At 42.1% G+C, this 143,348-nt stretch overlaps 8 protein-coding genes and 2 long non-coding RNA genes across 17 annotated transcripts in view; 7 read left to right on the plus strand and 3 right to left on the minus strand.

The window, feature by feature from the left end:
- The window catches only part of dusp5 (dual specificity phosphatase 5), a 6,145-nt gene extending 3,869 nt beyond the window's left edge, over window positions 1-2,276 (plus strand). The window contains exon 4 of the mRNA XM_046840988.1: window positions 1,275-2,276. Coding sequence (XP_046696944.1) covers window positions 1,275-1,639 — 365 coding nt within the window. The 3' untranslated portion in view covers window positions 1,640-2,276. The remainder of the gene's footprint in view (window positions 1-1,274) is intronic.
- Window positions 2,277-4,524: 2,248 nt separating this feature from the next.
- On the plus strand, window positions 4,525-20,253 carry smc3 (structural maintenance of chromosomes 3). Its single transcript, XM_046840522.1, has 29 exons — window positions 4,525-4,728; window positions 5,612-5,687; window positions 5,828-5,866; window positions 6,151-6,218; window positions 6,684-6,755; window positions 6,907-6,986; window positions 7,111-7,189; window positions 7,429-7,546; window positions 7,796-7,971; window positions 8,075-8,155; window positions 8,249-8,413; window positions 10,428-10,549; window positions 11,091-11,304; window positions 11,404-11,507; window positions 12,887-12,986; window positions 13,256-13,416; window positions 13,581-13,722; window positions 13,807-13,957; window positions 14,108-14,260; window positions 15,558-15,709; window positions 16,280-16,438; window positions 16,526-16,633; window positions 16,733-16,841; window positions 17,430-17,677; window positions 18,446-18,658; window positions 18,771-18,962; window positions 19,044-19,221; window positions 19,339-19,445; window positions 19,767-20,253. The coding sequence occupies exons 1-29, from the start codon at window positions 4,714-4,716 to the stop codon at window positions 19,836-19,838; spliced, it is 3,654 nt and encodes a 1,217-aa protein (XP_046696478.1). The 5' UTR covers window positions 4,525-4,713; the 3' UTR covers window positions 19,839-20,253.
- A 4,734-nt stretch (window positions 20,254-24,987) lies between these two features.
- On the plus strand, window positions 24,988-64,797 carry rbm20 (RNA binding motif protein 20). Its single transcript, XM_046841036.1, is given in 15 exon segments — window positions 24,988-25,753; window positions 48,271-48,913; window positions 48,916-49,212; window positions 49,682-49,743; window positions 50,099-50,199; window positions 50,683-50,780; window positions 56,934-57,077; window positions 57,497-57,628; window positions 57,724-57,803; window positions 57,911-58,376; window positions 58,482-58,580; window positions 58,728-59,214; window positions 60,321-60,428; window positions 61,831-61,952; window positions 63,721-64,797. Coding segments are annotated over 15 exon segments (3,000 nt in total). The 5' UTR covers window positions 24,988-25,652; the 3' UTR covers window positions 63,781-64,797.
- Window positions 64,798-65,489: 692 nt separating this feature from the next.
- pdcd4b (programmed cell death 4b) lies at window positions 65,490-73,839 on the plus strand. Of its 3 annotated transcripts, none has more exons than XM_046841049.1 (12): window positions 65,490-65,644; window positions 66,193-66,301; window positions 66,671-66,970; window positions 68,805-68,899; window positions 69,430-69,543; window positions 69,706-69,927; window positions 71,283-71,380; window positions 71,547-71,664; window positions 71,917-72,024; window positions 72,231-72,341; window positions 72,740-72,879; window positions 73,037-73,839. In XM_046841049.1, exons 2-12 carry the CDS (start codon window positions 66,259-66,261, stop codon window positions 73,095-73,097), a joined length of 1,410 nt encoding a protein of 469 aa, XP_046697005.1. In that variant the 5' UTR covers window positions 65,490-65,644; window positions 66,193-66,258; the 3' UTR covers window positions 73,098-73,839. The 3 variants fall into 3 exon arrangements, with proteins under 3 accessions (XP_046697005.1, XP_046697006.1, XP_046697007.1); XM_046841050.1 differs by having other exon boundaries at window positions 65,523-65,644; window positions 66,257-66,301; XM_046841051.1 differs by lacking the exon at window positions 65,490-65,644 and adding an exon at window positions 65,727-66,043 and having other exon boundaries at window positions 66,257-66,301.
- Window positions 73,201-88,980, minus strand: LOC124380198. Its single transcript, XR_006924623.1, has 2 exons — window positions 86,654-88,980; window positions 73,201-73,252 (listed from the first exon to the last, which is right to left on the minus strand). It is a non-coding gene; the product is annotated as an uncharacterized LOC124380198 (long non-coding RNA).
- On the plus strand, window positions 75,972-86,990 carry shoc2 (SHOC2 leucine rich repeat scaffold protein). Its single transcript, XM_046841047.1, has 9 exons — window positions 75,972-76,089; window positions 79,997-81,023; window positions 81,741-81,878; window positions 82,165-82,295; window positions 82,491-82,679; window positions 82,869-82,991; window positions 83,085-83,222; window positions 83,300-83,417; window positions 86,121-86,990. Exons 2-9 carry the CDS (start codon window positions 80,327-80,329, stop codon window positions 86,327-86,329), a joined length of 1,743 nt encoding a protein of 580 aa, XP_046697003.1. The 5' UTR covers window positions 75,972-76,089; window positions 79,997-80,326; the 3' UTR covers window positions 86,330-86,990.
- Window positions 82,216-82,937, minus strand: LOC124380199. The gene is made up of 3 exons (XR_006924624.1): window positions 82,805-82,937; window positions 82,475-82,700; window positions 82,216-82,355 (listed from the first exon to the last, which is right to left on the minus strand). It is a non-coding gene; the product is annotated as an uncharacterized LOC124380199 (long non-coding RNA).
- Window positions 88,981-89,044: 64 nt separating the features above from the next.
- On the plus strand, window positions 89,045-92,134 carry adra2a (adrenoceptor alpha 2A). Its single transcript, XM_046841052.1, has 3 exons — window positions 89,045-89,256; window positions 89,355-89,876; window positions 90,030-92,134. Exon 3 carries the CDS (start codon window positions 90,151-90,153, stop codon window positions 91,333-91,335), a length of 1,185 nt encoding a protein of 394 aa, XP_046697008.1. The 5' UTR covers window positions 89,045-89,256; window positions 89,355-89,876; window positions 90,030-90,150; the 3' UTR covers window positions 91,336-92,134.
- Window positions 92,135-120,312: 28,178 nt separating this feature from the next.
- On the plus strand, window positions 120,313-132,450 carry adgrg7.1 (adhesion G protein-coupled receptor G7, tandem duplicate 1). 4 transcript variants are annotated; one of them, XM_046840918.1, is made up of 17 exons: window positions 120,346-120,444; window positions 123,964-124,035; window positions 125,664-125,813; window positions 126,913-127,017; window positions 127,334-127,431; window positions 127,521-127,667; window positions 127,755-127,846; window positions 128,262-128,395; window positions 128,742-128,894; window positions 129,674-129,834; window positions 129,926-130,087; window positions 130,559-130,671; window positions 130,762-131,084; window positions 131,186-131,267; window positions 131,405-131,563; window positions 131,662-131,821; window positions 132,204-132,450. In XM_046840918.1, exons 2-17 carry the CDS (start codon window positions 124,005-124,007, stop codon window positions 132,372-132,374), a joined length of 2,241 nt encoding a protein of 746 aa, XP_046696874.1. In that variant the 5' UTR covers window positions 120,346-120,444; window positions 123,964-124,004; the 3' UTR covers window positions 132,375-132,450. The 4 variants fall into 4 exon arrangements, 3 of the variants coding, with proteins under 3 accessions (XP_046696875.1, XP_046696874.1, XP_046696873.1); XM_046840919.1 differs by lacking the exon at window positions 123,964-124,035 and having other exon boundaries at window positions 120,313-120,444; XR_006924614.1 differs by lacking the exon at window positions 120,346-120,444 and having other exon boundaries at window positions 123,879-124,035; window positions 131,669-131,821; window positions 132,204-132,343.
- Window positions 132,451-132,562: 112 nt separating this feature from the next.
- The window catches only part of sun2 (Sad1 and UNC84 domain containing 2), a 23,067-nt gene continuing 12,281 nt past the window's right edge, over window positions 132,563-143,348 (minus strand). The window contains exons 2-18 of one of the 3 annotated variants that reach the window (XM_046840921.1): window positions 141,444-141,561; window positions 141,266-141,357; window positions 140,955-141,128; window positions 139,688-139,747; window positions 139,503-139,596; window positions 139,358-139,419; window positions 139,167-139,276; window positions 138,956-139,075; window positions 138,767-138,820; window positions 138,586-138,629; window positions 138,328-138,478; window positions 137,955-138,179; window positions 137,310-137,394; window positions 136,535-136,650; window positions 135,463-135,630; window positions 135,278-135,370; window positions 132,563-134,602 (exon numbers count right to left, since the gene is read on the minus strand). In XM_046840921.1, coding sequence (XP_046696877.1) covers window positions 134,486-134,602; window positions 135,278-135,370; window positions 135,463-135,630; window positions 136,535-136,650; window positions 137,310-137,394; window positions 137,955-138,179; window positions 138,328-138,478; window positions 138,586-138,629; window positions 138,767-138,820; window positions 138,956-139,075; window positions 139,167-139,276; window positions 139,358-139,419; window positions 139,503-139,596; window positions 139,688-139,747; window positions 140,955-141,128; window positions 141,266-141,357; window positions 141,444-141,561 — 1,883 coding nt within the window. In that variant the 3' untranslated portion in view covers window positions 132,563-134,485. Of the gene's footprint in view, window positions 134,603-135,277; window positions 135,371-135,462; window positions 135,631-136,534; window positions 136,651-137,309; window positions 137,395-137,954; window positions 138,180-138,327; window positions 138,479-138,585; window positions 138,630-138,766; window positions 138,821-138,955; window positions 139,076-139,166; window positions 139,277-139,357; window positions 139,420-139,502; window positions 139,597-139,687; window positions 139,748-140,954; window positions 141,129-141,244; window positions 141,358-141,443; window positions 141,562-143,348 lie in introns of all 3 variants that reach the window. The other 2 variants (XM_046840920.1, XM_046840922.1) reach the window with 2 other exon arrangements.

Here is a 143,348-nt window from a genome sequence, read left to right on the forward strand (position 1 = left end):
CCAGGTGCTCATGAGAGACGACTTGTGAGTCATGCGAATCATTTCCTGACAACAACAACGCTAATCATGTCTAAATCTAGGTCTTAGGAGTATTTTTAGCTCTTGCGTGGACCTCGTCTGGACCGTTCACAAAATAAACTAAAAAAAAGTTCAAGTGCCAACGTTCCGAGTGTTGCCTCCGCCTCTACACTGGCACTGGAGACTCCTTCCCTAAATGTGACCTAAACATCTCCTCTTAGACCACATTCATACAGTAGAACTAATAATAAAACTGTAAACGAATTTAATGACGTAAGAACGGTGTTGCTAAGCAACGAGACGATGTCTATTATAAATAAGTGCTTTGACCTGAAAGGAGGCCCTGAAATGTTTGTCTACACACAAAGTTAAGGTGTAAAAACAGCGAAAATGAGCTAGAATTATCGTGGACATTTACCTCAGATCTGTCATCAGGTTCCTAAAAAAAGACTTTGTACGGCTGAAATTACACCGTTATTACCTTCACGCAACGTTGACGGCTAACCCGGGTCTCGCGTACAAGACCAAATCTTATTATAGTCTGTTTGAAGAACGTGTGTGTGTTTGTAAATGGGAATGTGTAGATGCAGATGGGCTACGCAGGTCTTCACTCAAGTAGGTTTTGTTTGGATTAGACACTACACACACTTTCCCTTACACCCACTCTTTTTTGTGAGTGTGTGTGTGCACCAGAGCAACAGAGAGAGATGGCGGATGCACAATAGCGGATTAGTGTCTTAAGACCTGATTAGTGAATGACCTGCAAAAGACGTGTGTGTGTGTGTGTGTGTGTGTGTGTGTGTGTGTGTGTGTTTTCCGAGTAGTCATAATCTTATGAGTCAGGCTAAGCATAATCCACTTTACGTGGAAGGAGGGGGGGAAGAAAGAATAAAAATGCCTGACATTTAAACAAAAAGAGAAGTGTGTTTAGAAACAGCAGATGAATCTGTCTCAGACTTTCAGCTGATCTCGAATGTAATCCATGAGTCAGGTCATGAGATTCGAGGATAAGTTAACGCTAGCGCTGAACAGTTTAACGTATTCATCAAAAAAGCTTTAGGCCACACCCCCAATAAAAGTCTGAGGTAAACATGCTGCCCTCACATCCCCCCTCCCCACCCCGAGTATCTTTGAGCATGTAGATTTCGTTACACAACACATTATATTACATCAACAATGTATAACAGTAATACAACAACTTTAGAAGTATTTCGTGCAAAGGTCATAACAAAAACGCTGTTTCTTCATTTTGTCAGACGAGGTAAAGCGAGAAGGCGGAAAGGTGCTGGTGCACTGCGAGGCGGGAATTTCACGCTCGCCCACCATCTGCATGGCGTACCTGATGAAGACACAGAGGCTGCGTCTGGAAGAGGCGTTCGACGCCGTGAGGCAGCGGCGTGCCGTGGTCTCGCCCAACTTCAGCTTCATGGGCCAGCTGCTGCAGTTCGAGAACGAGGTCCTGGCATCAGCGGTGGACAGCAATAACGAGAACGACGACGCCGACAAGCACAAGGGCGGCGAGTTCGCGATCGACCAGAGCTTCGGGTCGTCCGTTTTCTCCTTCCCTACCTCCTTCCTGGCGCCCATCAAACTCAGCCCCATCGCCTCCCTGACTACTTGAAATGTAAAGGAGTTAATAAAACAATGTAGCTGAAGTCATATTTTTGTCCAACTTTGCTAAAAGGCTTTTCGGTTCTCTAGCTAGCTACCAGGATTAGCCGACATTTTGACTAGTTAGAATGCGAGATGAACTGCTACCTACATAGAGTGGCAATTAGCTAGCAAAGGAATTAAGTCGTCATGTGGTTCGCTGTCATGTGGTTCGCTACATATGCAGCATGAACATATGAACAAATTAGCGTGTTTTTTAGAAAGGAAATTATCAATTTCCTCCTCAAGTCTGCACTGATGGTCACTCGGTCTCCCTCGTCCTCCACAAGCTCGGCTGACAAACTTTACCTAATTTAATGAAGCACTGGAAAAGCTGTTGGGACGGGAGCGGGCGTCGGGTGGCGAAGTGACGTCGAGTAGAACTCGACCTCTGATTGTGTTTTGAAAGACTGCATGGACGTGTTGGAGTGGTTTTTTTTGTTCTTTTTTTAATGTGGTGTTTTGCCTTAGAACATACTGCAATACAAGCCTCAGTTTAATGATCATTCATGACATGACACTCGAAGGCTTTTCACTTTAATTTATTGATTTTTTTGTAAAGATTTTTTAACAAATGTGAATGTGATAATAAATGTTTTGTACTAAAACGTTGTGTGATTATTTCTTGTCTAAGCCAGATATTCGAACTAATTTTGTGAATCCGTGACAGTAATCAATCACGAGGTATAGATTTTCACCTCATTATAAATCATTTCCTGACATTAAACACTCTGAGGTAATGAGACACTAAGCTTCCGACTAGCCGTCTGTCTCAAACGCTAGAATTCATGTTCATTACTATAACTATGTCATGAAACTAAAAAGTTTATTAGCCAGTCAGGCCTACGTATTTAGTAATAACTTGGTTATTTCACTTGGGTATTTCCCAGTACTGCTGCCCCAAGAGTGTAGGTAATAAACGTAAAGCTAGCGACATCTTAAAGTCAATTTTATTCTTTTAACACAAAAGAACCTAAATGATTTGTAAAATGGGTAGGTTAATTGCCTGTGTGGCAGCCTGGGCATCTGTGTGGCAGCCTGGGCATCTGTGTGGCAGCCTGGGCAGCTGTGTGGCAGCCTGGGAAAACCCTTTTAACATGGTCCAATTTTGACCGTTTCTTCCACATCCCGTGTGTAACTCTTTTAAATGTTTTAATCAGTATGATTCCAAAAACACAATCAATCATTCCGGAGCAGGTGTCTATAAGTCCAAACCCTCATCTGAACTACTGTTTTGAAAGTTTCACAGTGTTTTTGAATGAATCTCCTGTCAATATCTGCATCTGGACTAATGACCTACTGGTCTACTAAAATACTGGACCACTGGTCTACTGGTCTGTTGGACTACTGATCTACTGGACTAATGGTCCACTGGTCTTTTGGACTGCTAGTGATGAAGGTTTGATTGCGTTTTTGAATAAACCTCTTGTGGATACTGGCAATCTGGACTACGCCCTACCTCTGGATGGAGTTCTCTACCACATCTTCAGCTTAAATATCCATGAAGCCACTGAGCAATTAAAAATGCAAAGATGGATTTAGACTGTAATTAATATCACCAGTCTACTACAATGGCTCAGGACCACAGGTTGCATTAACAATTCTGCACTTAAGCACCTTTTACTACACACCCGAACAATGGAACTGCAATAATGGACATTCCATGTCACCCAGATGAGGATGGTTTTCCTTTTGAGTCTGGTTCCTCTCAGGGTTTCTTCCCCATACCATCTCAGGGAGTTTTTCCTTGCCACTGTCACCACTGGCTCCATCATCATGCATAAAAAATTAGAAGGAACAAACTTATGGGCAATAAACGAATACACATTCTTTTATATAAACTTATAACCGTTTTTCTGTTTAAAGGTGCTTCGAGACAATGTGCGATACAAATAAAGATTAAGTGAATTGAATCTGGACTACTGGACTAGAGTTGTTGTTAACATGGTTGTGGGTCTTATATAAATCAAACTTACCATTCACATGACATAATTGTGTTTAGGAAACTGCTTTGTTTTAAAATTTTGTAAAGAATTAGACACTGGTTATAGTGGAAAAGATATCAAAATTTGACCATGTAAAGTTTCTTTAAAGTGAGATGCAACGCTGACCCCTGTTGTGACTCTGAAAGTTGTAAAGTGCTCTTTTTCTCCATTTTGAGACACATTTCTGGTGTACTACTATGTTCACTTACTCTAGAGCACTTTTCAGCAATTTTCCACTACAAAAGTAAAAGCTTATATGGTATATGCAGTATGGTATTTTGTGTTGGAAAGCCATTAGAGTGGTGCAATGTATAGCAGAGAGGGATTTAAAATTAATTAGTATACATTTACTATATAAACATATTCGTCAGTAAAAACAGAAAAATTAATTAATTAATTAATTAATTGTTTCAAATTTTATTAGAAAAATTTAGTCAAATTCACCACAGCATTGTAAAAGTTAATGGAAATGTGAATTGGCCAATCGCTGAATGGTTGTAAACTAGTAGCCAATCAAAGAGCGGGGCATGAGAGGTCAGTAGCCAATCATGATTTAGGGGGCGGGATCAGCCGGAATACAGTGAGAGGAATTTAGTCTTATATTGGCGCTCAAAGCAGTGTCCGTACGGCTTGTACCAACATCTCAAAATAGGGGAGTAGTGTTAAATATAGGATACGAAAAAATCATTTTAAATGTTTACATTGCTTTAAGGCACATCTTTGAACATAATAAATAATTATTACATAATATTTTGTATAGCATCATAAGTGTGTAAATCGAATAGAAGCATTTATAAAGTCAGTTATCAGCCGCACTCCCCACACACTCATAATAATGCGATGTTCCATCGTTTCCCGCCCCCTCCGCCATTTTCTTTGTTATTTCTGTTTTCTGAGAGGAAAATTTTTCATGCAGTAAATGTGGATGTAATAAAGTGCACACGGCGTTGATTACTTACTTTATAACCCTTCTTCTCTGTGTGGAGGTTGCGGTGGAGGAGAAGGGGGGTGTCGGGGCTCCATTTTTTGGTCTGGAAGGTGAACCGCAAAAGGCGAAACTATGTACATTAAACAGGTGAGCGGGACTGCTAACGGCTAAGCTAATATCGAAGCCGTTGCTGTGTGAATAGGAATATAATCGAAATATAAATGGACCATTTTGCACGCGTGATATGAATTATATATATTTGTATCGGGATTTTTTTTTTACTTGAGCAATGAGTGTTAGCTTGAAAGCTGTGCTAGCTGTAGCGCGTGAGGTAATGCTAATGCTAACAGTGCACGAGCTGAAGAAGCGCGCGTGCTCGCTGAGGTGACAAGTTCACCTGAATAATCCTAAATATTTAATTAAGTATATATATATATTTTCGATTAGTGGTAAATAGAAATCCAACCCATTCATAAAAAAATGCATCATAATTGTTATTATATTTTAATATTATACTGTTAAGTAGAAACCAACACTTCCAACTATATATAATATTATTTCATAAATCAGCATAATCACATAATTGCATGATTTTGGAGGAAAATCATTAAAAACACATTAAAAACATGTCCCTGAGTCTTTTGTTCCTCATATAATTACACAGTTTTTTCGAGTTCCAAACAAACAGATTTGGGTTGGATAAATATTCGTTTTTTATTTTTTATGCGAGTGTTAATAACGATGTGGTGTGGCTTCTGCACACTATGCTGTATGATACCCTTTTGGACCGAATGTAGAAAGTAAAAGGTGTAACTTAAGTGGTTAAGGCTCTGGGTTTCCGCACCACTGTTGCCCCAGGCGTGCTGTACCCTACGCTCTGGTCACAGCTTCCTAACACTGACTAGAGCACTGTGATATTTAAATCACCAGCACTGGACAGATCTGTTTTCTACCAATGATATTAGAACTGTATATAGTTATTTAAGTTCAAAGGCATTAAAAGAGATTCGCATGTGAACTCGTTCACCAGGTGATCATACAGGGCTTCCGCAGTTACAGAGACCAGACTGTGGTGGACCCTTTCAGTTCGAAGCACAATGTGATCGGTGAGTCTGATCTCATCGGCTTTCTCACGGTTTGTTGGACAGCGTTTGTTGGTGAATTGTTCAAAATCATGAAAAAGGTGTTCTATAAAAACAATAGGTCATACGGTTTGTGACGAAGCGTTTTTGTCTTTTTCTAACAGTGGGCAGAAACGGATCCGGAAAGAGCAACTTCTTTTACGGTGAGTACCAGAAGGCGTCAAGTCGTACAGAAGCAGACGTGATTCTTCATTTGATATTTGTGTGTGTGTTAGTGTTAAGTCTGGAATGGTGTTTGGGAACTTTAGCACATTATCCAAAAAAAAAAAAAGGTTTAAACAGCTGGCTGCAAAGTTCATTTCCATCCTGAGGAAAAGTGCTAATGTTGTGTGAGTGTGTGTGTGTGTGTGTGCGTGTGTCTGAGTGTGTGAGTGTGTGTGTGTGTGGTGTGATGGTAAAGCTGACGGTCGTTTTGTTTCTGTTACAGCGATCCAGTTTGTGCTGAGCGATGAGTTCAGTCACCTGCGGCCCGAGCAGCGTCTGGCCCTGCTGCATGTCAGTAACGATTTTCATTCAAAAGATCAGACACTGGTTATTAATAATAATATAATAATAATATAATGATCATGCATATTTAATTACGGCTTAATAGCTATCTAATAACTAGAGCTGATTACTGTGGGTTTTTTTTGTCTTGTGTTAGAAATTTGTCTTTCTGCCTTGTTTTTTTCATCTGAATGTGTCAGTCGTTTTCAGTCTGTGACTTTTAATTTATTATTTGCTCTGTTTGTTTTTGCTAATTTGTCTCTGTCCATCTGCAACAATTAATGGTTTTTAAATGCAGTAATTTGTGTTAATTAAATGTTTCTTTATGTTGTTGTGGTCCTCCAGCACTACCTCACCCATTTTATGTTCTTCCAAAAAAAAAACAATATATTATGAAATAGATATTTGTTTCTTCCTAACATATAGGAATAAAAACATGCTGTGATGTACTGGTGTGTGTTTGTGTGTGTTCAGGAGGGAACTGGTCCCCGAGTCATCTCTGCTTTTGTGGAAATTATATTCGACAACTCTGACAACAGGCTTCCGGTAAAACCCCCCGTTTCTGTGATGTGTGTGTGTTTGTGTGGGCAATGCTGTTCATGCCGTCTCAGTGGGACTGCAGTGTGTGTTTTGTATTGTTATGAGTTCCTGGAAAAGTGTTTTGCGAGGGTCATGTACGAGTGCTTCCTCTCATTAGATTGATAAAGAGGAGGTCTCACTGCGGCGTGTCATCGGAGCTAAGAAGGACCAGTACTTCCTCGATAAGAAGATGGTGACGTAAGTATTGAATGAAATTCTGGTCATGTCGGTTAATTCTGTATGGTGACCGACTGACTGACCTGTGTGTGTGTGTGTGTGTGTGTGTGTGTGTGTGTGTGTGTGTGTGTGTGTGTGTGTTCAGGAAGAACGATGTGATGAACTTGTTGGAGAGCGCGGGTTTCTCCCGCAGTAACCCGTACTACATTGTAAAGCAGGGAAAGGTAAAAGAGTGTCTCAAACATTTTCAATAAATATACAGCGATAAATATTGCAGTATCTCAATTCTTAACACGTTTCATCTATTCATCTTCTGTCCTGATGATTTTGTGGTTTTCGAGTAATCCCAGGAAATGTTCTGTGACGGTGTTCCGCGGATTCAGTAAATCGAGATTAGATTAAACACGTTTTCCTTAGTCATAACGTCATAATGAACAATACGCTGCCAATGGCGTGTGTGCAGATCAACCAGATGGCCACGGCACCCGATTCGCAGCGTCTGAAGCTCCTGAGGGAGGTGGCGGGAACCCGGGTGTACGACGAGCGCAAGGAGGAGAGCATCTCTCTGATGAAGGAGACAGGTTACAAACTTCACACTTCAGAATGAAAAAGTTTTCAGGAAGCCATTAGGATACACGTCGTATAAAATGTCTAGAGAGTCTGTGCTCATCATACGAGTTCCTTTGTGCTTAAACCAGACTACACATTGTATTTTCGTTTTTGTAGCCGAGACGTCCTGAAGACTTTGTAGCGGATTAGAAACCATCTGATGGAACCCTGAAAGTGTTTTGGAACAAATTATTATTAAATTCGATTTTGTTTGTTTGCAGAGGGAAAGAGGGAGAAGATCAACGAGCTGCTGAAGTACATAGAGGAGCGACTGCACACGCTGGAGGACGAAAAAGAGGAACTGGCGCAGTACCAGAAATGGGACAAGATGAGGAGAGCTTTGGAGTACACCATCTACAACCAAGAGCTCAACGAGACTCGGGCCAAACTCGATGAGGTAAACATTCCGAGATATCCACACACTCTCACGCTCTCACTTTGCCCCATAAAGGACCACGTGTGAAAAGGATTGTCATTCATTGCTGGATGGTCTTTTCTAGCTGTCTTCTAAGAGAGAGACGTGTGGAGACAAATCGAGGCAGTTACGTGACGCTCAGCAGGATGCCAGAGACAAAGTGGAGGTAAAGTGTGGAGCAGTTAGAGTGAAGAGCTTCATGATTCATGTAGACTCTGCTCTGAGGTGGAGTTGTGTAACGCTTTCTCGTGGTCTGTAGGAGACGGAGCGAGTCGTGCGCGAGCTAAAGGCTCGTATCTCTGCCATGAAGGAGGAGAAGGAGCAGCTGAGCGCCGAGCGGCAGGAGCAGATCAAGCAGAGAACCAAACTGGAGCTCAAAGCCAAAGACCTGCAGGACGAACTGGCAGGCAACAGCGAACAGAGGGTCTGCGCTCTCTCTCTCTCTCACACACACACACATACATACTCACACACACACACACATATAGATTAAAACACTAATTTATTGACTCCCTTTTTTTTTTTTTTTTTTCCAAGCAATCATAATTGTTTTCCTCTCAATAGCAAAATGATAAGTTTGTGAGACCGAGTGTAAAATAATAGGATTACGTTACTACGAAGGGGGTGTGGTGCGGTACACAATCAGCTGCACTATGTTTTCAAAAATCAGTTAATTAAACTCAACGTTTTCAGTAAAAAAAAAAATTGTTAATAATGAATGAATAAAGGATTTTATTTAACCATAAAAACTATTAATTTTTGCAGGTTTTTTAATTGATTGAACAATTAATGTACCAAATGTTTCCTTATACAGCATCCTGTCAGCTGATAAACACAGAGGTCAACACTGGCCACATCAACACTGATACGTTTATACGTGATATTTTCTCTCTGTTTTCGTCTCCTGGCCACGTTGTCAGTCAACAAAATGTAGCTTTTTGAAAACATTGTCCAAAGTATCTACATTTGAAAACAGTGTTCACGTCAGCGACAGTTCAAAGAGCCGGAACAAAAATAAACTCTGTTAGGAAAAGACGCAGGTCGAAACATCTCATGATTTGAAACGGACGACTGTAGTTTCTGTAGTTTAGTCATTTTCATATATTTAGAAATGTTATTGCTCGCTATGGACTTGGATTTTGTGGAGATTCATTTAGACACAAGGGTGTTAGTAAAGTCAGGTACTGATGTTTGTGAGGTGAGGAGGCCTGGGGTGCTGTCAGCTTTCACATTCACAGTCGAGGGTCAGAGCTCTGTAGCAGAAGATCTTCATCCCATGTAAAGCAGATCTTTATGGAGCTGGTTTTGTGCACAGGGACATCGTCATACTGGAGCAGGTTTGAGTCTCCTAGTTTAAGTGAAGGGAAAGTTTAATGCTGCAGTCATGTGCCTCAAAATTTGTGGAACAGTTTTGGGAAGAAGCACATACAGGTAGTCGTCAACTTACGACCACGATTGGGACCGACAGACCGGTTGTAACACAATTTGGTCGTAAGTAGAGTAGGCTATATGTACAGTACTGTGAAATTATGCCGGAAGATGGTACGCACTGTCGTACGACACGGCTAGCGATTGTGGTCAAGTCGAATGGTCGTAAGTTGCATAGGTAGTAAGTCGATGACTACCTGTATTTGAGGTGTCCCTGAAAATTCTTTAACCTAAATTTAACATTTTTAAGAGCTTCCTAAACTGTTTGTAAGTTATGTTTATTCTGCGTGTACGGATTTACATGCGTTAAAAGCCGCTATAGTGCAGCTGATTGGCTATTTGTTGAAGTTTGGGTGGCGTTGACGTGCGTCTTTGATTCATGTTGGTCTGGATGAAGCTGTTGCATAAAGCTCGATGTCTGTGGGAAGTGTTGGCAGGAAATACGGAACAGAGGGTCGAAAGAGTCCCCGTCTGCGTCACAAACTGCACACACTACACAGGGCAGCGGTCCAGAGACACACACACACACACACACACACACACACACACAAACAAACCCCGAAATACACACGCGACCCAGTATCCCATTCTGGCTCAGTGCTGCATTGATGACGTGGAGATGAAGAGGACGAAGCGCATCCTCTCTCTTCTCTCTCTCTCTCTCTCTCTCTGTCTCTCTCTATCTCTCTCTCTTTATTGTGTGTCATTTGCCGAATGTGATTCCAGTTTGGCTCAGGACGCGATTCTCATTACTCTTCACTCTTGGCACTGATTACACTCAGCCACCTGGGCAGAAAGTAGCTGGAAACTCTGCATCTGTGTATGGGCGTGTGCTTGATGTTTAGCCATTTAAAGATTCCATCTCTTGTGGGAATGTCAGTGTGAAAACTCACCACCAAAAAAAAGATCTGTTGTGTAATGAGGGTTTTTTTTTTTTTTACTCAGTGCAAAAAAATAAATTATTAAGAGAATGAATGAAACATGCAATTACAGATTTTCCCCTCTTTTAGAAACGATTACTGAAAGAGAGGCAGAAGCTGTTGGAGAAGATCGAGGAGAAACAGAAGGAGTTGCAGGAGACAGAGCCCAAATTCAATACAGTAAAGGAGAAAGAGGAGAGGGGCATTGCCAGGTGATTCATTTTGTTTAGAAAACACCATTCGTGTGTGATTGGGGACGGGACAGATTTTTATTTATTTATTTAATTGATTGCAAACGACCTACGTTTCTTAAACATCATTTTCTAACGCTGGTTCTTTTCTATTCAACCGCGAACTCCTCAGTGTTTTTACAATCTAGCATTCGTCCATTCAGAGTTTTCATCTCTTTCTCAGAGTTTTACTGTCAAGCAACCAACAGATATAATAAAAAATGAAAGAAAAAAAAGAGTTTAAATGTAACACCTGAGAAAAATAACAGAAAATGAGATGATGAAGTGGAGGGTAAAAATATATTTAGATGTGTAAAAGGGAAGTACAAATTGTAACGAGTTGTGATAATTACTAACCAGTAACTATGACTGATGTACGGCACAGTGTGCAAATGCGGCATGAACTCGTGTATGATTTATAAAGGAGTACTGAGCATATGAGACTTGTGGGATACGCCTGATAGCATGCTCTGCTAATAACCGTGCTAACCGCTTTCCCTTGTTGTTTCTGTTTGTTCCACAGACTGGCCCAGGCCACGCAGGAGCGCACAGACCTGTACGCCAAGCAGGGGCGTGGCAGCCAGTTCACCTCCAAGGAAGAGAGAGACAAATGGATCAAAAAGGAGCTGAAGTCCCTCGACCAGGCCATTAACGACAAGAAACGTCAAATCGCCACCATAAACAAAGACCTGGAGGACACCGAGGCCAACAAGGAGAAGAACCTGGAGCAGTACAGTGTAAGAATCGTGTTAAAGTTATCATGTATGTCGTGATCTAAATCGATGCAGGATGCGTTTTTATACTTCTCTCTTTTTTTTCTTTTTTCATTTCTCTAGAAACTGGACCAAGATCTGAACGAAGTGAAAACCCGCGTGGAAGAGCTGGACAAGAAATACTACGAGGTGAAGAACAGGAAGGACGAGCTGCAGAGCGAGAGAAAGTAAGAGCGACGGTCCAAACCGTTCCCACCACTTCATGACTAACACGGCCAGTGACTGCCAGAGCCGTGTGACTAAAAACCCCGGTGGCAACCGACCTCAGGGGACCAGCCTTCATATTCTCCACACATCCCTGTTCTGTTCTGACAGCTTCAGTCCATCTGTGACTCATGCACACGGAGATACGTTGTCAAGAATCTTTCATGGTTCTTAGTCTTTCCTCCCTCTCTCGTCTTACTCACTCGTTCTTTAGGGTCCTTATTTTTATGCAAAATCGGAATTTGGATTTCCAGACCAACACCAGGTGTAATATTGCGATAAGAAAACCGAAAAGCTAAAAATAGGTCAAAAGCATATGAAAGAGTACCGTAATTTCTGGACTATAAGCCGCACCCACTGAATTTTACAAAGATGTTTATTTTGAACATAAATACGCCGCACCTGTCTATAAGCTGCAGGTGTCTACACTGAAACTAATGAACTTTACACAGGCTTTAATAAAAGACAGTGTCTGTTACACGGCTTGTATCTAAACAGTAGCCAACCAAGAAAGTCATTGTTCACTGTCTTCCTCCTTCCTTTCACAACTATTTCTCTCGAGTTTATCTTTTGGTATCGTGCATGCGTTTAAAATCACCATCGGTGAATCTTTTCTCCCGATGCTGTGCAGCTCAGAACACAGGTGAAGTGTGTTTTCATCCCCGGTTGTTTTCAGCGTGACGAATGATTCGCATTTCCTGTTGCCAGTCCGAGTGAGCGGCAGGTTAAACGTCAGAAGAACATCATCCATATTTATGATGTGGTGCGGCCCGATTCAGTGGGAGCGCATCTGATTTAATATAAAGAGTTTCATTGTTTCACCTGAACCCGTTCAGCAATTTCATTGTTCTAATGTTATGGGGTTCAGTTTTTTTGCTTAAAGCTTGTGAACCCGGGAAAACCCAGGAAAAATCCATACATTTGCCGCTTCTTTGTTTAAGCCGTGGGGTTCAAAGAGTGGTAAAGAAGTAGTGACTTATAGTCCGGAAAATACAGTAAATAACAGAACGTCAGAAACATTGAGGTATGAAATAATGAGCCATAATAAAAACTCGGATTAGTGTGGTTGTACTTAAATGCAGCATCAAAGGTAACAAAGATCAATTATAAAACTGTTTAATCTGATGTGTTGAGTTTTAGTGAAAACTTGTAATATGGGTCAATTACTGTGCTGTTGGACTCCTCAGTGCTGATGGTGTGATATTTATTAAACCTGAGTCATGGACTTTCTCTGTATATACTGTAGCATGAGACCTCCTGGGGAATCCCAGGCCTCCATGACCAAATGCCAAGTACAGTGTTCCTGAGCTGACTTAATAAGTGTGTGTGTGCACTCTTGTAGCTACCTGTGGAGAGAGGAGAATGCAGAGCAGCAGGCCCTGGCAGCCAAGAGAGAAGACCTTGAGAAAAAACAGCAGTTACTCCGTGCAGCAACAGGAAAGGTCACTCACTCACTCACTCTTTCACTCACTCACTCATACACAGCGAAAAACATTTTCCCATCAAGTTCTATTTTGACCAGGTCTTTTTTTTAATAACTGCAACAGTCCAGAGAGAAATCACCGCACAGCAACTTTAATATCATTCATATACTCCTCACTGAACTGAATTACTTTTTGCTGTTGAATTTACAAGGAAGGGGCTGCTTTTTTTTTTTACCTGACGGACATTGGATGTCTTGTGCTTACACGTGTCTCGTTTGTTTCTCTAGGCCATCCTGAACGGCATCGACAGCATTAACAAGGTTCTGGAACATTTCCGTCGGAAAGGCATCAACCAGCATGTAATAAACGGATACCACGGCATCGTCATGAACAATTTTGAGTGCGAGCCCGCCTTCTACACCTGTGTGGAGGTGACTGCTGGAACCAGGTGACCCACAAAATGTTGAGCATGACATTTACGACTGACAATTTTTTTTTAAACTTTGCTCTTATCTTAAAAAAAAAAAAAAAAAAAAGATCGTTAGATCAAGTATCGGTAAAATCCACTACTCTAACGAACAGGGTGTTTTGTCGTGTGTTTTCATGTGTCAGGTTGTTCTATCATATCGTCGAGACTGACGAGGTCAGCACGAAAATTTTGATGGAGTTCAATAAGATGAACCTGCCTGGAGAGGTCACCTTCCTGCCCCTCAGCAAGCTGGACGTCCGCGACACCGCCTACCCCGAGACCAACGTAAGCAAAACGATCTCGATAGTGCAGTGATTAATAGTGAACAAATGGAATCTCGCATCAATTCTGGATTTTCTTGTTCCCCAGGATGCCATCCCGATGATCAGCAAATTACGCTACAGCCAGAACTTTGATAAAGCCTTTAAGCATGTGTTTGGGAAGACCCTCATCTGTCGCAGTATGGAGGTCTCCACGCAGCTGGCTCGAGCCTTCACTATGGACTGCATTACCTTGGAGGGTATGATGGTTCTACTTTATATCTTCTTATTGTTTCTGTGTTTGGATTTACACTCAAAATAAACAGTCAACTTTCACTGGATTTGTGTGTGTGTGTGTGTGTGTGTGTGTGTGTGTGTGTGTGTGTGTGTGTGTGTGTGTGTGTTTGTAGGAGACCAGGTGAGTCACCGTGGCGCTCTCACCGGTGGGTACTATGACACAAGGAAGTCACGCCTGGAGCTTCAGAAGGACATGCGCAAAGCCGAGGAGGAGCTCACCGAGCTCGAGGCCAAACTCAATGAGAACCTGCGCAGGAACATCGAACATATCCTTCTCATGCTTCATCGTAGTGTTATAGTGGAATAGAATTACAAGTTTCAGAGTGAGTGTAGAACTAGCCGGAAATGAGGACATCTGTGTGTTCGGGTGAAGTGTAAGTTTCATGGTGAGGCGTACAGACACATGCACACACACACACACACACACACACACACACACACTGGTGTGTCACATCTCTCATCCCTGGCTGAGGAACATGACACAGAAGCAGACAGGGCAGCTGGGTGACTCACTCTGTCAACCCATTATCGCTGTGTGTGTGTGTGTGTGTGTGTGTGTGTGTGTGTGTGTGTGTGTGTGTGTGTTTGGACCTGAACTGCGCAATAGTAATTAAAATATAAAAAGAGAGAGCGCACCAGTTTCTCCCCCTCTTTTCCAAGATTAAGGTGAAGTTTTGAGGGAGTATTAATTCCACTTTGTGTAAACACTACTCAATAAATCAGATAAGAAACCCCATCCAGATCTGATTCAGGGAAAGGGAATTCCATTTCAGAGTTTAATATATAGAAGAAATCACTTTCAGCTCTTTTTTTTTTTTTTGCTGCAAATCTCATTAATCTTATTAAAGAATAAGCTTTTTGAGTCCGGAGCGATTATTTATTCTCTGCCGGTATGTGAGATGCATGAGACCTGTATCGTTTTTTACTTATTTGGCTGAATATTTCCTGATTTCTGAGTTTTCTCTCACTGTTTATAACATTATGAGCTGTGAAGTAAATACTGCAGTGGTCAGTATCTAGCAAAAGTGCGTTAAGGAAGAAACAGTGTTGAACCGGCGATGCAGGTGGGGAGCGAAGGCTTGCCCATGTGGTCCGATCCAACAGACGAGCTCCTGTAGCTTAAACTGCTGAAGAAGTTCATGCTGTTGATGCTCGACGGGTCACGACTGTTTTGTCAACAAAAGGGGACCGACACAATATTAGGCAGGTGGTCATAATGTTATGCCTCGGTGTGGTGTATGTGTGTGACAGAGGCAGAGGTAACAACACTGAGGCCCTCCTAGACTGAAGCTGTGAGTCAGACACACAGGATGGAGGTTTTTTATTATTATTATATTCCATTCTCAGGCTCTCACTGTTGATTGCCAGCTTTGTATGTTGCTATTCTTAGAAACCCATTCAGCGTCCTCAAAGTGCAGCGATGACATAACCCCTCTTATGTCTGCTATTACAATGCGAGCGGAAGAACTTTAAAAAATTCGTATCCGGTTATATTTATAGCCGTGACGTGTCGGGTGAAGTGAGCGCACGTATACGAGAGATAAACCCTTAACTCCATCACACGCATCAATAACGAGATCGACCAGCTGATGAACCAGATGCAGCAGATCGAGACGCAGCAGAGGAAGTTCAAGGCCTCACGCGACAGCATCCTCTCCGAGATGAAGATGCTGAAGGAGAAAAGGCAGCAGTCTGAGAAAACCTTCATGCCAAAGGTATGACACGGTCGACATAAATACTGCATGGACCAAAAACACCCCCCACAGATTTTCATCCCTGACCCAAAAACCCTCTTAACTAATTTCACAAAAAACACAGGACTGAAATGAATCAGTGTCAAATGATTTATTTATGAATTATTTTGCTGGCAGTGTATAGCAGCTCCGCCGTCACACCCACGCGTCTCTCGGCTACACTGAAGCGTCATTAATAGCAGAAACAGTTGTGCATCTGGCCTCATTTTCTCTTCTCACCATGATTGTGCAGCCAGTTTTAAAAACAAACCATCTCTGTGATGAAGCCCATCAGCCATGGCTTCTAAAGAACCTTGAAGATTTTGTTTATTATAAATATACACTGGGTTTCTGTGCCTTTTGGAAAAGAATGAAAAAGTATGGAATTTGATTTGTGATTTCCAGGTCTAGATCAGTATTGGGGGGGGGGACTGAGTATTAAAAAATGTGTGTGACATACTATTGCCTATACGGGGTGCTGGGGGGAAGTAACCTCTCCGTACGCCGAGTGAAACTGCTCGTTTTCTTTCCGACTCTGTCCGTCTCCTACAGCAACGCAGTCTGCAGAGTCTGGAGGCAAGTCTGCACGCCATGGAGAGCACCCGGGAGTCCCTAAAGGCCGAGCTCGGCACCGACCTGCTCTCTCAGCTCAGCCTGGAGGATCAGCGGCGCGTCGACGACCTCAACGACGAGATCAGACAGCTGCAGCAGGTACGCGTCCGTTTCCTTAACCCAGCTCTTCTTAATGCCGACCTTCAGTGCACGCATACACACTTTTGTTTTTGTTTTAAATCGCAGGACAACAGACAGCTTCTGAACGAGCGAATTAAACTGGAGGGCATTATGACCAGGGTGGAGACGTACCTGAACGAGAACCTGCGCAAACGCCTCGACCAGGTGGAACAGGTGGGCGTCACGTGTGTACTCTTTATTAAATGCGACAGCACTAACGAGACTTTCCACGTTGAAGACCACTAACAACATGTGGTGGGCGTGTTTTTTTAGGAGCTGAACGAGTTGAGAGAGACAGAAGGGGGGACGGTCCTCACCGCCACGACGTCCGAGTTGGACGGCATCAACAAACGTATCAAAGACACTATGGCCCGGTCCGAGGGTGAGCGTTCTGGATTCTCACACGGTTCCACGCTGAGAGTTTCAGTTTGTAAACGCAGATCATGACACCAGTCATGACTAGGGTTGCACAGTTCCAGGAATTTACAAGACTGGAAACTTTCCATAGGAATTAATGGGAATAAACTGGGAATTTACAAAATTGCAGGTGAGCCTATAACAGGGAACTGAAATGTAGTTGGAAGAAATTGCAGTAATTGCTACTATCCATCCATCACATAAAGTCTTAAATACTTCACACAAAATAACTAAAAAAAAAATGTCCATCTTGGCGAGTGTTCACGTAGATGACATAAATATTACATACATTTATGTTTAAAACTAAATTATACTACATTTAAATCAGAAATGTCAGTTTGAAAATCTGCATGTCAGCTTATGGCATCTAAAATGCATCATATACAAATTCCCCTAAATTTTTAATAAATTCCTGTAAATTCCCATTAAAGTTTCCAACTTGGAATCTTTCAAAAAATTCCCCAAGCTAAAGTTCCCATAGAAATAACTTTTTGGTCCCTTTGCGACGCTACTCATGACGATAAACCTGCTTTATTCGTCGCCTGTCTCTCAGACCTGGACACGCTGATCGATAAGACCGAAGTGGAGATTAAGGACCACATAAAAAGCATGGAGCGCTGGAAGAACATTGAGAAAGAGCAGAACGAGGCCATCAACCACGACACCAAGGAGCTGGAGAAGATGACCAACCGGCAGGGCATGCTGCTGAAGAAGAAGGAGGAGTGCATGAAGAAGATCCGTGAGCTCGGCTCCCTTCCGCAGGAGGCTTTCGAGAAGTACCAGACGCTCACGCTTAAGCAGGTGAACACTTCTTAGACCTTCACCTTTCTCTCCACACCATCTGTAGTGCAGCAAAATTCAGGTTTGATTTTCGTTTTCCTCTAAAGTTTCTTTCTTCTTTTTTTCTCCTCCCTTTCTCTCATCATTTCATCCTTTCAGCTCTTTTTTTTTCTTTTTCCTTTTATCAGAAACACACAGCACACACATTCAGTTCTCCTACACAGAGGTGACTCAGACCTCATTCTGCCCTCTCCTACCCTCCTCTCCTATTATATAAACATCTCTGTGAAGAGTGGCGAAGTGCATGTTGAGAATCCTGTCGGATTTTTTTTTCGTCCTTGCAGCTTTAAATATCTCTCAGAATATGTGTAAAAAAATAAAAAACATTTATGAAAAACTGCTGTGTCTATAAACGTCGCCTCGGCGCCGCCTTTTCGATGAAAACACTTGTTAAATCACGGCGGTGTTTAAACGCCCAGTTTGAACGTGCTCTCGGAGCTTCTTTTCATCTAAGACTCGTTGATGCACTGGTTGCTGTTTCTAATGATAAGGGCTGAAAAGGTGTATTTTGGATGTAAGGATGTCCATAGTGTTTTATAATGATGTTGGGGTAGACGAGTCTTCAGAAACAGGAGCTGCTTGTTTTATTTTCTGTCCTGCTGCTCACTGAGGAATTCTGGCTTAATCTCGCCCACTTGCACAAGCGTGTTATTTTTAATGCTCGCTTTCTATTTCTCAACCGATCCAATGTCCTTCTGGGTTGAACTTAACTGTGTGTACATCTCGCAGCTCTTCCGCAAACTGGAGCAGTGCAACACCGAGCTGAAGAAGTACAGCCACGTGAATAAGAAGGCCCTGGACCAGTTTGTGAACTTCTCCGAGCAGAAGGAGAAGCTGATAAAGAGGCAGGACGAGCTGGACAGAGGCTACAAGTCCATCATGGAGCTCATGAACGTCCTGGAGCTGCGTAAATACGAGGCCATCCAGCTCACTTTTAAACAGGTGCAGACTCAGCCATACGAATGTTCTCCCCGCTTAAATAAATAACGAGTAACTCATTCTTTCCTGTGCTGTTTTTTTTTTTTTTTCTTTTTTTTCCCCCTTGCTTTTGCAGGTGTCTAAAAACTTCAGTGAGGTCTTCCAGAAGTTAGTTCCAGGAGGCAAAGCAACACTCGTGATGAAGAAAGGAGATGCTGAAGGGGGGCAGTCTCAGGATGAAGGGGAGGGTGGAGCTGACAGCGAGAGAGGCTCCGCCTCCCAGAGCAGCGTTCCCAGTGTGGACCAATTCACAGGAGTTGGAATCCGAGTACGAGCGTCCGCTGTGTTTATCTGGTTGTAACGAGGGTTAGGAGTCGACGTCTTTTCATGCTGTTCTCTCCTCTCTCAGGTGTCCTTCACAGGTAAGCAGGGCGAGATGAGGGAGATGCAGCAGCTCTCCGGAGGGCAGAAGTCCCTGGTGGCACTTGCACTCATCTTTGCTATCCAGAAGTGCGACCCCGCCCCCTTCTATCTATTCGATGAGATCGATCAGGCTTTGGATGCGCAGCACAGGAAAGCCGTCTCAGGTGAGAGTCTCTTAGGACGGGTGTAGAGGGTGCATATTATCATCTTCACAAAAACCTCATGCACTCTTGTAACCGGCTTTTCACGCTCGAATCTCTTTTTCTGTGTTTTATATTTAGACATGATTGTGGAGTTGGCGGGACACGCTCAGTTCATCACCACCACCTTCAGACCCGAGCTGCTGGAGTCGGCCGACAAGTTCTACGGAGTCAAGTTCAGAAACAAGGTGAGAAACGCAGTCCCGGAGCACCACCTAGGGTTCACCAGGGGTGTATAAAAATATCCATGAACATAAGTGTTGCAGTATTTTCTTGGGCAATACTGCATCAAATCCTATACATTTTTAATGAGTGCTTTCCTAAAATTGTATCCTTTTCCGTAAACAAGAAATATCCCAATATATCGCCTCGCTTACAGTATTGCAATGTATTGTATCGCAACCCCTGTATCATGATACCATAATGTGTATCGTATCGCCAGATCCTTGGCGATCATGACCCTGGTCACGAGTGTTTTCTAACTCCTCTTTCTCACCGTGTGATTTAAGGTGAGTCACATTGACGTGATCTCTGCCGAGCAGGCCAAGGACTTCGTGGAAGACGACACCACTCACGGTTAAGCGACGAAGACTCCTCCTCTTCTTCTCTCCATTCTTCGCTCCCCCTAAAACCCGGGTGAACGAAGCGGCGCCTGTCGTGTTTTTGTTGAATTTTTTTTTGTCTTTAGAAAGAAAAGCTTGTTTTTCTTCTTGTTGTGTTGAACACTGAAGTAAAAGGCTGTTCGTCTTTTTAATTATTATATTGAAACGTCTTGTTCACCTTGCGGATGGATTGTTACGGTGGTTAGAACAGAAAGCAGCAGACACGTGTTCCCAAAATCAACTGTTGTTGGGTTTCTATAAATATTATGAATTTTTTTGCATTCCTTAGAATATTTTTCAATCATTTCAGTTGAGCTTCGTTTATGTAATCACTTCTTTTTCATTCAATTGTTTTCAGCTGTTACTCAAAAAAATAAAGATGACCCACATTATATATTAAGATCGAATTCATTCTAAGCGTCTCCTCTTGGGGTCGCTGTGTGTGTGTGTGTGTGTGTGTGTGTGTGTGTGTGTGTGTGTGTGTGTGTGTGTGTGTGTGTGTGTGCTACAGTGAGATCGTCCCTCAGTTGTGCTCTATAAAAATAACCCATGTTGAAAAGTAATAGCATGATAACTGTGGTGCTGTGAAGCTTCTCAGCACAGGTTTTATTGCAGAATTGTGGAAAAGAAAGCGCGTGCAATTAATGGACGCGGAACAGAAAATGGGGGAGGAGCCTTCAAGCGTAACAGTTGAACATAATCATGCTCCTATTTATACTGGATCAGAAGTAAAAGTGCTGACTGGTGGCTTTGGAGGATGATGGTGGTGGTGGTGGTGGTGGAGCTCTTGAACCCGCACCAATCCGCCACGCAGTCACAAACCCCCGCTTTTTTACACTCGTCCTCTGTACAAGCAAATTTGTGATCCGACAGGTGCCAAGTGCATCCCGTGACCGGCGGTTCTCCCCTGCAGCGCACATGCCCTTCGCTCTCACCGGGTCAGTGTCGGGGTGTCAATAAAAGTTGGCAGTTTAACGAGTCGCCCGCTGAGTGAACAGATGCGTTCACTGCAGTCTCTCTGTGTTCTGCTCCTCAGGACGTGCCAGAACAGCGTTCCTCAGGAGCCATCTGAGCTGCTGCATCATCACACATCTCCTCATTACCTAGTCCCTATTCTCAGAGCAACACTGCATAGAGATCTGCCCCAAATTAAAAGCCTTTTACTGTTCAACAGATACAAATACCGAGCAGAGATGATGATATTATAACAATAATCACTGTGTGCGTCTTATACATTCATAAAGAGCGAAGTGATTTTTTTTTACAGTGTCACGTTGGGAAGGAACAAAAGGTTTGGAACTGATGATCTAGTAAATCAGTAACCCCTGTTTCTTCACACACACACACACACACACACACACACACACACACACGTGTGTATGTGGCTCCACAGTTCCACACTTAGTCCCATAAAAACAGAATTCTAGAAATGTCTAAAAACATATTTCTTTTGCACTAAAAAGTATATCGTGAAATATCACATGTAAGTATTCTTTTACAAAAACCACTGCATTATGAACTTCCCGTTTTTCTTGATGGCTACTGAGATGTTGCTACACCTTGATTAAAGTTTATCTGCGGGGGAAATTAAATGGATTGGACAAATTGGACAAACCTTTTTATAGAAGTTCTCACGGGTCACAGTGCATCTCAGCATATCCGAGCAAAAACCAAGAGCATGAGGGCGGAGGAGCTCAGAGAAAGATCTGGAGAAGGCTACAAAGAAATGCTGCTTCACTGAGTACAGAATAAAATAGAACATGATGTAGGGGGATAAATTAATATGTGCCATTGCTCAGATTTTGCATTTATTTCCTTTCATTTGTATTTATTCCTCTTATTTTCATTGCACAATAGAGACTGCAGAATTTAGTTTTTATTAAGTAAAATTTACACACATATTTAATATAATATATAATATAGTATATAATATATATATGGAGGCCCGCGCGCGCGACGCTCCACCTCAACAGACAGTCAAACTTCACGCGCGCGCCCCCGCGTGGTGAGCTAGTGGAGCTAGCAGACTTCCACACGGTGAGAATTTAACACTATAAAATCTACACAATTACAAATAAAAAAATAATATGCGATATATAAACCATAATGGATAATTATATGTTTAACAATATCAGATATATTTTCGAGCTAATTAGCGGTGTGGTTTGAGAACGAGTGCATTGACTTGTTCTACTTCACTACTTCGAGTCGCTCGCATTTATTTGTATTTATTGTATTTTATTTTTGGTATTCTGTGTACAAACTGTGAAGGACAATTAATAAAAAATATATTTAACAATCCTCGCGAAAAATAAATAAATAAACAAATCATAGAAAAGAATCGCACCGAGTCCTTTCGGACTGAGGGAGTCGGTTCACTATTTTGGTGAGTCGAATGATTTGACTCGTCGCACTTGCAGGTAAATATTTTAACTTGTGCTACATACCAGGTGTCACATAACAACTAATTCGCGTTTTCTTGTTATTTTTTTGTCAGGTGCAACAACAAGCCATGATACGTTTCCCTGCATGACTCCTGATTCGGATGTAACGGTTCAGAGTCATTTTTCTGCTGTACTTTTTGTACATCTAAGGTACAAAACAAAGTTACATAACTGACCATACAATAACATAAACTTGAGGTTGCCAGTAAAGGAAAGGGTAAGTCCATAAAGGTAAGTGATGAAGAGCATCATGGGGATTCTTCCGTTGAATACTTTACTATGTGTCCTAATGAAAATGAGGTTAAAGACACCCGGGCCATCTAGCAGGCGTCCAATAACGTCTGCATTTTCACGTCTTTTGATTGGTCGGTCAGTGCTAGTCAGAGCTATCAAATCGATTAGGTCGCAGATCCAAGACGGACTTTTCAAGAGTTGTCGTGAGGAAAATGTAGTCGAAAACGAACGTTTTGTAAGTGTTTATACTTTTCTTGTAGAATTCGCACACAAAAACGCACAATTTGCTTCAAATCCCCAGGAAAACCGTAATACGCTGATACAACAGAATGCACCAAAAACCCCCGGGATCATTTTATGATGTGAATATCGGTGCTTCTGCTAGAGATGATGTATGCGGGAGGTGCTGCTGTGGCTACAGTGAGAGGAGACGTGTTGAATTGTGTTTATTGGGTTGCAGTTTACACATTATTACATTACATTTAACGTGTTCTGATCTCCTACAGTACCTCTATGGACCAATAGGGGGAGCCCATATGAAGACAAACACCCCTAGCATGCCATAGTACTCTCACACACACACACACACACACACACACACACACACACACACACAGAGGTCCGGCCAGGCACATTTATTTATTTATTTATTTATTTATTTATTTATTTATTTATTTATTTATGTAAAGTTCAGGTTCTTGACTAGCCTCAGGACTTCTGGTTTCCTGGACGTGAAGGAGGTTAATTGCTAGGTGTCAGGCCAGGACTGGAAGTGGTGTTATAATCGTTTGAGGGTGTGAAGTTAAGGTGGCAGTGGTCTTGGTCAATGCAAGTCCTCGGTGCTGGAGGTGTAAAACTGGTCTGGGGTGGTACATTTTGACGTGATCTCTTTTATCTCCTGGATTTTTTTTCTTCTGCTTTTCGAATAGAAAAAAAACCCAACCAAACCAATGATGTCCAAACATTTTTTTGCCATAATAATCTTTGGGAATTGTATTTCATCTCATGCTTCGTCGATCTTCTAAGGTTTCGGGTTTCAACTCACATTTTGACGTTTCAATCGAAGCTCGCTGGTCGCCCCCTGATTAGCCTAACGGACGTATTTGCTTCTGTCAAATTCTTCCATGTTTAAAACCCCAATAAAAATATGTGACATTGTGTGGTACGTTGCGTCATGGAAATGTTTTAGTCACGTTTGTAACCGCTCCTCGTTCCAACAACCCGTGACCGGGAAAAAAACAGAGGCATTTACAAGCTGGAGCTCTAAGTCGCTTTTATTGGGGTCATGTAAATCAAACATCACCCACCATGGGGCAACAAACTGCAGGAGCGTTCATCCCCGGAGTCTTCTAGTCTGTAATTTTAGTACATAGTGCATGAATCAAACAAACACCAACAAGCATTTCAAGGATAAGCTTTCATGTTCTGTGTGCATTCAATTCCCCACGCGAGGTTTTTATAATTATCACTCGGCTACTGAGCAGCCTGGCAGGTGTGTCTTAGCGGGTTTTTTTCCTCTCTGAATGACATTCCCAGCTGCACTTCGAACCGATTCTGGGAAAAATGATCCTGCGGTGCTTTGATGAGATGATTCCTGATGGTGAGGAATAAATATGTTTTAATGCTTGAGTCGCATTTGGAGCTTGTTCAGATGCCACAATCATGACTAAAATCGCAGCTTTCCTCTTATCATCCTTAGTACCTGCCTGGTCAGGGGGGCGGCAGTATGAACGAAGCTGCTGGTTTGTTTAAAATAAAAGCCTTTTGGTTTCCACGGATACGTGGTGCTGTTAGTTCTATAATGATTTTCAGCAGCAGGATGCTTCTTTAAACGTTACATTGGCGGCTCGATCCTCGGAGCGTCCGTGTTCCCTGTTTTATTGGAAAGCATCTCTTAAAATTTGATCTCTCTTGTGTCATTAAATCCGCCGGCCTCTGTGGTTAACGTCCACGGGAGCGTCCTACGCTTCGCATTGTAATCCAGGAGTCGTTGCGGCGATGGCGGGGGCGGCGGGTCGATGGCGTTTCCCCTTCTCTCCTGTGCCAAAAATCACAGGAGGATTGTTATTCAGAGACCAGTGGCCCATGTGTTAGCTCGCCAGGAGAGGAATTTATCAGATGTTCTTTCACTTTCGCCATCAGTCATTTAAACGGACGACGTGTTGATGTCGTGGGCAGCAGTGAATTTGGCTCAATCATGGGTTCAGGAGTCTGCGAAGCCACTTCACGCATTCACACCTTGACAGATGGATGTGTTGTCTCGAATTTGGACTCGATTTTCAATTGTGTTTGGAGAAAACGTACGGCGGCTAAGCCCCTCCCACTCTCGTTCAGAGAAACAAAAGTCGTCATTCTACTGTGTTGTGGTCTCAATCAAAGGTGTGCATTGTTTGAGAATAAAATACGAGATTAGGATAATCATATAATCCGTCATTATTGTGTTAGAAAAAGCCATCATGCAATGCGGACCCTCAGACGGAGCTTTAGCGATGTGGTTTCTCTGCCAGCACTGGGTTTAGCAGTATTATTTAAGGTAAGCTGCCTTTGTAATGATGGCCCTGTGATCTGGACACCACAGAAAGGCTTTTCCTCGGGAACGGAGAGAAAGATTTTGCACCAAAAAAAAAGAACCTGCTCCTCTTGACAGGAAAGTGGCAAACAAAGTGGCCTGTACCGAACGTGAACGAGCCTGAGAGATTAGTCCAGCCTGTAGGACGTACGGTGTTCTTCACCACCACGCTGTTCCAGAGTGAAAGAGAGAGAGGGAGGAGGGGTCACGAGGAGGGCTGGAAGAGGGGGATCAATCCCCCCCTTTTGTCCTCCCTTGGACTCCCAATTGGCCGAGCGTCTTTCAACTCCTGCTTCCTGTCATATCTTCTTAGTCTGCATTTCGAGGGCAGCCTGTGATTCGGCCGGTTTCTTCAACTCGCCGGACTTTCTCAAAAAGTTCAACAAGAAGAAGACAACGCCACAAGCCTGCCAGAGCGAGCAGGCAAGCTGAAGCAGACTCCAGTGTTACGGAAATCCCGCTCGACTCGCTCACCATATAGGGGAAGCTTCTCCTGCCGGGGTTTCTGTTCTACACAGTTCATGTTCTACAGGTGGACTTCCTAACATGAAGCAGGCTTGGGACAAGAACGTTTTTGAGAATGGCCAAAACAAACAGCAGGGAACAGGCCTCGTGGACTCGGCACCTCCGTTCGAGCACCTCCAGAGGTAAGGCAGTAAAAAAAAAAAAAACCTCACACGTGAATTGTGAAAACGGTGATGCTGATCAGTCGATGGAGACGTTTTTACACGCGGTAACGTGAAAGCATGTGCTACACCTTATACATGCTTTGATTTTTAGTTGAAATCACGATACGGGACGGGGATCAGTTTGAAAAACCCGATACGTGAATACGCTTTGAAGTTTCAATTCATGCTCGGTATGTGTGCAGCTTTTATGGATCGTTTGGCCGATTTCGTTCGTCACGAAGAGAACGTAGAGCTTTACAAAATGTACAGAATGGAAACGAATCGTTCGGAAATAATAACGATTTAGTTTTTTGTCATTAACAATAATAAATAATTAATAATAATAAAAATGTATTCTATAGTTACTCACTCTTATTGAATCATTGTATCTTAGACAAGTTTCTCGTATCATTGAATTTATATTTTTAAACGACAGCAGAAGATGAAAAAAAAAAAGCATCCACTTTGATCGACTTTTCATTGTGTCCGAAAGAACTTTTGATATTCATCCTTTTGATTCTAACTTTAGTTCTTTGTACATAGAAATAATTCCATAATATTATAAAAGGAACTGAGTTTCTTGTTAATACACAGGAGTCTTTATTACATTTTAGACTCAACTTCATATATACAATGAGTTATCTTTAAAGTGGAGGTGTCACAGCTCTCTGAGGCTCCTGCTCCTTCACTCCTGAGCTCGGGTTTCTCTCTCACACGCTTTTGAGTTCCACATGTTCTCCCTTTTCTGCTGGTTCTCCGCTTTCCTCCAGTCTCCATGAAAAAATGTGCTGGGAGGTGGATTGGCACCTAAGCGTGATCCTTTTTGATGCCCTGAAGTCTTGACGCTGGTGTATTCCTTTCTTACACTTGTGTTCCTTGGATGGACTCGGGGTCTGGCCTGAGCCTGAGCAGGTTAATTGCAGGTTTCGTTCGGGATCTTTTTTTCTTTTTCAATTGCAAAACACAACCAAAGAAATCTGAATTCGTTGTTTTAGATCGAGAAGATCGTAAGATCATACGACCGTTATTCCGCTGCTTATTAGATAAAACCTTCAGGAGAGTTTATCTTCATTTATTTGTACTTATTTCTCAGAATAAAGAAATCAGCGCTCCAGGGATTCAGAGTCTTCGTGTTTAAGTTTTTTTTTTCGAAAATAAAAGTGAGCAAAATTTGAGAATTTTATAACAGAAAAAACACCTTGCGTGTTGTGATGTTTTTTTCACAACTATTCATACTAATTACACTTCATGGGTGCAGATACTTCTGACTCGATCTTCTGCATTGTATTTGAGTAAAAAAAAAAAATTATGATTTATTTATAAAAGTTACAATTTTAAATCCCAGTTGAATCAGTTTTTTTGTCGTTCCTCAGAGAAAGTAGTAAAATATCGATATCATTAATATTAAAAATATATATAATTTTATGGCCATTCCTGCTATGTGAAGTGTATGTCTGGCTTTGAGGCTGTGGGTTGTAGATATCCACTGGAAAACAGAACTTCTTGGAGCAGTAGGTGATGAAGTGTCGCCTTCTTTAATAGCCGAAGGCTGAGGCTTTGTCCTCTCTCTCTCTCTCTCTCTCTCTCTCTCTCTCTCTCTCTCTCTCTCTGATGTAGGCGAGGTGAGGAGGCCTGGGGTGCAGTCAGCATTCACATTCATTGATCAGTAGTGTTGGGGTCAGAACTCTATAGCAGTCGTCTTGACTTTGTGCGCAGGGACATTGTCATGCTGGAAAAGCGTCGACATGGTGAAAAGGTGTAAGGCTTTGGCTTCAGCTGCTGTCAACTACCAACAGCCTATTTGCGGTGACTCTTCGCTTTCCCCAAGTGTGTGTGAGCCTTTGTATGTTTGCTGATGTCGTGTCGCTGCCCGGAAAGTGTTCATTACTGCCTTGACGTGCAGAAGCAACTGGGCTTAATCTTAATGTTTAATGGCTTTTTTTCCTTTTTTTTTTTGACGGAGAGGGGGAGGGGGAAGGGTTGTTACAAGATCTTTCTTTTCGTACTACTTCATTTATATGGAATACAGTTCAAAAGCATTCTTTAAACAATTCTTAATGTAATACAGGATTGTTACGTTAATATGTCCAAATTATAAGTCTGATTACAAGACAACATATAAGGATGTGATGTTTCTTTACATAGATTTAGATAAAAAAAATAAAATCAGGGCTATGAGATGTTGTTGCATATAATAATCTTTACTAAAATAGCAGTCCCTGGAAACGTCACAGTTTCTCCAACATACAGAAAAATTGCCTTCTGCTGTGGTGTAATAAAATATCACGTTTTTCCATCCAATCTCCCTCTGTTTCTGTGACTTGGAGCATTTCCATTGATTCCTCCGTAATATTGTCCATTCGTCTTCTGTTCTAATTATCCTCCGTCCTTCTCCCACTTCATTGTGATATAAGTTGAGCGTGTTTTAAAATACTGATGCAAATCTCGAATGTCTCCACATTTAAGGGGTCCAAACACCAGCAAAGTCAGCAAATGTCGTTAGAAAAAATGTAAGAATAGAAAGTGTGGAGTTTTTTTATTCGGACACCAAAAGCCGGTGGATGTGCAGGAATAATGAAAAACCCATGAGTCCGTGCACCACTTTATCGCGCCCCTAATGATTTAATTAATTTAATCATCTGACGTCGGTGTCTCGTTTCGAGCAGCATGACCCGCCGCATGAATGTAAAACAGAACCCGAAACGTGGGCTAAGTCTCGGGTAGTTCTCGCCCAAGCGTTCCCGAGGCATGTGCATGGCGTGAAGCAGATTATATTATGTGTGATAAGCTGTATGGAGCGGCAGGCGCGGATGAGGCTACACTATCGTGGGCGTATAGACGGACGCCCGGGGCAGCTGGTCAAAAATCCACTCTAAAATTAAAGGCGGCGGAATGAATTCGGCGATCGGATTGGTCGGGAGGTTGTACGGTTTCTACGCAACGTGGGTGGATTTGAAAAAGAAAAAAAAGGAAAGTACAGGGTCTGGACACACATCATCTGTAGTGATGAATGAGTGTGTGTGTGAGAAAGATAGAGACACTACATCTTCATTACATCTGTGTGATTCGTCTAAGTGTAACAAACTAATTAATAGAACACACACACACACAAACACACACACGCATATCCCTGACATGACCCCCCCTTCTTACTACTCATCATTTCACAGAACTTGGATTGACTTCTTGTATTGAAGCTCAGAGCGAACAGCTGAGCTCATGAAGTTTCGACACACTTCAAAGCCATCCTGCTTTATCTGCACGAAATATTGTGTGTGTGTGTGTGTGTGTGTGTGTGTGTGTGTCAGAAACGCTATCAGTGACGCTACACATGCTCTGGATAATACTCAGACCAGCTGAGCATTTATTGTGTCCTGTAGTGTGTAATCGTGTGATGTCACTGCCAGTCTGCCTTCTCCGAAAGCAAGGCACGTTAGCAAGTCTGCGAAGCTGCAAATCGCTTTTTCTCTTGTTATCGGAGCAAATTCCTGAAACGCAGATCCGTTCATCTTTTTTCTGTCATAAAGCAGTGATTGACGGTTCTCGTAACCCGTTTCGCTGGACCCGATACGAGACGCCCATGTACGAAAATAGCGCTTGACCCCTGACCTCATGGATTGGCATAATTCCTCCGCTAATCCCACCGTTTTCTATTTTCTTTTACGCACTTGCGTTTTATGCCTGTAAAACTGTTGCATCGACATCATCCTTAAACAAACACCATAACTCCAGCTTGGTGTGCAAGTGTCTGGTCTGTTCCTTGGCTTCTGCGCTGAATTCCGATTCTTCATGATTTCTCAGTAGCTCATGTGGCTCATTTCACAGCTAAATTTAAAGGTGATAATGTTTTTTTTTTTAATCGCTAGCCAAAAGCTGATTGGCGCTTTGGGATCCTTTGAAAACGAGTGATTACAGGATCAGACCGTCATCAGATTTTGGAGGTTGAAAGGACGTTTTTAAGATGCATAAGGAAGAAACCTTGAGAGGAACCAGATTCAAGAGGGAACCCATCCTCGTCTGGGTTGCACCGAATGTCCATTTATTACAGATAAACGATGATCCGATTTCCATTTGATTCAACGTGATTCAATGGAAAAAAATACGCCTTTGTGGGGCAAAAATATGAAAGAAAAAAAAACGATTCAATAAAACCTGACCTTCTTTTCCTGTTTTGCCTCCAGGAAGATGCAGCTCTACCTCTGCCATGTTAATCTCCATTCTATGTGACTCAGGACACGCCTCGGGCTCTGTAGTGTTGTGATAGGTCATATTCTGTCACAAATTATTGGTCACTTTTTGAATAATAAAAGTAGAGCTCGTCTACTAACAATTATATAAAAGTAAAATCGCTAATTTGCAAAAGCTTGTATCCGAACGTTAACTTTTACGCAGACGCACCCATGCGAATCGCTATTGGACACGTTGTTGCATTCGCCTTTTGGAATCCTCTAGCATGCCTGGACGTAAATTCTCTTTGAACTTAAACTCTACAATACCATATGTGTCCTGACTTATATTTGCCCCAATTTCCTGTCTTGCTTTGTTCTTTATTGGTTTTACACCATTCCCAGCCCCCTGGGAAGACCCTGTTGACCACACAGGTGTAGAGTACATGGGGGGCCAAGCGTCTAACTCACCCGCATGCTAAAAGAAGGAGTCGTAAAAGACAAAAGGTATTCGAAGCATTGACCATGAGTTTGCAGGCTGTGCAGAGGTTGATTTGACGAACTTGGTTCTACCCTATTAGTTGTATTAATGCGTATAAAGTCGTCATGAAGTGAACGACTTGCACAGTGGCTCAGGAAGATGGAGAGCCAAAAAGACTCCCGCTAGTGAAGCGATAATAAAGTAGCGTATTCTGTACGCAAGCTGTTGTTTCTTCCCCTCCTGGGAACTTGCCCAGATGAACGCTCCCCTTATTGCCTCCAGGCTGATCTCTAGCCTTGTAAATGTCACTTTGTTAGCACAGGCCGACGCTACAAACATATCTCCATCTTTCGTAAGCGATATCAAAATCCGTTCCCGAGGGAGGGGGTTCTCGAAGGACATTCCGCTGAAACCAAAGAAGTACACGTGGAGAGCAGGGCAGTCTGCCTGCCACTCAACCCTGAAGAACAGGGACAAGGGGGCAGACAGAAGGGGGGTATTAATAAATGCAGGAAGCACAGGGTGAGATGGAGAGATGCTGATGATTGATTGAATGAAAACAGTGTACTGAAGATTGGGCGGCTGTGAAACTGGAGTAGGATTTATGGCACGATTAGAAGAACTGGTGTCTGGGTGATGTCACAGTATAGGAATAAACTTGCAGTTTTTGGCCACAAAACACACACTTTGGGACTGTGTTCATTTCTAATTTCCCAACACTTACTTCAGAGCACATGCTCTTTTAAAAAAAGATTTATACTCTGTCCTCACCTGTTGCTGTCACTGACATTTACAGGCCACAAATTCACAGGTTGCTAGAGTCTATTCGCTCACGCGTCTGAAGCTGGAGATGATTTGCGAGCTACTTTATGCCGCGCCCCATCACCACGCTTGACCCGGTTTTCTGGCCCCCATCTCTTGCTGAAACTGAACTTGCCTGTCACTGAAGGCCCCATAAAAGCGTCCAGCGACTCTCTGCCAGGTGTGCACGTTGTAAATTATCCCAAGTGGCCAGAGTTAACCGGCGGTTGCGGCGCGAGAAGGGGGCTAATATATAATTTTACAAGTCACTCTTTGTAATTTTAGATTTCGGGCCCCGCATCGACGTTAATGGCCAGTAATGCCCGATATGCTGTCCCGTGTGTTTGCTCACGGTCACATGACCCCCTGCCTTGGCCATGTCCCACACGCTTTCTAAACACAGGCATGCAACGTTTTGTTTGACATGCTGACAGTTGAAAACAGTTCGACCGGTGCCAAGACTTGAACCTCTGGTGGCCGTTGGCTCACTGATACACATTCTGTAATTTCCCATAATGCACTGGTGTCAGCACTCCACGTTTCACGTTCCAGTCATCATTTCCAATGCTTCCTTATCGCTTATGTTTTAGCCTCGTCAGCTTGCATTTTGTTCTGTTTCCACAAATGATGTTGCTGCTCTTCTGACTGGCACCTCTAACGTTGGAGAATCCTTCCATAAATGTTAGATGATTAAACGATATTGTTATCCCTTCTGCTCTTTTCAGAAATTAACGACTCCGGTTTTGCTATATTTTCAGTGTGTCGTGTTCTTCCTTGAATCACATGGTTGATGGGTCAAATACAATTCCCCCCCCATCAAATTCATTGTTTCTGGTGGTGACAAATCAGCTTAGCTTTACGAGGGCGTTACAGGGCCTCCAACAGCTTGTCCTTGTCTCACACTTAGGATCGCCTTTCTGTAATATAAAGCCGAGCAGGCATGCCGAAAACTCCTCGCCGTATTAGCGATTGAATTAATGACCTCTTCGATTTTGTTTATCGTTTTGTTATGGTCTGGTGCGTTTTGGATTCCGTCTTATGGTTTTTATCAGCTCTCAGTTCTGGATACAGTTTTGGCACTTGTGTGTACTGGGCAGATCTTGAACATGGTCAGGGCTGAGATTACATCCATTTCTTGGATTTACACCTGAGTTCAGATTGTTATAAAAATGTAGTAACATGGTTCTATATCTTTTTAAAGTATGCAGAGGTGCCAACATTTATGGTTTAGCGCTATCAGTTTTTGACCCTTTGTCTGAAAGACCCTTTGTCTGCTTTTACTTTTTTCTGAGTCAATAGAGGGCAGAGCTTTGGGTTGGGGCATTACTGGTGTAGGTTGTTTGGTTCTGCTGAGGTTGGGTTGTTCCTCGGTTGTTGTTGGTGCAGTTTGGAATGTTCCTAGTGCAGTTTGGTTTGTTTTTGGTGTAGTTTGGGCTGGTTTTGATGCTGTTGGGTTGTTTCTGGTATATCTGGGGTGTTGCTGTGCCGTTTTGGTTGTATTTAATGCAGCTGGTGCAGGAACAACCCAAGCTCCTGGTGCAGTTTGCAAATTAGCACTTTGTATATACCTTGGGTTTTTTGGTTGTGTTCAGTACATCAGTATTATCAGTACAAATGAACATGCTCTCCATTCGTTCCTGGGTTTCATTTTCTGATTTTGTTTCATCTGTTTAGGTTAGGCTGGGTTAAAAACCATAAAAACCTTAACTTTGGCCAACATGTTTCTGGGTGGTGTTTATTCTGCCTGTGCTCTTTCCAGAACTCCAGGTGTGAATGCTGGAACACTGCGTGACTCATACTGTAGTTTTGAAACAGGGTGACTCATGAACTCCTACAACTCACCTTGCATAACACACACACACACACACACACACACACACACACACACACACATACACACTAACTTACAGAAGTGGGTCAGATCTGCTTAGCCATTGGTGCACAGATCTGAACGAGTCTTACATAACTCTAGATGACATACTAAACACGCTCCAGATATAGCTCCATGTAGTACCTGGCATTCAGTCCACCGCAAAATAATTATCTCGCAATTTTTTCCGCCCCCACACATCTGTCGAACCAAAGTCCTAATCAAATACCCATGTCTCCCCTTGAGCCACGCCGTCCATACCCTTGTCACGGCGCTCTCTTCATCTGAAAGTTTACACACTCGCATCTTCCTGGACACGAGATAAGAGGATGAATGGTGTTAAAATAGGCAATGGGGACACTGAAAGAATAGGTAACGTGTCAAACTGTAACACAAGAGGTGCGTTTGATTTGCTGAACCTTCCGCTGAAAGTATTACTATCATTATTATCACTGGCCGTGTTTGTGTGTGTGTCATGCAGCTCACACTCTTATCTGAGCAGTGAGTTGTCTCTTTCCATGGTGCCGTGACGACGGAGTAATGACTTGTGGCTGAGGCTTGCAGGCAGGATCTATGTCTTTATCTCCAATCTCCCCTGGGTTTCCTAATCACACACTCACACACACACACACACACACACACACACACACGCATTAAAATTTTATTAACTATTTAGAAATTTAAATAGTTAGTCAAAAACTAATAGCTAGTTTAGTTAAACTTGGATTTAACTTCATATTTATGATCTTCTGTATGTGTGTGTGTGTGTGTGTGAGTCTAGGTTTGTGTGCAGGGAAAGTCAGATACAGCTGTCGTCAGGCTTCCGTGGACAGACACAAAGCAGCGCTCACTTTTCTCCAGTGCTCGCTCTGGTAGATAACCCCCTTGAGACTCCACTTCACTCGAGCTAAATTAAACCTTAAACCAGTCCAAATGTACACGACTACCTAACTAGCGTCCTCGCAGCCCACGGTTTAATGTTGTGCAAAGTGCGTCGCGTAAATCCTTACACCCTTATCTCTCCCAGCTCGTTCTGTATCTCGAACACACTCGGTCATGCAGGTTCTGGCAGTGTCCGTTAGCTATAAATACGGGCAAAAAAGGCGCACGTCACTGAGCTAAAAACGGCCATCACTTTCTTTCTCAGCACATAATTCACCATCAAGACGGCTGCGACTCAGATCGCCCAAATTCGATTTAAAGTTTTTTTTCGGTGCTATTTTTGAGCTAACTGTTACTGGGACGCATAACGCTACACAGTAGCCCAGTAGCTACATTCGCTACCACACTATTAGCTTCACGACTATACACAGTCTGGTTGAGTTGGATACATGAAAATAATGCAGTATATGTTGAAGGGTTTGGAGTGTGGACATCCTTTTCTATTCACCACGTTTGTAAAGAGCGGTTATTTGAGTTGATGTAGCCGTCCTGGCAAACCTGGTCCCCTCAAACCTGTCTTATCGAAAAAACAGCTTTTATAAGACAACAACCCGATAAGAAAGACTCTCTATCTGTGTCTCTTCCTGTCTCTGGGTTCTGTCTATTCCACCACAAGTCTCTCCATTACTGTTCCTCCTCCTCTGTTTTTTTCTTCTTTCTCCTTTCTTTCACCCTCATTCTCTTCAGCTTTATCTGTCTTTATCCCGCTGAGTGTAATCCATCTTTCTCAGAGTAGTCCGTAACTCATCTTGTTTAGGTTCTGGATTATGGAACGATTAACCCATTTCGCACACTGATTTCTTCGAGGACCTGTTGGGTTTTTTTGTAGAAACATGTGGATCCATATGGCTTACTTTAGCAGGAATCGTTGCACATCTGGTGAAAGAATGTTCGACTAGCTGCGGTTCTCAAACCGGGCTCTGTGAAGCGATGCCAAGGGGCTCTGGCACTTTTAATTTAGTTTTAGGTGTGGAAATCATAATCCTGTTAATAGCCTCGCTGAGTGCTCCCTTGAGCTGAGTCCAGTAAAAACAAATTGCAAATATACATAGAGATTAGATTTATATATTTTTTATATTAGTAAAGAAAAATTATTTTGAAAAGGATTAAATATAATTTAAATGATAAATTATTTGGATAATAAAACAAACTATTACATAATAAATGTAACATTAAAACAAGTGTACTGTATAAACTCTTGTAAAAAATGACACCTTTTAAAGAAAATCTGTAGGAATTTTTATTTTCTGTTTATTTGTTTGTTTGTTTGTTTTTCGCCACCTCTTAATTCCTTCTATTTACACCATGCCCCAAACTACAAAAATGGTTTAACTTGAATTGGAGCACACGGACATTCAGTCATCATTCAGTCAAAATTCGGCTGATGATCGTTTAGGATGCAAATAAGTACTTTTAATGTCCTGGTTTCTCTTCAAAAACTCTTCAAACTTTATAGACAAAAGTAGTGGGACTTTTCCTACATGTATGTAGTTGTTTCCCAAACTGTTATTCCGAAGTTGAAGGCCCACCGTTGTATAGGATGTCATTGGATGCTGTAGATGGAGATTTTTTCTTCACGGTAACAAAATGTGTTTATTTATTTATTTATCTATATTTTATGGCAGGCCGTGTTCGATCCCCGTATCAGTAGCTAACACGAGCCCCGGACGCTATCACTTTCACTGAGCCTCTAAAGGGGGATGGAGGGAGGGAGGGAAGGGGGAGGGAGAGAGAGAGAGAGAGGAGGAAAAGGCATTTGCTCAGGCATAGTTTTCCATGTGTGGGCCGAGAAGCAGGTGGACAAGGCGGCCCGAGCCGATTGGCCGGGCGGACAGCACGTTGCTGGGCAGAGCTGTGAGCCGATTGGTTCGGATGCAGTAGTGCTGACAGATGGTAAAACGCTACTCCGGCCCCGGATGCCGTTACAGCGTCAATCTGAGTGACATCGAAGGTGTACTGAGGGCCACAGAATGTTTGACTGTGACGGCTTAGTTTTTCTTAGTGTTTAAAAACTCGTGGTTTGCAATGGCGTAAAGCTACAGATATTATATCGCGTATAAGTTGTGTTATAAAGCCGTCTCTATTCATCTTGCACACACACTTGTTCGTAAGCAATGAACTCTTTTTTCCAGATCAATGATGATATTTATTTTGCATGTAAAGATATATAAAGTCGGGGCCAAGAATCCGATCCGGGATTTGAAACTCATGAGCACCGCCGCTAACAGCCCAAAAAAATGACTTTAAATGCTCCATATTAATCTATTTATGATCAGTACTTCAGGGACGTGCTGTTAATATTCTTTATGGGGGGATGAAAGAGAGAGAATAGCAGATCGCGGGGTGTGAGTTTGTGTTCAGGTGCCAGCTCTGACCGCAGATCATGGCGAGATGGTCCGGCAAGGTTAATTCAGCGGCACGGCGCCAAGCTGCAACAGAGCCAGAACCCTGGCACCTCCAGCGCCCCATGTGCTCCAGAGCTCAGACTGACAGCGAACAGGGAGCACTGCGTGAAGCCTTTTCACTTTCTGCCTGTCAGAGCCCAAACTCCACCACGACCAACACCACCTATCTTCAGAGTGATCCGTGTGTGGTGCATGCTGGGTATTTACACTTTTCCATTTGCCATGAGAGCGCAGCAAGGCCGAATTAGCATAGAGCTGCGGGAAGTTGTCGCAGAGTCATATTAAAATGTTTCTAAAGCAACAGGGACTTGTACGATGCATAATCTTTGTCTAAAAGCTTTTTTGTGAGGTAGCGCCGTTTATGGAACACTTATGGAAGGAGTCTCCAGTTTCAGCACCTTGTAGAAGGTTTTCCTCTGAAGGAATGAAATCTGAAGTTCTTTCACCACATCAATGATGATTTTCTCAGCGATTGACTTGTTTATAAATTGTGTTGAGTTGTGTTGGGACTCGAGGTTGGAGATCAGCTTGCTGTAAATCACCACCTCCCCGGACGCACATCACATAGCAGGCAGCTAATCCAGAGCCGCTCATCGTCATGTCACGCGCGTTGATGAATGACTTGTGGCTCGATGGTGTAAAGCCGCTACATGCGTGTTTTTGTACGGAGGTGCGAGAACCTGGGGCTTTTTTTATTTCCCACGCTGCACTGCTCTCCCATGGCTGAGTACAGAGGATGAAAAAATCTCTAGGCTCCATCTAGTGGACACTCAGCTCATGCCATGGAATCAGGATTAGGAATTACACTACATTACGTTGGCAAAAGTTTGCGGACAGATGAAGATAAGATGAGCGTTTTTGAACATCCCGTTTCATATAATGAAATACACTTTTCTGGGAAAATGTTCTGGGAAATTTGTGCTCATTCAGTCACAGGGGTGTTAGTAAAGATGATGTAGGTGAGGTGAGGAGGCCCGGGGTGAAGTCACATTATTTACATAAACTATATTTCATTGATCAATGTCAGGCATTTTCGTATAGATATAATATGTATATGTGTATATATGAATACACATAGAAATTATATCACTTTTTAAAATAAATGTAATATATTTGATGGCACATACACGTTTGCTTAAAAGCAGAAAATATTTATTATATTTTATTAAAGATTAGTAATAAAAAATTTAAAATCAATATAGTTTTAATAATTGAATAATAATTTTGAGTCTATCATGATGTTATCTTTAATGATTAGTTCAAACAGCAAAAAAAAGTCAGATCTTATGTAAATGATATCAATATTGGGATAAATTCTAACACTTTTTAATAAGATTTCATTGATATCATCAAAACATTTCATTAAATAAATGTTTTTTAAAAATTCTTAGAGATTGCAAAATGTCTGGAAGCCAGAAATAAAAAAATTGCTGCTCGTATGGTTCCGTGTACCTTCTGTTTCTTTGATTTTCAATTTTTAGAAAAAGAAAAAGGAAATTTTTTGGATTTTCTACTTATACTCCAGAACCGATCTACATAAATCGAATGACCAGAAGGTACTTGGACCTCGTAACTTTTTTATTTTTTATTTTAAAAAACTCTGTTAAAAAAAAGCCCTCAAATTTATTACTTGCATTTTTTACAATTTTTATTTTACTAAATTATTTTATTGAAAATATTTGTCTCGCTCTGGAAAGTAAAAAAAAAATCATAAACAATATTTTTCTTTTTCAAAATCCGATAAGAAGCAGATAAATTCATGTTAAAATGTTCAATTATTTAAAAAGAAAACTATTTTAAACTTAATAAGAAATGATCATGCTCATTTTTTAAGTAATTTTAGAATTTTAATTTAGTTTAATTTTGTTACTGTAGTTTTGTATTAAACATTTTTTTTTTTGTAGTACAGTTATTTTTATTTTTTTAGCCCAACGCTAAACATGTCTTGGACGCTCATTCGCCCAGTCCCCCGGACAGACCGTATATGCTCATATACATATATAAAATAAGCGAGCAGCATCAGATGATCCGCTGTGTGTATTTTGTGAGCGGTGTATAAAGAGAACGGCACAAACGAGCGTCGCATTTCACACCCTATAACTTTTCTGAGTTGTTGGTGTCGTTTCTGCAGGATTTAAAGCAGCTGTCAGACGTTTAGCGTAAGCCTAATGTGTGTTTAATGGCTGCTGTGGATTAGGGTTTGACGACAGGCAGGAAGGACTTTCTGATGCACTCTGTCTGCAGTTGGACGTATTTAAAAGAAGAAAAAAAGATGTTTTGAGACACAAAGAGCTCAGTAACAACTGTATTTGTGCTGAGTTTTACACTAGTTATGAATACACGGGTCAAATATGATGTAATTAATGCTGACTATAGCATAAGATTGCTATGTGCTTCTTTTGGAACATCCCATTCCACATTTAGTCTCCACATTTGCTGTTATAATGAGCTCCACTCTCTAGATGTTCCACTGGATTTTGTGGAGGGTTGTGCTCCTGAGGTATAGGGGAGGAGGTGAGGAGGACTGGGGTGTCATTCCAAAGATGACCACTAGGGTTGGAGCTCTCTAGCAGGAGATCTTCCACACACTTCCAACCCAAGTAAAGCAGATCTTCATAGAGCTGGATTTGCGCACAGGGACACTGTCATGTCTGGTTTCGGGTCTCTTAGTTCGAGCGATTGGAAAATGTAATGCTCCCGCATCCGAAAACATCGTACACAATTGTGCGTCTTCAACTTTGTGGGAACAGTAACACGTAGCTGGGTGGTTCCTGATGAGCTCAAGTCCTGCTGATGGTAATCATCTAGGAGGTAAAAAAAACCCTGCTCCAAACCCTCCTGAAAAATCATGTCAGGAATGTAACTTTATTCAGTACAAGCCATAAAAGATTGATGTTCTGTATTGTGTAAAAACTGCCAAAAGACAACAAATGGGGGTGGAATGGGGGGGGGGGTGACATAAGTTTGTACGGAAATGATAATTGAATTATTCAGCTGGTTAATGAGAAAGACTTAGAGCTCTTGTGCAGAAATAAGCACACACACACACACACACACACACACACACACACACACACACACACACACAAAGGTTTAAACAAAGTAGCATCCAGGGTTTGTGGCATTTCACATGTTCTCCACTTGGGTTCTCCGGTTTCCTCCAAAAAAAAAACCAAATACAAATGAATGCATGATTTAAGAAGATACAGAACAGAAAAAAAGTCACATTATTTGCCAGTGCAGTATGATAATGAGATTTCTTAAAAATAATAATATGAAATAAGAAAACATATTCAGGCTTTACATTAGAAAAGAGCAAAATGTCTTAAAATAAGCATTTAAACACTTGTCGATTTAGTAAACAAAAACTGGCTAAAAAACAGTCTGCTTTTCTTAATTTGTGTGAACCAGAAAAAACAGAGCTACTAAAGAAAAGAATTGGTTTTAATTTAAGAATCGGCATCATTATATATTCTATGAGAAACTGAAATCGAACTACGGAACAACTTGCAGTAAAAAAAAAAAGACAAAAGTACTTTGTAAAAAGGACAAAGAAAAAAAATACTGGATAATGTTTGGAAACCCTTATCACTCATCTCATAGTAATAAAACACGAAGACGTGACAGAGGGACAGAAAGAAGGACGAACGGGAAATGAAGGACGTCCGAACTCTGTCACTGATCAGTCACGCAGATATGAATCAAGAGCATTTCCTAATAAAAAAAAGTCTGTGCAGAATACTGGATCACTAAGGGCCTTACTCAAGGACCCAACAGTGACAAAACCCTCTGAGCTTTGGTAACGTTGTTTAAACCTATTACATAAAAAAACAAACCTCAAACAACTCTTTACAAACCGCGTTGCGCCGAAAAGCATCTCGAAACATCTTGAGCCTGATGCTGAAATTCTGCTCCGATCGGCCCCGAAATCCGGCACCACAGCAGAAGAGGGTCCACCCCAGACATTTAAATTGTGGACGCTTTTAAAAATGCCTAAAGGACAGCTGTTTTAGCACGTCTCCAGTTCGACGTGAGCATGTGCGATGTTCAGACGCAGGCATCCCCATTCATTCTGAGGAACACGTTTCGTCAGGAGCTGTGGCGGGCGACGTGACGATCCACCGCTATTAGCATGATGGATTTATGGTATTCTGGGGACATTAAGAGCAATAACACACATAGATGCAGATTTATAATTTTTTTTTATTTTAAAATGCGCTTGTTCTACTTTACTTAACTCGGATTTCAACGTGTTCGTTTGACTTTTACAGCGATTCTTTAATGACGACATTTTTGTGGCGTGTTGCTCGTATTCGGATTTGTGCTCGTCCCCCGGTCCTCGCTAAGCATTCGAGGCATTTAGCAGCCCGTCATGCGCTCGTAAAGCAGCCTGCTAGAGTCACTCACACACACCGACCAGGCAGAGCTGCTATGAGTGTGTGTGTGTGTGTGTGTGTGTGTGTGTGTGTGTTTGTGAGTGTGTGTATGTGACAAGTAGAGGTCACAGTAAGGAGAAGCGTGTGCCAGAAATCTAGTGGACATCCATTGCTGAGGTTTGTTCTTTTATTGTGTTTACACATACGGATATGAATATGTGTGTGTGTGTGTGTGTGTGTGTGTGTGAGACAGAGGTCTCAGTGAAGCAGTTCGAGGGGTGTGTGGTTTAACACTTTCTAATTCACACTTGCCTTTCGGTCCTCACTCATCTCCGTGCCTAATTTATCAGTTCCTATTGTGGAGCTTGTGTGTGTGTGTGTGTGTGTGTGTGTGTGTGTGTGTGTGTGTAAGAAGAAACTTTTTGCATGCATCTCTCGGGACTTGATGTGAACCGGATCTGTGAAACTTCTTTTTTTTTTCCCTTTTTTCCAAAACTTTATAAAGTAACATGACATTTATTATTCATATATTTTTTTTGGTTTGGATTTTTCTCAATGAACTCTTTATTCTAATTTCTAAATTCCTGTGATTTATATCAGAAAGACAAATTACCTTTAGTTCTTGGAACTTGAAGTTAAAAATGTATTTATTGCTAAATAAATTTTTAAAGATTTGTTTTTAATAATAAATGTGTATTTAAAGCATATTTTGGATATAACACTTCACGCTTTAAACATTTACTCTTCCAACTCAAAACAATGAGCATGCGTAATACAAAAACATTATATTTTATTGGAACAGTATTTTATTTTAATACACGTTTAAGGCAAACAAAAATACAATACTTATTCAGCATGTTTTTTATTTTCTTGATTTGTTTGTTGTTTTACAAAATGTTTAACATTTGTAGTATAAAAGGTTAAAACATTGTAAGGAAATTCTGCAATACTTATTGAAATTCTTAGTTTAGTAAATTATTTTAAATTAGTGCTAAAGTTATTTGTTTTTTAATTTAAGTTAATTCTATTGAATATTGCTACTTATACAACAACTACTACTATTAATAATAATAATAATAATAATAATAATAATAATAATTGTTAATCTAAAAGATTTATATAATTACTTTGGAGTATTTGTAAATACATAATTATTATTAATTATTGATTTATTACAGCCTAGACATTTCATTCTAAAATATAAAACAATTAGAAAAATAATTATATTATTCATTGATACAAATTTTTTTGCAGGAAAATGATTATTTTATTAACTACGGATATAATACATGATTTAGTTATACATCAACTTGAGATCAACCTCTGTGTATTAAGTTCAAGAAAAACAGCAGAATGTTAAATCAAATTCGATCATCCGCAATTTTAAATGGCTCTCACAATGAAATAGAATTGATTCAATCCACATTTCGTCCAAATTTGCTGTCCAAAGCTCCACTCTTCCGGGAAGGTGTTTCACTAGTTTTTGGAGGTGTGCTTGTGGAGATTTACTTACAGTCAGTGCTCTATAGAAGGAGAGCTTCCACTCCAATTCTGCTACTGGATCCATACATTCTGCAGTTTGGGGAAGAACCATATATGGCTGGAAAAGTCAGATGTCCCAATACTTATGGCCATATCGTGTAGCTTTGGACTGAGTCATTTTTTCTTTTATATTAGCCATCATTTTCAAAAATAAATTGTGGCCTTAATGGGGGGCAAAAAACGGAAAACAAACCACTTTTTATTAGACAAGTACAATAAATAATCAACAATGAATTTTTTTTGTAAGCAAATTTAAATGTTCAAATTTATATCTAGCAGCTAGCATAAGTTATAACACTAAACATATTTAAAACACAAAACACTTAAACTATACTATCAGGTACTATATGCTTGCATTTAGCAAGTTATATATTAGTATTTATATATAATATTATTGATAATGCTTGAATTCACTACATACCTGTAATTATGGGTACATTTTTGTAATTCTAACTATACATAATAATAATATAATTAACTTTCTATTTCTTTTTAGAACATCTCAAGTAACATCTCATGATCATATTTTAGTATTCTTTTTATTTGCAGGTTTTTTCTTTGGTTTATAGTTTTTGTTAAACATTTGTTTTAAGTCTGTCAACCCTTTACATTCCAGTTATAATAAATGTAGACTTTACACTTATAAACTTGTGCCCTGATATTCATAACTAAATATTCATTTGCAATAATGTCTGAGTGAAAAAACTCCACGTGTTTTATTTTTATTTAGTCAAAATGTCTTTAGTGCAATTCAAACTCACCTGTGACTTTTATCTAAATATTACGACAACTACAATATGTTCATTATTAATGTGTGGTTTGTGGACATATTTTTATAAACTCAAGGTTATTGTTGTTTGAGTAGACATTTTTTTTACTCACGTTGCCTGCTTTCCAGATTAATACATTAAAAAGATAATAAAATCAAAAGTCAAAGTCAAAAATCATAATCAAGAAGCTGTTTTATTTAAAAACTACAAATTCGTTCAACTAGATTTAAATTTCCTGAACAAACAATATTTCCAATACTTTTCCTTTGCAACTCCCAGATTTAAACAATAATAGAAACTATTTCTAAAAATAATATAATATAATTACAAAAATATTTATTTTAAATGTGAAAATATTCCCACTGGGTTCAAGGAAGAAAACTTTTTTTTTTTCTTTCTGGCCATTTGCAACCTGCCTATTTATTTACTTTCATTTATTTTATATAATTAACAGCAATTCTTGGAGAAACATTTATTTATTATTTATTTTATTTTTTAGAAGTGATGGACGCAAGAAGATTTATTAATTTATTATTTATTTGAATTTGTATTAAAAATATATATATATTTTTATTTTTTTCAAATCACTGAAAACAAAAATAATTACTAGATATTTATTTGTTTGTTTGTGTAATTATTTATGAATTTATTTGTTCATATATTTTATTTTATTTTTGTTTTATTTTAAGTAATTGTAGAAGGTGAAAGGAGTGATTGAGGAAAGAGAAAATGTGTTTGTGTGTGTGTGTGTGTGTGTGTGTGTGTGTGTGTGTGTGTGTGTGTGTGTGTGTGTATTAGTCCAGCTGGTGTAGAGAGCTGCTGAAACATGAGACTTGAGGAAGAAGAGTGTGAAGCGCGATGATGGACACGAGGGACCCGCTGTAAAACACACCCTTTTATTGATTCTCTTTAGTGAAAGTGTGACACTGTGTGCATGAGTGTGTGTGTGTGTGTGTGTGTGTGTGTGTGTGTGTGTGTGTGTGTGTGTGTGTGTATTGGTGAAAAGCTCACTTGTCTGTTTGTTGTTTAAGTGTGGAAGGAAGTGGATTCAATCGCAAGTTTATTAAGACTAAAGAAACACAAACCTGTGAAAAAGTTCGACTGAATCGACCTCAACATCACTAAACACTGACCATAACTTTTATTATTATTATTATTATTATTATTATTATTATTATTATTATTTATTTATTTATTTATTTATTTATTTATTTATTTATTTATTTATTTATTCGATCTTTTTTGAGGTGCATTCATTTTACTTTTAGGAAAACCTCTTGACCAAATGGGTGCTTATACAGAACCCAGTAATTTAACCAAATATGGTGAATAATCATTATAAATAAAGAAAATCTTTTTCATTCATGCATTTCTCCATATTCATTTTGAAAAATGGTGACCAGTGGTGTAGTGAGATATATAACAAGAGATAAACATAAAAAAGAAAGAACTAACACATGTCTTTATTATAGTCTGCCCCAATATACCAAAAAATTAACAAGCTTTTCTATCAAAGTCAGTTAAAACCGGCTGGCATAAATAAGACTCGCATTTACTTTCTGTACGTCCCATTCCACATGTAGGCATTTGCTCTTCTAATATCCTTCACTGTACTGGGAAGATGTTCATCTAGATTTCAGAGTAAGGAGGCCTGGGGTGCAAATCATTTCAAAAGTGTTCAATAGGGTTGAGTTTGGAGCTCTATAGCGGAAGATCTTCCATTCTATCTATCTATCTATCTGTCTGTCTGTCTGTCTGTCTGTCTGTCTGTCTGTCTGTCTGTCTGTCTATCTATCTATCTTTGGGAAAGAAGCACATATGGCTGGTAAATTTCTGTTTCAATACTTTTGTTCATATAGTTTATAGTTCTGGATAGTTAGATAGTTAATCAAATAAAAATTATATTGTCTGTTATATATATATATATATATATATATATATATATATATATATATATATATATATATAAATACTTTTTTTTGCCACATTTTTGGCACTTTTTTGTTACTAGATTTTGGACATGTAACAGTTTAATTAGTTTGTCATCTAGTGGCTAAGTCAGTTTCAATCAATAAAACCTAAATAATAACCATTAAATTGATTTTTAATTTTACAACTTTTGTACCAAAAACAACAACAATTATTATGAATAATTATGAACAATTATTTCCAATTTGAATTTCTACTGGAAAGATTTCAACGTTGGACACCAGGTTCCCAAAACACGAGTCATGAATTTTTTGCCTTTTATTTTAGTTCATTAACAAATTAATGCTACAAATATCCTTAGATTTTTCACCTATAAACCTGGACAATTATCTCCTGGAAAACTTCCTCCACTAGTGTTTTGATTGTATGGAGAAATTCAGATCCGTATTAAAGCAAAAAAAAATATATATATTGTGTGAGTTACACTCTAATGTTACTGATATCAAATAACTGAATAAAATGCAGCATGGTCCAGGGTGGGATTAGCAGGAAATTTTACTCATTCCTTTTCGGGTTTGTTTGGATTAAAAAGGTTTACGTCGTCCCTCTGCAGCAAACCCAGGCGGTAATTTTAGGCGCGTCGATGATCAGGCTGGTATGTTGACCAGACAGAATCGTACTCTATTTGCGATAACAGAACGGGTATCATTTGCACGCAGGGCAGCTTCAACTTCACACTTTGAGCGTTCAGATAGAATTAGATCTGTGTAACGTTAGGGTCAGATGGCGTAATGTTTTCACTATTAGCCTGGTCAGGTTTTTCCAGTCTGGGAACACACCTGCAATGGCAACATTTCATCCAATACGAGGTGCAGAATCTGGAAAAAAAAAAGGAACAATTTATTTCATGTAGCAGATTCCCAGATTTTAAAGATGTTTTTTAATCTTTTAACTCTGTAATTATTCTGTAGTCTAAGTTTCTATAATTATTCTGTATTCATTTTGAATTTTTAAGACAAAAACATGCATGTTTAAGGTGTTTAAAGTTTTTTTCATATTTTATATATATATTTTTTTAATCCTGAAAACTTTCTAGAACTTTCTTTGAAACTCCATCTCATGATTAGCACCCGATTTGTCTCTTCATATACCCGCTTTACCGAACATGCAAGAAAGTTAAATAGTTTCATGGTCAAATTCATCTTGACAGCCTGCTATGATTCAAACACTCGTAGATTAAAGAAACAGAATCTTGTCCGCTTCTGAATGAGCGCAAGAAAACATCTGTTTTTTATTATTTTTTTTAAATCTCATTTATCAAATGCCCTGGCACACAGAAACCTCCGGGTAAGATCGAATCAGACGTGTGACAAATCTGTTCGTCCGGTGCTGGGATTCGATGTTAAATCTCTTGATTCACCATGGAAACATAGTCTGAGATCTATCAAAGGTAAGAGTTTATTTATCAAGGGGGAAAAACCTTTTTTGAAGGAGTCTCCAGTTTCAGGACTTTCTATAAATCTGTAATTTGACGGTTTATTTATTTTGCTATACCTTTAAACCTAGCTCCAAATAATGCTTCTCAATTATTTATTGCGAATCTGTTCCCGCACGCTAATATCTCCGATGCCGAGAGCTGCACGTCAGCCTGTGTAACCTTGAAGCAATCTGAAAGGGACTTAGGTATGTTAGCGTTGTTTATATGGATGTTTTAGTGCTTGTAAGCCATAAAGCAGGACCCTTTGCAGCCGCAGCCAGATCGCTATCTGAGACAGCTGTCCTGGGGCGCAACAGCTGCACGGACTTACAGGCATGCTTTACGCGGAAAATCACATTTCTGAATGCTATGTCAGACCCTAAAGAACGGCTTCGCTCTTAATTCCGGCTTTTGCGCTGACCTGATTTAGTGCGGTATATGCGATTCGTTATGTGTTTTGCACTTCTGCGATGTGCATGTTTACTCGCCTAAATCGACTCCTGTTGGACACACTGTTTGTCAAGATTTATCATATTTTGAAATAAATCCATAAGCAGTCTAAGTTGTTTTATCAACGAGGGATCACCTATAGTTTGCGATTTTCGCAACCCCGTATAAATAACTACTTTCACACTGGCCACTTTTCGCCGTCTCTGTGTGTTTCTTGAGGTTTCGTACGCCTAAACTATGTATTATTAATCACGGTGAATTTTTTGGACTTTCACTGGGAACACCAGAGCCACGATATCATTATATCATCAGCTCTAATCACTGTATCAAACAGCGGCTTGCCTAGCGCCGTTATTTTACGATCTGGAAACAGTCCTTTAAGTCCATATCAAAACTCTAGACGCATTCAACACCACATTTCCTAGGTGTTAATCCTCCTGTAAGGTTCAGTTGCACGAATTCCAATTTAAAAAAAACAAACAACACAAAAAAAAGAAATGTGTAGACGGCAATCTTGTTCCCTGGTGGGACATGTGAACGACGGGTTCCACTTGGCAGATCAAGTTTTGCTTTTGGAAGGAAATTAATCCCGATGCCTAGTCGTGTCACCGGCTATTTAAGGGACCTTGATTCAATCCGGATAACCGAAAAAAAAAAAAAAACTGGCATCGGCTCATGCCGTTCCCTGTTTTGGGATTTTGTCTTTATCTGAATGTTACCTAATAAGCATGACAAGAACGGAGGAACGATCAGGATACTGTACACGACTTTGATTAGTGTTACTGCAGGCTAAATTTTGTTTGCATGTAAACACATTAATCAGTAGGAGAGAAACAGGCACCGACAGAAAGTCAGGACACAAGCCAGAGGGCCAAGTTCTCACCCTAAAGGTGAGCTGTGGCCTGTGTTCACGGTCATCTGATTTAGTGCTGAGGATTAGAAGAATTTCTCTGTTGATTTTCCAGTACAGATAACTTCTCATTAGCAGGTTACGCAAAACTAACACTAAATAATAGTTAGGAAATGCGAGAAATATTGATGCAAGAAACATGACATTCTGAGAACTTTTGTTGTAAAATCCCTTCAGCAAAGGAAATTGCCTACAGCTGTTGTACCTTGCATTGCTTCATTCACCTTTACTGTCCAATTTCCACCTAAAATAATTTCTATATTTAAGTTCATAAACATTTATCTTTGTCACTTTCTCAACATTCATAAAAACAGCATTTTTTTGCTAACTCTACCTCCTTTACACTCTTAACCGACTCGTCCTGACTCTATTTACAGCACTGGTTCAGGAGATAAGTTGGATAAGAAGGTGCTTCCTGTTGCTGGAGCCCTTAGTGGTGGCGGACAAAATCTTCTCCTCACTCCCGCGAGTCTGCAGTTGGCCCAGCTCCAGGCTCAGCTCACCCTGCACCGCCTCAAACTCGCCCAGAGCAGCAACACTGCAGCCGCCACCAACGTCCTCAATCAGGTTCTCTCCAATGTGGCCATGTCCCAGCCACTGTTTAACCAGCTCAGGGGCTCCTGCATGCCCCAGCCTCCAGGAACAGGCTTTCCCTCCACACCCATAACCTTTCCTCCTCCTGCAGCCCCCCTAGGCAACCTGGTAGGAGGTGCATTTACACAGAACCATGCCGGAATCCGAATGAATCACTATGGAGGAGGTGGGAACATGACCCAGAATGCCAACCCACATGGAGAATGTGGGAATAAAGCCAACAAATTTCAGGCAGGGTTTCTGGGAGGAACCACAGCAGGGGTCAGTAAAGCAGGTGAAGGAGCACAGTATGGAGGCATCAGTGGTACCAAAACCAGCAACCAACCGAATAACTACCAGAGAGACTTTACTCTACGGAGAGTCAAATCCAGGACTCTGGCCTTACAGAACAATGGAAAAACCCGACCGGCTTTCCCACTAAACTGGATGTAGGAACGTGTGCCGGCGGCGGTACATGGGCATCATCCACACATGGATTTATTGGTCCTCGAGCAGAACTGTACAATCCTGAGGAGCCCACCGGTGACCCCAAGTTCAGCCCAGCCGGAGGCCTCGGGTTTAGTGGTCAGCAAGGATTCCTGGGATACTCACAGCAACAAACGAGTGAGGAGGGGCGAGTGAGAATGACCCTACAGGCGCACCAAGTCAATGACTATCAAGGCGTCACACCGTCACACCTACCCCACCAGTGCACCATTTGTGAAAAGAAAGTTTACAACTTGAAGGTGAGTGATTCTGACAGGGGAGGGGGTACCAAGAAGGAAACAGGGCCAGCATGCGATAGTCGTGCTTTTCAGAAAATAACGAATGCTTTCAGACCTTTCTTATGCAAGTTTGCTGGCAGTGAATATTAACTTAAAAAGTGATCCAGGCATTTGATGATAGAAAAGGTAATGGATAGCAGCTGTCACTGAAGCACAGATGATCTCATGCTGCTTGCTTAACCAGTTGTTCTCAGGTTAGTGTGAAAGCCAAGATAGCAGCTGGCTTGAAACGACTGGAGGCAGGCTTTGGAGACAGGATGTGCAGCACTCTTTAGCAGTACCGCTTTTATTTCACTCCTTCATTCAGCATTCTTGCTCTGCCCCGAGTTATTCTCTGTACACTTTAATTGATCCAACTGGGGGAATCTAACACTTGGATATAGAGAAGCTTGTTGCTGACTGATGGACTGTGTGTGTGGTGCCTTTTCAGGACTGGGACCAGCACGTGAAGGGCAAGCTGCACATACAGAATCGCTCGCTCTACACCGACGGGTGAGTAACAAGACAGAGGCACCTTTAATTTGTGTGGACGGATTGAAAGCTGAAACTTCCTGCGGTTATTAAAAGAGTGTATGATTTGCTTTTGTTGAGACATTATTTTTATCCAGTCTGGCGTAGACGCTGGATGTATTTATTGCTCTCGCATGAAATTTGAAGGAATGTATTTTTAATCCCAGCGACAAAATAAACACAAGAGCCTCAATTTCAGGCTCGTGTCATTAGGTAGGAGTCTGTCGCTGTGTTTACAGAAGTAATGACCTACATTTGAGCTGGGGGGGTCATGAGATAAATCCAGACAGCCTGCTGTGGGATTTGGGGTCTGAAACCAGTGCCCGTTCTCTTACAGGCCTGCACTTGGAGCCCTGCACTTTCCCGTCACCTCGGAAGGATGTCTCGGGTCAGCATTGAGTAACAACACCATGGCGTACTTGTCCACCGCTGGCCAAGGTAAGCTGAATCATGGAGTTTCCCCCCTTGTGCAGTGTGTTCGATAACACGGGAGGTGGGGCCACGAGGTGTGGGGACAATTTTGAGGCAAGGCTCTATTTTTAGGGCCAGACATTCGGGTTGCAGTCGGAGCACGTGGCCTGCCGGATCGCTCGCAGGACGCCGTTTATTAATAACAGTGGGCAGAGTTGTTTTAGCAATGGCGGGCACGGCGTCCTGGGAAGCCAGTTAATGAGTGCGGAAAGTGCAGAGCTTTTAGGCGTAAGGACGCACAATGCGTACATGGCGTAAAGGATCAAGTAAAAGAAAGTCGTATGATTAGGTAAGTCGAGCAGAAAGAATGGAATGTTATTGAATTATTCGTCAGAAACAAGGACCCAGGCAACCCAGCATTTCAGTGCTGACCTTGAATTCTGGGATCTTCTAACTAGCTTTGCATACATCGCATTCTTTGACGTGACCTTTGTTTACTTTGTTGTGCAGATGTTTCAACCGGAGGCTCCTCTTTTTTACCGGGTGCACCTATGAAGTCATTTCCTCTTTCGGGGGCGGGATTTACCTCACACCCACCGGGGACAAAGGTCAGTTTGATAAACATGCTCATGCAAGCAACTCGAGGATCAAAAGTTCGAATAAATATATTTGGAATTTGCTCGGTCCCAGGAAAGCAAGTTGATTCTATATTGAGTACTTGCGTTTGGAACGAGCCACGGTGTGATGATGAATCTCATTTCCCTGTGTGAAGTGATGAAGTGTCGACTTTAATTTGAATATAACTGAGCTAGCTAACTTTAACACTTTACCCAGCCCCTCTCGTATCTCACGCTCGGAAAACAAATACGAGAGGGAATATTACTGCTTTGTTGACTGACAAATTACTGTCATCTTATTACTAAAGCCTGAAGGCAATTACAGATAATCACGGTAGAGATTATCATCTCAGGCACTGCAGGGTCGACACAGATGGACTTGCAATAACAGTTTCTGGCTAATTAATTCTTTTTCACCGCACTGAATCGGGTTCGAGGCAAAGAAGCCTTATATTTTGCCATGAATGATTGCTAAGCTTCTGATTCACGATTGATTTTTGGTCATCTTTTTTGGAAATTTCCCTCTCATGCGCCGCTGCAGTTTGTGTTTTGTCTCTGAGGTGATTCGGAGGGTGGGAATACTTTCAGGACAACTGCTCTGGCAGGTTTAACTCGTGCCAAACAGATCTAATTCCACACACGGTTTTGTTTTATTTGTCTGTGGGCTTTTTATAGCATCGGCCACACATGCGTTTTGAGAGATAACTCTAGAAATACATCATAGGTCATGAGATCGAATTGGCATAAGCACTCAGACTGGGAGCATTGATTTTTATTTTCTTAATGAAATAGAAATATAGATATTAGTTGCTAGATAAAACTGAATGAAATTCGGTTTCGCAATCGGAATTCAGGCTACCCCAAAATTTTCACCTTTTTTTGGGGCATTTAATGATAATAACACAACAATTTGAAAATGATTACAAATTATAAACAAGACCATGGCCATGAAAACTATCAGAGACATTACAGCTTTTATTGATAGTCTATAACCTGGTGGAATATCACAGTCCACTTAATAATAATAATAATAATAATAATAATAATAATAATACTTTATGTACTACTACTAATACTACTATTGTACCAACAAAAGATAAATGTTTACTCACCACTGTGAACTTGTTTTTAAAGCACAGACTTGGGGAAAAACCCCAAACAAACAAACAAAAAAAACAAACAAATAAATAAAGTGGCTTTGTTTCCCAAGTTTTTCACATTGGTTTAGAAAGGTATCATGTCTTTTTGTGCAGTTTTTGAGATTGTTAGTTGCAGTGGAAATTATTTCATATTTTGCCCCAAGATCTGGCAATGCAGACCACCTATTAGCCACCTTTAAGCCCTGACGTCCATTATTTTCACAAATATCCAGAACTGTTGGATGGAAGTTTATCGTATTGGGACGGCAACATTTGGTTGTTGTTGAATTGAACTGGGAAATTGGATTTCCCAGACCGCCTCACATAAACGTGATCTTTTTTCCAGCTGTGTATTTCACAGCTGCACACACAAACAACACAACTAAACACACACACACACACACACAGACACATACAGCTGTTGGGAATTTATCAGGCTTGGATTACCTGAGAAACAATACAATATCTAATTACTGAATTGTTTCTTGGATAATTTCGATTGAAAAAATGTCTTTAATATTTGAACTTTTTTTTATTACAGTCTTTAATAACAGTTTGTGAGTAGGAGGAGGATAAGGAGTGTACGAGTGTAATCACAGCACAGGCCGGCTCGTTTAGATTTGATTTCCTTTAATCCAAAGTCATTTATAAGTGTGTGAGTATTCCATGGCAATTGCAAGCATGTAGTTAAAAGCTTAAGAGCCCAGCTGTATCTCCTGACTGGGCTCTGGTAGCCGGCGCATTGTGCTGGTGAAACCATCCTCGCCATCCGGCCGTGCTCCTGCCCGCTAATGAGAGAAACAAAACCTTTGATTGTGTCCATAAAATCCATTGCTTTAACCATCCCACATTCCTACGAATGGCCGCATGCTGTCAAGCTAAATTTACCTTCGCACCGATAATGTAATTGTAGCTTCAAGATTATTGGCAATCGTCTAGCGTGACGAGGAGGCTCACATCATTACCCGTCCTAGAATGTACTAATCAAACACTTCTCACCTGTCAATCAATCAAACAACTAATAATGTCAATGTGTAGAACTTATGTGGGAATTATATCGTCATAACATCCGGTTTATTATCTGACCATCGCAGCACAAAATAAAGCCAAAACTCGAGTGCTTTTTATTGAAACAGTGTAAACGAATATCGCAGCTTATAACAATTATTTTCGGCTAGCTGACTTCACGGGAGTTGATATTTCTGTTATTACGTAATGAAAGAATTATAATAACTATCAACAATGAGAAAATTATTACTCATATTATTAGTATTATTATTATTATTGAATACATTATCAAATCGAATTATTTACAACAATTTAATATTATGACCATTTAAATATTAAAAATATATTTGAATAAAAAAAAAACACTTTTTTTACAGTACATTTTACAGTAAAAGAAAATACACCTAATGTGGTTGTAGTAAGTTTAACATTCTGTGATATTTTAGTTATTTGTTTGCAGATTTCAACTTTTTCTACTCATTGAGAAATGCCTACGTTAAATAAAACGATGTAAGAATAATTTCATTATTTCCGTATTATATTCTAATGAGAACATAGATTCCTGTCATTGGCTTCATAAAACACACACAAAACTCTTATGAATGAACTTCTGAATGATCAAGTGTTCTATTATTTAGATTTTTTTTCCCAAAGCAGCTGCACATGCTGTAGTTTCCTAATAAGAAGTATTTCAATAAAAACCTAAACTTTTATATATATATTAAATAGTTACTATTAGTAGTTGAATCGTACTATAATTGTGCATAATTTACTTCAATAACAATATTAAAAAGAAAAATTGCATGAAAGAAATTGATATGAATTTTTCATAATTATAATAGTAATATGTTTATTATAACAATGTTATAATATAATAATTCTGTAATATAATATAAACAAAAGTATATAGGAGTTGTGTTTTATTGATTTGCATGTAGCCTTTTTTTATGCTTTCCGAAGCGAGACAGAAATCACTGCTCATCTTTAGCCAACGAAGCAAAAAAACGCAGTCGAAAGCTTTTGCTTTTGCTGTCGAGTCCGAGCCCAAGCTTCGGGAGGTCAGGAAGCGTTCGGGAGGTGTGGAGTTGCGTTTCAGTCCTGAGGGAGAGCTCGGGTTCGGGGGCACTCGAGACTCGGACAGAGTCGGACAGGCGTCAGGATAAACAAACAGAACAGGAAAGGCTGCTGCTGCTGCCAGGTCCGTGTCCAACGTGACACCTCATGAACACGAAGGATTTTATAGCATGCGCTTTGATCTGGAGCTGGAGGACAATTCCGCAGATCGCGCTTGTTTGAAACATTCGCGAAAAGAAACCTGCAGCATCTCGGTTTCTGATTTATTATAGACAGCGGTGGAAGGATGGGGGATCACGCAGAGCGGGGCAATGCGATGGTGTAATGTGAAAATCTTCCTAAATTAGGAGTGTGGGAGTGGACACAGAGTGCACACTTACACTTACAGTACACTGAGTATTACTGAGAGATCACGAGTAACCACGAGGCTGGGGCATGAGGCACAGAGATGTTTGGACATGGATATCGACATTGCTGTGTTTTTTTTTCACACGAAACAAATATTAAAAATCCCCTAAGCGTCAGTTCAAGCTGACAGGAAGGTCAGAGTAACTCAAACTACCACTCTACATCCGTGGAAAAGCATCTCAACACTTTGAAACTCGAGGGCGACGTGCTACAACGCTACAAGTTTTTGAGTCCACAGTTTGACCCAGAGTTGACTGGAAATAAATGATGCTTTTCTGTCCGCTGTGTTTGTAAAGAGCGGTTATTCAATTCAACCAGACAAGTTCCCATATCAAAATTGTTTACTTGTATGATGTGTTATTAAAACATTTACTAAAAGCAAATAATATAAATAACACATTCATTATCAACACCAATAGAGAGAACATTTGAAAAGCATACTGGGCATATTAAAAATGGAAAACAGTTAAAAAAAAATTATCATTAGATTTTTCTTCTCCTACCAACTAATAAAATGTTTTATTCATTCAAACATTTACATTAATAGCATACCAACATAGCCTACCGTATTTCATTCATTTTCACAAGCTGTTTATGATTTAGAGAGAGGGATTATTCATTGTCTAACAAGAATGCAACATTTCGAAGCGCCCAGGACACAATCCCACTCGACGTGCTTGGCGAACACACTTGGGTTTTTTCTTGCATGCTATTCGTACACTTGGTGCATCTCGTCTTCCCTTCCGCCATTTTGAATGTATGATACAATATCTAAAAATAATAAAGAGATACAAATTCAACAGTTAAGTGGAATCGTGGACAACGCTTTTAGAGTTCCAGACACGGTTGGATGGGACATCATGCTGCCAATTAAATGATTCAAAAAGGCTTCCCACTGTAGTGGACGTAATGCCTGAAAGGGTTAATAGCAGTTTTTTTAAATATCAGACCAGTTGTGCTGCCATTCAACCTATTTCCGATCGACCTTGCACTTCAAACGAGCCTCGGTCACACAAGGCGTCGTGCGTCGCATTATCGGATCCGCACTCGTCCCGTCAGAGCTCACCTCATTAGGCTTCGGTAGGCCGCCCCGCTAACGTGTAAAGATCCGTCCTCAGTCCCGCGAACACATTTTATTAGTCTGGCTCATGGCGCGCGCTACTCAACGCTTATTGTCGTCTTGTAAAAGCATAAACAGCATGCTGGGTGCTATTTCTGAATCTGTTTATGATCGTGACCTTCTGATAGACAGCCGCACAAAGTTACAGCGAAATAACCGCTAAACGGACGAAACGCGGACGAAACGTGGATGCGACTGGGAGTCAACTGTAGTACACTCCTGACTGTCATTCGGTTCAGCTGTGTGTCTTTATTACACATTAATACCAAATTCACAGAATAATGTTCGATATGAACATCCGAGTCGTTCGGTTTGGTACACGCACCTGATTTATATTGTTTTATTTACGTATGAATTTTTTGATCAAAAACGCACCTGGTGTGTCAACATTTCAGACAGAATTACAGTGAAATAACTGTTTAGATTGATTTCAAATAAAATACTGCCTTTGTGGAGATTTGATTCGCGTCTCGTTTCAGTAGGTTAGTTTGAAATATATATATGTGTGTGTGTGTGTGTGTGTGTGTGTGTGTGTGTGTGTGTGTGTGTGTGTGAGAAACATTTGTTGTGCCCAAACACTCCGTGTTCAAAATGCCCTTTGACCCTGCATTCACATGTACCAGGCTCCAACACACACACCTGTCAATCACACACACACACACACACACACACACACACACACACACACACACACATATATATACATTTACCTTAAGCATGACTCAGCAAATTTTAGTCTCTCAAGATTTCACACATTCAAACTCTTAGACTCTTGGGGTCTTGACTTCTCAGACTTTCAGGCTCTCAGACTCTTAGACTCCTGGGGTCTTTGCTTTCAGACTTTTTGAGTCTAAGGGTTAAGGGGTCTTCGGTTTTTAGACTTTTAGACTCTTGGGGTCCTAAATTCTCAGACTTTTAGGCTCTCAGACCTCAGACTCTCAGACTCTTGGGGTCTTATGTTTTCAGACTTTTTGACTCTAAGGGTTAAGAGGTCTTCGGTTTTTAGACTCTTGGGGTCCTGAATTATCAGACTTTCAGACTCTTGGAGGCTCAGACTCTCAAACTGTTGGGGTCTTTAATTTGCAGACTTTCAGACACTCAGCTTCTCAGAATTTCAGCCTCTAAGACTCAGACTTTTAAACTCGCAAACTTTGAGGCCTTCAGGTTCTCAAACTCTCAGACTCTTGACTTAAAACACTTGAATAAACAGTGTATGTTTATTTAAATGCAATATCAGCTTTAATGCATTGCCCTGATGTGAGACTTAAATGTAATGCTGTCACTTCTGCATTTCCAAAATCCATATTAATGAATAAATTTAACACTGAAATCAGCAGGGAGTTTATTTCAGCGTTACGAGACATAATACGAGTTTCTTCTTTCCCCCGGCTGCAGTTTGTGCCGCGGAAGCCGGGTCCCGGGCGAGTGGTCCACATCTGTAACCTCCCTGAGGGCAGCTGCACAGAGAACGATGTGATAAACCTTGGCCTGCCCTTCGGCAAAGTCACCAACTACATCCTCATGCGCTCCACACACCAGGTATGCCATCACCACAATCAAGATCCTGATCAAACTCGTTATTTTTTTAACTGTTTATTCTTAAACATAATTTGCTTATATACTGTATTCTTGCTTCACAAATATAAAAAAAACTAATTAATTATTGATTAATTACCGCAAATGATTTAATATTTTAAATGATTTCTAAAAGGTGTTCTGTGTTTTGATGTGTATCTATTTATGATCCAGTGGTCTCAGTGTTCGCACTCAGAGCCAGCGCTCATTATTGCATGATGTCTCACTCAGGAGATATTTCGTTCGACTTTTAAATCACATACCACCGTCTGCTCCTTGGTTTCACGAGCCAGTTCAGTGCGCCGAATCGGCCTCGTAACTGCCCTCGAGATTTACAATGCCAGGAGAAAGAGCTGCAGAACTAATCCTGTTTTTGTTTCCAGGCTTTCCTGGAGATGGCTTATGTGGAGGCAGCTCAGGCCATGGTGCAGTACTACCAGCTCCATCCGGCCACTATTAACGACCAGAAGCTCCTCATCCGCATGTCCAAGAGATATAAGGAGCTGCAGCTGAAGGTGAAAAGTTGGTGCCGTTGGCGTGTTACAGTACTAGTCTTTACAGTACAGTATTTAAACCCTGTGTACGTGTCTTTTTTACTGTGTGAACGCAGAAACCTGGTAAAGACGTTGAGTCCATTATCCAAGACATCAACTCTCAGAGAGAGAGAGGGGAGCAGCATGAGATGGACCGGTATGAAAGAAATGAATTTTTTTTAATGAAAGCATTGAAATCCTCATCAGCTTGCTTCGGATGACGAGGAGAAACCCATGTACCAGGAAGTATTTTGTGTTTTCTAGGTATCCCCCGGAGCGAGCACGATCGCGCAGCCCCATCACTCGCTCCCTGACTCCGCCCTCGCACAGCCCCAGCTTCACCTCCTGCAGCTCCTCCCACAGCCCCCAGGCGGCTCCCTGGATGAACGGCGTCGGGCCGCGGCGTGGATCCTGGGACTGGACGTCGCGCGACCGGGACGAGTGGCGCAATGGTGGCGACGACGAGCGCAGGAAGTCCTACCTCAAAGCGGCTGACGAGCGCGGCAGGGAGCGCTACTTCTCGTCCCACCATCCCTCCGACGATTTCTACAAGAAGGACAAGCAGCTGCGGGTCTCCCAGCACCAGAGGCGCGAGGCGAAGTTCAAGAGGCGAGACGGAGGCGCCGAGCATCACAGAAGCAGGCATTCGGAACCCGAGCTCGCCGAGGAAGGCCGAGGCAGGAGGACGAGCAGGAGGCACGAGAAGGACGACAGAGAGGCCGACATTCATGTACGCTGCACTACACTAATCGAATTCCAGCCAAAGCTTTTCCTTTAAATGGGGATTAAGTATAGAGTCTAATGATGTAAGTATGTGTGTGGGTGTGATTAACAGAAAGAATCTACAGAGCACCGAGCCAAAGAGAGATCCTCATCTCCGCACAGCAGCAAACCTACAGAGGCCAGCGAGGGCGAGCGTGACCGAGACAGCGAGGTAACTTGAATACGGGTGCAACATGGCAGCTGTGCTACATCGCATTCGTAACAAGAATATCCAGGAATATCAGATTCGCACATCAATGCAAGATCTTGCATGCTCCTCTTTCTCTCACTCTATTACTGTCTTTCTCTTGTCCACCAGGTGGAGGAGTGTGGGAGTGGTGAGGACACGGAGGGCGAGTGCTGGTACCCTAAAAGTATGGAGGAGCTGGTGACGGTAGATGAGGTGGGAGAAGAGGACGACTCCATCGTCGAGCCCGATCTCCCCGAGCTGCAGGAAGAGGAAGAGGAGGGGCCTGAGGAGACGCAGGACCACACGCCGGCAAAGGAAGAGAAACAGGAGTCCGTGTCTGCTCCGGACGCTCCGACGGAGGAATCGTCTAAGTCCGAATGCCCGGAGGAACCGGCGTCTCACATCTGCCTTTTCCCAAATAAAGAGTTTAAGAATGCGCTGGACGAGGCAGTGGAGCCGTGCGGAACTCTGACACATACATCACACACCACCACCGCGCCCGAGAGCGTGTGCGAGACGGAAAAGGTCACAGACGTACACACGGGCGGCGAGACGCCGAGCACGAGTGACACTGAGAAGAAAGAAACACAGCATGTTGAGGAGAACCTGAAGAGAGGTACACATTCACTCTTCTAGGAAGATGTATCACTAGATTTTGTGGCGATTTGTGCTCATTCACATCCACAAGGGTGTAGGAGGAGTTGAGAAATCCTGGGGTACAGTCAAATCATCCCAAAGATGTTTACTAGGGTTGAGGGTCAGATCTCTATATCAAGACATCTTCCATTCCAACCAATGTAAAGCAGGTCTTCATGTCCTCATGCTAGGTTTCGGTCTCCTAGTGAAATCGGTGGGATTTATGAGGCAACAAGTGAACATTTTGTTTTTAAAGTTGATGTTAGAAGCAGGAAAAGTGGGCGAGTGTAAGGTTTTAAAGAGTTTGACAAATTGTGGCGTCTAGAAGACTGGGTCAGAGCATCTTCAAAACTGCAGCTCTTGTGGGATTTTCCTGGTCTGCAGTGGTCAGTATCTATCAAAAGTGCTCCAAGGTAGAAACAGTGTTGAACCGGCGACAGGGTCGTGGCCGGCCGAGGCTCATTGATACACGTGGGGAGCGAAGGCTGGTCCGCGTGGTCTGATCCGACAGAGGAGCTCCTGTAGCTCAAACTGCTGAAGAAGTTCAGGCTATTGATGCTCGACGGGTCATGACTGATTTGTCAGCAAAATGGGGGCCAACACAATATTAGGCATAATGCTATGACATGTGTGTGTGTGTGTGTGTGTGAGGTAGAAACTTCATCTCCAAAGATATAATCGAAAAAGCCCCACAAGCTTCTAACTGAGTTAAAGTTGCTAGCTAATGTTACTTTATATAGCAAGCTAACTATAACTTCTGGCTCGTAACTTTATCATTATGTAAATAGATTCTGCCAACGTCATGCGTCCTGTACCTTAGTTTCCGATTCTGTTTATTTCAGGAAGACTTGCTTACTATTGCAACTTTTATTAAATCTGAAAAACGAAGTGTAAATCATATCTCTCTTCACCTCCTTTCCTCTAAACTGCAGTTTCCTCTTCGGTGTCTTTGTACCTAAATTAGCCAATCGAGCGATTCAAAACGCTTCATCGTCATAATGACAGAAAACGACAGAGTAAACAAAAAAGTGATCGTATTACAAATGTCTGATTCGCCATTATAAAAGAAATGTGTGTAAATTTCAGACACGGTTCACGGACAGCCTGCCAGTTCACCGCAGAGGATCGGCATCAAAGCTCCGTCACCATCACGAGAGCAGGAGAAGATCATCAGTGAGCACAGCATCCCGCTAGGTAACTCCTGCACTCGGATCCGAGATGTTTTCTGAATGAATTTGTCTCAATCTTAGGCTAATTGTAGTTTTCACAAAATTATATATTCAATATTAGAGGTGCAACGGTACAAAAAATTTGCGGTTTGGGACGTACCTCGGTTTTTAAGTTACAGCTCCGTTCAATTTCGGTACGATTAGTGTGGAAGGAATGCCAAACATAAAATTGTTTCTCATTTTTTATTAACATCGTTTAGTATCAACATTTGTGAGCATCAACAGTTTAAATAAATGCCTGCTTGGCTCAAATAAAAAAAATATATATAATAATAGAATAAATCAAATAAATGCAATAGACTTTTTAATTATATTGATTAAATTGGGTAATTTATTAAATTGGCACAAATTAAATTGATTCAATCAAATTTAATAAATAAAAAAAAATCATGAAAAAGTTCACATTTGTTAGACCCCATTTGGGTAATACAGAGTGTTATAAGTAACAAGTGTGTGTGTGTGTGTGTGTGTGTGTGTGTGTGTGTGTGTTTTTACAGTTAATATTTAAGATATGCTCTACTTAACTGTTCTACATATTTCAGCACAAATGTCTGGATTTTTAACAAATGTCTGGATTTAAGAAACAGGAGATTGTTATTTATTTATTCATTCAATTTATATATTTATGAATCATTTAATTCCTTTTACCATTTATTCGCTCCCTTGATATGTGGAATTGTCAGGATTTTCGCCTTCTGTAACAAGTTCTTGTAGTTGTACATTAAACACAAAAGAATCCATATCACTAGACTGCTGTAAGAACGTCGGCAATGACAGGAAATTAAACATGCGCAAAATCGCTGCCACTTCCTGTACGAACAAATGGTGTTTGCGGTACGGATCAATTAGTGACAGAGACACTACGCTGAAAGTGCGAGGTGGAGACTAAACAAACTTGCGATTCCACGACTTAATACGTTTGTCAGGGAACTCAGATTGTAGCTATGTTCTGCCTGTAAAACAAGGATTTTATTCGGTACTCATGTGCACCAAACTAAAAGTACTGTACCGAAACGCTGCGGATATTCAATGATAACAAAAATTAAAAATCATGTAAAAAACAAACAAACAATAAAGTAACTAATCGCACAATAAAACTCAACTGTGTATTTTGTAAACAAACAAAGCAGATTTAGAATTGAACACAGAACAGGCGAACACTCAGTAAACAAACCAGTGCTAAAACACCAGGGGGCGGAAACAGGACTACAATACAAGTGTGAAAATGTTGGTCGCCATAGAAAGGACGAGACAAAGGGTCTTCAAAAAAGAATAGGCAGCAATTCTGAAGACGCATGTTACACTATATATTGTGACTTTGTGTAGATGTGAATGAAATAAACACTTGTGTGTGTGTGTTGTTTTAGGTGTTGAGTTCATCGTCCCCAGTACAGGCTTCTACTGCAAACTCTGCAGCCTTTTCTACACCAGCGAGGACACGGCCAAGACCACGCACTGCCGGAGCACCGTTCACTACCGGAACCTGCAGGTCCGAACGCTAATACAGAACCACAGAATATGTCCACATATTTATGACAATGTTTCAATGGCGAAGCTTAACAAAAACCTGCCCCAGAGCTGAGCATATCATAGCTTAATCGATTAATACTGGGGTCTGTGCGACACACACACACACACACACACACACACACACACACACACACACTCTCGTCCAAGCTGCTTTTGTCAGCTGTGTAAGATGAGTAGGCTGATAACAGTAACGGCATGCCGAGATACTGAGAGCTGGCGCTCGGAGACAGATTTCATTACCCCACCCCATCAATACACTGCTCCGTTATTGGTTATGACAAGACGAGATCAGCGGGCTAAAAGTGGACTCGAGGGGACGACTCAAGAGGACACGTGGATCGAGACAAAAAAAAAAACAAGCAATCAATTGGTCTACTGTTTAAAGGAGCAACCAGTGTTGGACAGCAACATTCGTATTTCCGTTCGCGGAGATTTTAACTGCAGTACAGTTCAAAAATCAAATGTCTTAATTACATTCCTTTTGTAATTAATGAGCGGAATAACACTGGTCCATCACGCAGCAATCGGGGTCGAGCGCACGCTCCGTTTCGAACTTTGTATAGATTTATCATGAACATATGCTTGAGTGTGGGTTCCACAGCAAGCAAGACATTTGAGAGGAATAAATGACTGAAGAAACTCCAGAATCGATCAGTGTTCGAGTGATTAGAAGTCATATTATTCTATTAATAGATCAGTGTGCAGAGTTGATCAATTGTCAAATGATAATCAAATGATAATAGGAACATTATAGTCATAATAAGTCGTACTGCTTTGGATACTTAAGTACATTTGAAGGCAAATGCTTTAGTATCTGGAGTAATATTTGACCTACTTTAACTCAAGGACATGGTTCCTGTGCTTCGTCCACCACTGAGTGACTTTTCTTCTTTCCTTTTTCTTTTTGAAAACTATTGCTAATGCTTTATCGAGAAAAAGTGAAGGTTTGTTACACGGCTGACGAGTGTTTGGATCAGGTTCCTTGTCGTTTATGATTTAGACACTCTGCTGCGTCTCAGTCTGTCCAGATAGAAGATCCACATCCAGAGTTTTTCTCTGGAAAATCAGTCATGTGACTGAGAAGGATTTCCCAGTTGAGAGAAGGTTTTTCAGGGAATTTTCCATGTATATATATATATATATATATATATATATATATACATACATATATTCAACTGATGTCCGTCCTCCTATCCGTGGTCATTAGATCGCGTCTCAGCTGACGGAAAGCCACAGAGATGTAAACACATCGCCCGCTGAGGACCGGACTAATGGAATAATTAGTGTGAGAATGTGTGTGTTCGTAACGCCGTGGCCTTTCCAAACCATTAGTGTGCGAAGGGCAGCAGGCGCTGACTGAGGCGTGTGGTTGGGATCGAATTGCCCATTAGTCCCTCTCAGACACACCTCACTCTTTTTCTCCAACACACACACACACACACACACAGTACAGGCATTCACAGCATGAGGAGCAGCAGCTGCTCTGTCACTCACAGACAGAGACGGGGGAGTTGGATCAGTTGTAGAAAGGGGGAATCGCTGACTTTTTTATCCATTTCCGGTTACTTCCAGAGTCGTGCTGTAGTCATGTGGTCATGTGATCCCAGTTACATGGGGAAGTTGTGTGCACACGGCCAGTAGTGTCTTCTTTGTCTCATTTGGTTCTTTTTCTCTTGTGTGTGTGTGTGTGTGTGTGTGTGTGTGTGTGTGTGTGTGTGTGTGAGCAGAAGTACCTGTCTCAGCTGGCTGAAGAGAGTCTGCTACACTTCCGTCCAGACGCCGAGTGAACAACCCAAACCCTCACGCAGGGACGAGGAGAGGAACCGAATCAGGCCACAGAGAGAGAGAGAGAGAGAGAGAGAGAGAAACGATGCCGATCCGTACTAAACTTGTACTGAACACGAGGGAGATGAGATCGAGATAATTGGACACAAAAGACGGGAGCACATATTTTTCTACGTCATCACGTGTTCACGACACATTCACTCGTCTTTTAGAAAAAAAAAAAAGTATTCACGCCTTCAGACTTACCTTCGTTCGAGGTAAGTCTTCTTGAATGCAGACAAACAAACAAACAAACGACTGGGATGAAATAGGAAGGGGAAAGTCGGCTGTTTTGGAGCGAGGAGTCCGGAGTGTACAGAGCGACGAGGAACGTGATGTTGTGTGTGATGGAGGTATGAACAAATCGGCTTACAGAAGGATTCATTTTGCGACGCACTGGAGGTCTGACACTGGAGAACGACGACTGCCTGCTGAATCTGGTCTTCGGGTCGACGAGAAACTGACTCAAGAGAATGGAATGAGAAATAATAATAATAAAATAAAACGGGGGAAAATTGAAAAACAAGACTCCAAAAAAATCTAAACATTTAGTTTTTCATTCACGCTGTGTATAAAGCTTTTCCTTTAGGTCTTTTTTTTTGTTTTTGTTTTTTGTTACATTTTTTTCTTTTTGTTCTTTTTTTTTTTCTTTTTTTTCTTTTCAGAAGCAGTGCTACTCGAACCGGACCATGTGTGAAGGTTCTCCTGTCTGAGGAGGATCTGTGTACAGAATAAAGTGTGTGTGTGTGTGTGTGTGTGTGTGTGTGTGTGTGTGTGTGTGTGTGTGATGCTAGTTTGCAGTCAGGGGACGGGCTGTGGGAGGTTTTTCTTCCTCAGGTTTTCTACACCATCATTATTATTATTATTATTATTATTATTATTATTATTATTATTAAAATAATGCTTTTGAGATGCGACTGTTTTTTCTCAAAAAATTGTCACTCAGATGCAAAAATTTGAATAAACTTTTGGAGAAATTCTAGCGTAGTATTTGTGTGTGTGTGTGTGTGTGTGTGTGTGTGTGTGTGTGTGTGTGTGTAGACGCTAAAGTAAAACATTAGTAATATTTATAGATTGGGAATAAATACAGAATATATCCCTTTTTCTTTTTTTTTTAAATCCATAATATTTCACACTGCAAATATTTTTCTTAGTATTTTACACATTTTACTTTATGTAAATGTTATAATTACTATTTGTAATATTTTCGATTCACTATTGAATGTGGATAAGTTTCTAAAATAATGTACATATTTAATTACTGTTATTTCCCTTTAAAAAAAAAAGAATTATATATTTTTGTATTTGCTCATTTATTTTATTTTATTTCCTCTCGCCTCACTCGCCATCAAGTCTTATTTATTGATTTATATAAATCAGATACCATGACATAATGCAGTGGTTGTGGTTGCACTTTCTAAATCGGCCGCCAGGTAGCGCGATATACATATGCGCGGTTTAGAAAACGCGTGAAGCTCTAGAAATCCCGCCCCTCCCCAATCCACCCGTTCTGATTGGTTACGTCCTTGTCAGTCAAGAATCAATCATGACGTAATGCAGTGATTGGTTGCGCTTCTCCACGTCGGCCGCCAGGTGTCTCCGTGAACAACACGCGGAGAGCGCGCGCCTACAGAAAATACCAGAAGGCCCCTAAAATTCCGCCCTCCTCAACCTGCGCTTCCGATTGGTCGCCTTGGCGTCAGCACTTGAAATAAACGGGCCAATCAGAGCGCGCGTGGGGAGGTCCTGCGTCACTGAGTTGCTGGGCAGAGCGAAGATAAAGCGTTTGCACGGAGAAAAGGTGCTGCGTTTGGAGAGCGAACAGAGGTAATGTGTTAAAAGTGTATGCTTTTAGTTTTCCACGCATATTCTGCGTTTTATTAGCGCACAGTGAGCGGTTTATCCGTGTACAACGCGTTCGTCTGAAAAAAAAACAACCGCATCCGATTGTTAAATGGGGCTGACGCAGGTTTGTTAGTGGTCGTGTGTCAAATGCGGTCGTTCCCCTCTATTTAGGTTGCCTACGCAGGCTGCTTCCACAGAATGACGTCTACGGTGTCCGTAGTGCACTCGGTGCTTGAGTGTGCGTCGGTTTGGGAAACGCGCTTCTGCTGCTCGTGTATACACAACAAACCCGAGGTTCCACTGGAGCATGAGCGATATAACCGATATAAAGCAGTTCATTATTATTTTCTGACTGGAAAAGAAGTCTATAGTTTTATTTAGGTGAGATTAAAATGTGCTCATCATTTCACGGGAACGTTTTCGACGAGCTGCGGCGGCATGTCGGGACTCGTGTCCGAGTGGAGAAGGCTGTTGATTTGAAACGCGGAATGAATGAAAGTCTTATTAAATTGTTTATTCTTTTTTTTTAGGGTTTTGAAGATTGATTGATTAATTAATTGATTGGTATTTTTTTGCCTGCACGTCGGTTGGAAGTCATGGCAGCTGACTGTGAGGCCTGGCTGAACGCCAACCCGGTCGGTACGTGTGTCTTTAATACACTCTACAGTTTGTTTACTTCAGAGGGCCGCGTCACAAACCGATCACTTCTCCCTTCACTAGGGCCCTAGATTACACATTGATTACACACTATCTAGTGCACTCTTGGTAGAGTGACTGCTGCTTTTGGGTTTCATTTATTTACATTTTGTCCTGATGCTCTAATGGTTATAGATAATAAAATAGATAAATGAATGACTAAGTGAAGGACAACAGTGTAAAACAAATCCTGTACAAAATCATACCTTTGAACCGAGCCCTATTCGGCCCTGATTAGTTTCCTCGTGCGTCTCATCCGTGTGATAACGTCTGTTTATCTTCAGTCTGAGAACGTTCTCTTCCTTTGTGCAGAAGCGGATGATCTGAGCGACTCGTATCAGTCGGGCGGCGAGGAGAAACGCGGCTCCCGCAACAACGACGAGATCAATGGGAACTGGGTCACGGCACCGGTGGGGACGGTGCACGAGGCTCGACTCAAAGCCAAGGCCAAGCGGCGCCTCCGCAAGAACTCGTCCAGAGACTCGGGCCGGGGAGACTCGCTGAGCGAGAACGGGGACGCCTCACGCTCCGCCGCGCCCCCCACCAGCCCCAAGGGCAAAATCCTGGACCGCAGGTCACGCCTGGGCAAAGGGAGGGGCCTGCCGAAGAAAGGTACGAGGGAGGGGAATAAAACACTTAAGAGCTGACTTTTCTGTTCTCTACCCTCACCCTCAGGAATCTGCAGTACAGGAGATAAAGACGTAAAGGTGCAGTCTGGCAGTGTTCTCGCTAAACCCTCAACCTCCATTTATGCATAATTATATTACACGTTTCTATACACCAGCGTTGCTGAATTCTCGATTCTGATTGGTCAAACCATGTCACACCAGGCTGAAAGTTGTGCCGGCTGTAACGCCACTTGGTTTCTATGGTAACCTGCTCATGCACAAGGGGTTTGTACAGTGGACGTGAAGTTAAAACAAAAGCAGTCTCGAGCGTCAAAAGGTTTTCGTACGTTTTTCTGGATCGCTGGGGGATTTTTCTGGGGAACTTCACTGGAAAGGGTTTTTTTGTGTTTGTCGTTTTCAGTGTCTGCCTCTTTTCCATTTTTCTTTTTCTCTCAGTCTGTGTCTCTGGTTCTTTGTTCAGTCTATATGTAGTGAACTCTGCTCAGTGTGTGTGTGTGTGTGTGTGTGTGTGTGTGTGTGTGTGCACGCGCTCAGGCTATTTAAAGCTTTGCCTTTTCTGTATGTGAGCGATGTGCAGCAGGAGGAAAATCTCCGTCTTGTGTCTGATTCTGCACAGTTGCGGTATAACAGTGTAGACGAGAGCAGAAGTAACCAGACGATTCTTCAGCCACAAATACACAATATACAGCTTTGAGTGCCGTCGAGCAGAGGCTCAAACTTGGGTGGGTTTTTATTTTTTTTTAGGGAAGTGAAAGTGTTTTTGGGAAATGCTTCGTTTTATAAATGTCTTCACTCCCATCACTCGTCTGTGTAGATGTTCAACTCGGTTTCGCTGTGTGCTCGTGGAGATCTGTGCTCATTCAGCTGTAATAGTGTTTAGTAAAGTGATTGAGGGCGAGGTGAGGCGGTTTGGGGCGGGGTCAGTGTTCACGTTCGTCACGTTTTCATGCTGGAACAAGTTTGAAACACCTTAAAATTTAACACGTGTCTTCCATTTTGGGGAAGAACCACGTGGGTAGGAATTTCGGCTGCACAGGTGGATTCGGTTTTTGGTTTTTGTATCGGATGTGAGGGACGGTGTGAACGGTATTTTCCGTCACAGGGGATCGTTGGAGATGGAGACGATCCACCCCGACCTCGACTGCTGTCAGGAGAAAACCAGCAGGAATGTGGAGTGTGAAGCTGCAGATCTGATTACAGTGTAGGAGTGACTGCGGAGGCCACACTTAGAAAAACACTTCTCTTTTTATCATCTATCTATCTATCTATCTATCTATCTATCTATCTATCTATCTATCTATCTATCTATCTTGCTGTCATGCTCGTGTGTGTGTGTGTGTGTGTGTGTGTGAGATCTGTCTTTTGTTTCTTGTTCGCTCTTGATTGTGTAATAGACAATAAGGCAGACTGTTGTGTAATTCTGTCTAGTGGGAGGAGACGAGGCATGTGTGTACACACACACACACACACTCACTACATTAAATGGTGTGTTATCTGCTGTGTGTTTAGTGTCACATGGTGCAATAATTGACATTACAACTATGTTTAACAAACTTGACAGAATAATGTTAAGAGTGTGTGTGTGTGTGTGTGTGTGTGTGTGTGTGTGTGTGTGTGTGTGTGTGTGTGTAAGGCAGAGGCAGGAACAGTATGTACAGAGTGCAGAGCGTGTGTGTGTACATTTCGGCTGTGCTAGGCTCAGTGTGAAACACGTGCGTGTGAATACACAAATCCAGCACGTATGCACTGTTTGTCTCATTTGTGTGTGTGTGTGTGTGTGTGTGTGTGTGTGTGTGTGTGTGTGTGTGTGTGTGTAGGTGGCGCTGGAGGTAAAGGTGTGTGGGGAACACCAGGAGAGGTGTACGATGTCGAGGAGGTCGACGTCCGTGATCCAAATTACGACGAAGATCAGGTAGAGGGTTTTGTCTCGGCACCAGGGTGGTCCAGGCATGACGCACACACACACACACACACACACACACACACACACACACACAAGGTCACTCCTGCATTGCTTAATGAGACTTGCTTCAGCAGAAAAGTTTGTTCAAACCCCTCGACGTCTTTCACGTGGCGTTGGTTATTATGCGGTAAGCTTTATGAAATGACTGGGAAAGTTTAATAAACACACACACACGAGACGACGCTCGTAATTACGCCCGTTCCCACGTCACATGACCGTCGATCTCTTTATCAAGTAAACCGTAATTTTAGGATTTGGGATTTGAAGATGATGGGGGGAGGGGATGGGAGGGGATGATCTTCTTTACTGCTTTACGCATCAAAAATATTAATTACGTCATGACTTGAAGTGTAGAATTTAAATACAACAGAATGATTGTAGCTTGTGTTTATCTTTTGAAGAAGCACAAATGGGTGGGTGTCCAAATATTTTTGCTCGTATCCAGTAGCTCGAACCGTTGTTATTGTTGGTGTGTACAGGAGAACTGCGTGTACGAGACGGTGGTGCCGCCCCTGGACGAGGACAACTTCACCCGGACGGTCACGCCCATCGTCCAGGAGTACTTCGAGCACGGAGACGCCAACGAAGTCGCGGTACGAAGGAGGGAGCGATTTTCCTCAAAGCGTCGTCTCCTCTTTAATCCTTCGGTCTCTGAGTAGCGTGGCGTCAGTGCAGGATTACAGAGCTGCTGTTCACGATCTCATCCACACGCCCACACTCACACGTGTTCCTGACTTCTCTCTCTCCGTGTGTAGGAGTTATTAGGAGAGTTGAATCTGGGCTCCATGCGCAGCGACGTGCCGCTCCTGGCCGTGTCGCTGGCGTTGGAGGCCAAGGCGAGTCAGCGAGAGCTCACGTCCCTCCTGTTGTCTCGCCTGTGTGGTCGCGTCCTGAGCCGCTCCGACATCGAAGCCTCCTTCCACAAGCTCCTGAAAGAGCTGCCTGACCTGGTGCTGGACACGCCCACGGCGCCACAGGTAACCAATCACAGCGAGGAGTTCGAAAAAATATACACACAAACAAATAACCCAAGTGTACAAATGGGTGTGGCCTAATATTCTAATGATGTGTTTGATTGACATTCCACAGTATGAGATCTATGCATACAGGCGTGTGTGTGTGTGTGTGTGTGTGTGTGTGTGTGTGTGTGTGTGTGTGTGTGTGTGTGTGTGTGTGTGTGTGTGTGTGTGTGTGTGTGTGTTGTGCTGAGCCACAGAACAGAAAAGCCGAGGCAGCGCTTTTTCTCATCAGAACCTCTTCTCGCTAAATCCACAACAAAACACTTTTTCACTGCTCATCCCCAACACTGTCTGAGTTAATCAGACAAATGATCAACACTGTGATCACACACACACACACACACACACACACACACACTCGACCAGACTGTTTCCTCACCCTGTTGGTTGATCCTGATACGATTTAAATTGTCTTGTGCCAGATTCTGTCCACACACTGATCACACATTGTTTTATTTCTGTGTGTGTGTGTGTGTGTGTGTGTGTGTGTGTGTGTGTGTGTGTGTGTGTGTGTGTGTGTGTGTGTGTGTGGGGCTGAAGATTTGCACGATAGATGGATTTAGTTTGTGTAAATATTTAGTACAATGAATATAAATCGGTTGTGTTTGGGTTAAAACGAGGTTTTAGTCCGTCTACAATAATCCTCCACACATTTCTGAGGGGTCTTTAAAAGGTTCGTAGCTTTCGAACGGTTTATGAATTTCGATGTGTTGATAAAAGACCCGTGTGCTGTATTACAGCGAGACGCACGTTTTCACACGCACGCTTTACTTTCAGTTCAGTCAAAAATAAAAAGGAAAGTGATATTGTGCAGACAAGGCACACATGATCAACCACAGACTCGACTGCTGTGATGTACAGTATATTCTGTGGGTGCGCGCGCACACACACACACACACACACACACACACACACACAAAAAGCATGGAATTTTCCCTTCACTTAAACTCGGAGACTTAAACCAGCATGACGATGCACAAAGCCACTAGTGAAGATCTCCTGCTGTAGAGCTCCAACCCTATTGAACATCTACCTGACTTTACTTAAACACCCCTGTGGATGAATGAGCACAGAATCTCCACAGAATCTAGTGGACCATCTTCTCAGAAGAGTGGAGGTCATTATAACCGGGGACTCGATGTGGAATTGGACGTAAAAAAAAGTACCTTTTTTAATAATTACGACTCGTCGGTTTATTTTCCGAGGTTCTCAGGTGTAGGACCTGGTGATCGTGACTGAAATATCCATCTACACGATTCAGCTTCAGCGTTTTGATTATGAAATGTTTCTCTTTATTTTCTGTTTGTTTGCAGCTGGTCGGTCAGTTCATTGCCAGAGCTGTCGGAGATCAGATTCTCTCGAAGACCTACATCGATGGCTATAAAGGCAGAGTGGACTGTGAGCACGGCAGGTGTGTGTGAATGGAGCACACCTTCACTGGGTGTCGGTTTGGTTGAAATGTCAAAGCCGATCACCTGGCAACCCCTAACACACACACACACACACACACACACACACACTCCTCCTTAAACACACTTATACACACATACAGTGCAAATTTTTTGTTTGATTGACAGGGCTGCCCTAGACCGTGCTGCCGTCCTGCTGAAGATGAGCAAGGAGGCGGCACTCAAGATCGATAACCTCTGGGGCTCAGGGGGAGGCCAGAGACCCGTCAATCAACTTATCAAAGAGGTCAGGACTCCGCCCACTCGTTTATTTCGACACGAACGATTACGCCCGTACACTACACATTTCATAGTAAAAATAGATTTGAGTTATTTCCCTCTTCAGTGGACTGAAATGCGATTTTGAGCGCTGCGTGCAAAAGTTTGCATCCCCCGTGGTTTTTGAATGTTTATGAAAATGTTGAAATGTTATTCTGCAACAAGATTCTGAAAAACACTGACATTGTGCTTAGGAAAAATGTACGTCTGATTTCCTCAGGTAAACCTGCTGCTGAAGGAGTACGTGCTCTCGGGCGACACGGCCGAAGCGGAGCGATGTCTGCGGGAGCTCGAGGTGCCGCACTTCCATCACGAGTTTGTCTACGAGGTAACTTATAGAAGCACGAAGCGGCTTCATCGTTTATCCACGAGCAAAATGGTTTTTTTTTGTTTGTTTTTTTTTTGTAGGAAAATCTTTGGTACTCTAAAAGTGCCCAGTGGATTTCACAGATTATCTTCCATCTTCGTTGCGGATTGCGGCGGTTGTGGTGATTATTTAGAAACGAACGCTAATTGTTGCTCTTTCTCTCCCAGGCTATAATCATGGTTCTGGAATCCAAAGGAGACACGACGCTTCAGTCGATCCTCAAGCTGCTGAAATCTCTCTTCGACTCCTCAGTCATCACTCTGGACCAAATGAGAAGGGTATGATGCCACCTGCTGGACACATCTAGAATTTTTTCGTCTTCTCCCATTAGGGGGCGCCACAGCGGATATAAAAGGAAGAATTTTTGTAAAAAAAAATATTCTTTTATTAAACAAAGGCGACATCTACACAAATCCAGGAACATTTGAAAAAAAACCACATTCTTTGCTGTTAAGTGACTGTTTATGTCGAACGGATTCGCGGTGTGCGAACGCCTGTTGCTCAAATCTGTTGTCTTTATCATGCCGGAAATTGTACGTAACGCGTGTTAGTTTAAAATCATTATTTCTGAGGTTAATTTTTATTTATTTTTTTAGTCTGGAACAGTGTGGAATTTTGAAACGAAGAACATGTTGGACTGTGTATTGATGTAGATGTATGTTTTTGCTCGTGTTAGGGTTATGAGAGAGTGTACATGGACATTGCCGATATTAATATTGACGTGCCGTGTGCGTACTCCATCCTGGAGCACTTTGTGGACAAAAGCTTCACCACTGGAGTCATCGACAAAAAACTCCGAGACCTGTGTCCTTGTCGGTACGTGTCGATATACATTTTGTTTTTTTTATTCAAGCATGTAATCCATGCCAAATCTTTCATTTTAACCCCTGAATAAAAAAAAAACATTTCTACATATTTTTTCAACTAAATGATTATAAGCTAATCATGTGTTTTTTTTTTTTTTTTTTTTTAGAGGAAGGAAGAGGTTCGTCAGTGAAGGAGACGGCGGACTCGTCAAACTCGAAACATACTGAGTCGTCTGTGTCCCGTGTCCACTTCGTCGTCTGCTGCGTTTTTGAGGAAACTAGTGCTACTCGTCTAAAAACTGCATACGTGTGTGTATCCTACAGGTTTAGGTATATATATATATGTATATGTATCTCTCTCTCTCTCTCTCTCTCTCTCTCTCCTGACGAATGTAGAGCTTACGCAAAGGAACACAGCTGTGGAACAAACGCCCCCCTCCCCCTCCCCGATACACCATTAAGGTGACCAGATAAGCTACAACCCTGAAGAAGTGCCAGTCTCCTTGCAGGTTTTTTGTATTGTTCAGTTCACTGCCACTCTGCAAAACATCACCAAATATCCAACTCGACCTGCAGGATAACTCGAGCCAGACGATGTTTAAACTGACTTCACTTATCCAGCATGTATAACGCAAAATCCGCTTTGTCAGCATTCTCACCTTAGCAGTGTTTCTTTCTTTCTTTCTTTCTTTCTTTCTCTCTCTCTCCGCAATCTGCCTGAACTTTCTCACGCGCGTCCTCGTTTTTCCACTCGGTCTCCCGAAGACCTCCATTCACCAGATGCAACAGACAAGAAGACGGCAATACGGAGAAATGTGAAGCGATTCTTTCACCCAAACTTCATTGGGGGATAAAAAAAAAATATTTTATATTTTTGTCTGAAAAACACTGACATGGGGATGTTTCACCGGATGTTCTCGCTGTTTGTTGAAAATGGTTAAAAAAATAATAATAAAGCTTTAAAAAGAAACGGATGTTTTCATTTTTTTTTTTCTTTAATTTTAACTTTCTTTCCTGCAGGCATAAAAATAATCTCATCACGCTGTCGTTATAAATCCATACACCAGAAACGAGCACATTGTAGAAGATCCGCTCGAGATTTACATCTGATTTAAATACGTGAAGTGACTCGTCAGAGACGGAGGAATAAACGACAAACAAAAGTGGGACATTACAGCTAGAGTTCTTTTTACATTAGTGTTTATTTGTAGACTTCCTTTCTTTCATTTATTGTGTTTTAACCCCCAATAAACACCAGATTTCTTGTCATTTCCAAGTGTTTTATAAAGGATTAAAAAAGAAAACTAATGCATTGCAGTGATGTGTTAAATGAGGTGGTGATGATGAAGAAGCCCTGGGCCTCTTTTTCCACTCGTCCTACTGCTCGTGTTCCTGCTGCTCCCTGTGTGCCGCCTCCTGCTGTCTGATCAGCTCCTGCGCCTCCTGCTGCATCTTCTCCAGCTTCTCCAGAGTCACTGACTTCAGGGGCAGCAGCTTGGGTTTGCAGAGGACCAGCACGGGGACGTCCTCCACGGACAGCTGACCTACAACACGCACACACTGTGTTTACATAATCCATATCCCACTACATCTCCATTATTACTGTACACAGAAGCCATGAGTGCTGCCGCTTCACCTTGTTTAGGTAAAACCTCTCTGAAAACCGACTTCACTTCAGGCATCCTGAAGCTCCTCGATCAACACCTTTCGATAAAATTAATCACAAAAGAAAAACAAATTGCAGCTAAATATGTTCTTTTAGACACCAGATACACATTTAACACAGGTAAACGACTTGTTTTGAATATCGCGATATGTGAGTATCGAAAAACAGATATCGTGATGACCGGAAAACAAACGATATATCGTACAGAACCAAACTGCCCCGTTCCAATCCTCGTTTATTTTATTCGCTCTAAACTCGGTCTTTATTCTGTGTTTATCTTTTAGTCGCTATTTTAGCCTCTTATTTCATTCTGTCATTTATTTTGTATGCACTTAGTAAAATAATTGTATTAATAATCCGAAATTCTGACGAGTTCGTTCAGCATATTAGCTTTACTCCAATGCAATTTAATTATTATTTTTGATAAATGTAAAAATTAGATACAAAATTTGTTTTTGAACCGATAATTTGGACCTAAAAATGGAAATAAATACAATAAAGGCATTTAAAAGATTACCGCCTGTTGTTTACACCCCCGAGTCTCTACTTGGCCGAATCTCAAATTCCTCTGTGTAGGATTTAAAGTGCACTTAGAGCTATAGAAGCGTGCACTACTTTAGGCTCTGTGTAGTGCACATGTACAGGGGACAGAGGGTGATTTGGAATCGGGTCTTCTATAAGCAGTTGCCATGCTGTTCTTCTTCATCAGCGTATTTTGAGATCGAGTGCTCAGTGCTGCCACACGGCGGCTATTGCTATGTGTTACACTTGTTAAATAAAGCAATTATTTGATATACTGTATATATATATATATATATATATATATATATATATATATATATATATATATATATATTTTTTTTTTTTTGAATATCCGAAAAATAGAAATAGTAAAAAAAAAAATCTCCTATGTTGTTGAAAAAACGCAACATAAAAATACCAACTTAACGATAACAAATAAAATAAATATGCAATGTGTTAAATTACATACAATTTATACACATATTTATTTTATTTTTCATCGTTAAATTGGTATTTTTATGTTTGCGTTGTTTCATTATTAACATTATTTAAATCATTATTATTAATTATTAATAATAAAAGTGATGCTTGCAAAGCATTACTATTATTTTTATTATAATTATTAAATATTGTTGATCACAGCACAATATATATAAAAAATATTCCCCAAGAAAGCGAACGACTTTATAGTATTTAATAAGATTGGAAACATTTCATTTTTAGGAATAGTATAAAAAGTAAATACGTGTCAGAAAAAGAAATGTATATGAGGTCTCGCGAGAATATCGCTGGTGTAAGGAAGCGTACTGAACAACATCTCGCGATATTTGGGGATGAAAGACGGCCTGCGTGACGTCATTGAGCCGACAGGAAGGGTGGGGGAGAGAGGCCGAGTAAAAAAAAAAAGATGGGGTGTGGCTTGTGCGAAGGGGCGGGGCTTCCACGAGGGCGTGGTTTGCTCGCGCTGCAGCAGCGGTGGCGGTGTTGGGGAAGGAGGAGGAAACGGAGGATGGCGGAGCGACACCACTGAAGGTAAAATACACTTTTATACTCACACACACACCGCCGCTCGGCGCTGGAGATTTTATTAACCACCTCAAACGCCGAAATGTCCCGGGAACGCAGCGTCTGGACTCGCAGGTAGTTTAACCGGAGCTCGTGTGCGGCGCAGGAGCTTTAAAACGCTCCTTTTGTTCAGCCCCGGAATGGCCGCTGTGTCTCCGTGTGTGTGTGTGTGTATATGTGTATATATATATATATATATATATGTGTGTGTGTGTGTGCGCGCAGCTTGTGTATGTGTGTGGAGCTTTTTCTTTTACACAGTGTAGAGAAACACCGCCCGCTTTCAGAATTTCTTACCCGCAAAAATAATCCAACATGGTTATCGGCTGTCAGCGTTGCTTAATGACCGAATGACGGTTCGCCGCGTTCACCTCACCGCGGCGCGGACGCTGCACTCACGCGACACCGCGGCTCGACTCGAGGCCTTTCCTACAACAGCCGGACATTTCGTAGCTTAGCTTCAAAACCTCTGCTCTTTTTATTTTCTTTTTTTTTCGGTTTTATCCTATTAATCTACACCACAGACACTTTCAAGTTGTATTATAAATTATTATCTTAAATATAAATAATGACGCGGTGGTTTTATTTTATTTTGAACTCGTTTGTTATCTAACGCTAGCTAGCGTTAGCCCGCTCACGTCACTGCCCGTTTCCTAACTCGCGAATGTATTTAGCCGAACGCTGTATTTAATAATAATATTTATAATATAACAGCTGTTTGTTTGTTTAATGAATTTCGGGTTAAAATGATCCCGAATCGCTGTCACTGCGGGGACGTACTGGGACGCTGAGGTATTTTATTTTTTCTTAACCCAATCGTGTTCAGACAAATCCCGCCTTCTGGGTGCTGGTTGGATGTGACGATTCTGCCTCCCGCTCGTGATTGGCTGATAGCTCGTTTTCGCGCTCGGTTTGGGGAACAGACGTGTCGCCTGGCCAATTGGTTGAGTCCCGGAGGCGGGGTTTGTCTGAATGCGGGTGTGAAGAAGGGTTAAAGCTGTAGTTGGAGCGAAGATTAATATTAATATCTAATGATAAATGAATGAGGAAGAGGGAAAATGGCTATTTTTTGTTTTAGTTTTCCATGGGTTTATATGATTGTGTTTTTTCCCCTCCCTCCTCATATCCTGAGCCTGTATGAGAGGAGAAGTCTCAGCCTGTTCTCTTCCTGGTTCCTCAGGAGATCTTGGTGCTCTCATGGGCCCCTGTTTCCAGAAACGTCCCTCAACTTTTCGTCTCCTAGAAGTGTTTACTGGGGGATAAAAATACAGAAGGTTTCTCTTTATATCGGTGTGTGGAATCTGCTTGCTGGAGTGATTACTTTCACACCTGGTTGAACTTCGAGATTTCTTCACAGGCTTGAAATGGGCGTGTGTAAATATGATTTAAAGTTCGGTGTTTTGCCTTGGAAGCGCTTGAGGAAACGTCACACAACCGCTCACACACTGTTCCTTCACCTCACAGCCAATCAGCTTCAGAACGGACCAGGATTCCGAAGCCGGTGGTCAGAAAAGTGTGTAGTAACCGATGCACGTGAAGTTTGTGGGCGGGGCCTCTGGCATTCTAGTGTTGTATTCAGGGTTCCGCAACTGGAAAGACGTTTTTCTGTAACGTGCATACGAAGGCGTGTTCGGCTTCAGAATTTGCCCCTGTTCGTTTAATACATATTATAACGTGAACAACAATAATGCAGATGTAATCGTTTCACAGCTTCTCAGTGTGAACAACTTAAAGACAAGAAATCCATGTTCAGGGGCATTCAAGAGCAACACGAGGTGCGTCTCCTGAGGGGCGGGGCAAACACCTGTCAATCACTGCGACACACCGGCTCTCAGGCTGCGGTGGACAGGAAGACAGAGGGAGTGTGTAGTCGTTCTGCTTGTGCTGAGGGAGTGTGTAGTCGCACGGCGTGTCGGGGCATTGTGTAGTCGTGCGGTGGTGGTGGTGGTGGTGGTGGTGGTGGTGTGGTGAGCAGAGCTTCCGAGGAGCAACTCCAGCAGTGGGAGGAACCTGCTTCATGATCATCTGCAACAGTTTAATTATTATTAAATGTGTGTGTGTCTGAGAGAGAAATGCTTAGGACTGTTACGTGCTTCATAACCACCACTTTCCTGCTACATCTACAACTTCACTGTAACATGCTGTAGTTTCAGACCTGTCTGTGTCTCTGTGTCTCTCTCTGTGTCTCTCTTGATGTCTGTCTCATATTTTTTTGTTTCTCTTAACTTTATCTCTTAATATCCTTCACTATATTTTTCTCTCTTTTTTTCTGACCTCTTTTTCTTTCTTTCTTTCGGTTATACTCTCGTTCTGTTTTGATTTTTTTTCTGTCACTGTCAATCTTTTGTCACTTTCTCTGTCTTTTCTTTCTTGAACTTTTTCTCTCTCACTCTGTGGTCTTTTCTCTCTCTCTCTCTCTCTCTCTCTCTCTCTCTCCAGATAAGGTCAGGGTGAGTGTGTGTTGTTGCGTGGTGGTGAGCTCGCTGTTCACGGCCGATTCTCAGAAATGTGTCACATCAGGCCTGCTTTAAGAATCCAGACTAGAAGTGTGTGTGTGTGTGTGTGTGTGTGTGTGTGTTCGTTCTCTCTCATCAGAGATGCAGGATAAGGAGCATAAGTTATGCCGTTTGACCCATTTGCTGATCTCCCGGCTTCACTCACCACACACAGTTTCACTTCACTCTTTACTCTTAGTGTCTTTGTTTAATGGAGTTTTGTTTATAGTGTGTGTGGGTGTGTGTGTGTGCTGACTATTTTGGTGTGTATTTTACATCAGACTCCACATTCCCTGTGTCAGCGTTCACGTTCATCATGTTCAATAGGGATGGAGCTCTATAGCAGGAGATCTCCCAGCTGATGCAAAAAATCTTCAAGGCACCGACTTTGTCCAGAACGACGTGGTCATGCTAGCGCAGGTTTTGAGTCTCCTTGTTCAGGTGAAGGGAAAATTTCATGCTCCAAACATCCAACGACGTCTTATACGACCACGTGTCTCCGATTTTGTGGGAACAGTTCGGGGAAGAACCACGGATTGGTGTCCCTCTACTTTTGGCCGTAGCGTGTTCTTAAAAGTAGTGAACACGCCCAGCTGTCAGATCAGAATAAACCTGCGTCTTAGTGGTACTTCTGGTTTAGCGAGACATGTGACAAGGGCCAGACCCCCCCCCACACACACACACACACTTAACGCCGCCTCTTGGGAGTTCATAGATTTGCCATGGCGTTGTGGGTTCGATGGGGCGAGTGCTTGTTGTCTGTATTTGCAGTGTCCACACTAATACACTTTCAAACCGGCGTTTTCGTGTCACAGCGTGAACTGTGTGTGAAAACAGAGGCTTTCGTAAACGATGTAAATCATGTTTTCTGTGTTTATAAGAGGAATTAAACAGCAACTCGCACTTCTTTAATTCAAATATGTCATCAGTGTTTGTTGGACACGTCGCTACTCTCTCACTCACACACACACACACACACACACAAACACACACTGTGTTACCGCTTTCTTTAAAAATGTGCTGAATTTATTTATTTTTAAGCTATAAAGGTCTCATAACCTGCAGGGAGTCGCGGCTTTGAAGAGCGCACGCAAAGATTATTCGCAGCGGCATTAACCTTTCTGAAGCTCTGATCTGAGCTCGACCGACAACTCACGCCGTCTCACGCGCACACGCAGGAACAAGCAGCGGAGACTTTTCACGAGAGCGCGTTTGTACGCGTCCATAAATCTGTGGTTCTGTAAACAGACTCTGTTGAAGCGGCTCACACTGGTGTACACACAGACACACGGGCACCACACGCGGGGGTTTCGTTTATAAAGAAGCACACACACGTCAAGAATCTTATTAAACGTGTGTTTGTGTTCTGTGTTTTCCAGCTCAGCGTGAAAGATGCGACGTCTTCTGCCCCGTGTGTTTCGCCCTGTTGTGATCGAGTCGAGGGAGTTTGTACAGTTCAGACGAGCATGAGGCCGCTCGCCTCCCGTCACGTCGCTCTCTCTCTCGCCGAGTGTTAATGGGCACAGGAGCGCACCGGTGTCGCCGCCCATCACCGAACGCACGCCGCTCACACGCGCGCACAGTTATGTGCTCACGCGCCGGAGTATAGCGGACATTTTTTTTAAACGCTTTTTATTTGCGAACGAAAGGAGCGAACCAGGGAGAGAGAAAGAGACTCTCATGCGCCGTCGGGCCGAAGTGCTTTCACCATGAGCAGCGCTTTAGGCAAAGACAAAGACTGCAAAGAGAAGGAGGCCAAAGCGCTCTCGGGTAAAGAGCGCGACAAGGAGCACAAGGGGCCCACCGGCCTCGGGAAGGACGGCAAGGAGCCCAAAACCAAAGGGAAAGACGCCAAAGATGGGAAGAAAGACTCGAGCGGGGCGCCACCGGCCGTCGCTTTCTCCGTGGACAACACGATTAAGCGGCCGAACCCCTCGACCGGGATGCGCAAGAAGTCCAGCAACGCCGAGGTGGCCAAGGAGCTCGCTAAGTGCCGAGACGAGAACTCGACCCGCCTGGACCTGTCTAAGCGCTCCATCCACCTGCTCCCCTCCACCATCAAGGAGCTGACGCTGCTCACCGAGCTCTACCTGTACAGCAACAAGCTGCAGAGCCTCCCGGCCGAGCTGGGCTGCCTGTCGGGCCTGGCGACGCTGGCGCTGAGTGAGAACTCGCTCACCAGTCTGCCCGACTCGCTCGACAACCTCAAGCGGCTGCGCATGCTCGACCTGCGGCACAACAAGCTGCGCGAGATCCCGGCCGTGGTCTACCGCCTCACGTCCCTCACCACGCTGTACCTGCGCTTCAATCGCATCACCGCCGTCGAGAAGGACATCCGCAACCTCAGCAAGCTCACCATGCTGAGCATCCGCGAGAACAAGATCAAACAGCTGCCTGCTGAGATCGGTGAGCGTCTTTACAGAACAAACACACACGGGGTTCTGGGCTCATACCTACATTTATCACCACATTCTCCCATAAGCCTTTCTTCAACACCACCCTCACAAAAAGGAAGCGTGCGTGTGCGTGTGTGTGTGTGTGACTAAAATGAAACGAGTATAAAGGTAGTATATATACTGACAGGCTGAAGTACGGGATCGTGTCGGGGTTGAACTCATACAGGGTCGATTTCTTTGATCATCATCCTCAGAGTCTCTTGAGAAACATCTCCATTTCTAACAGCATGCAGATGTAACCATTGATAATCTGCACAAAAGAGGCAGGTTTTTTTGTTGTCTTTTTTTTCTTATTAATTATAACTGATGCTCCACGAGACCAAGAATTAAGTTATTGCTAAATTTGAACCGAAAGTAGGATTTAACCAAATCTCTCGCATACGTTTTATACAAAACAGCGGAAAGTTCATCACAATTCTGTGATTTTCCTCGAAATATTACGACTTTATTCTCGTATTGCTACTTTTTCATAATCAGATTTTTTTTTTACGTGGTACTAAAACACCATCATACAAAAAAAAAATACATTCCTGTGGGGAAGTTTTCCAGAATCAGGGCTGCTGAAGTTTCTCTGTATGTTCACTTCAACAAATATGCAAACTGCAGTAAGAATCACTGATCTTACTGTATAAATCTGATCTCTCTCCCTCTCCCTCTCTCTCTGTAGGAGAGCTGTGTAACCTGATCACTCTGGACGTGGCTCACAACCAGCTGGAGCACCTTCCTAAAGAGATCGGGAACTGCACGCAGATCACCAACCTGGACCTACAGCACAACGAGCTCCTGGACCTTCCCGAGACTATCGGTACTAATGACACACACACACCTTCATACACCTGACAGTCAAAGACAGTGTTCCACTAAACAGGTCTGCTTTTCTTCATCATACAACTTTATTAGTGCTGCAGGAAATCTGACTGCTTCAGAGTACAAAAGAAAATCAATATAATGAAATAAAATATTCTATATTTACAAATGTATTCAAAACACAAGATGCATATTAATGAATTTAAATATAATAAATTAACATATTTCACACGTACACCAGTTTGGTTTTCTCAGTAAGAATTGTGTGTGTTTGGTTGTTGCAGGCAATCTGTCGAGTATAAACCGTCTGGGGCTGCGCTACAACAGGTTGTCTGCCATCCCCAGATCTTTATCCAAGTGTCGGGAGCTGGAGGAGTTAAACCTCGAGAACAACAACATCTCCCTGCTGCCTGAGGTTCGAGCAACCCGCTGTCCTTCCCCTTTTCCCTTCATCTCTTCCCGTCTGTAGGAAAACCTCGAATAAACATACAGAGGACTGTGATTAGCTCTGATCAGTGTTTCTCTCAGGGGTCATGTGACGTTTCTCCGCCTCTTTAGTAATGTTTCTGTAGAAAACGTTTAGAATGTGTGTACCTGTGGTGGTCTACAGGGTCTTCTCTCGAGCCTGGTGAACCTGACGAGTCTGACGCTGGCGCGCAACTGTTTCCAGTCGTACCCGGTGGGCGGCCCGTCGCAGTTCTCCACCATCTACTCGCTCAACATGGAGCACAACCGCATCAACAAGATCCCGTTCGGCATCTTCTCACGAGCCAAAGTCCTCAGCAAGCTCAACATGAAGGTGAGATGAGGAAGTAAGAAACTGTGGATCAGAGAGAAGTGGTTTTATTTTTACCTCTACTAAAGTAGAATGATGCAGAGACACGAGCAGCATGTTTCTCTTTGACTTGATAAAGGAGCTTTTACTAATGATTTCATCCACAAACTGAGAATCACACTGCTGATCAAATGTGCTTCTTTTTGCCTTCAGGACAACCAGTTGACGTCGCTGCCGCTGGACTTCGGCACATGGACCAGCATGGTGGAGCTGAATCTCGCCACCAACCAGCTGACCAAGATCCCTGAGGACATCTGCGGCCTGGCTTCCCTCGAGGTACACAACACAAACACAGCGCAAAATCTGAATTGCAGGAATGTCTTCGTATCTCTGGTAGTAATTAATGGATGTGGAACTGCTGTCATGCAGGTCCTCATATTATCCAACAACCTACTGAAGAAGTTACCTCACGGCATCGGGAACCTGCGGAAGATACGGGAGCTGGACCTGGAGGAGAACAAGCTGGAGTCGCTCCCGAACGAGATCGCCTACCTGAAAGACCTGCAGGTAACCACACACACACAGGATACATCTCATCATTTCATTTACATTCAGAAATAATAGATGAGGATTTTTATTTCTAGAAACTCGTCTTGACCAACAATCAGCTGACCACGTTGCCGAGAGGGATCGGTCACCTGACCAACCTGACTCACTTGGGACTGGGAGAGAACCTCCTGCAGCACCTGCCTGAGGAGATCGGTAAACACACACACATACACACAGGTAAGTTTTCTTCCAGGAGTATAACGGTTGCCGATGGAAAAACAGTAAGTATGAATCTAAAAACACATTTCATATAATATCGTTTAAAACTGTGGGACGAAGCACGTCACACACAAGCATGGCTTCCACCACCGTTTTATTTTTTGGACGCTGACACTGTTTTCCCTTCAGCTCTCGTTTCCACGTCCTGCACTTAGAGTCGAGTGTTAATCTGGTGGCACACAGTCATTGGGCCACTGGTTCTAGATTGACAGCTGGTCTCTACCAATCAGGTGAAGGGGAGTTACTTCAGTGGCTGCTGTGGGTAAGTTTTACAGGTATGAAGATGGATAACCAACGTCAGATGGAGAACATTCACAGGTAACTGGACTGAAATATATTGTTCCAGGGTGGATTGGATGCAAGGATTTAATTGATCATGCCTCAGTCACCCACTAACAATATATTTCAGTTCTGTGACCTGATTGGCTGGAGGAGCTGTCAATCTAAAAACCAGTAGACCAATGACTATACTTAAAGCCTTACTCTAAGGGTAATATTAGGACATTAAAGAGCTGGACGTGGAAAGCAGAGCTGAGAGAAACTGTATCAGTGTACAAAAGATAAAATATACGTGGAAACGTGATTGTGTGCTGTGCAGATCACGTGTGCTTCGTTCTACAGTTTTGAATGATATAATATGGTGTTTTTTAATTCATACTTGGTATTTTTCCATTGGTGATGGTGATACTCCTGGTGAAAAACTGACCAAGTGTGGGGGCCCCAAAGGGGGACTAGGGAGTAAAGTAGCCCCTCTACTCTACTAGAGAAGATAATAGTAAGTTTAAGACAGCTGAGAGCTCTGCTCCTTTAGCTCAGAAGGTAAGGAGTTGGAGCTCTGGTCAGAAGGTCCTGGGTTCAAATCCAGGCAGGGGCATGTCACCCCATCTCTCCCCCCCTCTCAGTTTACATACACTGTTAAAGAACATGTTTATCACTGCATTCCTGAGTTTTCTACAACTCTTCATGTGACTGAATGATTCCAACACACATTATTGTCACAAAAAACATTAACCTTCTGGAACCATGACAAAGGTCATAAATATACATACAGCAACATGTTAAACTGTGTTGTAGAAAGTGTTTAATTAAACTGAAGTTACTGCCCCACTACCTTCCCCATGAGTGATTATTTAGTGTCTGCAGCTGCACTCAATTATAAAGACCTGGGAAACAAAGATCATGGCCTGGAACTAAACATGTGATTCTTTAAGAAGATACTGATCCTAACAGTGTCCTCAACAGTGCAACTAGTTCATTATTAACATTAAAAATACCAATAATGAACAATGTGTAGCTTCACCTCAGATCTCGTTGGCCCGTGTCCTTAGTTCTTTTGTCATAATTACGTTAAGATTGGTCTGTGTGGGAATCATGTGATTAAAGTCTGAAAAAAACTACATAACAGAAGAGTGAAAGACGACCCCTCACTAGTGCACGGCCCCATTGCGTGAGGAAGAAAACACAAGCTATGACCTGCTGCTGAGAGAAAAGGAAACCAAAAACCACCAAAAGAAAAGTCTATGAGAACTCAGCTGCTTGAACACAGGTGTTGGTGTCCACAGGCGAAGGAAGCTTTCGCTGCAGATGTGGCACCTTTGAGTCAACCTTCTACCAACATCACATAAATTAAGTAAAAAAACTAAGGGACACTATCAAACATTAGCTTTGCTGTCTGTATATTTTTGATCCCGTCATAATTCCAGAACGTGACAAAATTCAAAAAATATGCATTGACGTTTGAGCGACAGATGAACATGTTCCAATCATTCAGTCACAGAAAAAACCACAGCTGTAGAAAACTCAAGACTACAGAGATCATCATCTTTACCAGTGAATAAACTTCTTACCTGCACTGTACGTACCTGAGAGCAACAAGGACGACCCTCAGTCTCACACTCGTCCAGCTTCAGATTTGCTGTTAAATGTTTAAATGAAGGAAACACACACACAACTGCATTTTCTTTAATGAGTTTGATCACATAGAGGAAAAATTACTAAAACTATTGTTTCAGCTACAAGTAGAACTTTTCATCCAGGCGTATGTGCTGAATACAGGCGTATGAGCTCCACGCCTATGAGGCTGCAGTCACACTGCTGTCTTCATCTCGTGTTCCTGAAGACCACTCCACACCCTCAAGCCACACTCCACACCCTCCCCACTCCAACACTGCTCACTCCCACACGTCACACCCTCCAGCCACACCGCTCACTCCCACATGGCACACCCTCCAGGCACACCCACCTGTCACACCCTCCCACACTGCTCACTCCCACACGTCACACCTCCAGCCACACCCTCAGTCACACCCTCCCCCCTCCCACACACTCCACACTCCCTGCTCAGAGCAGAGAAATTTCTGAGATGTTACTGTAGAAAATGCTTGGACCGAAGAATTGCTATGTTTTAAAGGCCTCGAGAGCAGAAACATATGTGCTATCAGATAAATCAGATATAAGCCGTTTGCTCAATTATAACAGATTTGGCAACCCCAAAAAGACAGTGGCTGTAATCATCTAATTGCCAATTATGGTAGTTTTACCTTTTACATCCTAAAAGAGTAGCAACGGCAAGAAAATGTACCACATGACCCTGAGTCCATGTGGCCTTCCATCACTGATCTCTTTCCTCTGCTGTAGGAACTCTGGAGAACCTGGAGGAGTTGTACCTGAACGACAACCCCAACCTTCACGGTCTGCCCTTCGAGCTGGCGCTGTGCAGCAAGCTGTCCATCATGAGCATCGAGAACTGCCCTCTGAGCCAGCTCCCGCCACAGATCGTCGCCGGAGGCCCGTCCTTCATCATCCAGTTCCTCAAGATGCAGGGCCCGTACCGCGCCATGGTCTGATCTCGGCTCCACCACCCCCACGCAGATCCTGCAACACGAACAAACAAAACTCATTTACGTCCATCCGAGTCACTTTCAGAGAGGAGATTCCCCTCACACACAGGTTTAAGACGCCGTCACGGTCCTCGTAAAAACATAACGATAATCGACCCACACACACACACACACACACACGACCTAAAACTAATAATAATAAAACGTGTGTTCTGCTTCACTGAAAGAGATGAGGAGGCTGATCCCCCCCACACACACACGTTTCATTTCAGTGCGCTGTGAGGTATCAAGGCAAAAATCACAACACCAAATGGACAAGTGGAACAGAACTCTCTCTCTCTCTCTCACACACACACACACACACACACACACACACACACACACGAGGACAGTGTTTACTCCAAACGCCAATCACACAACACGGAGCATATTATATATAAATATAAATATAAAACACACCCTCTGCCGTGGACGTGTGTGAACTCTCAGAGCGTCGACGCCAACTTTATCAATTCCTTCTCGTTTTAAAACTGGTGTATGCAAAACCTTTTTTTTTTTCCCCTCTTCATTATCGTTTGCTGCTGCTGCCATAATTTTTGGTTGAGATTGTGTTTATCCTCTTGATATTCCCAATTTTTTAATAATAATTATTCCTTTTTAACAGCCATCCCCATGGTTTAGTTTTTGTACAGAGGTTGTTTGGGTGCGAACAAGTGTAGTCGTGAAAACCTTTTTATATACACATATACGAACATTATATATAAACACACACACACACACACACACAATGATATTGTGCCTATCCAGCACGAATGGCTGGTTCATCTTCTGAACGTAAATCACTCGCTCTTAAAGGCGTCTCATACCAATTTATTTCTTTTCTCAGCGTAAGATAATTTATTTAATGATTCTCTTCTTCATACTCAGACTGATTCATCGTGAGCTTGTAATGTGCTTCAGCTACATTAAAACATTTTTGGTAAAACAAATGATTTAATTAAACATAAGTGAAAATTTCTCTTTAATTTATGATCAATTTATCAGAAGACGTGCCCCCGAGTATCAGAGCAAACAATGATGAAGCAGCATATCTTCAGCATATCACTTACACGAGGATTATTATTGATTGTGATTTTTTTTTTTTATCTCTCAAATCGAGTCATAAATAAAATGTGTAAAAGTTTATAAAAGAAAAAAATGAAGCATATCAGATTTGAGGGGAAAAAAACGAATCCTCTAATTGAGCGAGTGGAAATTTTGTATTTTCCCCAGAAATGTTCTCGTCTTTAAACTTCGACGCTTAAAAACACGACACTTTTCCCCCCTGGATTTTTAATTCAGCACTCGTCTGATTGTTCTGCTCGCTGGCACTCAGAAATCTTTTACTTTTTAGCGTTTCGCTTTTTATGCACTTTGTAACTAAAATCCGGCGTCAGACAGATGTGTGCGTCAGACAGATGTGTGCGTGTTCAGCGCCAGCGGTTTACTCTTTTTCATAAAGGGGGCATTTTTTTTATTCACCTGCAGTGAAGTATTTTACGCTTTATTTAATCATATACACATTTGCATCGGTGGGTTAATTGTTTTTGGAAATCTTTTGGTTTTGTACATTGTTTTATTGAATCTTTTTTTTTTCTTGCATCACAAGACGTCCATATCTCTGGTATTATCATGACTTGTGTGTTAAAAGTAAATGACGACCCTTGATTTTTATTTTAAACAATTTGAATGGAATTGTCTTTATTTAGTATTATATTAAATATCAAGTGACTGTATGTTTAAAAAAAAAATTCCCGTGTAGTTTATCAAGCTTTTGTTTCGTCGTGTTCACCCTCGTGTTTAATTTCCTAACTTTTATTTTTAACCTTTGATTTCGTGTACACGTCTCCATCAGCAGCAGCACATCCGACAAAGCGGAGCACGATGGACCTCGCCGGCGCTGCTTTCCACCTGTTGCTGGACCTCCGACACGCCCGCGTGCGCGCACACACACACGCGAAGTTATAAGAGACTCGAGCGCACAGCGCGGACCGTCACAATGAAAAGTTGTAAAAAGGGCTTTTTTTCTGTTCCCTGCTCGCAGACACGCCACAGGCATCGCATTCCCGGTTTTGTATAAACGCTTAGACGAAACACAGTGTACATTTGGTTTTCTTTTCCTCTCTTTTGCGTAATTACAGTTAGCTGTTAACGAGATGGAATTATTATTGTTATGTGGAAAATAAATGCCTTCGATGAGTACAGAATGCCCGTGTCCCATTTAACACGACACACACTTTCTGTCTATCTGATGTGTGAGACGGAGACGGGACTGAACAGGGACTTAGGGGGAGGAGGAGGAGGACAGAGCAGGAACCAGAATGGTAATGATGAGATACAGGATGAGGACTGAGTAATGTGAGAGAAGGTAGGGGATGAACCCAGGACACAAGGGACGGGGTGAAAGAAGGGAAATAAAGATGGAGTGAAGACAGATGTGGTGGAGCCCAGAGATTGAAAATATGAGATAAATTATGAAAATCCGCTGAATGTTCAATAACGACTGACTGGATCAGAAAACAACGTCCACCAGTCCGGTGTCCATCTGCGTACAGCAGCTCATCAGCTCCATGTGAAACTGTATGAAGGCTGTGTGCGATTTTATTTTTTCTATCATTTGTGTGTAACTGTAAATCTGTGCAATCTAATCATGAGCGTGCACACACACACACACACACACACACACACTTGGTGGAAAACATTCATGATGCATCATTGTGTGCAGCGGTTTGACGTGTAATATTAAAACCGACCACTAGGTGTCCTCAAATCCCCAGCAACCCGTTATACCAAGTCTGCGCAGTGCGCATGTTTGAAACTGAACCGAGAGACACGCAAAAGATACCAAGCGTGAATATTAAAAAGTAAACATTTGCAGGATACCAAAAGAGAGAGTATGTACACTCCCAAACAAAAAAAAAGATAGTTTTAAATATATAGTTATACCTTTTCTGAAAGCTTACACATCTTTTATTTGTTTGTTTGATTAAAGTTTGGTGCTTCCCCATTCTGAGCTGTATCTGTTGCCAAGAGACAAAACACGCCTTCCTGCAGCATCATTGGCTACATCCATTCCATCTCTTTCACTCCTATGGGTGGACCGCGTCCCTAATTCTAACAGAGTGACCAATCGCATGAGAGCAGGGCGGGATTTATTGAATACGGGTAGGAAAGCAAGGAAATAAATAATGCACCTGTGCCCGGTTGCCGAGCGACGTCTAAGTTAGAGGCAGCGGCGTATTTTTTCCAGAAGAAGGAGGGAAATGAAGGAAATGAGGGGAAATGAGGGAGTGGCAGAGAGCGGGAGAAAGAGAAGTGCATGTGGGCACAAGCCGGCGGAGGAGCAGCAGATAAATGTGATTGGAGTGAGCTGGTGCTGAACGCAGGAGAAGCAGGACTGAGTGAGGAACGCTGATGATGTGACTGTCGCTGATGCTGGTGGAGCGACTTGGAGAGAGAAGTTATGCGCAGCAGAAGTAACCTTCTTCCCTCTAAGGGATTTCATCTCACCAAGGTGTGTAGAATTTTAACATTTTTTTTTACTCGATTTAAAAAAATTTAATGAACAAAAACACCAGAAAAATAAGTTTTGAAAAATGTGCCTTTTTGTAAAAGCGTGTCAAAAGTCCATATATTTAAACTCGTTTCTGCATGGTTTATATTGTAGGAGAAAGTGATGTTATGAAATCCACCTGAAGGTCCATAACTATGATGGAAAGATTTTCCAGCATGAACTGACGTAGTTGTTTCCCCATAACTGCGTGTCCGGGACGTGACGTGACGTGACCATGGGGGCGTTGGGATGCCTGAACGTGACCAACGGGACGAGCGGCGGTGCGCCGTACCCGCTCCAGGCGTCTCTGGTGGTGCTCGTGGTGCTGCTCATCCTCCTCACGGTGTTCGGTAACGTGCTGGTGGTGATCGCCGTGTTCACGAGCCGATCCCTGAAGGCTCCGCAGAACCTGTTCCTGGTCTCTTTGGCTTCTGCGGATATTTTGGTGGCGACTCTGGTCATGCCGTTCTCGCTGGCCAACGAGCTGATGGGATACTGGTATTTCGGCCAGGCCTGGTGCGAGGTCTACTTGGCGCTGGACGTCTTGTTCTGCACCGCCTCCATCGCGCACCTGTGTGCAATCAGCCTGGACCGCTATTGGTCCATCACGCAAGCCGTGGAGTACAACCTGAAGCGCACGCCGCGCCGCATCAAGTGCATCATCTTGGTCGTGTGGGTCATCGCCGCAGTCATCTCCTTCCCGCCGCTCATCACTATGGAGAAGGAGGGAGAGCAGGAGGTGGGGCGTCCGCTGTGCAAGATCAACGAGGACAAGTGGTACATCATCTCATCCTGCATCGGCTCCTTCTTCCTGCCCTGCATCATCATGGTGCTCGTGTACATCCGCATCTACCAGATCGCCAAGAGCAGGACCAGAGGAAGGGGAAGGAAAGAGGAAGAAAGGCGAAGGAACGACGCCAAAAAGGAGGAGAACGGCCACGAGAAGCTCAACGGCGAGTCAGACGACAAGGACAAGGGCGACGTCAACGGCGTGGACATGGAGGAGTCGTCCTCGTCCGAGCACAAGGATGACAACGCTTGCTCAAACAAGAAGATGCGAGCCAAGGGCAAGACCAAGCTGAGCCAGATCAAACCCGGGGACGAGACCGCCAGGCGGTCCACGCGACAGAGCGGCAACCGCGGGCGCTGGAAGGGCCGACAGAACCGCGAGAAGCGCTTCACCTTCGTCCTGGCCGTCGTTGTCGGCGTCTTCGTCGTCTGCTGGTTTCCTTTCTTTTTCACGTACACACTGACGGCGCTATGCGACTCGTGCTGCGTTCCCACCACGCTCTTCAAGTTCTTTTTCTGGTTCGGCTACTGCAACAGCTCGCTCAACCCCATCATCTACACCATCTTTAACCACGACTTCAGGAGGGCCTTCAAGAAGATCCTGTGCCGACGGGAGCGCAGGGTCGTGTGAAATCGACAGGACAAGACCGGAATCTGCACCGGCGTCGCTTGAACTTTAACCCTGTTCTGATTTGCAATGTGTTGTACAGCCAGCACTGAGCACAGTCTACACCATCGAGGGGGGGTGGGGGGTGGTGGGGGCGAGAAGCCAGGGCAGAGGGTCTTGTGAACGAGATTTGTTCCCTTGTTGAACTTTAACCCGCGATCCATTAGGACAAAACAAACGCGAGCTCACGTCAACGCAAAACCACCAACTTCCCACCCGTTTTTTTTCTTCGATTTGATTTCTTTACAGCTTGTGCAGAAGCCGCAGAAGAGCGCGCCGTACCGCCGCAGCGTCCATGTGATTTATTGCGAGGTGAGCAGCCGGAGGGGAAGTGTGTACAGTAAACACTAATACAGCAGCGTCACACAGGGGGAAAATATCGGCCCTCGATTTCACGCCTGCTTTTGTATCATACATCAATAGAGCGATAAGAAGAAAACGTCCTCCGGCAATTTGCTCTGTAAATAATCACAAATCACACAACGGGAACCTGCACACGCGCGCACACACACACACCCCTCAGTCATTCCCTATAATACCTGTGCTATGTATGTTGTGTATGAATGATAAATGCATTGGACTGATGTTTGAAAAACGTCACGCACACGACCAACACATTTTCACTTCCAATTCATTTGATGTTACAGAAAAAATTTGAAAAAATCTGATTCCTTTTGAATTCAGTATCAATAAAATCAGATGTTCTGCTGGGAAACACAATGGCTTAAGAATCTCTTGTTTTTGCTCACCACAAACAATCCCTTCATCCTCCCTCCAGACTAACGATGGGGTTTAATATGAGCCATCAGGCAAATCGATGTGGAGTCGCTCGGTTCACGGCAACGCAGGCAGTCGCTCGGCTTCGTGTCCCGCGGACGGCTGTGAGGGGGGGACGTGTTCGCGTGGCCGTGCTTTTTACACGTTATGGTGTTGGATTTGATATGAAAGTGAATGTGAGGTTAATGTCCAGGTTTCATTTACATTTATTTATTTTTTTTATAAATACTGATGGAAATAACCCAGAGTCTCATCTCTTCTCTGGTAATTGTTTGAAGTTTCTGCTATTTTGTCAGGTCAGATATTGAGAAGAAGTGGGTAAATTAACTAAATAAATACTCCAAGTGTGCCTGAGCATCATCTTCACCTCTTTCATCCATCAGAATTAAAGCATGATTAATTGACCACTTGGGTTCATTAGGAAATCTGGCAGAACAGTACAGAATATACACATTGATCTACATGAGCAAGCAGGACTTGTCAGGAAAACCCTGAGGAGCAAAAGAGATTACTGAGGACGGCTTTGGAAACGGATCGATTTAGTCTGAATTCTTGTAGGAGATGAGGAGGTAGATGTTCAGGAGAAAGTGGTTTAAAGGGAATTTTACTAGAAGTGAGAGATTTTTTGGAAATCTTAGGAAAATGCCTTTTTTCCACCCTCAGAAGTTCTTCAGGAGCGAGTAGGAACTGTTCAGAGCTCAAGTGAATGTAAATTTCTCTGGATCGGTGGGAATTCTGTTGGGTTCAGGCCTTTCTCGTTCAGCCGTTCACATTAAAGCAGCTTTATGGGAATTCCTTCAGGGAACTTTCATCACGAGCAAACAGGACTGAATCGGAGTTTTAGGTCTGTCTACTACACTTTTTGGTTTTGAAAATGGAAACCAAATATAAAGTTGTGATTAAAAAACAAATTTTTAGTTCAAAATGTTATTTAAAATACCTCATAAAACACTAGTTTGTAGTTTCCTACCATTTTGAGTTATTTGGGTTTGTGGGACTCTAAGATGTAAAATAACTGATCATCCAGCAGCAGTGGCTTCATCCAGCATTCGGTGTTAAATCTGAGAAGTTATGGATTACTATGTGCTTCTCAAAAGCAGCATGAGGGTGAGAGGAAACCGGAATCTCGGTCTCTTCCAGCGTCTTAAGTTCGAGTGTTTTTGCAGCAAACAATCTTCACAAACTCACTGCAGCACAAACCAAAAAAAGAAATAACCCTAATGAAGGCATCATACACATCGGGTGAAGGTTGGACCAGTAAAAGAAACTGCTTCAGGAGGAGGTGGGGCTGATCAGATGGTTCTAAAACGGTAGGTGGAACTGGTCAGAAAACCTTTACGACAATGATTTAGAACAATAGTAAATAGTCAACGTACAATGTAGGAACACGTTTTCAGACTAACGTGTGAGCAACAATAAAACCATGTGATCCAGATCCAGGACTGCACCATGCTTCCCAGCTCAGGAGGAGATGGGACCGGATCTGATGCTATGCTTTCATGTCATGGATACACTTTCATGGAACATTTCATTCCATAACCCGTTTATCTGTCCACCTGAAGATCAGCCGCACCAGGAGCCTCCTGCCGTGTGTATGGTTTGGGTAGTGGATCGGACAACTTGAAACCAAATGTAAATTTTTTATTCTCCTAAAAAAAAGTGAGTTTATTGAATCCAACTCGTGAGGCTTACGATGAGTCGTTACCTCTGGTCCTCCTCATGTCCAGGCTTCCAGGCCAACAAGCTACGCTGAAGTGTTTTCCCAGCGCTAACACACTAATGTTTCAGGGTCATTAGCTAAACACGAAAAAGCTCTTTGAACCGAATGTGTTTGAGCAGTGAAAAGAAAAAAAGAAAAAAAAGAGAAGAACGGGAGAGCTGAAAACGCGCCGGTGAGGATCTGAAGGGCCGAATGCGAGCTGGTTGAAATGTAATTCGAATGAAATGCTAAATTCAACACCGGGATTTACTGGGGATCGTGTTTTCTCTCAAACCAACCAGGCTTCAAGGTACATCGAGGTATAGCAACAAAATCGATAATCGGTATTACAACCTAGCAACGAGGAGGACAGAAAAAAAAAGTGGCACATCAGTTTGGTCCCGACACAAACCAAACCACAAGATCAAAAATAAATAAATAAGATCTATTCGGCAGGATTGTAGGAAAAGGTCACTCATGTCAAGTTCACTCAAATACAAACATGTGTTGGCTGAGGGCTGAGCTGTGGGCCGCTGTGGAAGGGATCGGGTTTCAGTCCCGGAGGCGAGGACATCAGCGTTCCCAGAGACGTGTTCCACACTAGCGGAAGGCTTCGGCCCGTTTCTGTAGCGCTGACATGCTGGAAAATGGTTCTATTCGTGACAGTGAAAAAGTCAAAAGGTTTTTTTTTTTGTTTGTTTGTTTAGGGGAATAAAACGTGCCGCTTTTTTTACCCCGACATGAGTCTTGTTATGCCTTTATTGATAGCAGCTCCATCACTGCATAAAGCACCATCATTTAGTGGCTTGAACTAACAGGCAGAGATTTAAAAATTCAGCCAGGTGAGGTAATGTGCAGGATGAAAAACCTCCACAGAAGGTACACAATGACTTGATCGGCCCTTGATTAACCGCATTAGCGAATAAATTGTGGAACACTGCCCGTTTCCAGTGTCGGCGAGGTTTACGCTACACCTCTTGCAAGATTCTGATGATGCGCTTAACTAACAAGCGGCGTCGCAGGCGATGTTTTTGGACTAATGAACTCTCGTTAACAGGACTGATTGGTCGTTAAACAGTAGTATGCGAGTGAATTAAAAATAACAAGCGGCAGGTCTGATGGAGGTCACTGATGTGCAGAACGTGTTATTAGCACACACTTCTTAGAGCCGGATGTGTTCAGAGTTTGGTCATTTGGTGACATGGGGATATGTGGGAAATCTGCTGTCTCCTGGCATCTCGGACCGGTTTTTATTGCCACCTGTATTCGATTTAATCTTTTTCGATGCCCTTATTGACGCAGCCAACCATCCAGCTGTCACACGTTCCAATACGTTAGTAGTTCAAGTGCAGGTAAGTGAAGGTAACAAACCTAAGCGGCGGAACCGGACCACGTGGACGCCGAGATCTGAGTGGAAACCCAAGTGTGTGTATTTTAGTTATCAAATGGCTCGCATGACCTACAACAAAGGCAAGGTCTGACTTTAAATCTGCCGCGCCACAGAGTTCGCTACGAGTGCGTTCACACTATAAACATCCGGTCCTGTTCCAAACGTCCGGAACGTTAAAGCTGATTCTTTCGTTTGAATCAGGGTTTTTTTGCCGTAGATTGATGACACGAATACGAGATGAGACGTGTAAGCGCATTCGATTCGATTAAATCCTCGCCTCCGTGAGAAACGGCAAAGGTGTTTAGTATTAATGTTCGCCGTCCAACCAGAGGAAACCTCACAAACATGAGCAAGAGAATCCGGAAAACTCCAAGCGGCTTCTGGAGATGGAGCCACCAACAGTATCTCAATAATGACTGAACACATTTTTTCCCTTTTACAGTAATACCCCGCTTTACTGCAGTTCGAAATCTCACGCCCACGGTTTACGGCGGAAGTGTTTTCGCCAAATAACTAATATTAGTTTGGCTGATTTTTCTGAATTGTTTTTCAATAATCAAAGTTATTAATAAAAATATAATTAATTATAAAATGAAGCAAAATGGTAATACAGTACAGTACCGTATACGTAAAATAGCGTTGTTGGGGTGGCGTCCGTTTAGCGGGGTTTTTACCTACTCCTATTTCTCCTACAAATAATGCCCAATCCACATCCAAAATTAGCAACCATCTTCCATCCATGTTGGTCTGTAGATTTTACAAAAAATAAAAACCCCAGACGGTTTGCCTGTGACGCACCAACGATTCCGATCAAACACATGGAGCACTGAAAGGTCTGATCACATGAACAGAAATAACTGCAGTGTTAATGAACTGTTGTGAATAAAATCAATAAAAGGGATGTTAATAGTTAAACCTGAACGCAGACGCTCGCTTCCTCTAAAACCGCCCACCCGAATGTTTCCGGACCGCCGCATGACGCAGTCGGACCAAGAAGAATCATCAAAGCTGTAAAAGCACTATTGTCGTCTTGCCGAAATGGAAGCGTGTGATTGGCTAGTGTCGCTGCAAGTGACAGGAAAGAGAAATAAAAAAGGGCTGAGGAGGAAAAAAAAAATTAATAAATAAATAAAAAATAAACAAACACTAAGGCATTTTGTTCCCTTGTCTCCAGGCCATGGATATTTTTGGGAGAATTGTAATGATGGAAAAACAGCTTGTTTGTGGGTTTAAAGCTGCAGTGGGAATTGAACCTTTGGTTTAGTGAAACGGCTCATTTGGCTCCAGCTCGGTGTTTCTTGCCTTCTTGCCATGTTTGTAAAGGCACACTGACACTACACGAATCGTTAGCACCAAGTCGGAGGCACACGATTGAAAACGGACCTCTTTGGAAGTTTAGCAAGACATTTTTTTCGCCTTCACTCAGACTAAGAGACCCGAACCTGTTCTATGCCCCTGTGCACAAAGCCCAGCTCCATGAAGATCTGATTTACATGGGTTTAGAAGTGTGTGGAAGAGCTCTGACATTACCTCACAATCCAGTAGACCGTCTTCCCAGAAAGAGTGCGGAAGGAAGAGGAATAAATAAGGAACGACATGCAAAAAGGACTTCAATCACAAATTTGCTGATGTGAAGGCCAATTAATAGAGTTTAAGGACAAATCTGCTGCTGACTCGGACAACGGGGCTAAAACCCCCCCGTATAAATGGCGCAGGTCTGAAGATGTTTTTTTTTGCGAGAGAGGGAGAGATGCGTGTTAATCCCCCCACCACGCACACCTCGCTGTTGTTTCCTACTTATTTATACGAGTAAACACGATTCGTCACGAACGTCCCGTTTTTCTCAGGCGTCGTTTCACCTCGCTACGTTCCCACAATTTCCTCGCGGCGAGGAAATGAGAAAAAGCTTCTGAGCAAAGCTCGGCTAATAATACAAAAAATTACATAAATAAATAAAAAAAAAAAACACCCCACACCAATTATGCCTCCTGTCTTCCATGAGGACTCGAGTTTCTTTCCTTTTTTTAATGTTTGTTTATTCCTCTTATTTTCGCCGAGGCGAGTCTCTCTGCGGTTTGTCCCGCTTTAGATTTTCTCATCAGAAGGAAATTCGCTGCTTGTTTGTCTGCTCCCATCGCAATTTTTTTTGTAGTTCCTGAGGGAACGTGGGAATAAGAGTCTGTGTGTGTGTGTGTTGCTCCCTCCTAGAGCCGAATGCACATTTTCATGTGCGAGTGCTGGTATTATAAAACATGACTGTAATTTCAGCTCACCTGTAATTAGGCTGTGAAACGGGGCGGCACAGTCGTAATGACAAAATAGCATTTTTATTGCTAATGCGTTTATCTGTAGTTCATTACGGCGTTTACGTGCTTCTCGCAGCGCGGCGCTAAACATGGAGCTGCAACATGGTCGGTGATTGAACTCCACAGATAGTGGACGGTGTGTGTGTGTGTGTGTAGGGTGTGTGGAGAAGCTAAAGTGTAAAGTGGAGTCTGGTGGGAGTGCGAGTGCGTGTCGTGTGCAGGAGGTGAACGTTATGAGTAGGAGTGGCCCATGTTTCAAGCATGTGAGGTTTGAGTTCACGTGTGTAGGGTGTGTGTACGAGTGGTCAGCTGGTAAAATATTCACCATGCTGATTCGATTCAGGGGACAGGAGCTGGAGCCAAGTGAACTCAATAAACCGTGCAAAAAGAGAATTTTTTTGTGAAAAAAAAGTGAAAAGAAGGAAAACTGACGGGAGGCTGCGAGTTAAATAACAGTCTAATTACAAAATGCAGGGATAGAAAGAATAAGTGTTCAGTGACTGGGCATTAGGAACAGGGTTGAACGCTGATTGGAGGTTAAGAACAGGGTTGAACGCTGATTGGAGGAGGAGATCAATAAAAGTTTTGGAAGGAAGATGATCAGTGATTATTTGTTGACTGGTGGTTGGAAACAATGGTGATTTGTGCTAAAATAAATATTGATTGCTGATTGGTTGTTTGGGACATACTGACTGGGGCAGTAAGTTATTTTATTTTTAAACAGTCTCTCAGACACAGAAACGAGGGCCGTCAAAATGAACGCGTTAACGGGAATTCACAGCACTAATTGTATTAACTAATGACACACACATTTGACAATTTTTGCTAAAAATATAAATAATGAGTCGAAATTTAAATCTTCGACGTGACAGATTTATTCGTGACGTCCGTCCTTTATTTAGATATATAAAAATAATAAACCGCACCGAACAATTTTCAAAATCAATAACATTTGTTTTACCGATGCGTCAAGTCAAACCTACCAAAATCCGCTATCCGGCAATTAAAACCGTGCGGAAACATGATCAGCTGATGGCGAAAGTTCCATTTGGCGTGCTGATGATTTACGTAATTTAAAATACCACAATTACTTTACAACTGTTTACGAGAGTATTTCTTTTGTGTAAGTGCAAAGAGAGAGAAGTAATTAAGAACATGGGAACAAGTTCTTAAAAAAAACAAAACATGTATGAGTTTTGAATCATGTCTAGTTTTCATGCTCTATGTTGAGTCTGGTTTCACTCATGATAAACATACGATTAATAAAATTTCTATGACAGGCTGCGTGTGTGTGTGTGTGTGTGTTTATATCGGAGTGTGGTGTGAGCATTCACTCTGTTGTGTAACCCGCGACTTGTCTTGTGTCGCTTCGCCGTTTTCCCACAAGCCCTCGTTGACTTCCACTCATCACACACATTTCCATTCCGCCGCCAACGCAAAGTAGGTAAAGTCAAGTATGTGGAAAGTTTGTTAGAAATATTGTCTTGATTTTTTTATTCTTGAACAAAAACACGCTCAGGACAATGAGTGCTATTTGTTTGGGGGGTTTTTGTCAGGTACTTCGAACAGGTCTGTCGTGATTTCTTCAAGGGCGAGGTCGAGTACGCGAACACGACGAGCTCTTTAGCACATTGTTACTCGACGTAAAAAAAAATGTTCCCCCGACTGAAGCCTCTACCTTGGAACACTTTTTGCCTTTCTTGAGAAAGCAATTACCTCATGAAAAGAAGGTCACGCCGCTACCATTAGCTATGTTGACGCTTAGACCGAGCTACTGATACGAAAGGTGATTACAGGTCTCGTTCATAACGCTGTCGTTAAGAGCTCATAGGTATTCAATCAATTATTACATTAATGCGCTAGTCAACTTCCACGGTAAACAGCTAGAGAGAAAATTCCTGTTCTGAACTCGAATGTGAAAGACCTCCTCACCACAAGCACCCTCCAAAATCTAGAGGAGCTTATAATAAGAGCAAATAGGGACTAAAAGCAGAATGTGTCCAACATTTGTCCTCATACCTCGTCCATACACCTCACGCCATGTACCCACAAAGCCTCCTGAAGCTATCGATTCCCCCTCCACAACAGGACCAGAGCTTTATAGACATTTCAGGCTGAACAGTTTCAGGGGTGTGAGCCGTTAAGCTGATCGGCCGATTAAACCTGCGCTCAGCCGCTCACCTGCTACCTGCCCTTTCACACCGAGGTGGCAAAGTTCAAAACTCCAAACGAGCTCCGGTGCTCTGCTAGCATGTTCCTCTCTTAGGACTGAGCAGCAGGAAGCGCTGAATTCTTCACGCTAAACTACTTTTTTTTTCCCTCTCTCTCTCGATTGTTAATCTTCCCTTATTATCGGGTTTCTAATAATCTGGCATGCGTTACCCCTCTTCTAAACAGAAGTGATGCATTGTCCTAAATGAGAAAACGTAATTGGCAAATAGCTCTGAGGAGGAAAAAAAAAAAAGGAAGCCATTATCGGACAATAAGCAACTCCAGGTTGCCAACGGTGACACGCAACATCAGGCAACGGTGGGTTTTATTCATTACATCACCACACATAGTCTTCTAGCACCTGAATCATCAGCCACCTTCATCCTTTTCTCAGATCTCCATGACATTATCTTGGACTCATCTTCACCCGTTCACACCAATCATACTTCAGAGCCACCTCCGAGCCGTGTTCCACTTTTGTCCTGAATAACACGGGACGATGGGACGATGGAACGGTAACCGCAATAAAACACGCATATAATGTGCGTACGAGCCGAACAGATTTGTGGGGGTCGCTCCCGCGTCACGTTCACGTGGGGTTGGGCACGTCCGCAGAGAAGAGAAGTCATCGCTATTGTGAACCCAAGGTTATACATCGCACTCTGCTTTTTCAGCGTGTGTGTGTGTGTGTGTGTGTGTGTGTGTGTGTGTGAGACGAAGAGAAAGAGTGATTGTTGGAACTGCTTTTAAATAAAGCGGGCCCTTGTAAAGGATCTCCAATCAATTTAGAGCATTGTCGGAGCTGTAAAGGTCAGGGCTGAGCTCAGAATACAGCACGCTGCAGATGCTTTTCAGACTCGTGTGCGACCGTGTTGATCAATAGCGTTGCTACTGCAGCCGGCTGATACCGTGGATGAATTCCATGTGCAGAGAGACAAAGACATTAAAAGGAATGCAAAAAACCCACTGTGTTCACTCCGTGGAGGAGAGGGGGCACAGAGTTTCTATATTACACACACACACACACACACACACACACACACACACACACCATATCGCAACCCCTGTATCCTGATACCCATCATATCGCACAGCCCTAATGGACAGGACAAATGGAAAACCAGTAAATACAAAAAGACAGACAGGACAAAACAGGTGGACGGGCGAGAAAATCAGAAAAAGAACAGACGTAAAAAAAAAAAAAAAACAGATGATAGCACAAAGAGGACGTGCAGACAGATAGAGGGGGGAGAAAAAGAAAGACTGATGAACTGAAAGACATGGATTGACAAGAAACTGACAGATGGACAGAACAAGGACAAAGACAAAATAATATGAAAAACATGCTGTAAAGTGAGGATGCTTTTTTTTTTATAAAAATAAAGTAAATAAACCAAAAATCTAAATAATTTGATTTGGAATTCTCTTTATTTACTTCCCATTTTTATGAATTAAGTGTTAAGACGGAGACAGAAAGGGGCGAGACATTCAGGCAGGACACCCAGACTGAACACATTCAGCCTACTATACACACAACACACGTCGTATTAGTTCATTATTTGTTCGTGTACGATTTTGTTCTTGTCCCTTTTTCTGTAAAAAGTTTAAAATAAAAAGTATATACACTTGTGTTTAAAATAATAGCAGTCCAACAGTAACAACATGCATGTTGCTGATTCTGTGTAAATGAATCATTCATTAAAAAGGGTGTGTTCAAAATAACAGCAGTGTGGAGTTCAATTATTCTGTAAAAAAAACTGGGGTCAAACAAGTGCCCCAAAGACAGCAAAAACTGTACTGTGCATTTCTCTCTGAAAATCAGAGTAAAATCAGTCATTCCAGACGTTGCTCAGGACAGCGTACTTTGACTAAAAAGATGATTAGAAACGGAAAAACATATAAAGGAGAGCAGAAAATGATGGGCTGCTCAGCTAAACTAAAACTACCATTCGAATGGATTGAGGAGCAGCCAAAAGCTCAGCCAACGATCGTCTCCACGGTTATCAAAGAAAGTCTAAAGCTACCTGTGAGTACTCTAACAATTAGAAGACGTCTACGTGAAGCCAAGTGATCGGTAAGAAGCCCCCCGAAAAAGTCCCACAGTTGAAAAAAATTTTGTGGACCGATAAATTTTTCACTTTATACACTAAATGTATGGCTTTGAAAAGAAACATGCAGACACTGCTAATTTTTTTTAACAGCCTTATATTCCTTTTTCTTCACTTTCTGTAAAATTTTCCTGAAAATTTCAGGATTTTGAGATTTACTCACTTTTCTTTTTAAACACACTGCTATTATTTTTAACACGGAGAGAAAGACTCTGGGATCTGGGTGGTCTTGGTGGTCTGGAGGAAATTATAGCCCTGTGCACATTAGTGTGTTCACCCACTCCAAATTCATGTTGGCTCAGAGCCACGCCTGATCTGGCGATTTCTCACATCTCGAGCTGCTGACTTTCCTCTCAGGATACAACTCTAATAAGCAGGAAATTGATGTGGAATCGGTTGACATGCCAGTCATTAAATGTGTGTGTGTGTGTGTGTGTGTGTGTGTGTGTGCATGTACGTACAGCGCCTTTGTGTTTTTCAGTCAACATTTCTTTTAATCAATCCTTCCTCACCCATAAAGAATGCTCAGCAAAAAAAAAACCCAACCCTGGTTTGAGAAGTGCAAAGTCCATGCTAGTCATCTGGTGTATTAGCATTAAATTGCACAGCGACAGCTTTACCTAGCCAGCTATTTTGCATTTAATTTAGCCAACAGCACCTTGAACACCCATCCATGAGGCTAAGAGGAGAGGATCAGTTAGCGGCATGCTACTCGTTGCTGCTATTGGGCTAATCGCTTAGCTAGCCGACGGCCTGCAGTAATAAAAGCTTAACGCTATCCATTTGAATTCGTATCACAGCACAGGGATTCTTCTCGGTTTTATTGGTTTCCGGCCACAGTGAGTCATAATCATTACTGTCGTTAGAAGAAGTCCGAGAAAGAAAACTCCTCTGAGCGCTAAAGGTGAACACACACTGATCTTCTTGCTCATAATGTTGGGTTTGATTTATTGTTATTGCTGTTTGCTTGGTCCTAAAGGTGATCAGTGTAATGCTGGTTCTCTGCTTTTGTACGTGTGCGTGTGTGTATAATATAAATAAATTATATATATATATATATATATATATATATATATATATATATATATATATATATATATATATATATATATATATATATATATATATATAAAAATGTGTGTGTGGGCTGTGATGTTTGGCCAACTAGCTATAAAGCACAGGTAATTTAATAGAAGGCGCTAATTTATTGTTGTTAGCCGGCCCTAAAAGCGATTAAACCAGTGCTGGCTGCTGAGGCGTACGACGTGTGTTCGAGTGTGTGTCTGTCGAGGCATCAGGGGCCGTGCTGTGAGGTCGACAGAAACACTCGTAATTTAATACTGGAGAGAAATGAGTCCCTTTGGACAGACTGGAGCTGAACAATCATCTAGATCTCTTCTTGTCTCCGGTGTGAAAAAGCAAAGGGCCCCAAAGACTCGACTGGCTGTTTATCCACATCACAAATCAGTGCAATTAGAGTTAGAAGCTGAATTAATCCAATAGATTCACGAGATGAATTCAAGCGTGTGCACGGCATCACAATAGTAATAAAGGAAACATAAGTACGGGTCGTCCTCTGCTCACCACGGAGATACGTTACGACGACCCCATCGTAAGTCAGAAATATCTAAAGTGGAAGATGGTGCTAAGACTGTGTCTTTCCTGCTTCATGCTGATTTATCATTTTCATTTCCCGCTCAAAACTGATGGGTTTCCTCTGCTTTCCACTAGCAGCAGGAGACTTACTTGGGCGCTTGAAAGACACGCTTTTATCACTAAAATTGCTGTTTGAAACCATTTGAAACAGAAAAAACCACGCACACAGACAACTTTACTCCACCAAGCGCTAGCGAGAGACACGATCATCCCAGCTGCGCTTCATACATCGTACGCTGCTGCCTGCTGCGTGAAATCTTTTAGATTTTTACAATTGTGTCGTATCGCTCTCGTCATCGGAAGAACGAAAAACGTAACTCTGGGACCATCTGTACTCAACCCCCCCAGGGTGACGCCCTTCATCTGACACATTCTTTAAATGCTTGCCTTGAAGAAAATGCAAGTAAAAAAAAAAAAAAAAAAAAACCAACCAGTTATTAATTATTTAAAGTGCAAAAAAAACGTGTCACCCGCCATGTGATTTAGTGCAACCTGAACGTCACTTTAACCAATTTGTGTCAGGGAACAGAGCAAAGGGAATGTGTGGAAATTCACATATACACAACAATCACAAATAAATCAAACCATCACATCACGTCATTAAATTATGCCCCAGATGCACATTAGGGGTTACATTTTACAGCATTTTCTCTTCCAAGAGTTTCCAAGAAGTCCATAGTTTCCACAGCCATCAAGAACATTTAGCACAAACACACACACACACACAAAAGCCTTGTAAATCGCTAGAATAAGGGGTTCTCAATGTAAAAAAAAAGGCTTTTCAGATCTTTTGAATGAGGAAAAAAAAAAATCAAATAAAACCCTTTAATATGGTAGGATCTGGTTTGCCATGTAGTCACAGGAAATGATTAATCATTAGGGTAGGCTGTTAAACACTTCTCATAATTGTACAAGTGATTATCCATTAACTTTATTGATATTAAACACCTATCACAGTATTATCTCTCCATCATCTCGTCTGAGTTTAGAACAATTCTCCTTTCTGCTATTTTCATTCCAGTGTATCGAGAGCGCTAATGGAGCGATCGAGTTCTTCGTGACTATCAGGTATTAGTAGGTTCTTATCAGACAGACGCTGTTCGGGCCGTTACGCTCACCTGAGCGAACTTTACGAAACTTTCATCCTAAACCGCTTCCGGTAAGCCGTCGCATTATCTAACCTGATGTCTGATGGCTGCAGCTGCTTAGAAATAAAGACCCCTCAGCGTTAGTCAGCGCAGAATTTATTCTTCCTTTCATGACAGTCTCCAGAAACGGCTCCTGGGACTAACTTTTGAGTTTTGGAGGGGACCGAAAAGGCAGCTGGACGTCGAATCCGTGACGCAGACCTGAAAACGCGAACTTGATCATCTGCTCGTGAGCCGGAAGACGTGCCGGTGGTACACGCGAGACGCGCCCTCGTTCGTTCACGGTGAAATTGAACGACTGGCAGGAAACATCGACGTGCCTCGTAAATGTCAATAAAACCGTTTGTTCTGTAACTTCATTTGAGCCCGAACAACCGTCCCGCCAATCTTCCGGCGATAAACATCAACATCGATTCTTTTTATTTTATGTTTTTCATTTCAGGCTTCTGTGCACTTTAATACTTTGTTCTCGTAGCGGAGCATTTTTGTGTTGATTTTTTTCTGGCGTGACACAGGGATTTAGGACGTTAATAGAAACAGATTTAAATGGCTGCTATTGGGATTCTAATAAAAACTAAAAAAATAAAAAGATCTATTTACACACAATCATTGCATGAATCATCCAGAGTTTTTTTTCCCCAACAAAAAAAAGAAAGAGGGGGGGAGGGGTGGCTATTAGATGAGTCATTTTAGTGTCAGCTCGCCATAGAGCTCAGGCTTCCTGCTGCATCTCTGGGTGGGTTTTTGTCAGTGCTGTGTGGGTAATTGTTGGGGACCTTTTGAGTACCAGAGTAACAAATGATTGTGACAGAGAGTGAAAGATGGAGAGAATATGCACTAAATAATTAGTAGTGGTTCTGCTTTAAGGCCAGTCACGTACAAGTTACACACAGATTTGATTACATTTTATTGACTAAAAGAACAAAGAATTTGAATGCACCAATTTAACACTTCAAAAGGTCAGTCTACAACAAACAGTAAGGAGTCTTTATACGAATTTAATAAGAAATATCAAACCATAATGAAGGACAAACTTGGATACAAATTAGTCTTCCAGAACTAACTGCAGAAGTGTGTGTGTGTGTGTGTGTGTGTGTGTGTGTGTGTGTGTGTGTGTGTGTGTGTGTGTGAAGGGATACACACAGAGAGCGAGAAAAAGAGGAAACAGACAGATTAGCTACACAGCAATGGGCACCATCACATTTTGAGGACAATCAGTTTTTTTGCTTGGAATCTCATTTGCAAAAAAGAATGTTTATTAGATCATGGAAATAATATTACTTTCTATTCAACATCTTCTGACCATCTCGGTTTCACGCTACAGAGGAGACACCTCCTTCAACAATAAAGGATACAGAGACCAGGTCTTCTTCACTAAAAATTATGGCTAGAGGCCAAGCCCCCTCACCGGTAATGATTGCTAGAGGCCCAGCCCCCTCAGCGGTAATGATGACTACGGAGGCTCCGCCTCCTCACCGGTAATGGCTAGAGGCCCCGCCGCTCAGCGAGAATGACTGCTAGAGGCCCCACCTCCTTAATGAGAATGACTGCAGCACGCCCCGCCTCCTCAGTGAGAATAAAAGCTACAGGCCACACCTCCTCAGTGAGAATAAAAGCTACAGGCCACACCTCCTCAGTGAGACCGACGGCTACAGAGGCTACGCCTCCTTCACTCAGAAATATTGCATAAAGAGGACACACCTCAATCACTAAAAATGAAGTATATAACAGACATGACCATCACCAGGACTGACAAACACACAGGCCACACCTTCCAACATCAGGAATGATGGGTCTAAACGCAGCCCCTCCATCACAAAGAGTAAGCGGTCGAGAGGACACACAGGAGGACACATTCATTCTAAATGATGCATACTGAAGACCTGTCTCAATTATCAACGAGGAAGCAGTACAGAGGACACGCCTCCAAACTCAGATGATTCACAGAACATTTGTGTCTTGGCTTAGTCTCCCTCATGCTCTCACACACACAGAGTTATTAAAGACATACAGATCACCACCACCTTCATCACCACCACTGGAGATACGATCAGTCATGTGACACGGGGCAGGATCCAATTCGCCCCTTCGTTTTTCATTTCATTCTTAACTCCTAATTGACGAGCCGCCGCTCACGACTCCGCACTAACGAGCAGCAAAAGGTCGCGAGTTCAGATCCGAGGGACGTCGAAGTAAAACCTTTTAACCCTCCCGAGGTCTGTGATTGGACTGGAACGAGCAGGACGATCTTTCTCGAGATGGTTGTGCCGTTCGGGAACACACATCACACACAGCGGCACACCTCCTCTGCTGAGGGGGCAATTATCTCCTGCCAGTCATGTAGCGTAAACACACACTTGATAAGCCATTAACAGGGTGTACAAGGGCTCTCCTGTTTAATGTGTGTGCATGAGAGCAACACGTTCCTGATGAACAACATGTTCACATCCTTTTCAAGCTTTTGATTTGTTTATTCGCTCAGGTTTATGTACCTTAACACGGATTCGCGGTGTCATTTCAGAAGCGGGAAACGTCGGAGCATCAGAAGTGACGCTAACCAGATCCCGGAGCAGCGCTAATGACGAGCAACATTTCCTTTTGTGTGCCTTTTTTTTTTAAAGCAGGAAGTAATGCTCACACTGATAGGCTTGTGTGTGTGTGTGTGTGTGTGTGTGTGTGTGTGTGTGTGTGTGTGCGTGCGTTTAAATGTTTAATTATATGGCGTCTGTGATATCCTGCGTCGCACAATGAAGAAATCTCATGTGCTTTATCGGTCTGAGTAAACTGAAACGCTCACGCAGGGAGGCGCAAGAAAAGCCTTCATCATCATCATCATCAAATTTTACTCTCATCAGCTACACCTCAAGTTAAAACTGTTACTTTGGTTTTGTACTCGGAGCAACAATGCTAATGTTTTTAACAGGGAATGGAGGATTATGGCCACTGGTTTAGTGCCGACATACTGAACACAGCAATGCTTCATCACACTACGATCACAGAGCTAATATCAGACTCGGGTAGAGGACTAACATCAGACTTAAATTCAGGTAGAGAACTATAATCAGATTAGACTCAGAGGGTTAAAATTAGACAAGACTGAGGTAAATGGATAAAAATCAGACTCGGACACAGGGTTAACATCAGACTTAGGTAGAGAACTATAATCAGATAAAGGTTTAAAATCAGACTCTAAGTCAGAGCTTACACACAGTTGACTCGGCTTGAGGTTCTAACGTCTTCTCCACTGTATTGTCAGCTACATTAAGACTGTAACTCCACTTAAGAACTTTGAAGACGGATTTGGAGCGTAAATATTTAACAGTCTACTGTCATGGCTCAGACACACAGGCTGCATGAACCGTTTTGCATTTAGCATTAAACACACCTCAAAAACGATGGAACTGGACATATAGTGCCACCCAGATGAGGACGGGTTCCCTTTCGAGTCTCAAGGTTTCTTCCTCGTGCCATCTCAGCCGGTCACCATGGGCTCGCTCATCAGGGACCAACATACAATTACAAGGAACGAAAGTTATAGGCACTAAACTTACACACTTTTAGAACCGCTTTCTCTCTGTAAAGCTGCTTTGAGACCATGTCTATTGTTAAAAGCACTCTACAAGTAAAAGGCAATGAATCCATGAATTGAACTTGACTGGCTACGCTTTGGGTCTTCGAGCAAATGTTTCTTTCCCAAAAAGCCTTCAGCAGTTTATTACAGCATCGCAGGAGCGCGAGAACACCGACAATACAAATGTACCAAATGGCCTGAAACGGGTCGTGTGCGTCATATAGTGCAGGAGATGACGCAGGGGTTCGGATTACATTTCGCGTGGTTTGTTCATATGTCGAAAAAATTGCCAAGCAACGACCCTCACCGAGATATACGATATTTCACATACGACAAAACAAGAGCAGATAATAGGCGGTGAGCCTTCCTTCCATTACCGCGCATTGTTTCCTGAGCAGAATCGGCCGGGTGGAGGTAATTACGGCCCCCCGGAGGCTTCGCCCCTGCACCAGCAGGTCAGAAAAAGGGGCCGAATCGAGTGCGACCTCCATTATGTCGACTCGGCTCCTGCGTCCTCGCTCGCTCGTCCATCATCGTGTTTGCTTTACCTGTCTGACACCTCAGCGGCTGTGTTCTAATACAATCTGACCAGCTGTTCATGTCCAACAACCCGGAGACCTTGTTTTTCCTCAAGCAACCGAATATAATCAAATGGGCTCACGGGCAACCCGCGGACGGCCGTGTAGTGTGGTGGAACGGTGCGTTCGTTACGAAATATATTGGCTAGGAAAAGAAACTTGTTCCCATTTAGTGATAGAAAAACAAACATTTGATCAGTTGATTTAGAGAAGGTATGGAATGCTAAAAGGAAACTAGCTAATAGGAAAAAAAGGAAAATGGTTAAAACTAGCTCGCTAATTATCTCGAATGATCGGAGATTCAGCTCATAATTCAGAAATTGTGCCATCGCTAACAAAAAGACTCCGAGAACGTGAAAAGATCGGACCCAAGCTAAACGCTTTACAAACTAAACTGGCTGATTCGAGGTGACTGGCGGTACCCGTTATTTAAGCAACACGTTGTACAACACCTTTATAACCATGACAGGGTTTTTCGGTACCGTGTTGCAGTTTGCTCTTATACCGAGAACTCCCTCATCTTTTCTACGCTGAAAAAATGAGGGGAAAGAAAAAAAAAAAAAAATAAAAAATAGGTATTAACTGGTTATATGTAATGAATAATTGAACGTTCGCATGGTCACTGAGGAGTTCTATGGTTTTTAATATCCTGCAAAAGACTGGATCCCGTTTCTACTTATTACCGCGTGAATTTCTCGACTCGCACGTCATGTGGATGAATCAAAGCTTTCGCCCGGGTGCGGACGTGATCCGGAGCACGTGCTACCGTCGGCTCTTCTCCTGAGAACAGGTACGTGCGGGTTAATGAGCTGAGACGCTCCGAAATGACTCATTCGCTTCGCTCCTGCTGTAAACGCGACCGCGGCTGGAACGTTCTGTACGAGTTAGAAACCTCGGCGGACGTAATGCCGCGGAGATGATGGGTTTTATTGCGACGCTGAGCTGATTGTGGTGTTAAAAAAAAAAAAATAAATAAATAAATATCACCAGACACATTTTATCGGCCCCTTAGTGTCTCAGAACAGCAGGACGGTTTTATAACGTGACCTTCGACCCCCAGGACGGCTGCGGTTCCTCACTGAGGAGGATTAAGGTGAGTTTTGAGAAGCGGCGGCGGCCTAGCGAAATGCGAGAGCAGCAGGAGCGCAGATGGCGTTGCATTATTGATAAGGCTGCCTGAAAACAGCTAAACAACTCTTCCTGATAGTTTACCTGATGTATTCCGACTCGTCTTGCACTTTTTGCGGTAAAACTCGCCGACTTTCAGACTGCAGTTAGAGAGAAAAAAAAAATCCGGTCAGAATATCTTTGTTCCGGCTGTTCATCTGGCTAACTAGCTATTGTGTCTGTCGGAAGGAAAAGTGATGTCCTGTTCCTTGGGCCGAGCTTGACCTGTAAAAGGTGAGTGTTGACTTGATTATCCGTCGCTCCAGCAGGACCCATGCCCGGTGCGTTGCTAAATCTTCGGAAAATGAACACAATTGGCCACACACACTTTCATTTGTTTGATATAAATGACTGCATTATGATCACCCCCCCCTACCCCCAGCTCCTTAGCAGGTCACGCCGGTAACGCGATAAGGCGAGCTGCACCGGCCACGTCTGAAACCCGAAATGAGTTTGTTCGACACACTTGGCCTGAAGCGTGCAGTTATTAGGAATTTTAGTCTAGTAAAAAAAATGTGCATATCCGCTTTGGCCTCTGGTCGTTTTACACAAACAGTGAAAGCCAGCAACATTAAAAATCTTAAATGTGCGTTTCTGATCCCTGCTCAACCTTAAGGCCGTTTACCCGTGAAGGAGGGCATGGCCTCAGTGGCGGTACCCGTGAAGGAGGGCGTGGCCTCAGTGGCGGTACCCGTGAAGGAGGGCGTGGCCTCAGTGGCAGTACCCGTGAAGGAGGGCGTGGCCTCAGTGGCAGTACCCGTGAAGGAGGGCGTGGCCTCAGTGGCAGTACCCGTGAAGGAGGGACTTAATGAAATTATTGATCACATCAGCCACTGTGTATGAAGCTTTTTCCAGAAAACATGTTTGAGTACTTTTACAACCTGTTGTTTCTGCCCCCCACTCGACCCCCTTCTCCCCCCTGACACACTCTCTCTTTCTCACACACACACACACACACACACACACACACACACACACACACACACACACACACTAGAGCCTGTGGATGAGTTTGTGTATTTATCTCTCATTGCTTGTCTCTAGGCATCAACCTAGTGCACTTTGCCCCGTGTTTGTGCCATATGGTCGAAAGTGGCTGTAAATATACAGAGACGACGTGGGATCGTTTGCCATGCGTGCCTCTGTGTGTGTGTGTGTGTGTGTGTGTGTGTGTGTCCCATTGCGCTGTGGGCTGCTGTGCGGTTCACACGTAGTCCTGGTTCCACTGCAGGTTAGGATGTTCTGTCCGGAGAAAGAATGAAGAGGAACGTGTTGGGTGAGAGGAAAGCTGGTGTGCAGGCAGAATGATGAACGAACACACACACACACACACACACACACACACACACACACACACACACACACACACACACACAGACACACACACACACACACACACAGACACAGCAAAGAGAGGCATGAAAAAAAAAATTAAGACACAATGGAGAGGAGGGAGGGAGAGAGAGAACTAGGGAGGGAGAGAGAGAGAACTGGGGAGGGGGACAGAAAGGCAGAGGACAAAAGCAGAGAGAGGGAGAACGTGATTGGGTGGAAGTGTGCGTGAGAGGAGCAGGTAGAAAGCTACTGGAGAATGACTTCGCTGAAACACAATGTTCTCCACGTCGGATTCCTGGCTGAAGCACGAGCCGGGGCGGGGGGAGGAGGGGGGGATTTAGGAAGAAAAGACGCTGCAGAAAAAGAACATCTCTGCCACTAGTGCCCTGATTCATGCCCCACCTGCCTCGCCCTTTTGGTCTCCGGTTTTGAGCCCTTTTTCTCTCAACAGCCGTTCCTTCCCCCACCACTGTTTAATAAATAACAGCTTGACGAATATGTAGAAGGTTTTATAATTTATCGGCCTCTCTGCTATAATATTGAAAAAATAAATGTAATATTAAATATATATATATCGAATGATGGTCATGTGACTTTTTGTAGATCCTGTCCCCCTGTTCAGATGGTCATACGTTGTGTGTGTAGCAGTTACGAGCGTTTAATATCATCTAGCCGTGTGGAGCGCCAGGGCAGGATGCACTAATATGATTTTAGCTGCTATTAGCCTGCGGGCAGTGCCATCTAGCTCGCTCCTGCGCTCCTCTTCTCCCTTTTAGTCACCTCTCGCGGTCTCAGTGATACCCCTGTACTTCCTGCTACTTTCTTTTTGCTTTTACCACTTCCTCTGCCTCTTTTCTTCCCCTCTCACGGAGGACTAAGGCAGGGTTCTTCTTGGAGGAATCCATTAAATCCAGACGTACAGCACACAAACAAAACACACACAAGGCCTTTGATTGTGCCTTAAAGTACATGGATATGACACAGAGAGAGAGAGAGAGAGAGAGAAAATGAAAGAAAAAAGAGAGGAAGATACAACTCCACTCTAAAGTAAGACATGATACAGAAAGTGCTCCAAAAGAGGAAGACACACAAACCAGCCATAATAGTGTCTTGATCCTATTTGTGTCAGTCCTCTGAAAGCGTGCTGTGAAACCTGACACTAAAACACCATCAACAGATCCTTTAATCCTGAACGTTGATAATCAGGTCCTCAAGAGTGCATGAACCTCAGACCACTTCCGATAGGTGCTGATCACCAAAATACTGATGGTATTAGATTTCCAAATAAGAAACACCTGTTCCTCCCGACATGCCCCACACCTGTTCCTCCCGACACCTGTTCCACCCAAGACCTGTTCCACCCCAACACGCCCCACACGACCCGCCCGCCATGCCCGACACCTGTTCCACCATACACCTGTTCTGTCCCACACGCGTTCCGCCCGACACGCCCCACACCTGTTCCGCCCGCCATGCCCAACACCTGTTCCGCCATACACCTGTTCCGCCTGCCATGCCCGACACCTGTTCCGCCATACACCTATTCCGGCCGACGCGCCCCACACCTGTTCCGCCCGACACCTGTTCCTCCCGACACTAACTCTAACAAACAACCCCTACAGTCTTTTTTTACCCAACAACCCCTATTGTATTTCTTTCAACGCCACCACACACCATTTACTACTAAACAAACCTACAGAAATCTCTAAAATCGTATGTGCTTTATGTGACACTGGTGTCATGTCCGGTTCAAATGGGTCAATAAATAAATAAATCTTAATGACCCAGTCACCACCCACCACTGCTAATTGGCCAAAGTTGAGCGGAAAAGCTGAGACGGAAAGACACTAGTGTGGGACGCACAAAACAAGATCAAAAATCGATAAAACCTCCCTTTCTCTCTCCCTCCCTCAGAGCTCCACGCAGTACAAGGCACATCCGGTACCTGTCCAGCAGCTAATTCCCGCTCCATATGGAGAAACACTTACGAGTCGGACACACGTCCCTTCCAGGCATCGACCGCCACACATTTTACTGGTGTTCATGTCAGGTATAAAAAATATAAATAATTAAGAGAAAAGGTTGAAAAGAGGTTGTCATAGTAACAGTGGCTTTTTCCTCTCTCGCACCATCGTGAGAGCGCGAGATGAAAGTTGATGAAGACTCGGGTTTCCTGTCTTCATCCGATTACGCATTTTCAGTGGAACGGGATTATTTAATTACATTCCTAATTAAGATAATAATAATAATAAATGTAAATAAAGCTGTGAGGGCTTTGCTAGGCTTTTATAGAAAGAAAGAAAAGACAGAAAAACAGAAAGAAAAAATGTCTGGCAACAATTTCCCATTCTTTAAAATTTCGTTTTTTTTTCTTTTTTTAAATACCGTTTTAAATTATTAAAGCTATGCATTATTCATGATTATTTCACCTTTACTTTTTGCCTTAAAAAAAATCAAAAATCAAATCGCCCGGAAGACGAGGGTTATCCTGCCTCATGTTTAATACATTCTGGGTAACACGAGAAATTTTAAAAAGGTTACACAATATTTAAATGCAATTCGCACATAATGAATATTTAATCCGTAGAAGAGTCTCCAGTCCTGTTCGGGGGATAAAAAATTAATAAATAAAAACCCACCTGAGTGATGGAAACCCTTTTAATATTTCAGGGGAAATCTTTTTGACCTTAAACCCTGTGAAAAGCCGCACACGCCGAGCACCATGCTGATGGAAATTAGCAGGTTGTAATTTCAGGCTAATTCTCAACTGAAAGCCCACCAACTACAGGCGGGATATTCCGTAATGCTAATCTATGCTAATCTATTCTTAAGACTATGCTAACGTCCGCCCGTGCGGAAACACCCGACCAGCGAGCAGAAGGGAAGTTAGATGAAGACGGTGTTCCCGTGGAGATCAGCGTGACTTCGCTGCACGTGTAACCGATACACAGCAGTCGTATTAACGTTATTAGCGCAGCACCACTGCGCTCTCGGGTCGGTTCCCAAAAACTATTGGGGGTTTTTGTATCTGATTAAAAAGCAATTGATCGAGGACTGCTGAACAAAATAAATAAATAAATAATATCATCATAAAAATTGCACGTCTGCTGAGTTCAGTTCGAAGGAAAAACAAACAAAACGGCGACTGAAATTTTCAAAGAGCTAAACAATGAAAAAAGTAAATATCCAATTAAATAATAAGTTTAAAAATTCTACTTGGGTGAGGTTAAAAAGTGTGTGGAAAAAAGCAAAAACAAAGCGTGAAAAAATTTTGTAACAAATGTTTTTTATAATTATTATAATTAACCAGCATCAAGCATCAACTCTCTCATACTCCAATGCTTTCACACACACAAAAAAACCAAAGCAAAGCAGCTGAGTGTGTGTGTGTATATATATATATATATATATATATATATATATATATATATATATATATATATATACACACACACACACACACACACACACACACACACACACTGTCCCTTGAATCCTTTTCACATCAACAATCGGTTTTAGTAGTGTAGCAGCAGTGAAACAAAATTTAAATAAGGGGGTTTGCTTAAAGATAAATAAAAAAAAAAAAAAAAAGGGGGGTGTTTGTGTTACTAAATATTTATGATTACACGGGAGAATTTCCATTTGCGTTGGTGGGCTTGTTGAACGCGTCGCTGGAGCATTGCCTCCTCTCTCTCTCCTGAGCTCAAGAGTTTAGCAGCAACTGTTTATTTACACACATTTTTAAATTAATTGTTACATACACATCTAGATCTATTCATCCATCTACAAAATTGCTTGTCGTTTTTTTTTTTTGCAGTACACGGGTTTTTAATATATTGCTACAATTAAATCATTGATTCAAAAGGCACAAATGACATTGCTGAAATAAATCGTTATTAAATAGCTCACATCTGTTAAACCCCATTTGAGTAATACAGATGTGTAAATAAGTGTGTGAGTTAATTTTCTAAAGATGACATTTGTTATTCAATCACTGCCTTGATATTTGGAATTGTCAGGATTTGTGTGATTTCACACTAACATATATACATATAATAATAATAATAATATATAAATGAATATGTAGGGTTAGTTTGAGGACCCAAACCTGAGTGATCTCAGTAAGTTTGTATCAGAATAGTGATTTGTCCCACACACACACACACACACACACACACACACACACACACACACACACACTAACTACCAGTGATCTAAGTGAAGCAGAAGACAATCAGCAGCTCTTCCACGACCACACCATTGATAGCATTGCACTAATTTTATGCAAATAAATGCAGAATATTAAATACATGCAGAATATTAAATAAAAGCTGCGTGCGCAGAAAGTGGCGCGGCGGCCATTACTATAAACAGGTCACGTGACTTACTATCTGATTCGTGTTTTTGCACGTAGAAGCCTTCAAATCCCTACAAACATAAACAAACATTGCACAACTTACAACGCTTTTCTTTCTATTTTCAATACTTAAATATGCATTAAAACTACCATTAACACCACTGCCAGCAGATTTAATCAAATTCACAGCTTACCGGTTTCAGGTTTCCAGAAAGGAGACCAAAAAAGGCCCAAGTGTTTATCCGACATGCTTAATTTCCTTCTTTTCCGGTCCAGCTCCATGTTTTGTTTTGTTTTGTTTTGTTTTATTTCAGGCTTCATTTAGTTGTATTTTAACACCCCCTCAAAAATAAATAAATAACTTTTCAGTGTTTGTTTTCCCCGCAAACAAACCGCCCAATTAAGCAACACCTGTGTAACCGGAGTCAATTAGCAACTTGGATCACGTGATCAAATTATCCGCTTCCTATTGGACGCGGTGAGAGTCACTCAGATCTGAACCCGGGTAAAAAAATGGCGGATGGGTTTTAAAACTTCCGCTCGAGTCTTTTTTCGTGCAAAACCAATGCGAATATTTTTCCAGGCGAAGAGCCGCGATTAATTAAACATAGAATTCAGAAAAAAATAATAATACAAATAAAAGTGGAGAGATGTAACTGCAGCCTGGTGTTGTTTAAACAAGAATACCATTTTATTTACCGAAATACATTTTATTGCGTTTACAATAAATGTCGCTGCGCATGTAATTGTTTGTGAACAAAGGTTTACATTTTCTTCTCACACATTTAATAAAAGCCTTTTACAAAGAAGCAGCACACACAGATTGTTCCCCATATAATCAATGTCTAAAAAAAAAAAGTTATTTAGAAATATCACTTAAAAAGCTTATTTAAAATCTAGTTTTTTTGCTATTGCTAGAGGTATTCACACACCTACTCTAGTATGAGTTTACCATAGCCGAGTAACCTAGCAGTTTGTTTCTGGGAGGTTGGAGGAAACTGGAGAACCCAGAGAAAGCACACACACATCAACCCGAGCATAGGATCAAACTAAGAATAGTGGTGTCATAGCACATAGTTCTGTTGTTAGGGATCTAGTGCTTTATTACTTCATTCATAACTGTAGATTAGCTGTAAAGTGTCATACAAAATGTCATGTTTCCCCACAAGAAAATAAACGTAACAAGAGGAGAAAAAAAAACGTTAGTTATCCAATTAAATAAAGACCACTAAAGAAGAACTCTAGGAAAAATATATATATATATTTCTTTGTAAATTCTTTACAAAAACAGATCACTACAAACCAAACGTTTGAGGGCATGAAGGAAAACCAGACCCAGCAGTGCGAGTTCTTCCCCGTATTCCTTTGGTTTTATCCATTGTGTTGTATTAGAAGCCTCTTTGTGACACTTTGGCGAAGCCGTTCCCGACTGATGGAAACTAACGGTGTAATGATGATCGTAGGATGTTTTAGAATTGGTGTTTGTGGAAGGCGGTGACAAATAGGTATAGGTAGCTGTCGGATTACATTTATAAACGCGGGACCGACGGACCGACATTTCCAGTCTGTCTTTTTTATTCCATCCAATTTCGGAAATTTCAATTCACCACTTTGAGAAAGTTTCTTCATTGCAGTATCTCACGGAATTTGAGTAATGCCTTCGATAGACTGTGCGATTTCAGCAATATAAAAAAATCACACTGGATCTGAAAACGCAGGAACGACAGACCGACATTTCCAGTTTGTCTTTTTTATTGACTAATCAGTAGATGTAGGTATTGAAAAAGACCAAGTCAAGTCAAGTCAAGTTTATTTCTATTGCGGTTAAGGTGAATGGTGTGTATTTATCCCTGATGAGCAGCCTGTGGTGACTGTGGCAAGGAAAAACTCCCTTAGATGTTATGAGGAAGAAACCTTGAGAGGAACCAGACTCAAAAGGGGAACCTCATCCTCATTTGGGTGACATTTGCGATCATCATAAATCCAACACCAGCTTCTCCATGCCAGAGCCTTTAAACACTCAAAGAGGTCCAGTGACCAAACTCCACATGAAGTGGGATCCAATTGGCACTGGTACGTCTCTAGATGGTTCGGGATGTTTGTGGGCATCTACTTCTTTAAAAGTCCACAATCTTCATGAGGTGGAACGTGACTGGGGCTGGAGCAACCTCAGGAAGCCTCGGGATGGGTAGAGAAAGAGAAGCAGTGGAGAGGAATTAGCGTAGCTGCTGTTCATGATATTAACAAGCACATGTTGATAATGTGCATGTGATCAGATGAACTATAAGACCACCATTTAGGAGCCACAACCAAAGAAATCTCCACACTGGTCATTCATCTGGAACAGACCCAAATCCTACATATGCCTGTTGAATCTGTTTCAAATATCAAAACATATCAATTAATAACGATCCATTTATTCATTTTCCAGGTAAATAAAGTGCACGGCTGTTGAAAGCAGCACCTGCCCACAGACAACCCCGGGTTTGATTTGATCCGCGAGGGATTTATTATTTGCTTTTCGAGCGTAAATTGTGTTCGGCGTTTCCAAACCCTGCTGGAACGAGGGAGATTCAATTATGGGTTGTGATGAGAAAATAAAAAAAAAATCAAATCACAAGAGACCTCTGTGACTCCTGCAATTTTGTGTTTTTCAGAAACGAAAATTGGACAATTGGGGTGTTTCTCGGCGGTCCGGCGCTCGATGTGCTCCGCGCTCTCTCGTGTTCTGACCTGCTGGTTTGTGATATTCCAACGTCGTTGTTCTGTTGTCAGTGAAATCCCAGCAAACAAACAAGCAAAGTGTGCAGGGGCCTGATCATCTCTTACTGCTTTCCTGGGTGCTTCACACACACACACACACACACACACACACACACACACACACTTAGAATAAGGTAGTAAATTTGAAAAACTCTGCAGATGACAATAGAACAAAGAATAGTTTGAAAAATGAAGAAAATAGATGGGCGGGTTTTTGAGGCCATTACAGGCCATATTGATTTAAAACAAACCAACTATTAGTCAACATGATCAGCAAGTTAAACAATTCTTCTTCTTCTTTCTTTTGCTCCCATTAGGGGGCCCCACAGCGGACCATCCGTCTCCATACCCCCCTGTCCTCTACATCTGCCTCTTTCACCCCAACCACCTGCATGTCTTCCCTCACCACATCCATAAACCTCCTCCTTTGTCTTCCTCTTTTTCTCCTTCCTGGTGGCTCCATCTTCAGCATTCTCCTACTGATATACCCCATGTCCCTACTTTGCACATGTCTAAACCACCTCAATCACACCTCCCTCACCTTGTCTCCAAAACGTCCTACATGCGCCATCCCTCTAATAAATTGTTTTCTAATCCTGCAAGTTAAACAAATATCGGAGGAAAAATGTACACACAAACACACTGATTGATGTGTTTGAGGACATGGTGTTACTGTGTGAGGGACTGTCCCACAATATCATTTTATACATTGTTTGCAGGAACAATGGCGTATTTGTAGTTCGTTCGGAAACAAAACATTTGCGTATTGCATTTCCTCAACAAAGAGCCTTTAAATATCGTTTTTGACTTTTAAACCCGTTCGCGTTATGAGGTTCTATCATGTATAAAACATATTTTCACTCGGACCGATAATGAGCTCAACATCCTTGTGCGCTTGTTCTTATCTACCGGAGCGGTGATTTGTCAGGAGGAATAAACCTGTCGAAAGAACAGATAGCCAGGATTTAAAGTGGTTCCCAGGACAGAGGGTCATGAAGCGGCCATAAGCGAATCACATAAAAATAGTGATGGATGGGATCCACCACCAGTCTTTTATGTAATTGGGAGAAACCTGGGCATTGGTGGTGAATAAGGGAATGATTGGAAATTGAAGGAATTTGACCTGAAAAGTTTGTTTCTTCTACTTAGCATTTTAACACCGTTATCCGATTTGTTACTATCGATGATAATCGACAACGTTCGGTTCCCTGAACAAACCAGTGCAAGTGAACGGATCGTTCTCGGTTGTACAGAATGTAGGGAATCAGATTTCTTACTGGTTTCACGTCACGCCCACGTGGCTGCAGGAACATGTGATTGCTTGGTGTTTTATAAACACACTGTACTTTTTATCTCGTGTATTTTAGACGCAAGTTTTATGGTATATATAAAATCGTATTCCGTCGGTATACAATACGAATTATTTGTAGCATTAATATGTCAGCAAAGGCGTCACTTTGTTTTGAAGTTGTGAAATTATTCGTCATACATTTTGGTCAGTAAATTTTGAGATGTATCCCTTAGTGGATTATAATCTCAGATTTTGGAAACAGAGATCGATGTGCAGCCTGGGGCTTTGGGCTTTTTTTTTTTTTAACAGCAGTGAATAGATTTTGTGAGTAATAAATGCATGTTCAAGAAGGTGTTAAAGAATTTAAATGAACTGAGCTGAAACGTCTGTAATGGATCTTTTAAAGGAAAAATGCTTTTAAACACGAGATGTTCGACGAAGGCACCGGGTTTGGGGGTGGGGGTGTTGGGGTTGGGAATGTTTCAGGACTTTGCCCATGTGTTCTGTGTTCGGAGACGTCTTTTCCTTTTCCTTTACATAAAGATTTGGATGTTTTATAGGTTCGGGACACAATCCGCAGGATTCACCCGCATTTCTGACAGCTATTGTGTGTGTTAATGAGTTGGGGTAAATGCCACGGCCTGGCGGGTGGACATGTCTGTGACTAAGGAGTCCGTCGCTCACTGGGACGTGATCACCATAAAGCCAATTAGGTAAGGGAAAAAATAATAAAATAAATCGAGGCTCTGGACAGTTTTCTTGCTTTGACCTCTCACCTAGCGATATTAATATTCATGTATATTAACGCCTCGGTTATCGTTTCCACGGCAACAGCTTATTAACATGACTCGACGTCTGTAAACGAATGAATTTTTCATGCTGTTGGACAGTCTGCAGTGTCAGTTAAAGTTCTCTGGCAATTATTAAGATTTTTTAAGGATTCTGTTTGATCCAAATTATGAAAGTAGAAGTGGATAAAAAGTATTGCATGATGTCATTTGATGAATAAATTAATACAATCAACTTCAGGGCCGTAATGAGCAAACTTCAGTCAAGTGTCGATGTATTTATATTCGAAACCGTTATCGATGTGCATGAATGCTTCTTTTCATAAGATTGTGTGTGCTGTCTGAACATCCCATTTCCATTTAATCCCCTCATTTGATTATTAATGAGCCGCACTCTTCCGGGAGGTTCCTCCGCTAGATTTAGTGGAGATTCGTAGAGATTCATTGAGCCAAGAAGTTTCACAAATGTAAAGTCAGGTTCTTATGTAGGTGAGATTTGGGTTGAGTTGAGATGAGGGTATTTTAACCCATGCAAAGCAGATCTTCACGGAGCTCGTTTTTTGCTCACTGTTGCCCACTGTCGTCATGAACGACTGTCGCTGATTGGCTTCCACCTCCCAATATGTGATGTCAAATCATGTTGGATTACCGAATCGATGAACACATTCAATTCATTTTAACAGCAAATAAAAGAACCTCCAATGGAAAAAAGAAAAAAGCAAAGCACAGAAATAAAGAAAAATATCATGTTCTATTTACTTCTACTGTAAGAAATATTGCTATGCACTGTTTAAAACTCCAGTTTTAAAAACTTCGGCTGACATTTGAGCGGATTAGAGCTAGCAGTGGTTTTGTTTTTTTTTGTTTTTGGACGAGCGCTGTAATCCGAACGCAAATTTGCGTTAAAAGTCGCCGTCTGCCGTCACACACTGTTCTCTGTGTGAACAGGCCTCGCTGAACAAACAAAGAACAGAACAAAACGTCAGGTGAAGCCTTTCCACACACACACACACACACACACACACACACACACACACACACACACGCACGCGCGGAGTGTGACGGCAGACGGTGACTTTTACCCAAATTTGCGCTAGGATTATCATAATCATACTCAGATAAAGACGCTCACATGAGAGACCGCACATTGGGAATATGTCGTGGTTGAATGAAGACACGGGTTGGCGAACCTGCAGCCTGCTCTGGCTCCGGGTTACTGATCAATTCAAACCCCATCACCGCCAAGATGCCACTGTTGGGCCCTTGAGCAAGGCCCTTAACCCTCTCTGCTCCAGGGGGCGCTCTGACTCCAGCTTCCTAGCAAGCAATAGGAGAATTTCGAATAGAGAACGAAGAGGAAGGAGTCGAACTCGCTATAACCCAGAGGTTATGTCTTGTTATAGGAATATTTCAATCCCCCAATTCATCTTTATAACAGATCTTCATCATCCAAGGTTTATTTTCCCCACTTCCGACCACGATACTGTGTGTTCGGGAGCTGCTTTTCGGCTCCTCACGGCTGTACAGAGTAACTATCCGTGTGATTGTAGCCTTTCTGTCTTCTCAACAGTCCCTGTACCTCAATTTAACGTAAAAAAAAAGGAAACAATGAGAAGAAACGTGCGTAACATTTTGGAGACACTTTTTAGAGATGTGTGTGTGTGTGTGTGTCAGGACAAATCCAGAAATAGCAGTGTGTGGACAGCATTTTATGGGTTTGCTGGGTTGATGTGTGTGTGTGTGTGTGTGTGTGTGTGTGTGTGTGTGTGTTTGACTGGATAATGGATTTTAAGAGATGCACTTACTCAAAGTATACAGTCTACATTAAGCTCTCGTAAAGCCTACAGTGTACACACGCCCGGCGCATACAGCCGTCATTAAGCTCCTGTAATGAGACCGGGCTTCCATCATGCATGTGTGTGTGTGTGTGTGTGTGTGTGTGTGTGTGCGCGACACGGAACGGTGCGTCCATAAACACGATGCCGAGGAAGCCCATCCACCGGGTACATATGTAAGAATCTGGATACGCGGTGTGCTGGTTGCCACGGAAACGCGCTCACGGGTTACTGAGGATAGATTAAACGGGATAATGTGTCGAGTGGATTGCGTTTCGTTGTGTTTCGAGCGTGCGTGGGTTTGATGCGCGAGTTAATTGAGTACAGGTGTCCTCGTTGCACCTGTGCGTGTGTTTGTGTGTGTTTTGGCGTACGTGCCCCTCCTGCCATCACGTTGCCGTTGCGATGATGTCAACCCATTAGCCTGGTGCTCAGCTTGTTTTCCCAGAATAAACCTGAAGATGATGGAGATTTTCATACCAGCGGTGCTGACCCGTGATTGGTTACGTCTTCTTCGCATATACACACTCACACACACACACGCACGTATGGGAGGCAGGAGGTGTCGATCACTAATGCGTGATAATGTTGTATAAGTGGAACGTCCCCGTTCCCATGTTGGGTCTGTGGCACGGGGTCGCGCTCCTTTCATCAGCGAGGACCCGCTCACACCCACTCCCGTTCAACCGCAAATAACTTCGCTTTACATCAGGATACGGGGTAATGTAATAATACATGCACAAATAATCACCCAGATGACGGCGGGGTCCCAAGTGACTCTGGTTCTTCTCAAGGTTCCTACCTCGTGAAGGAACCTTGACTCTCATTAGAGACAAGAGAACACAATATGTGATTGGAATCAAGTAAACACACACACACTATTTTTTTAAACGCCTGCTATTTTCACCCATTTGTGGTTCTTCCCCAAACTGGTGCCACACAATTGTATTGTTCGGATGCTACGGCATGTGAATTTCCCTTCGCTTGATCTAGGAGACTCAAACCTGTTCCAGCAAGATGATGTGCCCAAATCCAGCTCTATAAAAATCCATGGTTTGGAGAGGAAGGTCCTCTGCTCTAGACCTCTGGTCATGAACCCAATATAACAACGAATAGGAACGCTAGCTGCACCCCATGAACGCTGAAGGAACACAAATCTCCATAATATCTAGTGCATCTTCTCAGAAGAGTGGAGCTCATTACACAGCACACTGAGAATGAAATGTGGAATGGGATGCCCAAAAAGAAGCACATACCCATCTTACGGTCAGGTTTTCACCAAACTTTAGCCATCTCATTTATTCATTCAAAGCTGTTTGGCGACAATGTAAATTGTTAATAGCGCTAAGCAAATACCGTTGGAATGAAGCAACGATTTGAATAAAAACATCAATCTATTCTTCGTAAATAAACGAACTGCCCACTATAAAGCGTTGCCATTTCGAGTTTCGTTTTCGACAGAAATCTTGACATCTATTCAAATCTCAAACTGCGGCTTCCTGTACACAAACATAAAAAGCACAATCATCTCAGGCGTACACCTCTGCTACAAAAGAAAAATAAATGCAAATAGGATACAAGAGACGTCCTTACATTTGATGTCCCTAAGAAACGGTGTTGACGTCCAACCGTGGCTCGGTGTTGAGGATCATGGACCTCTGCTTGCTTGTTCTAGCTTTAGGTAAGTCATATTCCTTTATAAAATTACAATTAAAAAGTAGATGAGGTTTTGTTAAATGCAAAAAAAAATACAAATCTAAACAAGCTGAAAACATTTAAGCTAAAAAAAAAAAAGCATTTTCTGAATTGCACTAATAAATAGGCAGTTAGTGATGTAATATTTTGACTGTTCAAAACCCCAGCAAGTTATTCGACATCTGCAGATCCATATGATCTAAACTACACTATAATTGCACTATAGTTGCAATTGTTTTGTATACCTATGGCACCTTATATACAGAACACTCATCCCCACTTGAACTTTTCCAAAATGTTTAGTGTAAATAAAAGGATATAATCGGAATTATTAAATGATACATCAAGAATGTCCAGGTTTTTCAAGAGATATTCAAACCCTGACTGTTTAAAATATTTGGCGAAACACAAGTCGTTTGCGGAAGCATGGTGGAGGTTTGATGTAAAGTTGGAGCTGCATTTCTGCAAATGGAGTGGCAGATTTGTTTAGGATGAACGGTGTCCTCAATGCTGAGAAACACAGACAGGCGCATATCCATTACGCAGTCCCATCAGGGAGGCGTTTTCTTCTAGAGAAGAATGAGGAGTCCTGGAAGTAATAGTTTTGGCCCTTTAGAAAGACAGAAGGATTTAAGGGGGAGCCTACATCCATAGAAGATCTGTTGTTAGATGCCCAAGAACTACCTGGCAATTTCCTTTAAAAACTGTGCAAGTGAGGGGCAAAGGGTGGTCACACTAAAATATTGATTTGATTTGGATTTCTATTCTGGTCATTTACTTTCCATTTTGTTCATCGATAAAATAAAAAAGGAACTTCTACTTTTGATTCACGAGGGCCTAAAACATGTGCACAGTACTGTATATAATGGTCAATAAGATTGTTTTAAATGTCCTCAGAAAAGAAACCCTAATCTGTTTAGATCAGTCTGCTTTGTTTAAAAACACTACAATGTAACTAACAATGTTGCTTTTTTTTTAGACTTGGTAGCGTGCGCTTCGTGCAGCACGTAAACAATTTCTCGAAAAATTTCAATATGCAAAGTTGGAACTCTAGCCTGGGTTACAGCTCGCACCTGTGTGAAAAGGCAGTCTTCATTTCAACTAAACTTACCAGAGCTTTCAGAAGAATTGAATTTAAGACTGCTAGCTCCGCCCCCTCACCTACACCTCGAGATGAACGAGATGAAAAGCAGACCCACAGCCACATCGACAACACCTACATATACAATTCTGACGGCTAAGTCGACAAAAACAAATGAAACTGTGAAAATTTGTTGTTTGATTGACGTGCTACATGCTAAGCTTCGTAATCCACAATTGGCTATAAGTACTGGGACACCTGACTTTCACCGTAATAAGTTCTTCGCCAAAATGCTAGCACAATCTCGAGGAAAATAAACATGTACGTAATCGGTACGATACAGTAAACATGCAAAATCAGCGTCAGTTAACGCAGGATCGTGATTAACGGTCTGTAAGTTGACAAACCAATTTTCGAAACCCTTTTTTCCATTGTGATGATAAACGGAATGCGTTACTTTAAGGAGATAATGTCACAGGGGCAGATCTACAGGTGTGAAAGGCCTGGACTGCTTACTGCATGTTCATTCTTAGTTTCAGTAAATGCAGTGATGGCAGTGGGTAACAACACCACGGTGGCGACAAACTCGACGCTGACGCCCCTGCAGTGCCAAAACGGTGGTCGTGAAACGATTGGATTCTGCCTCTGCCCTGACGACTTCACCGGAGCTTTTTGCGAGTTATGTACGTCATTTTCCACACACAGTAGCTTTACCACACGAAAAGCCTCAGGCGCCAAAGGGGTCTTCACAACAGGATGTGTGTGATCGCAAAGATCTTTGGGAGGGTTTAGGAGCAACTCAAGAACTTTGAGGATGGATTTGGATTGTAATTAATGTCAGTTAGAAATACAAGTAGCGTGAACAGTTACTTATAGGCACATATAAATTGTACAACCTTTTTATTTCTGTTAGAACAATGTCCATTGTTAAAAACGCTATAAAAATCTTAACCTTAAAAACTGCCCTATTTAGACTAGTAAATATTAGGGATGTAACAGTGCACAAAATTCGGTATGTACCTCAGTTTTTAAGTCGCAGTCCGTTTGGGGGGGGATTTATCATTATTTATTATTATTATTATTATTATTATTATTATTATTATTAACATCAACGGTTTACATTTTAAATAAAATGCGTGGTTTAAATAACAAATAAAATATAGAAAAATAATATAGAATAAATCGAAATCGAAAAAAATATCAAACCAAATTAAATTGATTAAATACGTTTTTTTTTTCATTTAATATTACATTTTCAGATAAGTTCTACTTAACTGCTCTACTTATTTCAGCATGCTTGAACAAATGTCTGCATTTAAGGAACACAAAATTATTGACTAATTTATTCATTCAATTTATTTATTTCTCAATAATGTGGGACTGTCAGGCTTTTTTCATTGAAGCTGGACATAAAACACAGAGTCCATATCGCTAGACTGTTGCAATGACAGGAAGCAGCATCGATTTCGCGCATTAGCAGAACGAAACTGTGTTCGCGGGACGGATCGTGTCGTGGCAGTGACACTGCGCTCAAAGTGCGAGGCAGAGAACAAACAATCTTACGATCTGCCACTTAATATTTTCGTGAGGAAACTCAGATTGTAACTACATTCCGATCGCAAAAAAAGGATTGCATTTGATGCACCGTACTGAAAGTCCTGTACCGAAACAGTTCGCTACGAATACGTGTACTGTTACACCCAATGTACATTTATTAGTTTTTAATGAATAATAAAAAAATCGTACAGTGCTGCATGTTTTACATTTTGTCTTTATTCACAGCAAACTTCTGTCCTGAACAAATCGTTCAGAGCTTCACGTTTCCAAAGACGATTATTGGGAACGCAGGATATTCCAAAGAAAAGTGCACTCCAGGAAACACTAACGGTAAAGAACCTCAGTGGGCAAAAGTCTTTACTGCAACAGTTCTAAACTGATTTCATTGTGTTTTGAAATGTCTGAATCATCTAGAGAAGTTAGAGTTTGGATGATATTTGGTTCCTCACCATTTAAACAAGCACTGATGCTACCAATGGCTTCAGGTCTTCCTCTGTAGAATGGGGACAAGAATGACTTTGGCCCTTAATTCCTGCCTCCAGCTATTATTATTATTATTATTATTATTATTATTATTATTATTATCATCAGCACTTTATTTCAGCTTCATTTATGTTCCTCTCTGTGTTTGGTTTGGACCACGTAGCCGGATTTTCAAAGGCCACCGCTTGGTGCCAGAACGGAGCTTTCACGGTACCTCAAGAGCTCGACTGTAGCCTGACGCTTAACACCATCGATACCGACGTGAGTCGATTACCAACTGAACACAGATATATACAGGTTTTTTTTTTTAAAGTGTTTTTGACTTTTGTTTTTGATTGATTTGTCTGTAGCTTTCAAATGCCACACCTGCGGTCAAGCAAAGATTAGCCTCCAACGCCCAAATCCTCACATCTATACCAGACAAGCTGACCACGCACAACATCAGCACAGCAGCAAAAATAGTCACCAATCTGCTCATGTCCAACGAATACAGACAGGTACATTTTATTCGATTTTTACCTCAGATTTTATATCGAATTTACCTCAGGTTTTACCTTCAGTATCAATTTTTCATCCGCTGTCAGGATCTTCACCTCCCAGCCATCATTACAGTCAGCCAGCTTCTTAACACTCGTGTGGAGCAGTTTGATGACATCACTACTGATCCCATCAACAAGTATTGATTTCATTCATTATATACCGAACTGAGCGTTACTGAGGTGAAACGTTAGCTACCTGAAGTTGTTGTTAGCACTAAATTATTACGGAGATGTTCACTGGGCATCTTGTGGAACGAGAGAAAGCTGTTAAATGTTTTTGGGAGCGTCGTTTTTCGCCCTAAATTTAGAAGGTGGAATAAACAATTGACTATTAAGGGAGCGACTGTGGTGTAAAAGTGTAAACAAACTAGTTTTTCTGTGGACTTTACATAACTTTAATTGTGAAAATGAAACTTTTATTAAAACATGTTGTAAGTATACATGCTCAGAATGTGTAACTCTGGTCAATGTCTTGCTAAACCCTCCATCCGTTTCTCTGTGTGTGTGTGTGTGTGTGTGTGTGTGTGTGTGTGTTTATTCATGTCTCCACAGTCTCACCCATTTGTTGCCATTGTTTTCCGTAATGCAGAACAATAAAGAATTGGTCAACATCGTACAGCCCAACATCGCCATCCAATCGCTCCGCCTGTCCCAAAGTTCAGAAATCCAAATGACCCTGTATTCAGGTTTGTTTGGTTGGAGAACATCTCAGACTCTCTTTGCCCTCTGCTCAACTCTGTATCCGTTTACACAACATCAAGCACAAATTACAGCACTTAAACATCCCTTATTGATCCATTTTCCTTTTCCATTTGCTGTGGGTTTTTTTTTTTTAATATAAAATTCTCTCTCAAAAAAAAAAAGCAGCTGTGGCAGGTTTATATTAAACAGTCATCGTTTCTATAGTAACAACTACGTCACTACAACTACAAACCAGGTTTATATGCTGTTTTTTTTATTCTCTCCGATATGAAATTATTTTCTGCAATTTTCTCATGTCATTGTGGTACTCTTTTGAAATCTTTTCTGCAGCTTTAAATAATACCGACCAACAAAGTGTACCTTCAGGGAAAACCACATCCTCAGGCATCCTGTCAGCCAACAACATAAAGCTGAACACCAGCTTCGAACCTCTTGATGAGCAGTTTCCCATCGATTTCCAGGTCAACGTCAAGCTTACAACAGGTAGCAAGTTTCACAGCAGTGGTTCCTGAATCGATTGCGATCAGGATAAATCCATGAGGTTCACTGTGCACGAGACAATGCTGGGGAAATGTGATTTATTTGGTTTGTGTGCCTTGTATTTAATTCAGTTCAACTACATAACAATGAATATTGAATCAAATCAAATTTAATATAAATTGTAGGGTCAGAAATTATTTAGCCAGTGGCAACAGGGGCAAGGAAAAACTCCTCGCTCAATTTATTTCCATTTAATAAGACTGTAACTTCACTACATTTTAAAGTCAAATATTGCACTTATTTGTACTTACTCGACTACATTTTGCAAAATCGGTCATCCTTTTAATTTATGAGCGGATAAAAACGTAACTGGTGAAACACTCAGCAATCAGTGTCTTTCAAACAAGCTCTGTTTTGAACTCGTCTTAATTGGAATCTACATACAGTTCAGCGTCGGTTTTAGAGAAGAAATAAACGATGAAAGAAACTCCAGACTGGAACTCGCCACCACACACGTGACCTCATTTACGCGATTTATTTCAAAGTAGTTGAAAAGTTTTTGGGTTCACGATAATTGTAATCGAAATAAGTGTTTGACTTATTATTTTTCGTTCTATTAATAGATCAGAACATTACTAATTATTTATAGAACATTAGAGTTTCTCACAGATTGAGTGCTAAACGCTTGGTGCTAATTGTAAGCCAAAACTCCAGTGTACTCATGCATCCACAGCATGCTTCAATTTTCCATGATTGTTCTCTCTGCTGTTCCTTACACACAGAGAGCAAAGGCATCGGCGTCGGCTTGGTGCTGTACAATAACGATCGGTTCTTCAGATCCCAGGTCTTCCACCCTTCTTCGGTCTTCAGAAGAAGAGTCTTCATGGGACACATTGATAAAGAAAATGTCCTCGACTATGTTAAGTTCACTGTGATGGACCAGGTACGAGACATCTACGACAATAAATCATTCAGAGTCAGTAGGAAACTTTTCAAACTTCCTCAACCTCGGCCCGTGTGGTTAATCTTTGCAGAACAGGTCTGTTATAAGGGTCCGTGATTTCGCGTGTGTGTTTTGGGACTACAAGAAGAAAGACTGGAGTACAGAAGGATGCGAAAAAAAGGTCTCGGTTTACGGGAGACGGACCTGCAAATGTATCGGCAACAAAAACTTCGTCAATTTCGCCATGTTGATGGTAAGACGCGAGCATGTCTTTATATCAGCGCTCATGTAAATATGTTTTGTGGACACCTAAACATAAGATGTAAACATATTCACGGTTCTAATAAGCTCCACTCTTCTGGGTAGATGTTCCACTCGATTTTGTGGAGATTCAGGTACTGATGTAGATGAGGTGAGGAGGCCTGAGGTGCAGTCAGTGTTCAAATTCATTATAGGTTTGCTATAGAAGGAGATCTTCCACTCTACACCATGTTAAGCATATCTTAATGGTTCTCCTAGTTTAAGTGAAAGGAAAATATCATGCTAGAGCATCCAGAGACGTCCTATATAATTGTAGGCCTCCAAATGTGTCAGTTTGGCAAAGAAACGACGTATGGTTGGAAACGTCAGGTGTCCCGGTAGTCTCGCTAAACTGTAAACTTCACAGTGTCGAATCTAAAGCTTGTGTTCCTCGTTGGTCTATAAATTGTGTGGTTCTTTGCAGAGTTTCCAATCAAACCCTGAAGTCATCGAGGCCTTAAGCATGATCAGTATAATTGGCTGCGCTCTGTCTGTCACGGGTTTGGTCATCACGGGGATATTCCAGATCCTGACCAGGAAAGTGGAATTAATGCATATATGAAAATATAAAAATAAAATCGAATGTCACAAGGTGCATAGTGCTTATTATTTATTCCCAACCCTCAGAAAATCAAGGAGATCCAGTCCTACCCTACTGATGGTCAGCATCTGCATCTCCATGGTCATCGTCTACCTTCTCTTCATCTTCGGCATTCAAAACTCGCCTCCCATTGAGTATACTGTAGAGGAGAACGTCGTTCCTGAGTCCGATTTCCCCCTGGATCCGGACGACGGGCCGTGCACGATGTTTACCGCTCTCCTCCACTACTTCCTGTTGGCGACGTTCACCTGGAACATGCTGTACGCCGCGCACATCTTCCTCCTGATCAAAAACACGATCGCGAGGCTGCCACGATACTTCGGCATCTTGTCAAGCGTAGTGGGCTGGGGTGAGAGAACAGAACCTGTTCATGCGTACTAAATCATACTGAGGACTTTCAGACAGAGCTGAAGGACTTGGGAGGTTTGAATTCTTCATCTCTTTCTCCAGGTCTTCCTGCAGTGGTCGTTGGAATCACGTTAGGAATCACGTACCGGGCCGAAAATCCTTTAAACTACAGACAGAAGGCCATGTGAGTGAGCACGTCACACTAGTACATTACAGTCGCCTTACCTCACCACATCCATAAACCTCCTCCTTGGTTTTCCTGTTTTCTTCCTTCTTGGCGGCTCAATCTTTAGCATTGTGTGTGTGTGTGTGTGTGTGTAGGTGTTGGCTAGCTGCATTGGATCAGAATGACAGGTTTGACATGTTGAAGCCCATGCTGTGGGGTTTCCTGCTCCCCGCTGCTGTCATGCTCCTCTTTAACATTGCAATAGTCTGTTACTTCTCATACATCACCTGCAGGACCAACCCCAACCTCAACAGGTGTGTGTGTGTGTGTGTGTGTGTGTGTGTGTGTGTGTGTAACTAAATATAACATTATGCGGCTATCAAGGTAGTTATAACGTGACGGTTGTTCATAGTTCACAGGTCACACCTTTACGCAACAAAATGCTTAGCTGCCTGTCCATAGCCGTGGTGCTCGGACTGTCCTGGGTCATCGGCTACTTGATGCTCCTGGAAACAAAACCCATCATGCACACCATCCTCAGCTTCGCCTTCTGCCTCTGTAACACCACGCAGGTGTGTGCATTTTTTAATCTTACTGTGCAAAAAAACCACCTGGGTTTTACCCCAGCGTTGAATTGTCGTGAATTTTATAAGGCTGGGATGAACGTAAAATTCATGTACAAAAGGTGAAAAAGCTACATCTAGCCCTGCCCTTACATTTTCATAAAAGGCAAAGAAATGCCTAAATGGTCAAAGACGCTCCCAATAATGCAACTCAGCCATCGCAGAGCATCAGCTACTGCAGCGACACGTTAATTCTAACTCCATCCTCCTGTTATAGCATGCCATCACTTTGCTTCTTTTATCTTATTTTTTTATTTTTAGATTAAGTTTAAAAGTTCTTTAAAAATGTACTAAAATAAACCTGTCGTCTGCCTTCTTCTCTGTCCTAAAGGGCGTCCAGATCTTCGTGTTGTTCACCTTAAGGACGCCGATTTTTAAGGAGAAAGCCCTAGCTTGCTTCAAGCTCATCAGAACTCCTGTTCTGGTCAGACACCGGCAGACGTTTGAGCTGTGGGGCGCAGAAAATACTCATCAGGAGGAGAGCTACAGAGCCATTGACTAAAAAAAATTTTTTAGCATTGTAGAAACCTAATTCTGATATATAGGATTTATAGAATAAATGAATATCCTCAGAATAAAGAAAAATAAATTCATTGACTGGACAGATGCAGTGACTGAAATTTATTATATATTATATAATATTTATCCAATATTGATCCAATGTTGGATTTTTTTTAAATATTATAGAGACATTTTTAAGATGACAATTAAAAACCTTAAAACTCTTGTTTAAATAAAAAGGTTGATATTACCTTCAACTACACAATCATTTGCTGATCCTTCACTTAGTCTAATGAAATGAATTCGTCATTGTGAAAGAAAAAAAAAAGCTAAAAGCCGAAATGTATAGAATTCTATTTCCACACAGCATCTTACATTTTTGTAAGGGAACTTTGGATATAAATGCTTATAATAATAAGCATTTAAATGTTTCCCCGACCCAGCAGGAGAGTCCAGATGAACGAATGAATAAAACCGCATCATTACAATACAACCAAGTGTACTACTCCTAGCCACGCCCACTTACAGAACAGCGTGAGTCAGATCTCAAGTCAGCTGATTCAGCAGAAATTCATTCGATCAAGAACAACAGTGATGAGGTCAAATCCACGTGCTTCAAAACTCTCTAAAGATATTACATTATACGGAAAGTCCTGCCTCTACATAAAAATAAGTCGGAAACAACACTTTGCGTGAAAACGCAAAGATATGCTCGTATTAGACAATAAAATATTACAAATTTTACCTCGTATATAAGCTATAATACGTTTTTGATCAAAGTATTGCTAATTATATATAATAATATTATGTATGAAATCAGACACACAACCTAGTTAAAGGAACTACTCAGTAAGCTTAGCATCTCTTCTGACTAGAAGAACGTAGCTTGAGAAGCAAACTAAAAACATTAAAACGTACCAGCAAATCAAAACTTGTGTAACAATATACAACATGAAATCTACCCTGTAAACTGTATGTGCATGAATTCTACACACTATTATAAATTATCGCTTAATTGCTGAAATTATTTGAACTTATTACTTAACAAATTCTAGCTGGTGACCTTGTTTTTTCAATGTATTTTGTTAAGTTGAGCCTGAAGCTGTGCATCATTCGAAATTTGTAACATGAAATGTCAACACAGCAAAAAAGAAAAAAAGCCTTAATATTTTAAGTTGGAGTAGTCACTATGTGTTGTGTATAAGCAATGAGTTACAAGAAATAATTCTATTAAGCACAAAACCTGGGATCATAATTCGTCCAATGAGAACTGAGACAATACAAAATGGCTATGCTCCGCGTACTGCACTATGGAGTGAACGGGGGAAGAAATTGTAGGTTCTCATTGGAAATGAAATGTAGGGACAATCAAATGGATGCTGATTTATGTGGGTTGAAACTCATGATAAGTGAAATTAAATAATGTTCCATTATGTTGGATGTGAATATAAATGTAAAAAGAAAAAAGCAAGATATGTTTTTGTTAAATAAATTTACGTAACTCCACACAAGGTCGCTGATTATTTTCTGTGATGAATTCGTTTTTTTCCTTACTGTACTTCTAAGAGAAAAATATATTCTCTCGCTAAAATGTTAATCACATTCAATTTGTACTTAAACGTGCTGTAAATTTTCTCCCTAGAAATTGTTTAAACAGGCAGCTCATTTATAACACAAATATATACAAACTTGAACTATAAATTTTTTTTAAGAGCCAGCCGTATTTTTTAGCAAGAGAATTCGAAAATGCTAATACTGTTGATAACAAATCCTCCGATTAGCTTTGTGCTAGTGACTTAGTGCTAATCAGTAGGTGTTTGAATTTAAATAAATAAAACAGTACATTCCTTCGGAGTTAGCTAGCAAATAGTGCAAAAGGTCTAATAAATTATTTTTTTTACGAGTTTTTCCAAACCTATTTATATGATTGTTAACACCTACAGAACTGAAACCCTGTATTTATACTTGGCAGGTGTGTGTTTGTGTGTTGTGTTATGGAAGAATATCTTGGAAAGTCTTGATATCTCTCCATCACACTGCACCCTTTTTTTTTTTTTTTTGCATAGATAGGTCAAGCTCTATCCTTCCTTCCTTCCGTGTCCATTCCTGTCATTAGGCGGATGCAGGTTGGCCGTGGACCCGAAAGCGATACACACAGGTGTACTCAGGGTGACCCCAGTTACTGAGAATCCTCAGCTCCACCAGCTCGAACGCATCACTCTGAAAGTTCTGAAAAAACACAACCCAAGTCTAAATATTCAGCACAATGAATATCGTTTAATATTTCGCTCGTTAGACTGTAACACTGTTTTAATCGAAAAACTGTTTGGACAATATGGGTGCAGTTTCTCCTGAAAATTTGTTGTTGTGGATTAATATAGTTGGAGAACCTGTTCCTGCATGATAATGCCCCTGTACACAAAGCAGATGAACATCTGCTTGATAAGGGTTGGAGTGGAAGATCTCCTGCTATAGGGGTGAATATTTTATTCTGACTGCACCCCAGGCCTCCTCACCTCACTTACATCCACAGCTTGTCATTCAGCTAATGAACAAAAGTCTCCACAAAAATGCTCCAAAATCTAGTGAAACATCTTTCCAGAGGAGTGGAGGAAAAATAATAACAGCAAATATGGAACAGGATGTTAAAAATTTTGGTAGTGGGAAATGTTCGATTAATGGTTGGATCTGAAGGTTGTGAGTTCAAATCCCAGCGATACCAAGCTGCCGCTCCTGGACCCCTCAGCGAGGAGCTTAACCTTATAGCTGCTCAGTTGTATAAATGAGATCAAATGTAAGACCTTCTGGATCTTCCAAATGCCAAAAATAGAAATATAAAAGTAAAAAGCACACGTGAATCCTATCATTAATTTCTGGACCAGAACTTCTTCACTCTTTCCTCACCTGCACTGCAAAGGTCTGGATGGATTCTGCATCCTGGTCATAAACGAACGTTCCGAGAAGCGTCCCGTCCACGTTCTCCTCGTTGGTCATCCCCTAGAAAACCCGCACGTGTTAAATTTTACACATTTTTTTTTAACCAAAAAAACTGGTACTTTTTCAGAACTCTTTCGTTTGTGGGGACTCACGTAAACGGCGAAGTCTTTGGGTGCGCTGTCGATGTGCCCGGTGGGGGAGAGAACCCGGGGCAGGTGCTCCAGGGAGACGTGAGTGATTTGTACAGGGTGAGACAGGGCGATGACGAGGAAGCCTTCGGAACCACGAAACGGCCAGCACTTCCCGGGGTAGAGCTCGGGCTGTAGTCACACACACACACACACACACACTCAGCTTGACTTTTTCTGGATTCTGAATGTGTGTAATAAATGAAAATTTTCACAGGAACTTCATCTGGGGAATTTTGGAAATGTTCCGAATTGGAAACCTGCTAGAAATGTATAGGGATTTATGGGAATTAATTAGAAATTTGGGGAAATGTAAATTAAATTGTAATAGAAACATTTTGTTTGGTCATAAGGTGACACATATGCAAACAAACACATTTAAATTCTAAGTAGAATAGTGGCCCTTTCTTTATATATATATTTCACAATATTACTGCTTTGCTCTGTATTTTTGTTTAAATAAATGCAGGCATGATGAATATTAGAGACTCCTTTTCTTTTAAATGTGTTAACCTTTGACCAGAACTGTTCTTGTGTATGATAACAGAAATCTGCATTGCAGCTCGAGCGAGGAAGCCTCGTAAATTGTCGATAAAATAGTGGGTGCTTATTAGCATAATGTTGCACAATCACGTACATGGAAAGTTTTAGGTTTAAAAGTATCTCATATTTATGCAATTTATGTGAAAAAAAGACAAAGATGGACATTCTTTTTCGACATTATTTTGAGTGCAGGAGTCAAGAATTGATGTGTGATGGAGGGATGCACGGTGCATGTAGGGGGCGTGGCCTCAGTAACCCTGCAGTAAGAGTGTGTGCTGTGTGCATGTGATTGACGAATGTGCACGTAGAAATTCAAAATTTTTTCCCATTAAATTGATGTTGTTTTTGACTCACCTGCCATTTTGTAAATTCCCAGTTTATTCCCATGGAAAGTTTCAATTCTTCAAAATTCCCAGAATTCTGCAACCCTATATGTGTGTGTGTGTGTGTGTGTGTGTGTGTGTGTGTGTGTGTGTGTGTGTGTAAGACAGACCTGTATGACAGTGCGAGGACTCTCTGAGGGATACCACAGAGGAAATCCGAACAGGCTGATGCACGCTGACCTGGTGTGATACGTCTCCGAGCAGCGAGTGTTCACCACACTGGCACCTACACACACACACACACACACACACACACACACACACACAGGAACCTTAAACCACATCAATATTAAGCATCAACTCTGACAAATCAAATAAAGCAAAAAGAGATAAATGCTCTCCGAGTGTGTAACATCTGAAACCTTCTTTTGCTTTGTTTTGTCTAGTTCACTTGTGTGCGTTCATTTCTTTTTTTCTCACCCATGTGTGTCTGAAATCAGGTCCTGCAGGGAAAAAACCTAATATCATTTCGTAAAGAATCACGCTTCACGTTCACGCTAATCTTGAAACGAGCCGGCGTGCTGGATGTTCAGCCCTTGACCTTAGAGCGATGTGGCTTTCACGCTAGCTTTGTAATGTAGATAAGCTCCGAGCCCACATAAACATTTGCTCGTTTTCATTAGTTATATGTATGAAATTGCAGACAAATCTGCATTCGGGTTCGTTTGGCTTCCAAAGCCTCGAACCTCCACAGTTCGCTCAGGGTGTCGAATTGCGTAACACAATTTCATCACAAATGTGTTTTAAAGTGTATATAAATCTATTAATCTGAACACAGAGAATAGTCCATGTGTGCAAACTTGAGGAGAATTCTTTTTGTTTGTAAATGTCTCAGACTCACACACAGACAGACCCTTAACCCCAATAGAAGGATTAATGCGCTACCCGAAGACTCCAGCGCGTAATCTGCCATTCCGATCCCGTCGGCCCTGTGGAGGCTCAGCGCCCTCTGCACGATGCGTTCCACATCCTGTCACAGCATAAATTAGAACAACATTTATCATGTCACGAAGTGGCAATGTAAACAGGGCAGTGTGCAGGACATACACAGGATAATGTGGGTAATAAAAAAAAAAAAAAGATCTTGGAGAGGGCCTGGGAAAACACACACGCACGCACGCACGCACACACACACACTCTCTCTCTAAATGTAGAGAACCCTAAATTTACTGTGGGAAACTTAACGCATAAACAGTGGACATGTGCACATCCATAACTGAGGCCGATGCGATTTACCAACGATACGATACGTTAAAGACAGAAGAGATGAGAAATCGATTTAGGGGCAAACACTTTTTCACACATGGCCATGTAGTTCTGGATTTTGTTTTCCCTCAATAATAAAAACCTTTATTTAAAAACTGCATGTTGTGTTCACTTGTGATCTTTTGCTAATATTTAAATTAGTTTGATGATCCTGAAACATTAAAGTTGCAAACATGCAAAAAAATTTGAAATCAGGAAGGGGGCAAACACTTTTTCACACCACTGTAATTGCATTTTTAATGACACAGCTCTACACACACGCACCATTATGCTGACTGCTCCCACTCCTTCCTCCTTCAGCGTCTCTCCCACTGTCCTCCACACATCACTCCTCTCCGTGTTCTCCCTCTCCTGTCCCAACCGGTCCAGTACTTTCTTTTCCAAGTCCTCCAGCGCCCTCTGCAGCTCAGGCCTCATCACTACATCACGCTCTGTGCTAACCGAACCGGACAGCTGCTGCAGCAGCCAATCAGAGAGCTCGGCCTTTAACTAGAGGATGAACAGAAAGCATGAGTATTCATATTCTATTATATTTATATTGTTGGTGGTATCGGACAAGTCCCTGTCAATCAACATCTTCTGTCCAATCAGAACATACGGTTCTACAGCTCTCCGTGTGTGTACACACCGATCATACCTTCGCATTCTGAGATTCTTGAGCGTCCAGTCTGCGACCCAGGCGTTCGGAGGCCGACTGAAGGTTGGACAGGTCCAGTTTTAGATCGGATATCTGATTCTCCATCCCCAGGGTTTCCTCTTTGATCAGGTGCCGATGTTCCGAATCGACGCTAGATGGAGGTAAAAACAAAGTGCAAATGGAAAAACCAAACAAAATTAATACGAAAGTGGTTTCACGCAACAGCGATGAAGAAGGACGGCTGTAACACACACTTACTTCCGCACTCGGGTTTTTAGCTCTTGCACATCCATTTGCAAAATCTAAAACCCAAACACACACACGAATGTACAGGGTAGACAATTACATTGAAGACATTAAATATAATACTGGGAATGTGTGTGAATGATAAGAATTAACAAACAAGCACGAAAAATTTCATGTGTGTGTGTTTTCTCACCTCATATGAGCGCTTCTGCTTTTCTCCATCCTGTTTTAGTAACTTGATCTCGTTCTATGGTGGTAGAGAGAGAGAGAGAGAGAGACAGAGAGAATGTGCAAGTTGTGAGAGATAAACAAAAAAAAACAAAAACAAAAAAACAAGGACCAAACATGGCCTATGAGGAAATTTTCAGATCCACGTTCTCACCAGGACGTTTTCCAAATGGTGGTCTCTGCCCTCAAACCGCTTGGTCTCTCGTTCCAGCAGGTCGGTGTAGAGTTCGTCTTTTAGAGCTGCAAGACTTGCGTAGACCTCGCTCTCCTGAGACTGAGATGGACGGAGAAAGTGTTCAAAAATCAGCAGCAAAATTAATGCGCATCAAAGCAAAATAATATCACGTGGAAGTGACGTGACTTACTTGCGTACGAGGTTGAACCTGTGTGTGTGTTGTGTGCTGAGGCTTAACCGGAGGAGATCGAACTGACCCGGGAAATAGCGCCAGAATACATGGATACCAATACCACACACCTATAACACACACACACCTGTTTTTAACACTAATGGGTGTAAACGTTAAGATGAAGACGTACATGTTCTACACACACTCACCGAAAAGCAGCAGGACGAGGAGCAGCAGGAGGAGAAGGTTCTTCCTCATACCTGCAGTGCACCTGAGGACAGACGGATAAAGTGTGTAATCATGCTGAACACACACACAAAGAGAAACACACACGTACACACACACAGCGTTTACCTGCTGAGCAGAGAAACATCCAGCAGAGACATTCCAGATGTTATACTGTACCACGCTGTGCCCAGCCAGAAGTACACCAGCGCGAAGGCACGGGCTGGACACACAGGGACAGGAATTACGTTACAGGATTATAAGCGTGCGAGTGGTACATTAGGACGAGTGTGTGTACAATACGAGTCTCACACCTGAGGCAGTCAGTGCGTCACAGGGTCCCGGAGCTCCTTCTGATGGAGGCTGAGCAGAGGCTGTGGGGAAAAAATTATTCATTAAAAAAAAACCATAAAAAAAAAATTCAAGAAGAAAAAGAGCAAGAGAAATAGCTAGAGAGTAAAAATAAATTATTTAACAAATATTTAATAAAGAAAGAAATATGAGGAATATTTTAAATATTTTGTCTTTCTGTCTTCTGGACTGTAAACGCGCTCTAATGTTTAATTATTCTTTTTTATTGATTTTTTTCCCCTCCCGCAATTTATTTGTGTATAAATACATTTTTCATCCATTTATTTTGTTCATGTTTATTACAGGTCGACTGATTAGAATTATTTCATTTATCAATTATAAATAAAAAAATATATAGCGCTCTTTGAGCAGCACGCGGTCCCACGTGTAAAAACAAACAGCACGTGGTGACAGTGATTCGCCTCTAGAGGCCGCTCTTGTTATTAGAAAAACTATCGGCATAAATTAATGCAGGAAGTTCCGGCGATCAATTCGGTGCTGCGGCAAAACCGATGAATCGGTCCACCTGTAGTGTGTATAGGAAAAATCATTAAAAAATTTTTTTTAATAAATAAATAGATACGCATTTCTATGCTATATGGCCAAATGTTTGTGGACACCAGGCCGTAAGATTGCTGTGCTTTTTTGAACGTCCCATTCGACATTTAGTCTCTTTTGTGGAGATTTGTGTGAGATTTCACTCAGCAACAAGAGTGTTAATAAAGTCAGGTACTGATGTATCTGAGGTTTAGAGCTCTGTAGAAGAAGATCTTCCACTTCAACACATGTAAAGCATATTTTCATGAATTTGGCTGATGACATATAGTGGAAAGGTCAGGTGTGCCAAAACTTTTGCCCATATAGTATAGATAGGTAGTATATAAATATATATTTATAGGTGCATAGAAGTATGATTAATTGATTCTAGAGGACTTTCATGCAGCATCCATCAATTTACATTATCATCATCAACCACCTTGGACCTGAAACCCTGAAACACACGAGTGTGCAAGGGGAAATGAACAGACAGCCAGACAGGAAACAGGAAGCTGGTGTGGTTGAGCTGAGAGAATAACCTCACTCACGCACACACACACACACGCACATGCACACGGACCTAATTTCAGACTAATATTTAAAGTATGAATGATCAGAGAAGACGTAGTGAGACGTCCCACACAAATTTGTTTATTCCGTTAGATACTTATACACATTTCCTCACAAACTCACCTGGGGTTGTGTTGTGCATGCTGGGACTCCGCCCCTGTCCTTCCTCTGATGAGGAGTATCCCGAGGAGAAACCTGAAGGATCCATCAGAGTCAAAGAGCTTGGAGCTGACTGGATCAAAGGGGTCATGATGTTGCCCGGAGCCCGAAAAGCTGAACTCTTTCTCACTGGTGGCACTGGACAATCACACACACACACACACACACACACACACACACACACAAGTTAATAATAATCTTTATATTCCAAACAAAGATATATATAAATGTCTTGTGAAGTCATCAGCACTGACCCAGGAGGAGCCCGCTCTTACTCGGGGTGTGGGATCTGCTCACTTCGCCGTCTCTGTGGGCCCCGGGAGAAGCTCCGCCCCCTTTTCGGCCTGCTAGTTTCCTTTTGAAGACCCTGGAAAACAACCGAACGAATAAACAGAGGGTCCCGTTGCTTTTTTGAGACAATACACGTGCGCTCTCTGGAGACATGCCCCTTACCTCACGGTACTCTCTCTGTAAGAGATTTGTCCTTGAGATCCTGTAGAGCTGGTGCTCGCCGTGTCATCGTCGTGTGGGTGGTATCTGCTCGTCACCAACCGCGCGCTACGCCTGGACTCTGCAGGACAAGAGATGATGGGGGAATGACACGTGAGACACGTGACTGGTACTCCCTACTAAACAAAAGCTCAAACCAAACGAACGGTCTTTGAGGTCAGCGTGGTGCGTACGCGTCTGTTATACTGATGCCGTAATGCAATATACACGTTCTGGCCAAAAGTATTGGGACATCTTTAGATCCGATAGGATTTAATTGAACTAGGAGAATCATTCCTGAGTGGAAGATCTCCTGCTATAGATAGCTATTCCTTTTGAACACCTTTTGAGATGATTTTTTGTTACTGCACCCCAGGCCTCCTCACCTCACCTACATCAGGTGCTGACTTGACTAACACCCCTGTGGCTGAATGAATCTCTTTTTAGAACAGTGGAAGTTTTTATAACAGCAAACTAAATGTAGAATGAGATCACAAACCCATCTTATGCTCAGGTGTCCAAAAACCTTTTGCGTTAAAATGTATCTTATAACAGAAATGTCTCAGTCCATCATAGACACACTGTAAGTTCTTATACTTCACCTTCTAATCTGAAGATTTCATATTAAAAAGGTTCTGAGCAAGGGGCAGTGTGATCCCTGCCTCAATGGGCCGCTATTAAAGCATGATGCAGTTCACTTCTTTGAACACTAGGTGGAATAACGACTCGATGGCAGAGGGAAGTGTTAGGAAGTCAAGCATTTGTATAACGGTATTATAATTTAAGCAATTATAGCTAGATAATAAACATAAACACACTGTTAGCCTGCTGAATTTATATCACTAAATATATTTCCTGGATGTACCTTTTATATAAAATATATATTTATATACACATAAAATATCTTTTTTATTGTACACATTAGCAGAAGTCGACTATGCTGGCATACTAATCTATAACCAGCTCCCACGTTTAAAACAGTTACCCTGCAAACACTTACACAGACACACCCTGGTGTACTAAAATATATTCACTCACACACACACACACACACACACACACACACACACACACACACACATCTCGACCATCACCACAGTGTTTTGTTTCCATGGGCAACGCTGAGCCTCACAACACAACTGAAGGGGATTTTATCTCAGATTAGCTGCAGGAGGACTGTGTAAATAGTGAAAGAAATGACAGTATGTTTGACGAAAATGTGAGAAATATAGAGATGGAGATAGAGATGAGAGAGATGAAGTCAGATGGAGAGAAATGGAGAGAAAGATGGAAGGAGAGATGGATGGAGAGATAGAAATGGAAAAAAAAGATGGAGAGAGAGATGGAGAGGGAGAGAGATGAAGATATGGAGAGAGATGAAAAGATAGAGAGAGAGAGGTGGAGGGAGCTGGAGAGAGAAATGGAGATAGAGATGAGAGCGATGGAGATAGAGATGGAGAGAGAGATAAAGACATGGGATGAAGAATGAGACGAAGAGATGAAAAAAAGAGATAAGCGAGATGGAGAGAAAGATGAATAGAGAGACAAACAGAGAGATAGTGATGGAGAGATGAAAAAAAGAGACGAGAGAGATGGAGAGAGAGATAGAGATGGAGACAGAGATGGAAAGAGATGAAGAGATGTTGGAGAAACATCTTGGAGAAACATCTTGGAGAAACATCTTCCATCCACTCCCTCCCTCACGCGCGCGCACGTGCTGTACTGTGTGTTATTCTATGATAATTAAAACAGCAAACTGCATTTATACATATATTGCATATATACAAACTCCTCAGTAATCAGCTGTTCATTACATCCTGCATCAACACACACACACACACACACACACACACACACACACACACACAC

This window comes from Silurus meridionalis, chromosome 26, assembly GCF_014805685.1.
Source record: "Silurus meridionalis isolate SWU-2019-XX chromosome 26, ASM1480568v1, whole genome shotgun sequence".
Classification (NCBI taxonomy): domain Eukaryota; kingdom Metazoa; phylum Chordata; class Actinopteri; order Siluriformes; family Siluridae; genus Silurus; species Silurus meridionalis.

Bases quoted from the DNA above. Each gene is read 5' to 3' on its own strand.
- smc3 (XM_046840522.1), top strand. The intron at 6,987-7,110 runs GTAAGTATTGAA...GTGTGTGTTCAG, and splicing joins CTCGATAAGAAGATGGTGAC to GAAGAACGATGTGATGAACT. The intron at 10,550-11,090 runs GTGATTCATTTT...TTTGTTCCACAG, and splicing joins GAGGAGAGGGGCATTGCCAG to ACTGGCCCAGGCCACGCAGG.
- shoc2 (XM_046841047.1), top strand. From the start codon at position 80,327: ATGAGCAGCGCTTTAGGCAAAGACAAAGACTGCAAAGAGAAGGAGGCC. The intron at 82,680-82,868 runs GTGAGATGAGGA...TTTTGCCTTCAG, and splicing joins TCAGCAAGCTCAACATGAAG to GACAACCAGTTGACGTCGCT. The intron at 82,992-83,084 runs GTACACAACACA...GCTGTCATGCAG, and splicing joins GCGGCCTGGCTTCCCTCGAG to GTCCTCATATTATCCAACAA.
- adgrg7.1 (XM_046840918.1), top strand. From the start codon at position 124,005: ATGGACCTCTGCTTGCTTGTTCTAGCTTTAG. The intron at 125,814-126,912 runs GTACGTCATTTT...CTTTATTCACAG, and splicing joins CGGAGCTTTTTGCGAGTTAT to CAAACTTCTGTCCTGAACAA. The intron at 130,088-130,558 runs GTAAGACGCGAG...GGTTCTTTGCAG, and splicing joins TCAATTTCGCCATGTTGATG to AGTTTCCAATCAAACCCTGA.
- adra2a (XM_046841052.1), top strand. From the start codon at position 90,151: ATGGGGGCGTTGGGATGCCTGAACGTGACCAACGGGACGAGCGGCGGT.
- pdcd4b (XM_046841049.1), top strand. From the start codon at position 66,259: ATGGCAGCTGACTGTGAGGCCTGGCTGAACGCCAACCCGGTCG. The intron at 68,900-69,429 runs GTAGAGGGTTTT...TGGTGTGTACAG, and splicing joins CAAATTACGACGAAGATCAG to GAGAACTGCGTGTACGAGAC. The intron at 69,544-69,705 runs GTACGAAGGAGG...CTCCGTGTGTAG, and splicing joins GAGACGCCAACGAAGTCGCG to GAGTTATTAGGAGAGTTGAA.